The following is a 144,179-nucleotide window of genomic DNA, read 5'->3' on the forward strand; positions in this document are numbered from 1 at the left end:
GCTGGACCTTTGAGAAGTCGAGCTGTTCTGTGTGTGTTTGTGTGTGTGTGTGTGGTTAACCAAAATGTGATATTGCAAAGATCAAAGATTAACTTATAAAGTACACCTTATCTGTGTGAAACTTTAGACCAATTTTATTCCGCGTTCTGTGCCCTTGTATGGCAGGGGCTGTGGGTTCTGCTGTTTTGGGAGGAGAGAGGAAGCCTTTCATTCAGAGAGGGTGAAGACACTGGGCGGAACTACAGCGAGTCACTCCAGTCCCTGTCACTCTGTCCGTCTCTCCCAGGCAGGCACAGCCCGGGACTGAGCGCCTCTCCGGGAAGATGGTCACCTATACAGTGACGGTGGCCACAGGGAGCCAGTGGTTTGCAGGCACGGATGACTATGTTTACCTGACCCTGCTGGGAACTGAAGGTTGCAGCGAGAAAACCCTTTTGGATAAACCCCTCTACAATGACTTCGAGCGAGGAGCGGTGAGAATCAGTTTCTTTGTTAACCCTCTCTCACTTTACCTCCCAACGTGGTGTCTACTCAAAGACTCCGCTCCAGAAACTATCTCTATCCTCTCACATGTGGCTGGACTCCGGAGAGATCCCTTTCGTTCAGTGCCCCCCTTCCAGCCCTCTCATTCCCAATGCCACTTGTTTCCAGTTTAACTTATCCCATTTCTCCCTTCTCTGTCTTACAGACTCACTCTGGCTCGTTATTGATCGCTTTGATCTCGCCCTCAATGTCCTCCACAATTTCCCTGACTTCTTCATTTCTGTCAAACTGATCCTCCCCTATATTTTCCACCTGCCTCTGACTCTCTTTTCTCTCCCCCTCCCACCCTCCTCAGTCTCTTCCAACCCTATCCGAACTCCCCCCTCCTCCTGTCTCTCATCACCTACCCATCTCTCTTTGTCTTTCTCCACAAGACCAGTCTCCACTCTCCCGTTCTTTCCCACCTCCCCTAGTCTGCCTTCCCTCTCTATTTCCTTCCTATCTCCTTTAGCCGTCAGTGTCTGCTTCCTCTCTTGCTTCACTCTCCCCTATCCTTCAAGTCTGCCCTGTCACTCTATCCCTCCACCTCCCTTTCCTCTCCTCTACTACCTCCACTCCCCCCACTTCACACTCTCTTCCCACTAGTTCAGTCTCACCTCCATCTGCCCAGACCTCCCCTCCCTTCCCCTCTCAGAGAGATGATATCTGTGCCTGTATTTTGAGTGGAGTGGTGCCTGTATTTACACTGGGACCAGTGTGTCCTCCCTATGTGCTGCCTCTCTGTCACAAGCTCTGCCTGTGTATGTCGAGTATGTATGTGAGGCAACCTTGTGCTCAGTAGGGTGCTGCAACTTTCAGGAAACTGATTAGATTAGATTCCCTGCAGTGTGGGAACAGGCCCTTCGGCCCAACAAGTCCACACCGACCCTCCGAAGAGTAACCCACCCAGACCCATTTCCCCCTGACTAATGCACCTAACGTTATGGGGCAATTTAGCGTGGCCTGTTCACCTGAACTGCACAACTGTGGGAAGAAACTGGATCACCTGGAGGAAACCCACGCAGACACGGGGAGAACGTGCAAACTCCACACAGTCAGTCACCCGAGGCTGGAATCAAACCCTGGTGCTGTGAGGCAGCAGTGCTAACCACTGAGCCAACGTGCCACCCCTTGACGTGCCCCTCTGCCAATGCCACTCATGCCTGGTCTAGTGGCCACCCTTTAACACTCGTTTTGAACTGGAGGACCCTTGGTGAAAGGGAGAGCAAGTGCTATCATTTCTACTTGCATCCAACCAGAACCGCCCCCCCCCCCTCTCCCCGCAAGATGCTGAGACACCCCACACCCCGATCGATACAGGCAAATAAATCAGACAGATTGTATCTCCTGTCAGAGAAAAATGAAAATAACATGTTGCTGCAGATCCAGCTCTGAGAAGAGTCAGCTTGCAGTCAGAAAGCATTGCTCACTCTTGTGTGTAGTCTATCGTCAGCCTGCTGTTGTTCTGGGTTTCTCTGAAGGGCCATTCACCTCGTGTCTCTGTGAAATCCACGAATCCCTCCTGTCATCCAGCCCTTCCGGAACAGTCTCTGAGGAAACTATCCCTCTGCGGAAATAATTCAACCCCCGTCTTTCCCCATGGATCAGAGTCTGAGGAGAACCATAAGGAATATCATTATTCCATTCTCGCTAGCTCCCTCGTTCCAAAGCCGATTCTCCCCAGCCCCAATCAAAATGGCATCCGTCCATTTGACAATTCTTTGTCTTTAATGGTAACTGCTCTTATCCAGAATAAACATCCAACAAACTAATTAGACTCTAATGAAACTAATTAGACCCTAATGGTGTAGTGGTAGTGTCCCTATCTCTGATCCAGCAGGCCCCTGGTTCCGGTCCCATCTCTTTAGATTACTTAGTGTGGAAACAGGCCCTTCGGCCCAACAAGTCCACACCGACCCGCAACACACCCAGACGCATTCCCCTACATTTACCCCTTACCTAACACTACGGGCAATTTAGCGTGGCCAATTCACCTGACCCTGCACATTTTTAGACTGTGGGAGGAAACCGGAGCACCCGGAGAAAACCCACGCAGACACGGGGAGAATGTGCAAACTCCACACAGAGAGTCGCCTGAGGCAGGAATTGAACCTGGGTCTCTGGCGCTGTGAGGCAGCAGTGCTAACCACTGTGCCGCCGTGCCGCCCTACAGAAGTGTGTAATAATAATTCTGCACAGGTTGATTGGGAAATTTGGACAGTAAAATAATTTTGACATGTTGCAATTGACAAGAGTGAGGTCAGCTGTGATGCCCTTACCAGTTCAGAAAATGTATTGTACTGGAGGGGGTGTGAAGGAGAGTCACCAGAGTGTAGAGGATGCAGCACATTAGCTACAGAGAGAGGCTTGATAAGCTCAGTTTGTTTTCAGTAGGATCGAGAAGGTTAAGCCTTAAATACCTGATCAAAGTATTTAAGATTATGAGGGGCATGGACAGGGTGAATAGAAAGCAGCTGTTCCCTTAGTTAAAGGGGGCATCATTTTAAAATGAAAGACAGGAGGGTTTTGAGGGGATTAGAGCAAAAACATATTCACCCAGAGGGTAGTGGGGCTCTGGAATGCATTGCCGGGGAGGGGGGGAGTTGAGGCAGGAAAGCTTACGACCTAAAGAAAGTACTTGGATGAGCACCTGAAATGTATAAAATTCTAGGCTGTGGGCCTAGTGCGGGAAAGTGGGACTAGTCTCAGAAGTCACGCATTCTTGGCAGTACAGACTTGATGGGCCAAAGGGCCTCATCCATCCTGTATGTCTAGGTTTACGTTGAGAGTTTGCTAACACTGTCCCCAGTTAACTAGTAGCTGTAAGGCACAGGGGAAGGATCACCAATGATTTGAAACAAACCAGTTCAAATTTGCTTTGACCCAAACATTGTGAGTTTGCCCGAGTCATGTTCCCTCTAAAGCGTAGCATTGAGTGAGGTCCCAGAGTGACTTTCTGAAACCTCCATTGAAAGTTTAGTGTCAGTCAGAGAGTTCATTTCATGTTTAGTGATGATATTATGGTGCACATTGTGGTTCCTGATTATAGTTATTCATTCACAAACTGCTGGGTGCAGCCACCCTCTTGAGTGAGCCTAGATCTCTGGGAAGTGGATATTGGAAGGATTTGACAGAGAGCTGGTTCCTGGCTGTGGCCAGTGCTCAGCAGCTGTTTGGAGGCAGGGGAAAGTCAGGTACTGGTTTGTGAGGCTGGAATGAGGGGGGATGAGCTTAGAATAGTTTACAGTTTGGCGCAACATCGAGGGCTGAAGGTTCTGCGCTGTGTTGTTTTATGTTCTATGAATTTCACCGATCCTGACTGGGATGTGTGATCAGTAAAAGTGTGTGTTTACTGAACTATACTGACACCAGTTCCAAACTCTAGGTTTAGGTAATAACCTCTGTTTTGGCACCTTGTAATATACTTTAAATATGATACATCAGTGTTCTCTCTTAGCCATCATTAGATTACTTACAGTAATTACTTACTTCAGCCCAACAATTCTACACTGACCCGCCGAAGCGCAACCCACCCATACCCCTACATTTACCCCTTTACCTAACACTATGGGCAATTTAGCATGGCCAATTCACCTGACCTGCACATCTTTGGACTGTGGGAGGAAACCGGAGCCCCCGGAGGAAACCCACGCAGACAGGGGGAGAACGTGCAAACTCCACACAGTCAGTCGCCTGAGTCGGGAATTGAACCCAGGTCTCTGGCGCTGTGAGGCAGCAGTGCTAACCACTGTGCCACCGTGCCGCCCGTATCATAATAACTATATACTCTTAAAAACTCCAACCAACTTGTCAAACATGATTTGACTCTATTTTTAGCATATATCATTCTCTAAATGCTTACCACATTTTTAATGCTAGTTTCTGGTGTTTAGAGGGCTAACCAATTGGCTAACCAATCCATTGTTACTTGTTTTTTACTCTTACCCCTTCCTGAAGAAAAACGTTTCATTTGCTACTTACTGTTCCCACTGGGATTGTCCTAGAATCCAGAGAATCCAAACCAATGCACCCACTATCTTTACAGCTAGCTCTGTTAAAATCCATGATATAGACCATCAGGTCCAGGAAATTTGTTAGCTTTTTTAGATTCATTAGTTGCAACACTATTTCCTCATTAACGTTTATTTGCTTAAGTTCCTCGTCTGTGTTAAATTTTTGGTTTCCTACTGTTCTGGGATTGTTTTTGTTGTGAAAACAAATGCAAACTATTAGTTTAGTGTCCCAACCATTTCCTCATTCACAATTAACCTCTGTCTCCTCCCATCAGTGACACACATCTAATTTCTCTAATTTCTTTTTTCCTACACCCTGATGGATCTCTTATAATCTATGCTTATGTCACTTGTAATTTATTCTTTTTTTTTATCAATTCCTTAGTCCTCTCTTGCTGAAAACTGAAATCCTTCCAATTCTGAGGCTTGCTACTCTTTTTGGCATTATAACCTGTTTGTTTTGTTCAATACTAGGTACAATTCTTCAAAATTAAATCAAGTGAGTTTCTTTGCTTGTTTTATGTTTATTAATCCTAGTTCATAGTCAAAAATGTAAAAGCTGCCAATGATGCTTGATTTACAGTACACTAAGTATTCAGCAGTCAAACTATGCAGTGTTCTATTATATTGGACATATTAAATTAAGACCTAGAGAGGGTAAAACAATCTCCTTTCATAGAATAGGATCCCTACAAAGTGGAAGAAGGGTATTCGGCCCATCAAGTTCACACCAACTGTCCGAAGAGCATCCAACCCAGACCCAGTCCTTCCCCATTATCTTGCATTTACCATGGCGATCCACCTAGCCTGCACATCCCCAGGCACTGTGGGCAATTTAGAATGGCCAACCCACCTAAACCTGCACATCTTTGGACTGTGGGAGGAGACCCATGCAGACACAGGGAGAATGTGCAGACTCCACACAGACAGTAGGCCGAGGTGGGAATCGAACCCGGGTTCCTGGCGCTGTGAGGCAGCTGTGCTATTCTGCTCCAAAGATCTTTCTAGCATTTAATTTGATTATTGATAAAGGAAAATTATTTCTAATTTGCCTCTAACTGAGGATAGTGGGAAGGGGAGAAGATATCACGAGGTTTGTGTACGTAGTGAGCTCAGAGCTAACCCACAGTAAACGAAAGAGAATTTGAATATTTAGTTGGAAGCACTGAACAATTTGTCAAGACTCATTGATTGAAAAATTAAAAAGACCTTGCTGGATAAACCTTGATGTTGGACAACTCCCACATGGGAGAAACTGTTACTTTTTTGTTTAGAACTTTTCAAACCTGATTTTAGACCAAAGTAAGGAAACCGTGATTAGTCACACTTTCACTTTGTAGGTATTGTATGTAACAGCATTTTTAAAATATATCTAATCTTTCAGGGGGTTGTAGATACTGCTTGGTAAGCCAGTAGTTATTTGCCCATCCCTAGTTATCCTTAAGAATTTAGTTATGAGTTGCCTTCTTCAACTGCTGTCGACTACGTGCTGTAGTAAACACACAATGGAATTAGGGAGGGAATGCCAGAATTTTGATCCAACAACACTGAAGGAACGGTGATATACTTCCAAGGCAGGATAGTGAGTGGCTCGGAGGGGAATGTGCAGGTGGTGGTGTTCCCATGTATCTGCTCCCCTTGTCCTTCTCAATGGAAGTGGTAGGGGTTTGGAAGATGCTGTCAAAGAAGGTTTGCTGAGTGCTTCAGTGCATCTTGTGGATGATACACACATTGAGTATTGTTCAAACTGCGCTCATCCAGGAAAGTGGAGCATCTTCCATCATGCTCCTGACTGACATTACGTTCCCTGTAAACTGTGCAGCCGTGTAGCTGTGGAGCTACTGGGAGATCCCACATGCATGGCCCTATTTCTGCTTTTTAACCATCCCATCTACGGAACCCAGACCTCCATGCAGGAGGAGGAGCAATGAACGGGATGATTGCTGCTGGCTTTTGCCTTGTAGATGGGGGCTTCCTAAGTGCTGTTGCAGCTGCATTATTGATATGGCTGAGTTTTCGTATAGATTAGATTCCCTACAGTGTGGAAACAGACCCTTTGGACCAACCAGTCCACACCGATCCTCCGAAGAGTAACCCATCCCCCTCTGACTAATTCACCTAACACTATGGGCAAATTAGGAAACCCACGCAGACACAGGGAGAATGTGCAAACTCCACACAGATAGTCACCCGAGGGCTGGAATTGAACCTGGGACCCTGGTGCTGTGAGGCAGCAGTGCTAACTCACTGAGCCACCATGCCGCCCCGGCATGTTATAGCTACTTTCTGCCTCTTTGATGGCCAACTAATCTTTTGCATATGCCACCATGTTACTGAGTACACCACATTTTCAGTAGTAACCTTTGATGTGACAATTTATCAAATGCTTTCTGGAAATCTAAATACTACAGCACGTGTTGCCTCCTCAAAGTAGATTGGTCAAATATGATTTCTCTTTCATCAACCATGCAGACTGAGCCAAATAATTTTGATTTTAATCTAGGTGCCCAGTATCTGCTTGCTGTCCTCTTTACACTCAGTCCTCGAGTAATGTTCCTCTTTGCTTTGTGTAGGTAGACTCGTATGATATGACAGTGACCAATGATATTGGCGAAATCCTGTTGGTGAAGATTGAGAAGCGTAAATACTGGGTGCAAGATGACTGGTATTGTAAATACATCACTGTAAAAACCCCAAATGGTGATTACATGGAGTTCCCATGTTATCGATGGATTACTGATCACAAGGAAATCGAGCTACGGGATGGACACGGTTAGTGCAAAGCTTGAAACTGAACTTGGACAGTGAGTGGGAGTAGGTGTGGCATGTTTGACACTGTCTGTATTGGGCTAGCTGCTCACAGAGCGTTGCAGCTGGCCGTTCTGTCACTTGGCGAGATGAGGAAAGGTCAGCTAGGCTACCTGCTTCTGATCCCATCTAGTGAGTAGCCACCTACACATACCCCAACCCCTTGAGTGATGATGTAGGTGCAGCTGTCAGACTCTGCAGTCACATTGTTGTCAAATTGTTAAATCATACACACAGGGCCAGAATGCTATGAGCAATTGTGGAAATGGGGTGAATCAATGATGAAATCACCAAAAGCATTGTGCATTTGGGAAGATAGACTCGCTTAGTGATGAATCGAGAAACCAACGTTAATGTCAGAAACAGACCATGGTCACACTGTGGTGGTACGACTGGGCCTAATACTATTGACAATGTGGCCATCTCCCAGCAATTATTATATCCCTATCCCAGGTCCATGGGACCTGATCCATAGATCATGGAGCAGAATCTCAGAAATCAACAATTTTGTTTACGAAATCTGCTAAAGAGATGGGAAAATATACAATTGCATGGGGTGAGGATGTAAAATGATATATAGATGTGATATTGGATCAGCTGCAGGTATGCATCTCAATCTTATCCAAGTTAAAATCATCAGATCTGTCCAGCAGCTGGTTGTAGAGGGCTCCCTGGCCTTAAACTTTCATATCACAGGTGTCCTTTCAGGAAATATCTGCTATTGTCAGCAGTATTTCCAGGTTTGCAAATCCATCTTGTATGAGGGAATTCATTGAGGCTTATATACCAGAAGCAACAGTCATATCTCCACCTTTACAGACAGAGCAGCCTCTCACTGGTATGAGATCGCACATTGCATTGTGTTTCCTATGGCCATCCTGACAGCAAACATGCAAAATGAGTGTGGGAGAAGTCCATTCAGTCCCTCAAGTCTGTCCTCGCCAATCAATAAGATCATAGTTAATTGAATCATGGTCATAACTCCCTTGTAGATCAAAAATCCAACTCAGTCTTGAGTAGATTATAAATTCCCCAGCTGCTACTGTGGAATGTGCTGAGAGCATCACTGCAGGCATCAAGATAACTCATCAACAAGCGAACCATTCCTTCCAGGTCCTGCAGTTTTATCAAAACAATCAGCAATTTGGTCACAACCATAGGCAGTACGTCACTTGATTCTGTATCTATTCTCCTGACAGCAGACAAGACTTATTCATCTTGAAAGGCATAAAAATATATGAGCAAGGAGTCGTAGTAGGCCATTCAGCCCCTTGATCCTACTATCTGATTACAACACCAAATGCATGTTCCCATCTACCCTTTCACCTCTTTCACCTCTGTGCTCAACAAGAATCTATCCATCTCTGGCTTAAAAATATTTAAGGACTCTGCTTCCACCATCTTTTCAGAAAGAGCTCCAAAGACTCATAACTTTCTGAGGGATATGTAAAAGAAAAACCACATCTGGTTTAAATGGGCAACACCTGTATTTTAAACAAGGGGTCTTAGCCCTTCCCAAAACAAGAGAGTTTTGTAAAATTAAAAGTGATGTATCAACGGTCTCACTAACCACTTCCATTCAGGCCTTAAGATGAAGTCCATCAGGACCTGGACACTTGACGCATCTATAACAACTTACTCAGTCCCACTTCTCTAGTGATTGTGTTTTTCTAGTACTACTCCCTCACTTTCATTTCTCACTGCTTCTAAGATGTATTCTGTATAGTGAAGAGTTATGCAAAGTAACTATTCCATCTGCCATTTGTTTACTTTCCATTACGAATTCTCCAGTCTCACTTTATATCGGACTAACCCACTTTTTGTTGACTCTTTTCTTTAAATATTTATAGAAACTTGTATTATCTGTGTTTATATTTATGACTAGCTTTCTCTGATACTCTGTATCTTGGACATTGTTTGCTATTTTTGTTTTATTCTATCCAATCTTCTGATCTGCCACTGATCTTTGCACAATTATGTGCAATTTCTTTACGTTTGATGCTCTCTTTAACACTCCCCATTAACCACAGATGGTGGGAAGGGTTCATCCCTTGGAATTTATCTCACTCTTTGAAATGTATCTACTGTGTGTATTCTTAAATACCACTTAAATGTCTCCACTCCATCCTTTAATTTGTCAATTCACTTTAGCCAGCTTTGCTTTCAGGTCGTCATAAATCCCCTTATATAAATTTCCATCTTCCTCAAACTATATGTAAACTCCCATATTATGTTTGCTGCTACCTAGGGGCACCTTGACTATGAAATCAATAGTTAATCTTATCCCAGTGCACAAGTCCCTGGTCCAGTATAGTCTATTCACTGATCAGTTCAAGAACATGCTGTTCTAGGAACATATCCTGTAAACATTCCATGAACTCCTCATCTAGGCCTGGATTAGAATAGTTAGATGCTAGATACAGACTTGATGGACTGTGCTGTCAGTCTCTGTAACTCTATGACCTTTGCCAATCTGATATAGATGTAGATTAACATCTCCGATGATTATTACTGCGCCTTTCTAACAAGTTTCCATTATTGTTTCCTTTATGTTCCACGCTGTCCTGTGGTTACTGTGAGAGGACCACTCCCACAAGATGTTTTGCCTTTATTATTTCTCGTTTCTATCCAAACTGTTTCTACATCCTGTTTTACTAAATGTAGGTCATCCCTCTACTGTGCTAGCTGACTGAACCATTCCTCTACCTTTTCCTAGATGTCTTCCTTTCTAAGTGTCCTATATGTTTCAAGATTTAGCTCGGAGTCGATCATTCTGCAGTTATGTCTGTCCTCGTGACCAGCTCATACTTATCTAAGACTGTTTGCATTTTCAGTTCATCTGTTTTGTTTTAAATGCTACTGCATTCAGATATAAAACCTTTAGTTTTATTCTTTTATTAACTGTATTCTTATCTATTGGTTTATTCTTAGAAATGTAATGCCTTTCTGTCACGGTCTGTTTATCATTTCCCATATTCATAATTTTCTCTTTGCCCTGGGTTCCACTTTTTGATTTGCAACATCTTTCTAAATGTGATCTTTGTTCTGACTGTTAATTTGGAGAGATGCTGGCCTAGTGGCATTATCTTTTTTAAGAACCATACAATCCCTACAGTGCGGAAGCAGGCCAATCGGCCCATTGAGTCCACACTGACCCCCCAAAGAGCACCGACCAACCAGACTCACCCCCCCTACTCTAAACCTGCATTTCCCATGTCTAATCCACTAAGCCTGCATATCCCTGGAACGTCTGGGGAATTTAGTATGGTTAATCCACCTGGCCTGCACATCCTTGGACTGTAGGAGGAAACCAGAGCATCCGGAGGAAACCCACGCAGGCACAGGGAGAATGTGCAAACGGCACACACAGACAGTCACCCGAGGCTGGAACTGAACCTGTGTCACTAGCCTATGCCCGAAATGTCGATTCTCCTGCTCCTCGGATGCTGCCTGGCCTGCTGTGTATTTCCAGCACCACATTTTTCAACTCTGGTCTCCAGCATCTGCAGTCCTCACTTTCTCCCATTCATGATACCATAGTCAGTCAGCTCATCCACTCTGCAGGCTTCACTCTCATCCAGACAAACTGCAAGAATTGGATAATTAAAAACCTGAGGCTTCTGTACTCTGTCTTCTAGATCCTATCATAGGAATCCAACTAACTTTACCTCCGTCTTTGATGAGTTGCAGTGTCTGTAATTCAGCCTCAAGCTCATAAACTTTGAGCCAAAGCTTTTGAAACTTTGAATATTTGACTGAGGCATATTGGCTCTGGCCCAACAGATTCCCACACGCTTTCACACATCACCTCTTCTGTCATGTTCGAAAGTGTTCTAATTAACTACTTCATTATTTAGCTAAATTAAACATTAGCTGTTTTTGATATTTTATTAACCTTACTATTTCACTGGAGATCTTATTAAAAACTCTATTTAAGGCTGGAAAGGACTGCAAACGTTCATTAGGAAAGACGCAGCACAAGTATAATTGTATATATTTATTAGAAAAAGGAGTGTCAAAGGATTGGATGGCAGATAAACTGATACTTTATAAAAGAAATGAGTAGGAAGCGAAGGACTGTAGGCCAATTAGCTTCATGCTTGTGGTACAAAAGATGGGGGACAGTGAAGAGGACGTTTTACTCTCTATCTAACCCCGTGCTATATCTGATCTGGGAGAGTTTTACTCTGTATCGAACCCCGTGCTATATCAGATCTGGGAGTGTTTTACTCTGTATCTAACCCCGTGCTTTATCTGATCTGGGAGTGGTTTACTCTGTATCTAACCCCGTGCTATATCTGATTTGGGAGTGTTTTACTCTGTATCTAACCCCGTGCTATATCTGATCTGGGAGTGGTTTACTCTGTATCTAACCCCATGCTATATCTGATCTGGGAATGGTTTACTCTGTATCTAACCCCATGCTATATCTGGTCTGGGAGTGTTTTACTCTGTATCTAACCCCGTGCTATATCTGATCTGGGAGTGTTTTACTCTGTATCTAACCCCGTGCTATATCTGATCTGGGAGTGGTTTACTCTGTATCTAACCCCATGCTATATCTGATCTGGGAGTGTTTTACTCTGTATCTAACCCCGTGCTATATCGGATCTGGGAGTGTTTTACTCTGTATCTAACCCCGTGCTATATCTGATCTGGGAGTGTTTTACTCTGTATCTAACCCCGTGCTATATCTGATCTGGGAGTGTTTTACTCTGTATCTAACCCCGTGCTATATCTGATCTGGGAGTGTTTTACTCTGTATTTAACCCCGTGCTATATCTGATCTGGGAATGGTTTACTCTGTATCTAACCCCGTGCTATATCTGATCTGGGAGTGTTTTACTCTGTATCTAACCCCATGCTATATCTGATCTGGGAGTGTTTTACTCTGTATCTAACCCCGTGCTATACCTGATCTGGGAGTGTTTTACTCTGTATCTAACCCCGTGCTATATCTGATCTGGGAGTGTTTTACTCTGTATCTAACCCCGTGCTATATCTGATATGCGAGTGGTTTACTCTGTATCTAACCCCGTGTTATATCTGATCTGGGAGTGTTTTACTCTGTATCTAACCCCGTGCTATATCTGATATGCGAGTGGTTTACTCTGTATCTAACCCCGTGCTATACCTGATCTGGGAGTGTTTTACTCTGTATCTAACCCCGTGCTATATCTGATCTGGGAGTGTTTTACTCTGTATCTAACCCCGTGCTATATCTGATATGCGAGTGGTTTACTCTGTATCTAACCCCGTGTTATATCTGATCTGGGAGTGTTTTACTCTGTATCTAACCCCGTGCTATATCTGATCTGGGAGTGTTTTACTCTGTATCGAACCCCGTACTATATCTGGTCTGGGAGTGTTTTACTCTGTATCTAACCCCATGCTATATCTGGTCTGGGAGTGTTTTACTCTGTATCTAACCCCGTGCTATATCTGATCTGGGAGTGTTTTACTCTGTATCTAACCCCGTGCTATATCTGATCTGGGAGTGTTTTACTCTGTATCGAACCCCGTGCTATATCTGATATGCGAGTGGTTTACTCTGTATGTAACCCCGTGCTATATCTGATCTGGGAGTGATTTACTCTGTATCTAACCCCGTGCTATATCTGATCTGGGAGTGATTTGCTCTGTATCTAACACCGTGCTATATCTAATATGCGAGTGTTTTACTCTGTATCTAACCCCGTGCTATATCTGGTCTGGGAGTGTTTTACTCTGTATCTAACCTCGTGCTATATCTGGTCTAGGAGTGTTTTACTCTGTATCTAACCCCATGCTATATCTGATCTGGGAGTGGTTTACTCAGTATGTAAACCCATGCTATATCTGATATGCGAGTGTTTTACTCTGAATCTAACCCCGTGCTATATCTGATATGCGAGTGTTTTACTCTGTATCTAACCCCGTGCTATATCTGATCTGGGAGTGGTTTACTCTGTATCTAACCCCGTGCTATATCTGGTCTGGGAGTGTTTTACTCTGTATCTAACCCCGTGCTATATCTGGTCTGGGAGTGTTTTACTCTGTATCTAACCCCGTGCTATATCTGGTCTGGGAGTGTTTTACTCTGTATCTAACCCCGTACTATATCTGGTCTGGGAGTGTTTTACTCTGTATCTAACCCCGTACTATATCTGGTCTGGGAGTGTTTTAATCTGTATCTAACCCCGTGCTATATCTGGTATGGGAGTGTTTTACTCTGTATCTAACCCCGTGCTATATCTGATCTGCGAGTGTTGTACTCTGTATCTAACCCCGTGCTATATCTGATCTGGGAGTGGTTTACTCTGTATCTAACCCCATGCTATATCTGATATGCGAGTGTTTTACACTGATTCTAACCCCGTGCTATATCTGGTCTGGGAGTGTTTTACTCTGTATCTAACCCCGTGCTATATCTGATCTAGGAGTGGTTTACTCTGTATCTAACACTGTGCTATATCTGGTCTGGGAGTGTTTTACTCTGTATCTAACCCCGTGCTATATCTGGTCTGGGAGTGTTTTACTCGGTATCTAACACCGTGCTATATCTGGTCTGGGAGTGTTTTACTCTGTATCTAACCCCATGCTATATCTGATATGCGAGTGTATTACTCTGTATCTAACCCCGTGCTATATCTGGTCTGGGAGTGGTTTACTCTGTATCTAACACTGTGCTATATCTGGTCTGGGAGTGGTTTACTCTGTATCTAACCCCGTGCTATATCTGGTCTGAGAGTGTTTTACTCTGTATCTAACCCCATGCTATATCTGACATGCGAGTGTTTTACTCTGTATCTAACCCCGTGCTATATCTGGTCTGGGAGTGTTTTACTCTGTATCTAACCCCGTGCTATATCTGGTCTGGGAGTGTTACTCTGTATATAACCCCGTGCTATATCTGATCTGGGAGTGTTTTACTCTGTATCTAACCCCGTGCTATATCTGGTCTGGGAGTGTTACTCTGTATCTAACCCCGTGCTATATCTGGTCTGGGAGTGTTTTACTCTGTATCTAACCCCATGCTATATCTGATATGCGAGTGTTTTACTCTGTATCTAACCCCGTGCTATATCTGATATGCGAGTGTTTTACTCTGTATCTAACCCCGTGCTATATCTGGTCTGGGAGTGTTTTACTCTATATCTAACCCCATGCTATATCTGATATGCGAGTGTTTTACTCTGTATCTAACCCCATGCTATATCTGGTCTGGGAGTGTTTGACACTGTATCTAACCCCGTGCTATATCTGATCTGGGAGTGTTTTACTCTGTATCTAACCCCATGCTATATCTGGTCTGGGTGTGTTTTACTCTGTATCTAACCCCATGCTATATCTGGTCTGGGAGTGTTTGACACTGTATCTAACCCCGTGCTATATCTGGTCTGGGAGTGTTTTACTCTGTATCTAACCCCATGCTATATCTGGTCTGGGAGTGTTTTACTCTGTATCTAACCCCATGCTATATCTGGTCTGGGGGTTTTTGACACTGTATCTAACCCCGTGCTATATCTGGTCTGGGAGTGTTTTACTCTGTATCTAACCCCATGCTATATCTGGTCTGGGAGTGTTTTACTCTGTATCTAACCCCATGCTGTATCTGATATGCGAGTGTTTTACTCTGTATCTAACCCCGTGCTATATCTGGTCTGGGAGTGTTTTACTCTGTATCTAACCCCGTGCTTTATTTGATCTGGGAGTGTTTTACTCTGTATCTAACCCCGTGCTATATCTGGTCTGGGAGTGTTTTACTCTGTATCTAACTCCGTGTACTATCTGATCTGGGAGTGTTTTACTCTGTATCTAACCCTGTGCTATATCTGGTCTGGGAGTGGTTTACTCTGTATCTAACCCCATGCTATATCTGATCTGGGAGTGTTTTACTCTGTATCTAACCCCGTGCTATATCTGGTCTGCGAGTGTTTTACTCTGTATCTAACCCCGTGCTATATCTGGTCTGGGAGTGGTTTATTCTGTATCTAACCCCATGCTATATCTAATATGCGAGTGTTTTACTCTGTATCTAACCCCGTGCTGTGTCTGATCTAGGAGTGGTTTACTCTGTATCTAACACCGTGCTATATCTGGTCTGGGAGTGTTTTACTCTGTATCTAACCCCATGCTATATCTGATATGCGAGTGTTTTACTCTGTATCTAACCACGTGCTATATCTGGTCTGGGAGTGTTTTACTCTGTATCTAACCCCATGCTATATCTGATATGCGAGTGTTTTACTCTGTATCTAACCCCGTGCTATATCTGGTCTGGTAGTGTTTTTCTCTGTATCTAACCCCATGCTATATCTGATATGCGAGTGTTTTACTCTGTATCTAACCCCGTGCTATATCTGGTCTGGGAGTGTTTTACTCTGTATCTAACCCCGTGCTATATCTGGTCTGGAAGTGTTACTCTATATCTAACCCCGTGCTATATCTGATCTGGGAGTGTTTTACTCTGTATCTAACCCCATGCTATATCTGATATGCGAGGGTATTACTCTGTATCTAACCCCGTGCTATATCTGGTCTGGGAGTGTTACTCTGTATCTAACCCCGTGCTATATCTGGTCTGGGAGTGTTTTACTCTGTATCTAACCCCATGCTATATCTGATATGCGAGTGTTTTACTCTGTATCTAACGCCGTGCTATATCTGTCTGGGAGTGTTACTCTGTATCTAACCCCGTGCTATATCTGGTCTGGGAGTGTTTTACTCTGTATCTAACCCCATGCTATATCTGATATGCGAGTGTTTTACTCTGTATCTAACCCCATGCTATATCTGATATGCGAGTGTTTTACTCTGTATTTAACCCCGTGCTATATCTGGTCTGGGAGTGTTTTACTCTGTTTCTAACCCCATGCTATATCTGATATGCGAGTGTTTTACTCTGTATCTAACCCCATGCTATATCTGGTCTGGGAGTGTTTGACACTGTATCTAACCCTGTGCTATATCTGGTCTGGGAGTGTTTTACTCTGTATCTAACCCCATGCTATATCTGGTCTGGGAGTGTTTTACTCTGTATCTAACCCCATGCTATATCTGGTCTGGGAGTTTTTGACACTGTATCTAACCCCATGCTATATCTGGTCTGGGAGTGTTTTACTCTGTATCTAACCCCATGCTATATCTGGTCTGGGAGTGTTTTACTCTGTATCTAACCCCATGGTATAATCGATATGCGAGTGTTTTACTCTGTATCTAACCCCGTGCTATATCTGTTCTGGGAGTGTTTTACTCTGTGTCTAACCCCGTGCTTTATTTGATCTGGGAGTGTTTTACTCTGTATCTAACCCCGTGCTATATCTCGTCTGGGAGTGTTTTACTCTGTATCTAACTCCGTGTTCTATCTCATCTGGGAGTGTTTTACTCTGTATCTAACCCCGTGCTATATCTGGTCTGGGAGTGGTTTACTCTGTATCTAACCCCATGCTATATCTGATCTGGGAGTGTTTTACTCTGTATCTAACCCCGTGCTATATCTGGTCTGGGAGTGGTTTACTCTGTATCTAACCCCATGCTATATCTGATCTGGGAGTGTTTTACTCTGTATCTAACCCCGTGCTATATCTGGTCTGCGAGTGTTACTCTGTATCTAACCCCGTGCTATATCTGATCTGGGAGTGTTTTACTCTGTATCTAACCCCATGCTATATCTGATATGCGAGTGTTTTACTCTGTATCTAACCCCGTGCTATATCTGGTCTGGGAGTGTTACTCTGTATCTAACCCCGTGCTATATCTGGTATGCGAGTGTTTTACTCTGTATCTAACCCCGTGCTATATCTGGTCTGGGAGTGTTTTACTCTGTATCTAACCCCATGCTCTATCTGATATGCAATTTTTTTACTCTGTATCTAACCCCGTGCTATATCTGGTCAGGGAGTGTTACTCTGTATCTAACCCTGTGCTATATCTGGTCTGGGAGTGTTTTACTCTGTATCTAAACCCATGCTATATCTGATATGCGAGTGTTTCACTCTGTATCTAACCCCATGTTATATCTGATATGCGAGTGTTTTACTCTGTATCTAACCCCATGCTATATCTGATATGCGAGTGTTTTACTCTGTATCTAACCCCGTGCTACATCTGGTCTGGGAGTGTTTTACTCTGTATCTAACCCCGTGCTATATCTGGTCTGGGAGTGGTTTACTCTGTATCTAACCCCGTGCTATATCTGGTCTGGGAGTGTTTTACTCTGTATCTAACCCCGTGCTATATCTGATATGCGAGTGTTTTACTCTGTATCTAACCCCGTGCTATATCTGATATGCGAGTGTTTTACTCTGTATCTAACCCCGTGCTATATCTGGTCAGGGAGTGTTACTCTGTATCTAACCCTGTGCTATATCTGGTCTGGGAGTGTTTTACTCTGTATCTAAACCCATGCTATATCTGATATGTGAGTGTTTCACTCTGTATCTAACCCCGTGCTATATCTGATATGCGAGTGCTTTACTCTGTATCTAACCCCATGCTATATCTGATATGCGAGTGTTTTACTCTGTATCTAACCCCGTGCTATATCTGGTCTGGGAGTGTTTTACTCTGTATCTAACCCCGTGCTATATCTGGTCTGGGAGTGTTTTACTCTGTATCTAACCCCATGCTATATCTGATATGCGAGTGTTTTACTCTGTATCTAACCCCGTGCTATATCTGGTCTGGGAGTGTTTTACTCTGTATCTAACCCCGTGCTATATCTGGTCTGGGAGTGTTACTCTGTATCTAACCCCGTGCTATATCTGGTCTGGGAGTGGTTTACTCTGTATCTAACCCCGTGCTATATCTGGTCTGGGAGTGTTTTACTCTGTATCTAACCCCATGCTATATCTGATATGCGAGTGTTTTACTCTGTATCTAACCCCGTGCTATATCTGGTCTGGGAGTGTTTTACTCTGTATCTAACCCCGTGCTATATCTGGTCTGGGAGTGTTACTCTGTATCTAACCCCGTGCTATATCTGATCTGGGAGTGTTTTACTCTGTATCTAACCCCAGGCTATATCTGATATGCGAGTGTTTTACTCTGTATCTAACCCGTGCTATATCTGGTCCTGGAGTGTTACTCTGTATCTAACCCCGTGCTATATCTGGTATGCGAGTGTTTTACTCTGTATCTTACCCCGTGCTATATCTGGTCTGGGAGTGTTTTACTCTGTATCTAACCCCATGCTATATCTGATCTGGGAGTGTTTTACTCTGTATCTAACCCCGTGCTATATCTCGTCTGGGAGTGTTACTCTGTATCTAACCCCGTGCTATATCTGGTCTGGGAGTGTTTTACTCTGTATCTAACCCCGTGCTATATCTGGTCTGGGAGTGTTTTACTCTGTATCTAACCCCGTGCTATATCTGGTCTGGGAGTGTTTTACTCTGTATCTAACCCCGTGCTATATCTGGTCTGGGAGTGTTTTACTCTGTATCTAACCCCATGCTATATCTGATATGCGAGTGTTTTACTCTGTATCTAACCCCGTGCTATATCTGGTCTGGGAGTGTTTTACTCTGTATCTAACCCCGTGCTATATCTGGTCTGGGAGTGTTTTACTCTGTATCTAACCCCATGCTATATCTGATATGCGAGTGTTTTACTCTGTATCTAACCCCGTGCTATATCTGGTCTGGGAGTGTTTTACTCTGTATCTAACCCCGTGCTATATCTGATCTGGGAGTGTTTTACTCTGTATCTAACCCCGTGCTATATCTGGTCTGGGAGTGTTTTCCTCTGTATCTAACCCCGTGGTATATGTGGTCTGGGAGTGGTTGCCTCAGTTCAATTTTGGTTGAAAAAGTAAGATAGATGAACACAGAAAAATATACACATTTTAAAGAAAAAAAATGGATTTATCTGATCAAATGTTAAAAATGTAAGAACAAAAGCTCCAGTTATTGTAAATGTATATCTTTACTACTTGCTATGGGGCGGCACGGTGGCTCAGTGGTTAACACTGCTGCCTCACAGCACAAGGGACCCGGGTTTGATTCCGGTGTTAGGTGACTCTGTGTGGAGTTTGCACATTCTCCCTGTGCCCGCATGGGTTTCCTCTGGGTTCTCCAGTTTCCTCCCATATTCCAAATGACATGCAGTCCAGGTGAATTGGCCATGCTAAATTGCCCATAGTGTTAGGTGCATTAGTCAGAGGGAAATGAGTCTGGGCGGGTTACTCTTTGGAGGGTCAGTGTGGACTTCTTGGGCTAAAGGGCCTGTTTCCACACTCTCTGTAACTCTGTGTGAACTGTCCCTGGAACAGGCACTCTCCATAACTCTGTGTAAAATGTCATTCTGCAGCCAGATTATCACGCGATGACCAGACTCAAATTGTCCGACAACACCGCCGCAGAGAACTCGAGGAGAGGCAGAAGATGTACAGGTAAATGATTGTGGCCCTAGAACGAGGGATGTTGTTTTTTTCCTGAAGGTGGTGAAGTAGAAGTGTCTGAGACCTATCTTTATCTTCCCGTAGTCACTTGGAGAGCGATTGGCATGGGGAATGCTGAGTGTTGCAGGTTCTTATGGTGTACTGGGCTATCACTGGGTCTGCAATGAATGTGAGGACATTGCCTTGTCTCCAAGAGTAACCTTGCCACCCATTGTGCCCACAGTGAACAGTCCCAGTATCACCAGTCTCTCTCCTCTCAGCCATAACTCAGCTTGGGGTGTCTGTCTGAAGTTGGTGCACTTTGTTTGATTGCTGGAAAAGCGCAGCAGGTCAGGCAGCATCCAAGGAGCAGGAGAATCGATGTTTCGGGCATGAGGCCTTCTTCAGGAATTTCTGAAGAAGGCTTCATGCCCGAAACGTCGATTCTCCTGCTCCTTGGATGCTGCCTGACCTGCTGCGCTTTTCCAGCAACACATTTTCAGCTCTGATCTCCAGCATCTGCAGTCCTCACTTTCTCCTTGAGCACTTTGTTTGATTGGCTTCCTGCAGCTGACTTGTCAAAGTAGGTGAGACTGGACTCTCCTACAGTGAGCTGGGGAGTGGGGGTGGGCTTTTAGCTGTGCACCTAAAGGCTGACCAACTCTTGACCCCACGCCCCCACAACAGCTTCCCACGTAACCGTTTGACAAAATCTGCAGGAATCACTCTGATGGAGCCTCACAGCCAACTGCTGCACAATGAGAATTCTCGGGAAGTTACTACTCTGCTTTTTACATTATGGATTCAGGATTTGGAGCTGCTGGTGTTGGATTGGGATGTACAAAGTTAAAAGTCACACAACACCAGGATATAGTCCAACAGGTTGAATTGGAAGCACTAGTTTTCGGAGCGCTGCTCCTTCATCAGGTGGTTGATGAAGGAGCGTCGCTCCGACAGCCAGTGCTTCCAAATAAACCTGTTGGACTATATCCTGGTGTTGTGTGACTTTTAACTTTGAGATTCAGGACTGCCCTTCCAGTCATTTATCAATGCAAACAGAAGTGTCCGTGCCTCACTGCCTGTCCCTTTGCCACAACTCTGGAGAAGTCAAATGAGCTTCCTTCAACTTTTGGTAGCTTTGTTTTCAAGATTCAATTTTTTCCACCTAGTTTATTGGCTGTGCATGGGATGCAGTGTTTCACTTTGTGAAATAAAACCGTGCATGTGTTTCATTATTAAACTCCAATTCTTTTTCCAAAGCTACTATTAAATCTGTTTCCATTCTCCGTTCAGACAGAGGAAATTGTTCACTTTGTTTGCTCGATCCAATCAGATATACCTGTAATTTGGGGCATTCCGGTTAAATCCCCCATTACCTCCGTGAGGAGATTATCTCCAGCCACTCATTGGAGCTGAATTCCTTCCTCCCTTGTACTGTTAGAATCCCTACAGTGTGGAATCAGGCCATTCGGCCCAACAAGTCCACACCAGCCCTCCAAAGAGTAGCCCACCCAGACCCATTCCCCTAACCCTATTACTCTATATTTTCCCCTGACTAATGCACCTAACCCACACCTGAACACTATGGGCAATTCACCTGACCTGCACATCTTTGGACTGTGGGAGGAAACCGGAGCACCCGGAGGAAACCCACGCAGACACGGGGAGAATGTGCAAACTCCACACAGACAGTCCCCTGAGGCTGGAATCGAACCTGGGTTCCTGGCGCTGTGAGGCAGCAGTGCTAACCACTGAGCCACCGTGCCTCCCCACCCTGTGCCGCCCATGTTCTAGTGAATCTCCTCTGCTTTCTCCCAAAGGGAAGTGCCTGACCCAGAATTGGGTACAGTTTTCCAGCTTCACTGCCAATTGTGTATAAAAATATGAGACATCACTTTCATGCTTGTGTATTTCACACTTCTATTTAAAAAGCAGACATTTTTTTTAAAAGACCTCCACGTAGCTGCTGAGTTCCCTGCCCTCCTGCAATCCCCTTTAAAATGGTCCCATTGATTTTCGATCCTGTGTCATTCCCCAGAGCAGATTTCCGATAACCCTGGTGAACATGGCTGCTTTGTGTGTTGCAGGTGGAAGGAATGGCACCCAGGCTTCCCACTCAGTATCGACGCCAACTATCACAGCGAGCTCCCCCGTGACATCCAGTTTGACAGCGAGAAAGGAGTAGACTTTGTCCTGAACTATTCCAAAGCGTGAGTAGAGTCTCTGTTCACTGACCTCAGCCCTGTTCACACAGCTCCCCCCGCCCCAACCACCCCCCCCAACAGATGATTCACTGGACACGAGGGCTCCCTGCCCAAAAACCACGATAGTCTAAGATTCGACTTCTGGGCCGAGTCCAGTGAGCTGGTCCCTGCTGGGACGCTGGGCAAGGAGCAAGGATCAGCCAAGATTCCAGTGCGGACAGATCCCACCTGACAAGGTGTAACAGACCAAGTTACGATGCCCCCGGGGTTGAATTCCTTTCAGCATTTAGCCTCAATCTATGAACAGTGGCAACTTGGGAGAGGCAACTGAACCACACAGCCTCCCACACACACCCTCCACACTCACACACACACCCTCCACACTCACACCCTCCACACTCACACACACATCCTCCACTCCCACACACACCCTCCACACTCACACACACACCCTCCACACCCACACACACCCTCCACACTCACACACACACCCTCCACACTTACACCCTCCACACTCACACACACATCCTCCACTCCCACACACACACTACACACTCACACACACACCCTCCACACCCACACACACCCTCCACGCCCACACACACCCTCCACACTCACACACACACCCTCCACACTCACACACACACCCTCCACACCCACACACACCCTCTACACTCACACACACCCTCCATTCCCACACACACACTCCACTCCCACACACACTCCACACTCACACACACACACTCCACACTCACACACACACCCTCCACACACACACACACCCTCCACACTCACACACACACCCTCCACACTCACACACACCCTCCACTCCCACACACACACTCCACACTCACACACACTCTCCACACTCACACACACTCCACACACTCCACACACACACAGATACACCTTCCGCACTCTCACACACACACAGACAGTCTACCCTCCACACTCACGCACTCCACACACAACCTCCACATTCACACACACTCCACACACACACCCTCCACATTCACACCCTCCACACGCATGCACCCTCCACACTCACACACACTCCACACACACACACACACACACATGCACACACACACACACCCTCCACACTAACACACACACCCTCCATATTCACACCCTTCAGACATACACACCCTCCACACGCAACACACACACACATACACACACACACACACCCTCCACACTCACACATACCGTCCACATTCACACCCTCCACACACACACACACACACCCTCCACACACTCCACACACATACACACACTCCACACTCACACACACACCCTCCACATTCACACCCTCCACTCCCACACACACCCACCACACACACACTCTCCCCCCACACACACTCCACACACACACACACACTCCACACACACACTCCACACACACACCTTCCACTTCCACACACACATTCCTCACTCACACACATCCTCAACACTCACACACACTCCACACACACGCACATACCTTCCGCACTCTCACACACACACTCCACCCTCCACTCACACACACATTACACACGCTCCACACTCATACTCCACACACACACACTCCAGACACACACACTACACACACACACTCCACACACACACACCTCCTCCACACTCACACTCCACACACACAGATACACACACACACACTCCACACACACTCACACACACACAGACACACACACCCTTGACTCCCACACACACCCTCCACTCCCACACACCCTTCACACTCACACACACCCTGCACACTCACTCCACACACACACACACACCCTCCATTCCCACACACACCGTCCACACTCACACGCACCCTCCACTCCCACACACACTCTCCACACTCACAAACACATCCTCCACGCACACACACACCCTCCACTCCCACACACACCCTCCACTCCCACACACCCTTCACACTCACACACACCCTGCACACTCACTCCACATACACACACACACACACACACCCTCCATTCCCACACACACCGTCCACACTCACTCGCACCCTCCACTTCCACACACCCTCCACACACACACACACTCTCCGCTCCCAAACACACCCTCCACATTCACACCCTCCACACACTCCACACACACACACACACTCCACACTCACACACACACCCTCCACATTCACACCCTCCACTCCCACACACACCCTCCACACACACACTCTCCCCCACACGCACTCCACACACGCACATACTCCACACACACGCCCTCCACTCCCACTCACACACTCCACACTCACACATACCCTCCACACTCACACACTCCACACACACACATACACCCTCCACACTCTCTTACACACACACACACACCCTCCACTCCCACACACACACTCACACACACTCTCCACACTCACACACACTCCACACACACTCCACACACACAGATACACCTTCCGCACTCTCACACACACACAGACACAGTCTACCCTCCACACTCACGCACTCCACACACAACCTCCACATTCACACACACACACACACACCCTCCACATTCACACCCTCCACACGCATGCACCCTCCACACTCGCACACACTCCACACACACACACACACACATGCACACACACACCCTCCACACTGACACACACACCCTCCATATTCACACCCTTCAGACATACACACCTTCCACACACAACACACACACACATACACACACACACCCTCCACACTCACACATACCGTCACATTCACACCCTCCACACACTCACACACACCCTCCACACACACACACTCCACACTCACACACACACCCTCCACATTCACACCCTCCACTCCCACACACACCCTCCACACACACACTCCACGCACACACCTTCCACTTCCACACACACACACACTCCTCACTCACACACACTCTCCCCCCACACACACTCCACACACTCCACACACACACTCCACACACACACACTCCACTTCCACACACACACACACTCCTCACTCACACACACTCTCCACACTCACACACACTCCACACACACGCACATACCTTCCGCACTCTCACACACACACACTCCACCCTCCACTCACACACACATTACACACACACACACACACGCTCCACACTCATACTCCACACACACACACACACGCTCCACACTCACACTCCACACACACACACCCCCTCCACACTCACACTCCACCCACACAGATACACACACACACACTCCACACACACACTCACACACACACAGACACACACATCCTCCACGCACACACACACCCTCCACTCCCACACACACCCTCCACTCCCACACACCCTGCACACTCACTCCACACACACACACCCTCCATTCCCACACACACCGTCCACACTCACACGCACCCTCCACTTCCACACACCCTCCACACTCACACACACACACTCTCCGCTCCCAAACTCACCCTCCACATTCACACCCTCCACTCCCACACACACCCTCCACACACACACACTCTCCCCCCACACGCACTCTACACACGCACATACTCCACACACACGCCCTCCACTCCCACTCACACACTCCACACTCACACATATCCTCCACACTCACACACTCCACACACACACATACACCCTCCACACTCACACACTCTCCACACACACACCCCTTCCACACTGACACACATTCCACACACACACCCTCCACATTCACACACTCCACACACACACCCTCCACACATTCACACCCTCCACACACATACACCCTCCACATTCACATCCTCCACACACACACCCTCCACATTCACACCCTCCACACACACCCTACACACACCCACACACACGCACTCACTCCACACACACACACACACACACACACACACCTTCCACACTGAAACACATTCCACACACACACCCTCCACATTCACACCCTCCACATGCATGCACCCTCCACACTCGCACACACTCTACACACACACACATACACACACACACCCTCCACACTGACACACACACCCTCCATATTCACACCCTTCAGACATACACACCCTCCACACACAACACACACACACACATACACACACACACCCTCCACACTCACACATACCGTCCACATTCACACCCTCCACACACACACACACACACCCTCCACACACTCCACACACACACACACTCCACACTCACACACACACCCTCCACATTCACACCCTCCACTCCCACACACCACCTCCACACACACACTCTCCCCCCACACACACACACACACACACACACACCTTCCACTTCCACACACACACTCCTCACTCACACACACCCTCCACACTCACACACACTCCACACACACGCACATACCTTCCGCACTCTCACACACACACACTCCATCTTCCACTCACACACACATTACACACACACACCCTCCACACACACCCTACACACACCCACACACATGCACTCACTCCACACACACACACACACACACTCACACACTTACACACACCTTCCACACTGACACACATTCCACACACACACCCTCCACATTCACACCCTCCACACACACCCTAAACACACCCACACACACGCACTCACTCCACATACACACACACACACACACACACCCCTTCCACACTGACACACATTCCACACACACACCCTCCACATTCACACACACACCCTCCACACTCACACTCTCCACACACACACTCTACACGCACACACCCTCTACTCCCACACACACACTCCACACTCACACACACTCTTCACACTCACACACACTCCACACACACTCCACACACACACAGATACACCTTCCGCACTCTCACACACACACAGACACAGTCTACCCTCCACACTCACGCACTCCACACACACAACCTCCACATTCACACACACTCCACACACACACCCTCCACATTCACACCCTCCACACTGACACACACACCCTCCATATTCACACCCTTCAGACATACACACCCACCACACACAACACACACACACACATACACACACACACACCCTCCACACTCACACACACCCTCCACACACTCCACACACACACACACTCCACACTCACACACACACACTCCACATTCACACCCCACACTCACACACACACCCTCCACACACACACTCTCCCCCCACACACACTCCACACACATACATACACTCCACACACACACTTCACACACACACCTTCCACTTCCACACACACACCTCACTCACACACACCCTCCACACTCACACACACTCCACACACACGCAAATACCTTCCGCACTCTCACACACACACACTCCACCCTCCACTCACACACACATTACACACACACACACACACAAACGCTCCACACTCATACTCCACACACACACACACACACTCCAGACACACACACACACTCCAGACACACACACTACACACTCACACTCCACACACACACACTCCACACACACACACACCCCCTCCACACTCACACTCCACACACACAGATACACACACACACACTCCACACACACACTCACACACACACAGACACACACACCCTCCACACTCACACACACCCTCCACTCCCACACACACTCTCCACACTCACAAACACATCCTCCACGTACACACACACCCTCCACTCCCACACACACCCTCCACTCCCACACACCCTTCACACTCACACACACCCTGCACACTCACTCCCCACACACACACACACTCCATTCCCACACACACCCTCCACACTCACACACACACACACTCTCCACTCCCAAACACACCCTCCACATTCACACCCTCCACACACTCCACACACACACACACTCCACACTCACACACACACCCTCCACATTCACACCCTCCACTCCCACACACACCCTCCACACACACACACACTCTCCCCCCACACGCACTCCACACACGCACATGCTCCACACACACACTCCACACACACGCCCTCCACTCCCACTCACACACTCTACACTCACACATACCCTCCACACACACACCCTCCACACTCTCTTATACACACACACACACACTCCACACACACACTACCTACACACACACCTTCCGCACTCTCTCTCACACACATACACAGACTCACTCCACACACACGCACACACACTCACTCCACACACACATACACCCTCCACACTCACACACTCTCCACACACACACCCCTTCCCCACTGACACACATTCCACACACACACCCTCCACATTCACACCCTCCACACACTCCACACACACACACACACTCCACACTCACACACACACCCTCCACATTCACACCCTCCACTCCCACACACACACTCCACACACGCACATACTCCACACACACGCCCTCCACTCCCACTCACACACTCCACACTCACACATACCCTCCACACTCACACACTCCAGACACACACACCCTCCACACTCTCTTATACACACACACACACTCCACACACACTACCTACACACACACCTTCCGCACTCTCTCTCACACACATACACAGACTCACTCCACACACACTCACACACACTCACTCCACACACACATACACCCTCCACACTCACACACTCTCCACACACACCCCTTCCACACTGACACACATTCCACATTCACACCCTCCACACTCACACACACACACTCCACATTCACACCCTCCACTCCCACACACACCCTCCACACACACTCCACACACACACACACACACACACTCCACACACACACCCTCCACTTCCACACACACCCTCCACACTCACACACACTCCTCACACACATACCTTCCGCACTCTCACACACACACACTCCACCCTCCACTCTCACACACACTCCACACTCACATTCCACACACACACAGACACCCTCCACACTCACACTCCACACACACATACACACTCCACTCACACACACTCCACTCCCACACACACCCTCCACTCCCACACACACCCTCCACACTCACACTCTCCACACACACACACACACTACACGCACACACCCTCCACTCCCACACACACACTCCACACTCACACACACTCTCCACACTCACACACACTCCACACACACTCCACACACACAGATACACCTTACGCACTCTCACACACACACAGACACAGTCTACCCTCCACACTCACGCACTCCACACACACAACCTCCACATTCACACACACTCCACACACACACCCTCCACATTCACACCCTCCACACGCATGCACCCTCCACACTCGTACACACTCCACACACACACACACATGCACACACACACACACCCTCCACACTGACACACACACCCTCCATATTCACACCCTTCAGACATACACACCCTCCACACACAACACACACACACACATACACACACACACCCTCCACACTCACACATACCGTCCACATTCACACCCTCCACACACACACACACCCTCCACACACTCCACATACACACACACTCCACACTCACACACACACCCTCCACATTCACACCCTCCACTCCCACACACACCCACCACACACACACTCTCGCCCCACACACACTCCACACACACACACACACACTCCACACACACACTCCACACACACACCTTCCACTTCCACACACACACACTCCTCACTCACACAAACCCTCCACACTCACACACACTCCACACACACACAAATACCTTCCGCACTCTCACACACACATTACACACACACCCTCCACACACACGCTCCACACTCATACTCCACACACACACACACTCCAGACACACACACTACACACTCACACTCCACACACACACACTCCACACACACACACACCCCCTCCACACTCACACTCCACACACACAGATACACACACACACTCCACACACACACACTCAGACACACACAGACACACACACCCTCCACACTCACACACACCCTCCACTCCCACACACTCTCCACACTCACAAACACATCCTCCACGCACACACACACCCTCCACTCCCACACACACCCTCCACTCCCACACACCCTTCACACTCACACACACCCTGCACACTCACTCCACACACACACACACCTTCCATTCCCACACACACCGTCCACACTCACACGCACCCTCCACTTCCACACACCCTCCACACTCACACACACACACACTCTCCGCTCCCAAACACACCCTCCACATTCACACCCTCCACACACTCCACACACACTCCACACTCACACACACACCCTCCACATTCACACCCTCCACATTCACACCCTCCACTCCCACACACACCCTCCACACACACACACTCTCCCCCCACACGCACTCCACACACGCACATACTCCACACACACGCCCTCCACTCCCACTCAGACACTCCACACTCACACATACCCTCCACACTCACACACTCCACACACACACACACACCCTCCACACTCTCTTACACACACACACACACTCCACACACACACTACCTACACACACACACCTTCCGCACTCTCTCTCACACACATACACAGACTCACTCCACACATACGCACACACACTCACTCCACACACACATATACCCTCCACACTCACATTCTCTCCACACACACACCCCTTCCACACTGACACACATTCCACACACACACCCTCCACATTCACACACTCCACACACACACACCCTCCACACATTCACACCCTCCACACTCACACACACACACTCAACATTCACACCCTCCACTCCCACACACACCCTCCACACACACTCTACACACACACTCCACACACACACCCTCCACTTCCACACACACATTCCTCACACACACACACCCTCCACACTCACACACACTCCACACACACGTACCTTCCGCACTCTCACACACACACACTCCACCCTCCACTCTCACACGCACTACACACACACACTCCTCACTCACATTCCACACACACACAGATACCCTCCACACTCACACTCCACACACACACATACACACTCCACACACACACCCTTCACTCCCACTCACACCCTCCACACTCCCACACAAGCACACCCACCCACACGTACACTTCACTCCCACACACACCCTCCACACTCACAAACACCCATGCACACCCTTCACTCCCACACACACACACCACACTCGCACACACCCACACACACCCTCCACTCCCACAAACACCCTCCACTCCCACACACACCCTCCACACTCACACACACCCTCCACTTCCACACACACCCTCCACACTCACACACACCCTCCACTCCCACACACGCCCTCCACTACAACACACACCCTCCATTCCCACACACACCCTCCACTCCCACACACACCCTCCACTCCCACACACACCCTCCACACTCACACACACCCTCCACACCACACACACGCCCTCCACACTCCCACAGAAACCCTCCACTCCCACACACACCCTCCACTCCCACATACACCCTCCACACTCACACACACCCTCCACTCCCACACACACACTCCACACTCACACACACCCTCCACTCCCACACACACCCTCCACACTCACACACACCCTCCACTCCCACACTCACCCTCCACACTCACACACACCCTCCACTCCCACACACACCCTCCACACTCACACACACCCTCCACTCCCACACACACCCTCCACACTCACACACACCCTCCACTCCCACACTCACCCTCCACACTCACACACACCCTCCACACTCACACACACCCTCCACACTCACACACACTCTCCACTCCCACACACACCCTCCACTCCCGCACTCACCCTCCACACACACACACACCCTCCACACTCACACACACCCTCCACACTCACACACACGCTCCACTCCCACACACACCCTCCACTCCCGCACTCACCCTCCACACACACCCTCCACACTCACACACACCCTCCACTCCCACACACACCCTCCACACTGAGACACACCCTCCACACCCACACACACCCTCCACACTCACACACACCCTCCACACTCACACACACACCCTCCACCATCACTCACACCCTCCACACCCACACACACCCTCCACACTCACACACACTCTCCACTCCCACACACACTCTCCACTCCCACACACACCCTCCACACTCACACACACCCTCCATTCCCACACACGCCCTCCACTCCCACACACAGCCTCCACACACACACACACACTACACACACACACACCCTCCACTCCCACACACACCCTCCACTCCCACACACACCCTCCACTCCCACACACACCCTCCACACTCACACTCTCCACACACACACACACACTACACGCACACCCTCCACTCCCACACACACACTCCACACTCACACACACTCTCCACACTCACACACACTCCACACACACACAGATACACCTTCCGCACTCTCATACACAAACAGACACAGTCTACCCTCCACACTCACGCACTCCACACACACCCTCCACATTCACACCCTCCACACGCATGCACTCTTCACACTCGCACACACTCCACACACACAAACACACACACATGCACACACACACACACACCCTCCACACTGACACACACACCCTCCATATTCACACCCTTCAGACATACACACCCTCCACACACAACACACACACACACACATACACACACACACCCTCCACACTCACACACACACCCTCCACATTCACACCCTCCACTCCCACACACACCCTCCACACACACACTCTCCCCCCACACACACTCCACACACACACACACTCCACACACACCTTCCACTTCCACACACACACACACTCCTCACTCACACACACCCTCCACACTCACACACACTCCACACACATGCACATATCTTCCGCACTCTCACATACACACACTCCACCCTCCACTCACACACACATTACACACACACACGCTCCACACTCATACTCCACACACACACACACACTCCAGACACACACCCTCCACACTCACACTCTCCACACACACACACACACTACACGCACACACCCTCCACTCCCACACACACACTCCACACTCACACACACTCTCCACACTCACACACACTCCACACACACACAGATACACCTTCCGCACTCTCATACACAAACAGACACAGTCTACCCTCCACACTCACGCACTCCACACACACCCTCCACACGCATGCACTCTTCACACTCGCACACACTCCACACACACAAACACACACACATACACACACACACCCTCCACACTCACACACACACCCTCCACACTCACACCCTCCACTCCCACACACACCCTCCACACACACACTCTCCCCCCACACACACTCCACACACACACACACTCCACACACACCTTCCACTTCCACACACACACACACTCCTCACTCACACACACCCTCCACACTCACACACACTCCACACACACGCACATACCTTCCGCACTCTCACACACACACACTCCACCCTCCACTCACACACACATTACACACACACACGCTCCACACTCATACTCCACACACACACACACACTCCAGACACACACACTACACACTCACACTCCACACACACACACTCCACACACACACACCCCCTCCACACTCACACTCCACACACACAGATACACACACACACACTCCACACACACACTCACACACACACAGACACACACACCCTCCACACTCAGACACACCCTCCACTCCCACACACACTCTCCACACTCACAAACACATCCTCCACGCACACACACACCCTCCACTCCCACACACACCCTCCACTCCCACACACCCTTCACACTCACACACACCCTGCACACTCACTCCAGACACACACACACACACCCTCCATTCCGACACACACCGTCCACACTCACACGCACCCTCCACTTTCACACACCCTCCACACTCACACACACACACATTCTCCGCTCCCAAACACACCCTCCACATTCATACCCTCCACACACTCCACACACACACACACACACACACACACACACCACACTCACACACACACCCTCCACATTCACACCCTCCACTCCCACACACACCCTCCACACACACACACTCTCCCCCCACACGCACTCCACACACGCGCATACTCCACACACACGCCCTCCACTCCTACTCACACACTCCACACTCACACACTCCTCACACACACACACCCTCCACACTCTCTTACACACACACACACTCCACACATACACTACCTACATACACACACCTACCGCACACTCTCTCACACACATACACAGACTCACTCCACACACACGCACACACACTCACTCCACACACACATACACCCTCCACACTCACACACTCTCCACACACACACCCCTTCCACACTGACACACATTCCACACACACACCCTCCACATTAACACACACACCCTCCACATTCACAGCCTCCATACACACACACATCCTCCACACACACACCCTCCACATTCACACCCTCTACACACACCCTACACACACCCACACACATGCACTCACTCCACACACACACACACACACACCTTCCACACTGACACACATTCCACACACACACCCTCCACATTCACACACACACCCTCCACACTCTCCACACAAACACACACACACTACACGCACACACCCTCCACTCCCACACACACACTCCACACTCACACACACTCTCCACACTCACACATACTGCACACACACTCCACACACACACAGATACACCTTCCGCACTCTCACACACACAGACAGTCTACCCTCCACACTCACGCACTCCACACACACAACCTCCACATTCACACACACTCCACACACACATACCTCCACATTCACACCCTCCACACGCATGCACCCTCCACACTCGCACACACTCCACACACGCACATGCACACACACACACCCTCCACACTGACACCCACCCACCATATTCACACCCTTCAGACATACACACCCTCCACACACAACACACACACACATACACACACACACACCCTCCACACTCACACATACCGTCCACATTCACACCCTCCACACACACACACACACTCCACACACACACTCCACACACACACACACCTTCCACTTCCACACACACACACTCCTCACTCACACACACCCTCCACACTCACACACACTCCACACACACGCAAATACCTTCCGCACTCTCACACACACACTCCACCCTCCACTCACACACACATTACACACACACACCCTCCACACACACGCTCCACACTCATACTCCACACACACACTCCAGACACACACACCCCCTCCACACTCACACTCCACACACACAGATACACACACACACACACTCCACACACACACTCACACACACACAGAGACACACACCCTCCACACTCACACACACCCTCCACTCCCACACACACTCTCCACACTCACAAACACATCCTCCACGCACACACACACCCTCCATTCCCACACACACCCTCCACTCCCACACACCCTTCACACTCACACACACCCTGCACACTCACTCCACACACACACACCCTCCATTCCGACACACACCGTCCACACTCACATGCACCCTCCACTTCCACACACCCTCCACACTCACACACACACACTCTCCGCTCCCAAACACACCCTCCACATTCACACCCACCACACACTACACACACACACACACACACACTCCACACTCACACACACACCCTCCACATTCACACCCTCCACTCCCACACACACTCTCCACACACACACACTCTCCCCCCACACGCACTCCACACACGCACATACTCCACACACACGCCCTCCACTCCCACTCACACACTCCACACTCACACATACCCTCCACACTCACACACTCCACACACACCCTCCACACTCTCTTACACACACACACACACACTCCACACACACACTACCTACACACACACACCTTCCGCACTCTCTCTCACACACATACACAGACTCACTCCACACACACGCACACACTCACTCCACACACACATACACCCTCCACACTCACACACTCTCCACACACACTTCCCTTCCACACTGACACACATTCCACACACACACCCTCCACATTCACACACTCCACACACACACACCCTCCACACATTCAAACCCTCCACACTCACAAACACATCCTCCACGCACACACACCCTCCACTCCCACACACACCCTCCACTCCCACACACCCTTCACACTCACACACACCCTGCACACTCACTCCACACACACACACACACCCTCCATTCCGACACACACCGTCCACACTCACACACACCCTCCACTTCCACACACCCTCCACACTCACACACACACATACTCCGCTCCCAAACTCACCCTCCACATTCACACCCTCCACTCCCACACACACCCTCCACACACACAATCTCCCCCCACACGCACTCCACACACGCACATACTCCACACACACGCCCTCCACTCCGACTCACACACTCCACGCTCCCACATACCCTCCACACTCACACACTCCACACACACCCTCCACACTCTCGTACACAAACTCTACACACACACTACCTACACATACACACCTTCCGCACTATCTCTCACACACATACACAGACTCACTCCACACACACGCACACACACTCTCCACACACACACCCCTTCCACACTGACACACATTCCACACACACACCCTCCACATTCACACACTCCACATTCACACCCTCCACTCCCACACACACCCTCCACACACACTCCACACACACACACACACTCCACACACACACCCTCCACTTCCACACACACATTCCTCACTCACACACACCCTCCACACTCACACACACTCCACACACACATACCTTCCGCACTCTCACACACACACAGTCCACCCTCCACTCTCACACACACACACTCCCCACTCACATTCCACACACACACAGACACCCTCCACACTCACACTCCACACACACATACACACTCCACACACACACCCTTCACTCCCACTCACACCATCCACACTCCCACACAAGCACACACACCCACACGTACACTTCACTCCCACACACACCCTCCACACTCACAAACACCCATGCACACCCTTCACTCCGACACACACACACCACACTCGCACACACCCACACACACCCTTCACTCCCACACACATCCTTCACACTCACATACACACTTCACACTCACACTCCACACACACACACACACCCTCCACACTCACACTCCACGCGCACACACTCCACACACACCCACACACACACTTCACTCCCACACACACACTTCACATTCACACACACCCACAAACCCTTCACTCCCACACACACCCTCCACACACACATACACCCTTCACTCCCACACACACCCGACACACACACCCTCCACACACACACTCTTCACACACATGCACCCTCCACACTCACACACCCTCCACACACTACACACACACAACCTCCACACTCACACACACCCTCCTCACTCACACACACCCTCCACACTCACACACACCCTCCACTCCCACACACACCCTCCACTCCCACACACACCCTCCACACACACACACACTCCACTCCCACACACACCCTCCACACTCACACACGCCCTCCACACTCACACACACCCTCCACACACACACACCCTCCACACTCACACACCCTCCACACATCACACACACTCTCCACTCCCACACACACGCTCCACTCCCACAAACACCCTCCACTCCCACAGACACCCTCCACACTCACACACACCCTCCACACTCACACACACCCTCCATTCCCACACACACCATCCACTCCCACACACACCCTCCACACTCACACACACCCTCCACTCCCACACACACCTTCCACTCCCACACACACCCTCCACACTCACACACCCTCCACTCCCACACACACCCTCCACACTCACACACACCCTCTAATCCCACACACACCCTCCACTCCCACACACCCTCCACTCCACACACACACCCTCCACTCCCACAAACACCCTCCACACCCACACACACCCTCCACACTCACACACACCCTCCACACTCACACACACCCTCCACTCCCACACACACCCTCCACACTCACACACACCCTCCACTCCCACACATGCCCGCCCTCCACTACAAGACACACCCTCCATTCCCACACACACCCTCCATTCCCACACACACCCTCCATTCCCACACACACCCTCCACTCCGACACACACCCTCCAATCCCAGATACACCCTCCACACTCACACACACTCTCCACTCCCACACACACCCTCCACTCCCACATACACCCTCCACTCCCACACACACCCTCCACTCCCACACACACCCTCCACACACACACACACCCTCCACACTTACACACACCCTCCACTCCCACACACACCTTCCACTCCCACACACACCCTCCACACTCACACATGCCCTCCACACTCACACACACCCTCCACTCCCACACACACCCTCCAATCCCAGATACACCCTCCACACTCACACACACCCTCCACTCCCACACACACCCTCCACACTCACACACACCCTCCACACTCACACATGCCCTCCACACTCACGCACACCCTCCACACACACACACCCTCCACACTCACACACACCCTCCACACTCACACACACCCTCCACTCCAACACACACCCTCCACTCCCACACACACCCTCCACACTCACGTACACCCTCCACACTCACACACACGCTCCACTCCCACACACACCCTCCACTCCCACACACACCCTCCACACTCACACACACGCTCCACTCCCGCACACACCCTCCACACTCACACACACCCTCCACACTCACACACACCCTCCACTCCCACACACACCCACCACACTCACACACACCCTCCACTCCCACACACACCCTCCACTCCCACACACCCTCCACTCCCACACACCCTCCACTCCACACACACACCCTCCACTCCCACAAACACCCTCCACTCCCACACACACCCTCCACACTCACACACACCCTCCACACTCACACACACCCTCCACTCTCAAACACACCCTCCACACTCACACACACCCTCCACTCCCACACATGCCCTCCACTATAACACACACCCTCCATTCCCACACACACCCTCCACTCCCACACACACCCTCCAAACTCACACACACCCTCCACTCCCACACACACCCTCCAAACTCACACACACCCTCCCCTCCCACACACACCCTCCACTCCCACACACACCCTCCACACTCACACACATCCTCCACTCCCACACTCACCCTCCACACTTACACACACCCTCCACACTCACACACACCCTCCACTCCCACACACACCCTCCACTCCCACACACACCCTCCACACTCACACACACCCTCCACACTCACACACACCCTCCACTCCCACACACACCCTCCACTCCCACACACACCCTCCACACTCACACACACCCTCCACACTCACACACACCCTCCACACTCACACACACCCTCCACACTCACACACACCCTCCACACTCACACACACCCTCCACTCCCACACACACCCTCCACTCCCACACACACCCTCCACACTCACACACACCCTCCACACTCACACACACCCTCCACTCCCACACACACCCTCCACACTCCCACACACTCTCCACTCCCACATGCACCCTCCACACTCACACACACCCTCCACTCCCACACACACCCTCCACACTCACACACACCCTCCACACTCACACACACCCTCCACGCTCACACGAACCCTCCACGCTCACACGCACCCTCCACTCCCACACACACCCTCCCTCCCGCACACACCCTCCACACTCACACACACCCTCCACACTCACACACACCCTCCACGCCCACACACACCCTCCACACTCACACACACCCTCCACACTCACACACACACCCTCCACACCCACACACACCCTCCACTCCCACACACACCCTCAACACTCAAACACACTCTCCACTCCCACACACACCCTCCACTCCCACACACACCCTCCACACTCACACACTCCCTCCACACTCACACACACCCTCCACTCCCACACACACCCTCCACGCCCACACACACCCTCCACACTCACACACACCCTCCACACTCACACACACACCCTCCACACCCACACACACCCTCCACTCCCACACACACCCTCAACACTCAAACACACTCTCCACTCCCACACACACCCTCCACTCCCACACACACCCTCAACACTCACACACACCCTCCACTCCCACACACACCCTCCACTCCCACACTCACCCTCCACACTCACACGCACCCTCCACACTCACACACACACCCTCCACTCCCACACACACCCTCCACTCCCACACACACCCTCCACTCCCACACACCCTCCACACTCCCACACACCCTCCACTCCCACACACACCCTCCACACTCACACACACCCTCCACTCCCACACACACCCTCCACACTCACACACACCATCCACACTCACACACACCCTCCACTCCCACACACTCCCTCCACACTCACACACACCCTCCACACTCACACACACCCTCCACTCCCACACACACCCTCCACACTCCCACGCACACCCTCCACACTCACACACACCCTCCACACTCACACACACCCTCCACTCCCACACACACCCTCCACACTCCCACACACCCTCCACTCCCACACGCACCCTCCACACTCACACGCACCCTCCACTCCCACACACACCCGCCACACTCACACACACCCTCCACACTCACACACACCCTCCACACTCACACACTCCCTCCACGCTCACACGCACCCTCCACTCCCACACACACCCTCCACACTCACACACACCCTCCACTCCCACACATATGCTCCCCTCCCACACACACCCTCCACTCCCACACACACCCTCCACACTCCCACACACCCTCCACTCCCACACACACCCTCCACACTCACACACACCCTCCACACTCACAAACACCCTCCACTCCCACACTCACCCTCCACACTCACACGCACCCTCCACACTCACACACACCCTCCACTCCCACACACACCCTCCACACTCACACACACCCTCCACTCCCACACATATGCTCCCCTCCCACACGAACCCTCCACTCCCACACACACCCTCCACACCCACACACACCCTCCACTCCCACACACACCCTCCACACTCACACACACCCTCCACTCCCACACACACCCTCCATACTCACACACACCCTCCGCACTCACACACACCCTCCACTCCCACACACACCCTCCACACTCACACACACCCTCCACACTCACACACACCCTCCACTCCCACACACACCCTCCACTCTCCCACACACACCCTCCACACTCACACACACCCTCCACACTCACACACACCCTCCACTCCCACACACACCCTCCACACTCCCACACAACCTCCACTCCCACACGCACCCTCCACACTCACACACACCCTCCACACTCACACACACCCTCCACACTCACACACACTCTCCACGCTCACACGCACCCTCCACTCCCACACACATCCTCCACTCCCGCACACACCCTCCACACACATACACCCTCCACACTCACACACACCCTCCACTCCAACACACACCCTCCACACACACACCCTCCACACTCAGACACAGCTCCACACCCACACACACCCTCCACACTCAAACACACCCTCCACTCCCACACTCACCCTCCACACTCACACACACACCCTCCACACCCACACACACCCTCCACTCCCACACACACCCTCAACACTCAAACACACTCTCCACTCCCACACACACCCTCCACTCCCACACACACCCTCCACTCCCACACACACCCTCCACACTCAAACACACCCTCCACACTCACACACACACCCTCCACACCCACACACACCCTCCACTCCCACACACACCCTCAACACTCAAACACACTCTCCACTCCCACACACACCCTCCACTCCCGCACACACCCTCCACACACATACACCCTCCACACTCACACACACCCTCCACTCCAACACACACCCTCCACACACACACCCTCCACACTCAGACACACCTCCACACCCACACACACCCTCCACACTCAAACACACCCTCCACACTCACACACACACCCTCCACACCCACACACACCCTCCACTCCCACACACACCCTCAACACTCAAACACACTCTCCACTCCCACACACACCCTCCACTCCCACACACACCCTCCACACTCACACACACCCTCCACTCCCACACACACCCTCCACTCCCACACTCACCCTCCACACTCACACACTCCCTCCACACTCACACACACCCTCCACTCCCACACTCACCCTCCACACTCACACACACCCTCCATACTCCCACACATCCTCCACTCCCACACACACCCTCCACACTCACACACACCCTCCATACTCCCACACATCCTCCACTCCCACACACACCCTCCACACTCACACACACCCTACACTCCCACACACACCCTCCACACTCACACACACCCTCCACACTCACACACACCCTCCACACTCACACACACCCTCCACTCCCACACTCACCCTCCACACTCCCACACACCGTCCACTCCCACACGCACCCTCCACACTCACACACACCCTCCACTCCCACACACACCCTCCACACTCACACACACCCTCCACACTCACACACACCCTCCACGCTCACACGCACCCTCCACTCCCACACACACCCTCCACGCCCGCACACACCCTCCACACACATACACCCTCCACATCACACACACTCTCCACTCCAACACACACCCTCCACACACAAACCCTCCACACTCAGACACACCTCCACACCCACACACACCCTCCACTCCCACACACACACCCTCAACACTCAAACACACTCTCCACTCCCACACACACCCTCCACTTTCACACACACCCTCCACACTCACACACACCCTCCACTCCCACACACACCCTCCACTCCCACACACAGCCTCCACACACACACTCTCCACACACACACACACACTACACACACACACACCCTCCATTTCCACACACACCCTCCACACTCACACACACCCTCCACTCCCACCCAGACCCTCAACACTCACACACACTCTCCACTTCCACACACACCCTCCACTCCCACACACACCCTCCACACACACACACTCCACTCCCACACACACTACACGCACACACCTTCCACTCCCACACACACACTCCACACTCGCACACACTCTCCACACTCACACACACTCCACACACTGTCCACACACACAGATACACCTTCCGCACTCTCACACACACACAGACACAGTCTACCCTCCACACTCACACACTCCACACACACAACCTCCACATTCACACACACTCCACACACACCCTCCATATTCACACCCTTCAGACATACACACCCTCCACACACAACACACACACACATACACACACACACACACCCTCCACACTCACACATACCATCCACATTCACACCCTCCTCACACACACACCCTCCACACACTCCACACACACACACACTCCACACTCACACACACACCCTCCACATTCACACTCTCCACTCCCACACACACCCTCCACACACACACACACTCTCCCCCCACACACACTCCACACACACACACACTCCACACACACACTCCACACACACACCTTCCACTTCCACACACACACACTCCTCACTCACACACACCCTCCACACTCACACACACTCCACACACACACACACATACCTTCCGCACTCTCACACACACACACTCCACCCTCCACTCAATCACACACTACACACACACACACACGCTCCACACTCATACTCCACACACACACACTCCAGACACACACACACTACACACTCACACTCCACACACACACTCCACACACACACTCCACACACACACACACCTCCTCCACACTCACACTCCTCACACACAGATACACACACACACACTCCACACACACACTCCACACACACACAGACACACACTCCCTCCACACTCACACACACCCTCCACACCCACACACACCCTCCACTCCCACACACACCCTCAACACTCAAACACACTCTCCACTCCCACACACACCCTCAACACTCACACACACCCTCCACTCCCACACACACCCTCCACTCCCACACTCACCCTCCACACTCACACGCACCCTCCACACTCACACACACACCCTCCACTCCCACACACACCCTCCACTCCCACACACACCCTCCACTCCCACACACACCCTCCACACTCCCACACACCCTCCACTCCCACACACACCCTCCACACTCACACACACCCTCCACTCCCACACACACCCTCCACACTCACACACACCATCCACACTCACACACACCCTCCACTCCCACACACTCCCTCCACACTCACACACACCCTCCACACTCACACACACCCTCCACTCCCACACACACCCTCCACACTCCCACGCACACCCTCCACACTCACACACACCCTCCACACTCACACACACCCTCCACTCCCACACACACCCTCCACACTCCCACACACCCTCCACTCCCACACGCACCCTCCACACTCACACGCACCCTCCACTCCCACACACACCCGCCACACTCACACACACCCTCCACACTCACACACACCCTCCACACTCACACACTCCCTCCACGCTCACACGCACCCTCCACTCCCACACACACCCTCCACACTCACACACACCCTCCACTCCCACACATATGCTCCCCTCCCACACACACCCTCCACTCCCACACACACCCTCCACACTCCCACACACCCTCCACTCCCACACACACCCTCCACACTCACACACACCCTCCACACTCACAAACACCCTCCACTCCCACACTCACCCTCCACACTCACACGCACCCTCCACACTCACACACACCCTCCACTCCCACACACACCCTCCACACTCACACACACCCTCCACTCCCACACATATGCTCCCCTCCCACACGAACCCTCCACTCCCACACACACCCTCCACACCCACACACACCCTCCACTCCCACACACACCCTCCACACTCACACACACCCTCCACTCCCACACACACCCTCCATACTCACACACACCCTCCGCACTCACACACACCCTCCACTCCCACACACACCCTCCACACTCACACACACCCTCCACACTCACACACACCCTCCACTCCCACACACACCCTCCACTCTCCCACACACACCCTCCACACTCACACACACCCTCCACACTCACACACACCCTCCACTCCCACACACACCCTCCACACTCCCACACAACCTCCACTCCCACACGCACCCTCCACACTCACACACACCCTCCACACTCACACACACCCTCCACACTCACACACACTCTCCACGCTCACACGCACCCTCCACTCCCACACACATCCTCCACTCCCGCACACACCCTCCACACACATACACCCTCCACACTCACACACACCCTCCACTCCAACACACACCCTCCACACACACACCCTCCACACTCAGACACACCTCCACACCCACACACACCCTCCACACTCAAACACACCCTCCACACTCACACACACACCCTCCACACCCACACACACCCTCCACTCCCACACACACCCTCAACACTCAAACACACTCTCCACTCCCACACACACCCTCCACTCCCACACACACCCTCCACTCCCACACACACCCTCCACACTCAAACACACCCTCCACACTCACACACACACCCTCCACACCCACACACACCCTCCACTCCCACACACACCCTCAACACTCAAACACACTCTCCACTCCCACACACACCCTCCACTCCCGCACACACCCTCCACACACATACACCCTCCACACTCACACACACCCTCCACTCCAACACACACCCTCCACACACACACCCTCCACACTCAGACACACCTCCACACCCACACACACCCTCCACACTCAAACACACCCTCCACACTCACACACACACCCTCCACACCCACACACACCCTCCACTCCCACACACACCCTCAACACTCAAACACACTCTCCACTCCCACACACACCCTCCACTCCCACACACACCCTCCACACTCACACACACCCTCCACTCCCACACACACCCTCCACTCCCACACTCACCCTCCACACTCACACACTCCCTCCACACTCACACACACCCTCCACTCCCACACTCACCCTCCACACTCACACACACCCTCCATACTCCCACACATCCTCCACTCCCACACACACCCTCCACACTCACACACACCCTCCATACTCCCACACATCCTCCACTCCCACACACACCCTCCACACTCACACACACCCTACACTCCCACACACACCCTCCACACTCACACACACCCTCCACACTCACACACACCCTCCACTCCCACACTCACCCTCCACACTCCCACACACCGTCCACTCCCACACGCACCCTCCACACTCACACACACCCTCCACTCCCACACACACCCTCCACACTCACACACACCCTCCACACTCACACACACCCTCCACGCTCACACGCACCCTCCACTCCCACACACACCCTCCACGCCCGCACACACCCTCCACACACATACACCCTCCACATCACACATACTCTCCACTCCAACACACACCCTCCACACACAAACCCTCCACACTCAGACACACCTCCACACCCACACACACCCTCCACTCCCACACACACACCCTCAACACTCAAACACACTCTCCACTCCCACACACACCCTCCACTTTCACACACACCCTCCACACTCACACACACCCTCCACTCCCACACACACCCTCCACTCCCACACACAGCCTCCACACACACACTCTCCACACACACACACACACTACACACACACACACCCTCCATTTCCACACACACCCTCCACACTCACACACACCCTCCACTCCCACCCAGACCCTCAACACTCACACACACTCTCCACTTCCACACACACCCTCCACTCCCACACACACCCTCCACACACACACACTCCACTCCCACACACACTACACGCACACACCTTCCACTCCCACACACACACTCCACACTCGCACACACTCTCCACACTCACACACACTCCACACACTGTCCACACACACAGATACACCTTCCGCACTCTCACACACACAGACACAGTCTACCCTCCACACTCACACACTCCACACACACAACCTCCACATTCACACACACTCCACACACACCCTCCATATTCACACCCTTCAGACATATACACCCTCCACACACAACACACACACACATACACACACACACACACCCTCCACACTCACACATACCATCCACATTCACACCCTCCTCACACACACACCCTCCACACACTCCACACACACACACACTCCACACTCACACACACACCCTCCACATTCACACTCTCCACTCCCACACACACCCTCCACACACACACACACTCTCCCCCCACACACACTCCACACACACACACACTCCACACACACACTCCACACACACACCTTCCACTTCCACACACACACACTCCTCACTCACACACACCCTCCACACTCACACACACTCCACACACACACACACATACCTTCCGCACTCTCACACACACACACTCCACCCTCCACTCAATCACACACTACACACACACACACACGCTCCACACTCATACTCCACACACACACACTCCAGACACACACACACTACACACTCACACTCCACACACACACTCCACACACACACACACCTCCTCCACACTCACACTCCTCACACACAGATACACACACACACACTCCACACACACACTCCACACACACACAGACACACACTCCCTCCACACTCACACACACCCTCCACTCCCACACACACCCTCCACACTCCCACACAACCTCCACTCCCACACGCACCCTCCACACTCACACACACCCTCCACACTCACACACACCCTCCACACTCACACACACTCTCCACGCTCACACGCACCCTCCACTCCCACACACATCCTCCACTCCCGCACACACCCTCCACACACATACACCCTCCACACTCACACACACCCTCCACTCCAACACACACCCTCCACACACACACCCTCCACACTCAGACACACCTCCACACCCACACACACCCTCCACACTCAAACACACCCTCCACACTCACACACACACCCTCCACACCCACACACACCCTCCACTCCCACACACACCCTCAACACTCAAACACACTCTCCACTCCCACACACACCCTCCACTCCCACACACACCCTCCACACTCACACACACCCTCCACTCCCACACACACCCTCCACTCCCACACTCACCCTCCACACTCACACACTCCCTCCACACTCACACACACCCTCCACTCCCACACTCACCCTCCACACTCACACACACCCTCCATACTCCCACACATCCTCCACTCCCACACACACCCTCCACACTCACACACACCCTCCATACTCCCACACATCCTCCACTCCCACACACACCCTCCACACTCACACACACCCTACACTCCCACACACACCCTCCACACTCACACACACCCTCCACACTCACACACACCCTCCACTCCCACACTCACCCTCCACACTCCCACACACCGTCCACTCCCACACGCACCCTCCACACTCACACACACCCTCCACTCCCACACACACCCTCCACACTCACACACACCCTCCACACTCACACACACCCTCCACGCTCACACGCACCCTCCACTCCCACACACACCCTCCACGCCCGCACACACCCTCCACACACATACACCCTCCACATCACACACACTCTCCACTCCAACACACTCCCTCCACACACAAACCCTCCACACTCAGACACACCTCCACACCCACACACACCCTCCACTCCCACACACACACCCTCAACACTCAAACACACTCTCCACTCCCACACACACCCTCCACTTTCACACACACCCTCCACACTCACACACACCCTCCACTCCCACACACACCCTCCACTCCCACACACAGCCTCCACACACACACTCTCCACACACACACACACACTACACACACACACCCTCCATTTCCACACACACCCTCCACACTCACACACACCCTCCACTCCCACCCAGACCCTCAACACTCACACACACTCTCCACTTCCACACACACCCTCCACTCCCACACACACCCTCCACACACACACACTCCACTCCCACACACACTACACGCACACACCTTCCACTCCCACACACACACTCCACACTCGCACACACTCTCCACACTCACACACACTCCACACACTGTCCACACACACAGATACACCTTCCGCACTCTCACACACACACAGACACAGTCTACCCTCCACACTCACACACTCCACACACACAACCTCCACATTCACACACACTCCACACACACCCTCCATATTCACACCCTTCAGACATACACACCCTCCACACACAACACACACACACATACACACACACACACACCCTCCACACTCACACATACCATCCACATTCACACCCTCCTCACACACACACCCTCCACACACTCCACACACACACACACTCCACACTCACACACACAACCTCCACATTCACACTCTCCACTCCCACACACACCCTCCACACACACACACACTCTCCCCCCACACACACTCCACACACACACACACTCCACACACACACTCCACACACACACCTTCCACTTCCACACACACACACTCCTCACTCACACACACCCTCCACACTCACACACACTCCACACACACACACACATACCTTCCGCACTCTCACACACACACACTCCACCCTCCACTCAATCACACACTACACACACACACACACGCTCCACACTCATACTCCACACACACACACTCCAGACACACACACACTACACACTCACACTCCACACACACACTCCACACACACACACACCTCCTCCACACTCACACTCCTCACACACAGATACACACACACACACTCCACACACACACTCCACACACACACAGACACACACTCCCTCCACACTCACACACACCCTCCACTCCCACACACACTCTCCACACTCACAAACACATCCTCCACGCACACACACACTCTCCACTCCCACACACACCCTCCACTCCCACACACCCTTCACACTCACACACACCCTGCACACTCACTCCACACACACTCAAACGCACCCTCCACTTCCACACACACCGTCCACACTCACACGCACCCTCCACTTCCACACACCCTCCACACTCACACACACACACACTCTCCGCTCCCAAACACACCTCCACATTCACACCCTCCACACACTCCACACACAGACACACTCCACACTCACACACACACCCTCCATATTCACACCCTCTACTCACACACACACACTCTCTCCCCCCACACACACTCCACACACGCACACACTCCACACACACGCCCTCCACTCCCACTCACACACTCCACAGTCACACATACCCTCCACACTCACACACACTCCACACACACACACACACTCCACACACACACATACCTACACACACACACCTTCCGCACTCTCTCTCACACACATACACAGACTCACTCCACACACACACACTCACTCCACACACACATACACCCTCCACACTCACACACTCTCCACACACACACCCCTTCCACACATTCACATCCTCCACACACATACACCCTCCACATTCACCCTCTCCATTCCCACACACACTCTCCACACACGTCCACACACATACCTTCCACACTGACACACATTCCACACACACCCCCTCCACATTCACACACACACCCTCCACATTCACAGCCTCCATACACACACACACCCTCCACACACTCCACACACATACCCTCCACACACTCCACACACACACACCCCATCCACACTCGCACACACCCTCCACATTCACACCCTCCACACACACACACCTTCCACACACACACACACACACCCTCAATATTCACACACCCCCCACACACACACCCTCCACACACTCCACACACACACACCCTCCACATTCACACCCTCCACACACACACAATCTCCACACACTCCACACACACACACCCTCCACACTCACACACACACACTCCACATTCACACCCTCCACTCCCACACACACCCTCCACACACCCTCCACACTCACACACACTCCACACACACATACCTTCCGCACTCTCACACACTCACACTCCACCCTCCACTCTCACACACACTACACACACACACTCCACACTCACATTCCACACGCACACACAGACACCCTCCACACTCACACACACTACACACACACACACTCCACACTCTCATTCCACACACACACAGACACCCTCCACACTCACACTCCACACTCACACATACACACTCCACACACACACCCTTCACTCCCACTCACACCCTCCACAGTCCCACACATGCACACACACCCACACGTACACTTCACTCCCACACACACCCTCCACACTCACAAACACCCATGCACACCCTTCACTCCAACACACACCCTTCACACTCACACTTCACACTCACACTCCACACACACACACACACCCTCCACACTCACACTCCACGCACACACACTCCACACACACACCCACACACACACTTCACTCCCACACACACCCTTCACTCCCACACACACCCTCCACACTCACATATACACCCTTCAATCCCACACACACCCGACACACACACCCGACACACACACACTCCCTCCACACTCACACAACCTCCACACACTACACACACACACACCCTCCACACTCACACACACACCCTCCACATTCACACCCTCCACACACACACACCCTCCACACTCACACACCCTCCACACACTACACACACACACACCCTCCACACTCACACACACTCCCTCCACATTCACACCCTCCACTCCCACACACACCCTCCACACACTCCACACACACACCCTCCACATTCACACCCTCCACACACACACACACACACCCTCCACATTCACACCTTCCACTCCCACACACATCCTCCACACACTCCACACACACACCCTCCACACACACACACACACACACCCACCACACTCACACACACACCCTCCACATTCACACCCTCCACTTCCACACACACCCTCCACACATACACACTCTCCCCCACACACACTCCACACACACACTCCACACACACACTCCACACACACACCTTCCACTTCCACACACACACTCCTCACTCACACACCCTCCACACTCACACACACTCCAGACATACCTTACGCACTCTCACACACACACACTCAACCCTCCACTCTCACACACACTACACACACACACACTACACACTCATACTCCACACACACACACACACATTCCAGACACACACACTACACACTCACACTCAACACACACACACCCCACACACACCCGCCCTCCACACTCACACTCCACGCACACAGACACAAACACACACACACATTCTACACACATACACACACACACATACACACGCACACACACCCTTCACTCCCACACACACCCTCCACACTCACAAACACCCATGCACACCCTTCACTCCCACATACACACACCACACTCTCACACATCCACACACACCCTTCACTCCCACACACACCCTCCACACTCACACACACACTTCACACTCACACTCCACACACACACACTCCACACACACACACCCACACACCCTTCACTCCCACACACCCTCCACACACACATATACACCCTTCACTCCCACACACACCCTACACACACACACTCCACACACACACCCTCTACTCCCACACACACACTCCACACACACTCCACACACACACACATATACACCCTTCACTCCCACACACACTCCACACACACACCCTCTACTCCCACACACACACTCCACACACACTCCACACACACACACATGTACACCTTCCGCACTCTCACAGACACACAGACACAGTCCACCCTCCACACTCACACACTCACCACACACACACACACCTGCCACACTGACACACATTCCCCACACACATCTTCCACATTCACACACTCCACACACACACCCTCCACACATTCACACCCTCAACACACATACACCCTCCACATTCACATCCTCCACACACACACACACACACCCTCCATACTCACACACACACCCTCCACACATACACCCTCCACATTCACATCCTCCACACACACGCACACACACCCTCCATACTCACACACACACCCTCCACACACACACCCTTCACATTCACACCATCCACACACACACCCTCCACACACACACCCCCTCCACACTCACACAAACCCTCCACACACACACCCTCCACACACACACACATCCTCCACATTCACACCCTCCACACACCCACACACGCACGCACACACACGCCCACACACACTCCACACACACATACCTTCCGCACTCTCACACACACACACTCCACCCTCCACTCTCACACACACTCCACACACACACACTCCACACTCACACTCCACACACACACACGCACACACACATTCCACACACACACATCCTTCACTCCCACACACACCCTCCACACTCACAAACACCCATGCACACCCTTCACTCCCACACACACACACACACACCACACTCTCACACATCCACACACACCCTTCACTCCCACACACACCCTCCACACTCACACACACACTTCACACTCACACTCCACACACACACACTCCACACACACACCCACACACACACTTCACTCCCACACACCCTTCACATTCACACACACCCACACACCCTTCACTCCCACACACCCTCCACACACACATACACCCTTCACTACCACACACACACCCTTCACTCCCACACACACCCGACATGCACACACATACACACACACACCCGACACTCCCACACACACACTCCACACACACTCCACACACACATATACACCTTCCACGCTCTCACACACACACAGACACAGTCCACCCTCCAAACTCACACATTCCACACACACACACACTCCACATTCACACACTCGCCACACACACACACACCTTCCACACTGACACACATTCCCCACACACATCTTCCACATTCACACACTCCACACACTCCACACATTCACACCCTCCACACACATATACCCTCCACATTCACATCCTCCACACACACACCCCCTCCACATTCACACCCTCCACACACACGCACACACACCCTCCATACTCACACACACACCCTCCACACTCACACACACACCCTCCACATTCACACCGTCCACACACACACCCTCCACACACACACCCCTCCACACTCACACAAACCCTCCACACACACACCCTCCACACACACACACATCCTCCACATTCACACCCTCCATACACCCACACACGCACGCACACACATGCCCTCCACACTCACACACTCTCCACACACACATACCTTCCGCACTCTCACACACACACACTCCACCCTCCACTCTCACACACACTCCACACACACACTCCACACTCACACTCCACACACACACACACATTCCACACACACACATCCTTCACTCCCACACACACCCTCCACACTCACAAACACCCATGCACACCCTTCACTCCCACACTCACACATACCACACTCTCACACATCCACACACACCCTTCACTCCCACACACACCCTCCACACTCACACACACACTTCACACTCACACTCCACACACACACACTCCACACACACACCCACACACACACTTCACTCCCACATACCCTTCACATTCACACACACCCACACACCCTTCACTCCCACACACCCTCCACACACACATACACCCTTCACTACCACACACACACCCTTCACTCCCACACACACCCTACACACACACACATACACACACACACCCTCCACTCCCACACACACTCCACACACACACATATACACCTTTCACACTCTCACACACACACAGACACAGTCCACCCACCAAACTCACACATTCCACACACACACACACACTCCACATTCAGACACTCGCCACACACACACACACACCTTCCACACTGACACACATTCCCCACACACATCTTCCACATTCACACACTCCACACACACACACCCTCCACACATTCACACCCTCCACACACATACACCCTCCACATTCACATCCTCCACACACACACCCTCCACATTCACACCCTCCACACACACGCACACACCCTCCACACTCACACACACACCCTCCACACTCACACACACACCCTCCACATTCATACCGTCCACACACACACCCTCCACACACACCCCTCCACACTCACACAAACCCTCCACATTTACACCCTCCACACACACACATCCTCCACACACACATCCTCCACATTCACACCCTCCACACATCCACACACGCACGCACACACACCCTCCAACTCACACACACCCTCAACATTCACACCTCCCACACACACACACACCCTCCACACACTCCACACACACACACCCTCCACACTCCCACACACCCTCCACACTCACACACACCCTCCACACACACACACACACACACACTCCGCACCCTCCAACACACACACCCTCCACATTCCCACACACCCTCCACACTCTCACACACACCCTCCACACACACACACACCGTCCACACACACACACACCCTCCACACAGTGCACACACACATCCTCCACACTCCCACACACCCTCCACACACACTCCACACACACCCACACACTCCACACACACACCCTCCACTTCCACACACACACTCCTCACTTACACACACCCTCCACACTCACACACACTCCACACACACATACCGTCTGCACTCTCACACACACACACTCCACCCTCCACTCTCTCACACACTACACACACACACAGACTCCACACTCACACTTCACACACACACACCCTCCACACTCACACTCCACACACACACACACTCCACACACACACCCTTCACTCCCACACACACCCTCCACACTCCCACACATGCACACACACCCACACACACACACTTCACTCCCACACACACCCTCCACACTCACAAACACCCATGCACACCCTTCACTCCCACACACACACACCACACTCTCACACACCCACACACACCCTTCACTCCCACACACACCCTCCACACTCACATACACACTTCACACTCACACTCCACACACACACACACACACACCCTCCACACTCACACTCCACGCACACACACTCCACACACACACCCACACACACACTTCACTCCCACACACACCCTTCACATTCACACGCACCCACACACCCTTCACTCCCACACACACCCTCCACACACACATACACCCTTCACTCCCACGCACACACACACCCTTCACTCCCACACACACACACACATACACATACACACCCTCCACTCCCACACACACCCTCCGCACACACTCTCCACACACACACGCACACTACACACACACACACCCTCCACTCCCATACACACTCCACAAACACACCCTCCACATTCACACCCTCCACACACACACACCCTCCACACTCACACACACACCCTCCACATTCACACCCTCCACTCCCACACACACCCGCCACACACTCCACACACATACACCCTCCACATTCACACCCTCCACACACACACTCCACACACACACACCCTCCACACTCACACACACATACCCTCCACATTAACACCCTCCACTCCCACACACACCCTCCACACACTCCACACATACACCCTCCACATTCACACCCTCCACACACACACACACACACACCCTCCACACACTCCACACACACACACACCCTCCACACTCACACACACACCCTCCACATTCACACCCTCCACTCCCACACACACCCTCCAGACACGCAGTCTCCCCCCACACACACTCCACACACACACACTCCACACACACACCTTCCACTTCCACTTCCACACACACACTCCTCACTCACACACACCCTCCATACTCACACACACCCTCCACACTCACACACACCCTCCACACACACACACACACACACATACCTTCCGCACTCTCACACACACACACTCCACCCTCCACTCTCACACACACTACACACACACACACTCCACACTCATACTCCACACACACACACACACACACACTCCAGACACACTCATTCTCCACACACACACGCACACACACACACATACCCTTCACTCCCACACACACCCTCCACACTCCCTCACACACCCACACACACCCTCCACACTCACACACACCCTCCACACACACACACACTCTCCACACACACACCCTCCACTCCCACACACACTCTCCGCACTCACAAACACATCCTCCACACACACACACCCTCCACTCCCACACACACTCCACTCCCACATACCCTTCACACTCACACACACCCTCCACACTCACACACTTTCTACACACACTCCACACACAAACAACCTCCATTCCCACACACACCGTCCACACTCACACGCACCCTCCACTTCCACACACACCCTCCACACTCACACACCTTCCACACTCACACACACACACTCTCTACTCCCAAACACACCCTCCACACTGACATACTCTCCACACACACACTCCACACACGCACACACTCCACACACACGCCCTCCACTCCCACTCACACACTCCACACTCACACATACCGTCCACACTCACACACTCCACACACACACTACATACACACACACACCTTCCGCACTCTCTCTCACACACATACAAACGCTCACTCCACACACACGCACACGCACTGACTCCACACACTCTCCACACACACACACACACCTTCCACACTGACACACGTTCCACACACACACCCTCCACATTCACACACTCCACACACACACACACCCTCCACACATTCACACCCTCCACACACATACACCCTCCACATTCACATCCTCCACACACACACCCTCCACATTCACACCCTCCACACACACGCACACCCTCCACACACTCCACACACACACCCTCCACATTCACACCCTCCACACACACACACCCTCCACACACACACCCCCTCCACACTCACACACCCTCCACATTCACATCCTCCACACACACATCCTCCACATTCACACCCTCCACACTCCCACCCACACACACACACACACGCACAACCTTCCACACTCACACACACACCTTCAACATTCACACCCTCCACACACACACACTCCACACACACACACACCCTCCACATTCACACCCTCCACACTCACACACCCTCCACACACTCCACACACACACCCTCCACACTCACACACACACCCTCCACATTCACACCCTCCACTCCCACACACACCCTCCACACACACTCTACACACACACTCCACATACACACCCTCCACTTCCAAACACACTCCTCACTCACACACACCCTCCACACTCACACACACTCCACACTCACATACCTTCCGCACTCTCACACACACTACACACTCACACTCCACACACACACACCCTCCACACTCACACTCCACACACACACTCCACACATACACACCCTTCACTCCCACACACACCCTCCACACTCCCACACATGCATACACACACCCACACACACACTTCACTCCCACACACACCCACACACACACTTCACTCCCACACACACCCACACACACACTTCACTCCCACACACACCCACACACACACTTCACTCCCACACACACCCTCCACACTCACAAACACCCATGCACACTCTTCACTCCCACACACACACACCACACTCTCACACACCCACACACACCCTTCACTCCCACACACACCCTCCACACTCACACACACACACTTCACACTCACACTCCACACATACACACACACACCCTCCACACTCACACTCCACGCACACACTCCACACGCACACCCACACACACCCTTCACTCCCAAACACACCCTCCACACACACACACACACCCTTCACTCCCACACACACCCTACACACACATACATCCTCCACACTCACACTCCACACACACACACAAACACACACCTTCCACACTTACACACACTCCACGCACACACACCTTCCACACTCACACATATTCCACATACACACCCTCCACATTCACACCCTCCACACACACACACACACACCCTCCACATTCTCACACCCTCCACACACACACACCCCCTCCACATTCACACCCTCCACACACGCACATTCCCTCCACACTGACACACTCTCCACGCACACACACCCTTCACTCCCACACACACCTTCTGCGCACACACACACCCTCCACACACTCACCCTCCACATTCACACCCTCCACACACACGCACACCCTCCACACACTCCACACACACACGCCCTACACATTCACACCCTCCACACACACACACCCTCCACACACTCCACACACACACCCTCCACACTCTCACCCACACCCTCCACATTCACACCCTCCACTCCCACACACACCCTCCACACACTTCACACACACACCCTCCACACACACATCTTCCACACTCACACACACCCTCCACATTCATATCCTCCACACACACATCCTCCACATTCACACCCTCCACACTCCCACCCACACACACACACACACACACAACCTTCCACACTCACACACACACCCTCAACATTCACACCCTCCACACACACACTCCACACACACACACCCTCCACATTCACACCCTCCACACTCACACACCTTCCACACACTCCACACACACACCCTCCACACTCACACACACACCCTCCACACACACTCCACACACACACTCCACATACACACCCTCCACTTCCACACACACTCCTCACTCACACACACCCACCACACTCACACACACTCCACACTCACATACCTTCTGCATTCTCACACACCCTCCACACTCACACTCCACACACACACTCCACACATACACACCCTTCACTCCCACACACACCCTCCACACTCCCACACACACCCACACACACACATCACTCCCACACACACCCTCCACACTCACAAACACCCATGCACACTCTTCACTTCCACACACACACACCACACTCTCACACACCCACACACACACTTCACTCCCACACACACACTTCACACTCACACTCCACACATACACACACACACCCTCCACACTCACACTCCACACGCACACCCACACACACACTTCACTCCCACACACACTCTTCACATTCACACACACCCACACACCCTTCACTCCCAAACACACCCTACACACACATACATCCTCCACACTCACACTCCACACACACACACAAACACATACCCTCCACATTCACACACTCCACATACACCCCCTCCACATTCACACCCTCCACACACGCACACTCCCTCCACACTGACACACTCTCCACGCACACACACCCTTCACTCCCACACACACCTTCTGCGCACACACACACCCTCCACATTCACACACTCCACACACACACGCACACACACACTCTTCACTCCCACATGCACCCTCCATACTCCCACACACGCACACACCCACACACACCCTTCACTCCCACACACACCCTCCTCACTCTCACACACGCTTCACTCCCACACGCCTTCCGTGTGCACACACACACCCTCCATACACACACACCCCGTCCATATTCACACCCTCCACACACACACACTCCACACACACACACCCTTCACTCCCATACACATTCTCCACACTCACACACACACACACTTCACTCCCACACACACCTTCCGTGCACACACACACCCTTCACACACACCCTCCACATTCACACCCTCCACACTCACACACACTCCATACACAAACACACACACACACACTCCACACACACACATCCTCCACACCTGCACATACTACACACACACTCCACACACACACACAAACACACACGCTCCACACACACACCTCCACACTCGCACACACTACATACACCCTCCACACAAACACACCCTCCACACACACACTCCACACACACACCCTCCACACACACACACACACACCCTCCACACTCACTCACACTCCACACACACGCACACACACACACCCTCCACACTCACTCACTCACACACACACACACACACATACACATACACACACTCTCTGTCACCACACACACCCATCCACACGCAACCATCCACATTCACAGATACATCCTCCACCCCTTCACACGCGCACGTGCACATGCACGTCCACCCTTAAATGCAAACATACGTACCCTCCAACCCCCCACACGCACACTTACTTCACACCCACACACGTACCCGCCACCCCTACGCACACACACGCACACACTCAACTCCATCACCCATGTACACACCCTCTAACCCCCCTCACACATACACAGACTTCATCCACCCCTGCACACATATCCCCTTCAACCCTACACAACTCTCCAACCCCCACCCACACATAAACCCTCCATGCCCACACACACAAGCACCCACCCACCGTCGATCCACCCCCACACACACAAACACCCATCCTCCACCCCCATGCACACAGACAAATGCACACACACAAATTCGCCATCTCCACAAATCCGCACACAGACACCTCCACACACACACACACACACACACACACACACACACACACACACACACACACACACACACACACACACACACACACACACACACACACACACACACACACACACACGTAGCTGATGGAGAGTTGGCAGCTTGAACCCATCTCTTCCCAATGAAGTCAGTGCAAGTAAAAAGTGAATGTAAACATGAGGCTAAGCCATACTCTCACAATGGCCCTGTGCTATTCACCAACTCGACAGACCAATCAAAGGAACTGAGGTGACTGAGTCTAAGACCTTGAAGACCAAAGTTTTAAGGGAATTTTCAAGCAGCATTGGAAAATCTTGTAGAGTTTCAGTATGGGTGGGGTGGGCGGGGGTCAGTTGCATGGCGAGGGGTCAATCTGTGAACTCACAGCAGGATTACAAAAGGTATGCAAACCTCACTGGTTGGGGAAAAACAACATGTTCTGTTTAACACCCAATCACTACAATAGGCCAGGCCAAACATTTATTGGAATGATTTTTTTATTGGAGGTGAAGAGGCATTATGTGGGCTTGGAGAGGGAGGGTGAGGCTGACAGGATCAATGCTGGAAATTGTACAGCTGCGAGCTGGTGGAATGAATATGGTAGGACAGTGCACAGTAGACACCCGCTCTCCCTGACCCACACACAGTGCTGGAAAAGCACATTCCCGCTCTCCCTGACCCACACACAGTGCTGGAAAGGCACGTTCCCACTCTCCCTGACCCACACACAGTGCTGGAAAGGCACATTCCCGCTCTCCCTGACCCACACACAGTGCTGGAAAGACACATTCCCACTCTCCCTGACCCACACACAGCGCTGGAAAAGCACATTCCAACTCTTCCTGACCCAGACACAGTGCTGGAGAGACACATTCCCACTCTCCCTGACCCACACACAGTGCTGGAATGACACATTCCCACTCTCCCTGACCCACACACAGTGCTGGAATGACACATTCCCACTCTCCCTGACCCACACAGTGCTGGAAAGACACATTCCCACTCTCCCTGACCCACACACAGTGCTGGAAAGGCACATTCCCACTCTCCCTGACCGACACACAGTGCAGGACACATTCCCGCTCTCCCTGACCCAGACACAGTGCTGGAGAGGCACATTCCCACTCTCCCTGACCCAGACACAGTGCTGGAAAGGCACATTCCCACTCTCCCTGACCCAGACACAGTACTGGAGTGGCACATTCCCACTCTCCCTGACCCACACACAGTCCTGGAAAGGCATATTCCCACTCTCCCTGACCCACACACAATGCTGGAAAGGCACATTCCCACTCTCCCTGACCCAGACACAGTGCTGGAAAGACACATTCCCACTCTCCCTGACCCACACACAGTGCTGGAAAGGCATATTCCCACTCTCCCTGACCCACACACAATGCTGGAAAGGCACATTCCCACTCTCCCTGACCCAGACACAGTGCTGGAAAGACACATTCCCGCTCTCCCTGACCGACACACAGTGCTGGAAAAGCACATTCCCACTCTCGCTGACCCACACACAGTGCTGGAAAAGCACATTCCAACTCTCCCTGACCCACACACAGTGCTGGAAAGACACATTCCCACTCTCCCTGACCTAGACACAGTTCTGCAAACGCACATTCCCACTCTCCCTGACCCACACACAGTGCTGGAAAGACACATTCCCACTCCCTGACCCACTCACAGTGCTGGAAAGGTACATTCCCACTCTCCCTGACCCACACACGGTGCTGGAATGGCACATTCCCACTCTCCCTGACCCAGACAAAGTGCTGGAGTGGCACATTCCCACTCTCCCTGACCCACACACCGTGCTGGAAAGGCACATTCCCACTCTCCCTGACCCAGACACAGTGCTGGAAAGGCACGTTCCACCCTCCCTGACCCAGACACAGTGCTGGAAAGACACATTCCCACTCTCCCTGACCCAGACACAGTGCTGGAGTGGCACATTCCCATTCTCCCTGACCCACACACAGCGCTGGAAAGACACATTCCCACTCTCCCTGACCCACACACAGTGCTGGAAAGGCACATTCCCACTCTCCCTGACCCACACACAGTGCTGGAAAGAAACATTCCCACTCTCCCTGACCCACACACAGTGCTGGAAAGGCACATTCCCACTCTCCCTGACCCACACACAGTGCTGGAAAGGCACATTCCCACTCTCCCTGACCCACACACAGCACTGGAAAGGCAAATTCCCGCTCTCCCTGACCCACACACAGTGCTGGAAAGGCACGTTCCCACTCTCCCTGACCCACACACAGTGCTGGAAAGGCACATTCCCACTCTCCCTGACCCACACACAGTGCTGGAAAGACACATTCCCACTCTCCCTGACCCACATACAGCGCTGGAAAAGCACATTCCAACTCTTCCTGACCCAGACACAGTGCTGGAGAGACACATTCCCACTCTCCCTGACCCACACACAGTGCTGGAAAGACACATTCCCACTCTCCCTGACCCGCACACAATGCTGGAAAAGCACATTCCAACTCTCCCTGACCCAGACACAGTGCTGGAAAGACACATTCCCACTCTCCCTGACCCACACACAGTGCTGGAAAGACACATTCCCACTCTCCCTGACCCACACACAGTGCTGGAAAAGCACATTCCAACTCTCCCTGACCCAGACACAGTGCTGGAAAGGCACATTCCCACTCTCCCTGACCCAGACACAGTGCTGGAAAGGCAAATTCCCACTCTCCCTGACCCACACACAGTGCTGGAATGACACATTCCCACTCTCCCTGACCCACACACCGTGCTGGAAAGGCACATTCCCACTCTCCCTGACCCAGACACAGTGCTGGAAAGGCACGTTCCACCCTCCCTGACCCACACACAGTGCTGGAAAGACACATTCCCACTCTCCCTGACCTAGACACAGTTCTGCAAACGCACATTCCCACTCTCCCTGACCCACACACAGTGCTGGAAAGACACATTCCCACTCCCTGACCCACTCACAGTGCTGGAAAGGTACATTCCCACTCTCCCTGACCCACACACGGTGCTGGAAAGGCACATTCCCACTCTCCCTGACCCAGACAAAGTGCTGGAGTGGCACATTCCCACTCTCCCTGACCCACACACTGTGCTGGAAAGGCACATTCCCACTCTCCCTGACCCAGACACAGTGCTGGAAAGGCACGTTCCACCCTCCCTGACCCAGACACAGTGCTGGAAAGACACATTCCCACTCTCCCTGACCCAGACACAGTGCTGGAGTGGCACATTCCCATTCTCCCTGACCCACACACAGCGCTGGAAAGACACATTCCCACTCTCCCTGACCCACACACAGTGCTGGAAAGGCACATTCCCACTCTCCCTGACCCACACACAGTGCTGGAAAGAAACATTCCCACTCTCCCTGACCCACACACAGTGCTGGAAAGGCACATTCCCACTCTCCCTGACCCACACACAGTGCTGGAAAGGCACATTCCCACTCTCCCTGACCCACACACAGCGCTGGAAAGGCAAATTCCCGCTCTCCCTGACCCACACACAGTGCTGGAAAGGCACGTTCCCACTCTCCCTGACCCACACACAGTGCTGGAAAGGCACATTCCCACTCTCCCTGACCCACACACAGTGCTGGAAAGACACATTCCCACTCTCCCTGACCCACATACAGCGCTGGAAAAGCACATTCCAACTCTTCCTGACCCAGACACAGTGCTGGAGAGACACATTCCCACTCTCCCTGACCCACACACAGTGCTGGAAAGACACATTCCCACTCTCCCTGACCCGCACACAATGCTGGAAAAGCACATTCCAACTCTCCCTGACCCAGACACAGTGCTGGAAAGACACATTCCCACTCTCCCTGACCCACACACAGTGCTGGAAAGACACATTCCCACTCTCCCTGACCCACACACAGTGCTGGAAAAGCACATTCCAACTCTCCCTGACCCAGACACAGTGCTGGAAAGGCAAATTCCCACTCTCCCTGACCCACACACAGTGCTGGAATGACACATTCCCACTCTCCCTGACCCACACAGTGCTGGAAAGACACATTCCCACTCTCCCTGACCCACACACAGTGCTGGAAAGGCACATTCCCACTCTCCCTGACCGACACACAGTGCAGGACACATTCCCGCTCTCCCTGACCCAGACACAGCGCTGGAAAGGCATATTCCCACTCTCCCTGACCCACACACAATGCTGGAAAGGCACATTCCCACTCTCCCTGACCCAGACACAGTGCTGGAAAGACACATTCCCACTCTCCCTGACCCAGACACAGTGCTGGAGAGGCACATTCCCACTCTCCCTGACCCAGACACAGTGCTGGAAAGGCACATTCCCACTCTTCCTGACCCAGACGCAGTACTGGAGTGGCACATTCCCACTCTCCCTGACCCAGACACAGTGCTGGAAAGGCACATTCCCACTCTCCCTGACCCACACACAGTGTTGGAGTGGCACATTCCCACTCTCCCTGACCCACACACAGTGCTGGAATGACACATTCCCACTCTCCCTGACCCACACACAGTGTTGGAGTGGCACATTCCCACTCTCCCTGACCCACACACAGTGCTGGAAAGGCACATTCCCGCTCTCCCTGACCCAGACACAGTGCTGGAAAGACACATTCCCACTCTCCCTGACCCACACACAGTGCTGGAAAGGCACATTCCCGCTCTCCCTGACCCACACACAGTGCTGGAAAGGCACATTCCCACTCTCCCTGACCCACACACAGTGTTGGAGTGGCACATTCCCACTCTCCCTGACCCACACACAGTGTTGGAGTGGCACATTCCCACTCTCCCTGACCCACACACAGTGTTGGAGTGGCACATTCCCACTCTCCCTGACCCACACACAGTGTTGAAGTGGCACATTCCCACTCTCCCGGACCCACACACAGTGTTGGAGTGGCACATTCCCACTCTCCCTGACCCACACACAGTGCTGGAAAGACACATTCCCGCTCTCCCTGACCCAGACACAGTGCTGGAAAGACACATTCCCACTCTCCCTGACCCACACACAGTGCTGGAAAGGCACATTCCCGCTCTCCCTGACCCACACACAGCGCTGGAAAAGCACATTCCCACTCTCCCTGACCCACACACAGTGCTGGAAAGGCACATTCCCACTCTTTCTGACCCACACACAGTGTTGGAAAGGCACATTCCCACTCTCCCTGACCCAGACACAGTGCTGGAAAGGCACATTCCCACTCTCCCTGACCCAGACACAGTGCTGGAAAGACACATTCCACTCTCCCTGACCCACACACAGCACTGGAAAGACACATTCCCACTCTCCCTGACCCACACACGGTGCTGGAAAAGCACATTCCAACTCTCCCTGACCCAGACACAGTGCTGGAAAGACACATTCCCACTCTCCCTGACCCACACACAGTGCTGGAATGGCACATTCCCACTCTTTCTGACCCACACACAGTGTTGGAAAGGCACATTCCCACTCTCCCTGACCCAGACACAGTGCTGGAAAGGCACATTCCCACTCTCCCTGACCCAGACACAGTGCTGGAAAGACACATTCCACTCTCCCTGACCCACACACAGCACTGGAAAGTCACATCCCCACTCTCCCTGACCCACACACGGTGCTGGAAAAGCACATTCCAACTCTCCCTGACCCAGACACAGTGCTGGAAAGACACATTCCCACTCTCCCTGACCCACACACAGTGCTGGAATGGCACATTCCCACTCTTTCTGAACCACACACAGTGTTGGAAAGGCACATTCCCACTCTCCCTGACCCACACACAGCACTGGAAAGGCACATTCCCACTCTTTCTGACCCACACACAGTGCTGGAAAGACACATTCCCACTCTCCCTGACCCACACACAGTGCTGGAAAGACACATTCCCACTCTCCCTGACCCACACACAGTGCTGGAAAGGCACATTCCCACTCTCCCTGACCCACACACAGTGCTGGAAAGACAAATTCCCACTCTCCCTGACTCACACACAATGCTGGAAAGACACAATCCTACTCTCCCTGACCCACACACAGTGCTGGAAAGGCACATTCCCACTCTCCCTGACCCAGACACAGTTTTGGAGTGGCACATTCCCACTCTCCCTGACCCACACACAGTGCTGGAAAGGCACATTCCCACTCTCCCTGACCCAGACACAGTGTTGGAGTGGCACATTCCCACTCTCCCTGACCCACACACAGTGCTGGAAAGGCACATTCCCACTCTCCCTGACCCAGACACAATGCTGGCAAGGCACATTCCCGCTCTCCCTGACCCACACACAGTGCTGGAAAGGCACATTCCCGCTCTCCCTGACCCACACACACTGCTGGAAAGACACATTCCCACTCTCCCTGACCCACACAGTGCTGGAAAGGCACATTCCCGCTCTCCCTGACCCACACACCGTGCTGGAAAGGCACATTCCCACTCTCCCTGACCCAGACACAGTGCTGGAAAGGCACATTCCCACTCTCCCTGACCCACACACAGCGCTGGAAAGGCACATTCCCGCTCTCCCTGACCCACTCACAGTGCTGGAAAGGCACATTCACGCTCTCCCTGACCCACACACAGCACTGGAAAGACACATTCCCGCTCTCCCTGACCGACACACAGTGCTGGAAAGGCACATTCCCGCTCTCCCTGACCCACACACAGCGCTGGAAAGGCACATTCCCACTCTCCCTGACCCACACACACTGCTGGAAAGACACATTCCCACTCTCCCTGACCCACACAGTGCTGGAAAGGCACATTCCCGCTCTCCCTGACCCACACACAGTGCTGGAAAGGCTCATTCCCACTCTTTCTGACCCACACACAGTGCTGGAAAGGCACATTCCCGCTCTCCCTGACCCACACACAGTGCTGGAAAGACACATTCCCACTCTTTCTGACCCAGACACAGTGCTGGAATGGCACATTCCCACTCTCCCTGACCCACACACAGTGCTGGAAAGGCACATTCCCGCTCTCCCTGACCCACACACAGTGCTGGAAAGACATATTCCCACTCTTTCTGATCCACACACAGTGCTGGAAAGGCACATTCCCACTCTTTCTGACCCACACCCAGTGCTGGAAAGGCACATTCCCACTCTTTCTGACCCAGACACAGTGCTGGAAAGGCACATTCCCACTCTCCCTGACCCACACACAGTGCTGGAAAGACACATTCCCACTCTCCCTGACACACACAGTGCTGGAAAGACACATTCCCGCTCTCCCTGACCCACACACAGCGCTGGAAAGGCACATTCCCGCTCTCCCTGACCCACACACAGCGCTGGAAAGGTACATTCCCACTCTTTCTGACCCAGACACAATGCTGGAAAGGTACATTCCCACTCTTTCTGACCCAGACACAGTGCTGGAAAGGCAAACAGCCCCTTTCTTTCTCGTTTTTTAGCTTGAACTGTAACTGAGTTTATTCATGTTGAATATTGTCCGTCTGCCATCCACCTTGTATGCCACCCTGTGTGGCTTCTGAGCACCTACTGGTTGGCTTTCAAAGCATGATTGGTCTGGGTGTGCGGAGGAGACTGAGCATGCCCATTATTACTCAAATCCCGTGGCAAGTTGTCATGTTTACCCAGACCAGAATCCACTTCCCGGTCAATTGTCAACCCACCTTTCATAACACTTTGCCATCCAAGAGAATCGTAGAACCCCTACAGTGTGGAAGCAGACCACTTGGTCTGTCGAGTCCACACCAACTCTCTAAAGAGCACCCCCCCCGTCCTTTTCTTATAATCATGCTTCTGATGAGGTGCCACATCAGAAGTTACTCTGCAAAATTATCCGCATAACATTCTGTGGAACATGGCCTCTTGTATAATATTTATTTTAGAATTGTGGTAAACATAGCTTCTGTTAGCACCAGTGTTTCGACAGCTATGGTACTTTAAACAATCCCTCCTAGTTTTATGGTTCCCCAGATCAAATACAGTATACAGTGATCCTGAGTGACTTATTTGACTTTAGATTTATATCTCACCTCAGGGAGCACTTTTACTGTACACAGCATTCTGTATAATATGATAAAATAATATGTTCTTTCTAAAATCTTCTTTCCAACTCTCCAACTCTTTTTATTTGACATCGTGTATCAACTTCCCTTCTAATTTGTTTGTATTAAATAAAACGTCCCTATTGCAAGGGCTTCCCACTTCTCGTGGTATTCCCAGCCTGTTCCCTTATCTTTGTTATTCCTCCTGTCTCATTCTGGATGATTACTGATCTTCTAATTCCTTTTGCAAGCTCATAAAAGCTCAGCAAAAGAAAGAAGAGTTGATATAGCTTTATCTCTAATGTAACAGAATAATATAATTCGGTTTAACATCATTTAACTATGAAACAGCAACTGTTTCAATATAGTAACATACCATAAATACACTCTTGGCCAAAGTAACGTCAGTAAACAGATTGTTTCACATGTAATTCTGGCAGCAGGGAGAGAAGCCCAGCTTTTATCTGTAGCAGAGAGAGAGAGATGTAACAGGTTCCACACCCAGCTTCAAGATCCCAACAACTACTGAAAACTAAACTAAAACTCTGGATCCATGGGAGCCCCACCCCACCCATTCAGGCTGCTTCTATTGTTCCAAATTATTTTTACAAACCTCAAAACCTCACAGCTGTTGATTGGCTTAGGCCAGACAGCACAGTACCAATGGCTCAAAACCTCTCTTAGAAAAAACCTGGACAAAGTACACCTTTTAAAGCCCATCACACAATCTATAGGTTTAAACTCCTGTCTCTTTTCTCACCCTTTTAATGTTTGCATTTCCCAGTGTCTTTCCCTGTTCTCCCTATGATGGTTACTGTCTTCCTGGCCACTTCTGGCATATGTGGATCTTTGATACCAATGTTCGGTTGTTGTTCTCTGAAGCAAGAAGCCTTATCCTTTGTTTCTATATCACCTCGTCCATGTTTAGCTAGCCCATCCAGTCCTCTCCAACATGAGTGTATAGGAGAGAGGGAGAGAGAGAGAGAAAGAGTGTGTGTGTGTGTGTGTGTGTCTGTGTATATGTGTAGTATGTGTGAGTGGGAGCTAGTGCATGTTCACGTGTGTGCATGTGTGTGTGAGCTATTATATACATATGTTCGTGTGAGCAAAAGTATGTGACAGTGTATGTGTGAGTGAGAGCGAGTGCATGTATTTGTGTGTGTGAGTGTGAGCAAGTGTGTCTGTGTGTGTGTGAGAGAGGGAAAGAATGTGTGTGAGAGAGCAAGTGTGTATGTGTTTGTGTAAGCGAGTTTGTAAGTGAGAGAACGTGTGAGAGCACACGCGTGTGTGAGAGAGTGAGTGTATGTTTTTGTGTTAGCGTGTATGCGAGAGAGCGTGAGTGGTAGAGCAACACGTGTGTGTGAGAGAGTTGTGTGTGTGCATGTATGTGTGTGTGTCTGTCTGTCTGTGTCTATGTCTGTCTGTGTCTGTGTTTGCGTTTTGTCTATGTCTGATGGAGTTCAATCCAGGCAAATGTGAGGTGATGCATTGTGGGAAGTCTAATTCTCGAACAAACTATATTGTAAATGGAAGAGCCTTGGGAAAATTTGATGAGCAGAGGTGTCTGGGAGTTCAGGTCCATTGTACCCTGAAGGTGGCTGCACAGGTGGTTAGATTGGTCAAAAGGCATATGGTATGCTTGCCTTCATCGGACGGGGTATTCAGTATAAGAGCTGGCAGGTCATGTTAAAATTGTACAAGACATCATCACATTTAGAATACTGTGTAACAGTTCTGGTCACCACATTACCAAAAGGATGTGGACACTTTGGAGAGGATACAGAGAAGATTTACGAGGATGTTGCCTGGTATGGAAAATGTTAGCTTTGAAGAGAGATTGTGTAGGTTAGGATTGTTGTCATTAGAAACAAGGGGATTGAGGGGGGACCTGATTGAGGTCTACAAACTCATGAAGGATACAGACAGGATAGATAGAGATAAGCTTTTTTGAGGGATTCAGTAACAAGACGTCACACTTTCAATGTGAGAGGTGAAAAGTTTAAGGGGGTTACACGCGGCAACTACTTTACACAGAGGGTGGTAGGTACCTGGAATACTTTGCCAGAAGAGGTAGGAGAGGCGGGCATGGTAGATTCATTTAAGGTGTGTCTGGACAGATGCATGAGTAGGTGGGGAGCGGAGGGATACAGATGCTTAGGAATTGACCAACAGGTTTAGACGGTACATTTGGATTGGCTCAGGCTTGGAGGGCCGAAGGGTCTGTTCCTGGGCTGTAAATTGTCTTTGTTCTTTGTTCTTTTTGTTCAGTGCCATTAAACTTTGTGGATGCACCTTAACTGCTTGGTTGCCCTGCTGTCAAATTACTATTTTCCCACCATTCCACTGTAACGCTACCTAGACTTTTCCACTCTTTCCACCCTTCTCTTATATGATGTACCGTCTCTCCAGATTAAAATTTATTTGTACAAAAACAGAAATTGCTGGAAAAGCTCAGCAGCTCTGGCAGCATCTGTGGAGAGGATTCAGAGTTACCATTTCAGGGCAAGTGACCCTTCCTCAAAACTTACGAACATTTATTTGGGTTCGCTTTATATAGTGTTGTAAGACTCACCAGATTTTCTCTGAAACTTCAATTTAATGAATGGCCTGTGTGCAAGGTGTTCATTTGCCAAAAACCAATTAACATTGACTGTAGCCACAGGTATTTGCAGTCAGTTAACCATGGACTGTTAACCATGGACTATAGCCATGGACTGTTAACCATGAAGTGTAGCCATGAACTGTAGGATGATGGAATTAGGTGGGGGCAGGAGAAGGGGTCCTCGGAGGGTGGGATTCACATTCGAAGAAGTAGATACAGAAGCGGAGGCTGTGGAAAAAGTGTTCAACATCGAGATGTATGCTAAACTTGTTGACATATGTGGACTGACCATTTGTCCCTCAGTGAGGGGGAGATCAGGGAGTTGGTAAAACCGGCAGGGTTCGTGGCTTGGACCTCGTGTTAAGCTGGAGTTGGGATGAGGGTGGAGATTGTCTCTGGGGTGAGTATGTGTGTGAGAACAATCATGTGATTGGCCGTGACATCAATGGTTACGTGATTGGCAGTGTCAGTGGACGTGACGTCAGTGGTGGTTGTGAAAGTGTAGGCAGCGTCAGCTAACCAAACCTGCATTTCTACACTATTCTCTGGCTCCAGTTTATCTGCAAACTGTGCTTCAAAGGCTGTTGGAACCAACAGGTATATAATTAGTGCTTACAATGAGGGTCAATTACTTCTCAACACATGCAGCAATCCTCCAGCAATCCCTGATTGAAGCCATTCTTTTCCCACCAGACCACCATCTCCAAGACCATCCGCCATTAAAAATACAGGAAAATGAAAAAAGATATTGTCTTTGCACAAGGGAATGAAATTTAAAAGTAAGGAGGTTTGACTGCAGCTGTGCAGAACATGGGTGGGAACACATGCGGAGTATGAATAAAAGTTTTAGCAACCTTATTAAGAAAGAATGTAAATTCTTTGAAAACACTTCAGGCAATATTAATTCATTTGATACCTTGGATTGGGTATGGCGCAGTGGAGGGTTACCTTGGAAGTAAAGGCTGCACAGACTGAACTTATATCCATTGGTGTTTGGAAGAATGTAAAGTAATTTTATTGTAAGTTACAAGATCCTGAAGAGAGTGGATAAAGTGGTTGTTGCAAAGATGTTTTTTTCTTGTGGGAGAAACTAGACCTGGGGAACACAGTGGAAAACTAGGGGAGCTCACATTTAAGATGCAAATGAGTTGGAAATGTAATATTTTACACAGGCTCATTGGTCGGTGGAACTCTCTTCTCTCGAGCGGGTTGAGGCAGAGCCACTTAAAATAGTCCAGGCAGAGACTGATGGATACTTGACTGACAAAAGAGTTAAGGCTTATGTGGGTAAACAGCAAAGTGGAATTCTGGCTCCAGTCCAATCAGCCACAACCTTATGAAATAGTCAGGTGGATTTAGTGGGGCCGAATGGCCTCTTCCTGCATTGACTGTGTACAGGCTGTGTTATCAATTTTATGACATTACTTGGTTTAGATACAATTTCATACCCTTGGTGCTAATCACAGGGTCTGTTAGTGAGGCAATTGAAGATCCCAGGCCATCACTGTAGTATTAAATGAACAGTCATTTTCTGACTCCTATTAGAATGCTATTACCAGCACTTTTGGGGAAATCAGACACCATCCCCCTGTTTCCACTGAGTATTTGGTCCCATCGCTGTCTACGAATGCAGATCAACCTCCAAAAGCTGACCCCTCCAAGGGTGAGTCCAAGCCCCTTACCATTGCTTGCACCCAGCAACCGTCCTCACACCCTCACTGTCCCAGCACATCCAATACACCCAGCAACCTTCCTCTCTCCCTCACTGTCCCAGGACATCCAATACACCCAAGCAACGTTCCTCACACCCTCACTGTCCCAGCACATCCAATACACCCAGCAACCTTCCTCCCTCCCTCACTGTCCCAGCACATCCAATACACTCAGCAAGCTTCCTCTCTCCCTCACTGTCCCAGCACATCCAATACACCCAGAAGAATTCCAAACGTCTGTCTAATGAAAGGAAATGTCTTTGTACAGGATGGAGAATCTGTACGTGAATCGGTTTATGCACATGTTTCAATCTTCATGGAGTGATTTTGCAGACTTTGAGAAGATTTTTGTTCGCATCAGCAACACAATTTCAGGTATGACATGTATTTACTCTGCACTCTAAACACTGTGAGCTCCTAGTGCCCCAGGTAGGCTTGCTCCCAGCATCCAAACAGCCGTGTCAGGTTAAAACTCAATCCTGCCACTTGGTCTAAATAAGGCATCCTCTGGACTTTTTGTCAAACAACGTAACCATTGTAAAAATAGAATAATACAGGTAATGGAAACCCGAAATAAAAGCAAAATGCGCTGGATAAACTTAGCAGGTCTGGCACTGTCTGTGGAGACATAACAGATATAGTTTCAAGTCTGATCTCATTCTTTTTGAGCACTGACGATACATGTGTTCTGGTGAAGTCCAACCGTAGCTGGAGAACAGCATCTTGTTTTCCATTTAGGCACCTAGTTATTCGGCTTTTGTCACTAGAGTTTAGTCGGATGCATGTTGAGGAGGAATGGACAGCTGAAGGAGGGAGCAGGCCTGCGCTGAGTTATGACAGTCAGGAGGGGAAGTGGGAAGGAGACAAACTGATGAGGAGGGTGGTAATGTTTGTGCCTCTTGCAGAGTACGTCATGCAGCACTGGCAGGAGGATTTCATGTTTGGATACCAGTTTCTGAACGGATGCAATCCCGTCATCTTCAAGAAATGCAACAGATTGCCGGAGAAATTCCCCGTTACCAATGAAATGGTGCAGATCTGCCTGGAGCGGCAAATGACACTGGAAGAAGAGATCGAGGTACAGAGATCCTCAACCTCCGGTTACTGCAGAGATACAAAGGGCACAGCTGTGGACAAGGTGCCTGTCAGGGAGGGCCATCAGTATGAGGGTGCAGGGAAGGGTATCAGCATGGGAGTGTCCCGAAGGGAGGCGACACCAGTGAGGGTGAGGGACGGGGGGGGGAGCAAAAAGGATTAAAATGGGCCATGGGAAGCTCAGATCACTGATCACGGAGCAGTGTGTCTCACAACGTCCAAAACCGATCACTTCAGTGAGAAACAGCAGATCGAAAAGGCAGTTGTCATTTCTTCATATCCCCATCAGCAGCACTCAGAAATTATCCAGCAGTGATTCCAGTAGTTATCTTCAACTGGGTAAATCCCCAATGCAGATGAAGATTGACCGTCAGAAGAAGGGCAATCTGGCGAATAGATGCAGAGCCTCTGCAGCAGCGTTATTGGTAGCATTTCCTCTGGGCTTCCATACTGTCATCGCAGCAGATGAGAGCTGGTATACGCCAGCCAGTGCCAGGACAAAGTAGTCAGCCTGGCATCCTCTCCTTGTCCTTAGATTCTTCGCTGTGAGAGGATAGGATATTACTCCAGTGCACAGCCTTCCAGAGTTGAGCAGCTTGGTGAGATCCTGGGCTAACATCAGACCTAAAGGTTGGAATACAGGAAAATCTCCAGCACAAGGGGAGAGCACCCCCACCCAAGCATAGGTCACTATTCTGACAATCCACCCAGCCCAGGTCACTGCCCCCCCCTCCCCCGATTGCCCCCAGCCCAAGTCACTGCCCCCCCTCACCCCCAGCCCAAGTCACTGCACTCCCCTCCCCCGATCACCCCCAGCCCAAGTCACTGTCCCCCCTCCCCCGATCACCCCCAGCCCAAGTCACTGCACCCCCCTCCCCTGATCACCCCCAGCCCAAGTCACTTGCCCCGGTCGTCCCCAGCCCAAGTCACTGCCCCCCCGATCACCCCCAGTCCAAGTCACTTGACCCCCTCCCCTGATCACTCCCAGCCCAAGTCATTATTCCCCTGGATCACCCCCAGCCCAAGTCACTGCCCCCCCAATCACCCCCAGCCCAAGTCACTGCCCCCGGGATCACCCCCAGCCCAGATCCATGTCCCTGCACCGACACCTCACCCCAGGAAATTTGCAAAAGAGGGAATGTAAATTGATAGCGTGTTTTGATCTTCTGACAGAAAGGAAACATTTACGTGGCAGACTACGAGGTGATGGATGGAATTCCTGCCAACTGCACTGATCCCTGCACCATCCAGTACCTGACAGCACCCCTGTGCCTGCTGTACAATAATGCCCAAAATAAGCTGGTGCCCATCGCAATCCAGGTAGGTGAGCTCTCGAATAAAGAAAATCAAAGCAGAGAACAAGGCATTACCACAAGTGAACAGGGGTCAGGGATTAGTTGACACCAGGTCTTAAAATTCTGTTGTTTGTGAGGGAAAGTTTTCTATTTCCAGTCTTTGTGGAGGACAGAGTTGAAACAATGACCTCAGTGAAGCTTCAGTATTGTAGAAAGAATGTGATTGTTTGATTATACAGGTCAGGAGGCCATTCTGCCCATTGCTGCCTGTGCCACCTTATTTAAGGAACTAGCCAATTTCTTTCACTTGCACAGACCCTGCAAATTTCTCTTCAGGTGCTTAACCAACTTCTTTTTAAGATTTACTGCTTGATTGGCTTCCAGGCAATTTGCTGTACAAAGAAAATTCTCCTCTTCAGATCTGATAGTGTCCTGGAGTTACCAAGCCCCCAAGAGAATAGTTTCTCACTTGCTGTTCCATTAAATCCCCTCATTATTTTGAACGCTTCTAATAAATCTCGTCACAAGCTTTCTCTGCTTCAAGAGGAACTATCCCACTTCTACAAGTAACGGGAGCTTTTAACCCTTCATTCCATTCTGGTGAATCTCTAATGTGCTCCAGGTCTTGACATCCTTCTGTGGTGTCCAGAACTGAACAGAATACTGTAATTGGTGCTGAACACAAATTATGCAGTGGAGTGGAGGAGGCTGAGGTGGTTAACATCCTTTCAAACAACTAAGAGGAGGCATTGTGAGCTGGCTGAAAGTACGTTGTTGGATGGGACATGAAGATGTGTTTTATGTTGCACTTTCCACACACTCAGGATTTCTTCCGAGTGTCTAGTCAACGACTCCATTACTGTTGTGTCACATGACTACGCAATTGACACAGGTCATGAGTTTACATCAGTTAATACTTCCTATGTCACAGGGTTTAGAGAGATATAGATATAGAAGATATAGCATCCCTACAGTGTGGAAACAGGCCCTTTGGCCCAACAAGGAGGAGTCGAGAGTGTGGTGCTGGTAAAGCACAGCTGGTCAGGCAGCATCCGAGGGACAGGAGAATCAATGTTTCGGGTATAAGCGCTTCATCAGGAATGAGGCTTGTGGGCCGGGGGGCTGAGAGGTAAATGGGAGGGAGGGTGGGATTGGGGGGAGGTAGCTGGGAAAGCGATAGGTGGATGAAGGTAAGGGAGAAGGTGGTAGGTCAGAGGGGCAGTGATGGACCGATTCGGAGGGCAAGTGCCAAGTTGGAGGCTTGGACTGGGATAATGTTGGGGGAGAGGAAATGAGGAAGCTGTTGAAATCCACGTTGATCTCGTGTGCTTGCAGGTCCCAAGGCGGAATATGAGGCATTCCTCCTCCAGGCATTGGGTGGTAACGATTTGGTGGTTGAGGAGGCCCAGGGCCTGCATGTCCTTGATGGAGTGGGAGGGGGAGTTGAACTGTTCAGCCACGGGGCGGTGGGGTTGGTGGGTGTGGGTGTCCCAGATGTGTTCTCTGAAATGATTTGCAAGAAGGCGTCCTGTCTACCCAATGTAGATGTAGCAGATGACATTGGTAGAGGTACAGGTAAATTTCTGACGGATGTGGAAGGATCCCTTGGGGCCTTGGATGGAGGTTGGTGCAGATTTTACACTTCTTGTGGTGGCAGGGAAAGGTGCCAGGAGTGGGGTGTGGACTGGGGGGCATGGACCTGACAAGGGAGTCACGGAGGGAATGGTCTCTCCGAAACTCTGATTGCATGTGGGGAAGGAAATATATCTCTGGTGGGGGGGTCCATTTGGAGGTGGCAGAGGATGATGTGATGTATGCGGAGGTTGGTGGGGTGAAAGGTGAGGACCAAGGGGGTTCTGTCCTTGTTGCGTGGGAGGGGTGCGGTTCAAGTACGATGGTGCGTGAAGTAGAGGAGATGCAGTGGATTACATTGTAAACCACGTGGGAAGGAAAGTTGCAATCATGGAAGAAGGAGGCCACCTGGGACTTTCTGAGGTGGAATTGGGCATCCTGGGAACTGATGCAGTGGAGGCGGAGGAATTGGGGATAAGGGATGGCATTTGTGCAGGACGTAGGGTGGGCGGACAGTCGTCTAGATGGGGCGGGGTCGGTGGGTTTGTCATAGATGTCTGTGGTTAGTCAGTCGCCAGAGTCAGTAATGGAGAGGTCCAGGAAGGGGAAGGAGGTGTCTGAGATGGTCCAGGTGAATTTGAGGTCGGGGTGGAAGGTGTTGGTGAAGTTGATGAACTGTTCAACCTCCTCGTGGGAGCACGAGATGGCGCCGATACAGTCATCGATGTAGCGGAGGAACAGATGGGTGGTGGTGCCAGTGTAACGGCGGAAGGTGGATTATTCCATGTATCTGACAAAGAGGCAGGCATAGCTGGGTTTGGAGGAAGTGAAAGTATTGGAAGGAGAAGTTGTTGAGGGTGAGGGCCAGTTCAGCCAGGCGGATGAGGGTGTCGGTGGAAGAGTACTGGTTGGGACGGAGTGAGAGGACGAAACGGAGGACTTGGAGACCTTTGTCACGGCAGATTGATGTGTACAGGGACTGGATGTCCATGGTGAAGATGAGGTGTTGGGTGCCAGGGAAACAAAAATGTGGGAGGAGGTGAAGGGTGGTGTCACGAATGTAGGTAGGGAGTTCCTGGACTAAGGGGGAAAGGACGGTGTCGAGGTGGGAAGAGATGAGTTCAGGCTGATACAATGGGTCGACCGGGGCAGTCAGGTTACAGGGACTGGATGTCCCTTCAGCCCAATAGGTCCGCACTGACCCTCCGAAGACTAACGCAAACATTTACATCAGATAATACACCTAACCTACACATCCCTGAGCACTACAGGCAATTTAGCATAGGCAATTCACCTGACCTGCACATCTTTGGATTGTGGAAGGAAACCGGAGCACCCGGAGGAAACCCACGTAGACACGGGGAGAATGTGCAAACCCCACACAGACAGTCACCCGAGGCCGGAATCGAACCCAGATCCCTGGCGCTGTGAGGTAACTGTGCTCCCTCTTGCAGCCAACAAAGTTTTTTTTGAAGTTTCTTCACTTCTGTAATGTTCAAAATGCAATTGCCTGCTTTGGCACAGCAAGCTTCCACAAACAAATGAGAGATAATGACCGCATGAACTGTTACAGTGATGTCAGAACACAGGGGAAAAGTCTGTCCCTGCTGTTCATTTAGTATATTGTGATTCTTTTTAAAATTGACCTGAGAGGACACGACCTGTCCGCCCAGTCAGTGAACAGCTCGTAGACCAGTCAAAGCATGGGCACCAACGAGCTGATAGCCTATTTTCCCAAGTATTTCTATAATTTGAGTTACACACACCTCACAGCGCCAGGGACCTGGGTTCGATTCCAACCTCGGGTGACTGTCTGTGTGGAATTTACATATTTTCCTCGTGTCTGCATGAGTTTACTCCAGTTTCTTCCCACAGTCCAAAGATGTGCAGGTTAGATGAATTGGCCATGCTAAATTGCCCATAATGTTAGGTGCATTGGGCAGGGGTAAATGTAGTTGTTGGGCCGAAGGGCCTGCTTCCACACTGTAGGGAATCTAATCTAATCTAATCTTAACAATATTAATTTTGATAGTTATATGTACTCTATGCTGGATATATAATCCAAACTGAATATTGACTATGTCACAGGCCTGTCAAAGGGTTGTTGTGAACAGTTATAGGAATCTGTGCAATATCTGGGCCATCTCTCTCTCTCCCTCCATGATGCCTTGGTGTTACTCAGTAGATGCTACCCCCATTCCCAGTCAATCACAATCTGTATATATCAATATTTGGAAAACATCCACTGGCTATCTCTCATTTTCCCCCTGCTCGTTTGCTATTTCTTTAACTGTTCTAAATGCCCACTATGACAATCCCAATTGCACATACTTTTCATGTCCTTGCACTTAGTAAAATTTCTGTCTGCTTTTTAATGAATTCTGACCTCTCCGTTGTTGCAGCTTTTGCTACCACTCCCCATTTTCTAAAGACAATGTAAACCCAGTTTAAAAAAACCACAAATATTCACAGTCTTAATTTTTTTAATTTTACCTATTAATATTTGCCAAACTCCAAAGATTCTGAGATGCCCTCTTCCTCCTGCTTATAGAAAGCAGTTAAATTCTTTCTCATATATTTGTTTCCGATTTTCTGTTGCAGATCATCTGGTTGTGTGAGCTTAGTTATTTTTACTTTGCTCTGTTCCCTAACATAAGGTTCAAAAGGATTTGAGGGCGACACGGTGGCACAGTGGTTAGCACTGCTGCCTCATAGCACCAGAGACCCGGGTTCAATTCCCGCCTCAGGCGACTGACTGTGTGGAGTTTGCACATTCTCCCTGTGTCTGCGTGGGTTTCCTCCGGGTGCTCCGGTTTCCTCCCACAGTCCAAAGATGTGCAGGTCAGGTGAATTGGCCATGCTAAATTGCCCGTAGTGTTAGGTAAGGGGTAAATGTAGGGGTATGGGTGGGTTGCTCTTCGGCGGGGCGGTGTGAACTTGGTGGGCCGAAGGGCCTGTTTCCACACTGTAAGTAATCTAATCTAAAAGGGAGTTTACAGAATTTAGATTATTTCAATTTGGTGGAGTTCGCCTAATTAAAAACTTCAAATTGATTCCTTCTTCAAACTGGGAGTAAGTGAGGACTGCAGATGCTAGAGATCAGAGACGCGAGTGTGTTGCTGGAAAAGCACAGCAGGTCAGGCAGCATCCAAGGAGCAGGGGAATTGATGTTTTGGGCATAAGCCCTTCATCAGGATTCATTCCTGATGAAGGGCTTATGCCCAAAACGTTGATTCTCCTGCACCTCGGATGCTAACTGACCGGCTGTGCTTTTCCAGCATCAGACCCCCTCCTTCAAACTACACATTTTGAATATTCATTGATTGGTTAATTTGATTTATTGCCACGTGTACCTAATTACAGTGAAAAGCTTTGTTTGCCAGCAGTACAGGCAGATCATAGTAAGCAAGGACATACAGGTAACAACAAATGCTGGAGACTACAGCAGATCAGACAGGATCCATGGAGACAGAACAAGCTAACATTTTGAGTTTAGATGACACTACATCAGAGCTGTGGAGATAACAGCATTTATGCTATAGTTGGGGGACAGGTGTGGTGCTGGCGGGGTTTAGGGTGCCGATGGAGAAAAGATGTTGGGCAGATTAAATGATCGGAATGTGAGAAAGGCAGAACAATGGTGTGTCTCCTGCCAGACTGGAAAGAACAGACAGTCCCACTGGGATGGGGGAAGGAAGAGAGGTCACAGTGACAGAGAATATAACAAGTAAAGCTAAAACAAAGGGAAGAAATGGGAGTTGGTTCACAATTTGAAGGTGTTGAACACATTGTTAAATCCAGTGGCCGCAAAGTGCCTAGTCTGAAGATGTGATGGTGTCCTTCCAGTTTGTGCTGGGAATCACTGGAACACTGCAACATGCCAAGGACAGACATGGGCATACAAGCAGGACACGGTGTTAAAATGACCAACTGCAGTAAGGTCAGGGTCATGTTTGTGCACAGACTGGAGGTGTTCATAGATACAGATCATAGGGTGAAAGAAACTTGGACAGAGTGAGGCATCTCGGTTACACTGAACAGGGTCGCATGAGGCAAGATAAACATTAACAAGATCAACAATATTTGAAGTCAGAGAGTCCATTCATCAGTCTAGTAACAGCAGGGAAGAAGCTGTCCTTGAACCTGCTGGTGAGTGTGTGTGCGTGTGTGTGTGTGTTGTGTGTGTGTGTGTTGTGTGTGTGTGTGTGTGTTGTGTGTGTGTGTGTTTGTGTGTGTGTGTGTATGTGTGTGTGTTGTGTGTGTGTGTGTGTGTGTTGTGTGTGTTGTATGTGTGTGTGTTGTGTGTGTGTGTGTGTTGTGTGTGTGTGTTTTGTGTGTGTGTGTGTTGTGTGTATGTGTGTGTTGTGTGTGTGTGTGTTTGTGTGTGTGTGTATGTGTGTGTGTTGTGTGTGTGTGTGTGTGTGTTGTGTGTGTGTGTGTGTGTATGTGTGTGTGTTGTGTGTGTGTGTGTGTGTGTTGTGTGTGTGTGTGTGTGTTTTGTGTGTGTGTGTGTGTCTGTGTGTTCAAGCTTCTGTATCTTCTGCCTGATGGAAGGGATTGGAGGGGATCTTTACTGGGTGCGATGGGTCTTTAATGATGTTGATAGTCTTTCTGCGGCAATGAGACATGTAAATGAAGTGTGTGGATGGGAGGTTGGCTTCTGTGATGGTCTGGGCTGTGCACACAACCTTCTGTAGTTTCTTACATCCTGGGCAGAACAGTTGCTGAACTAGGCCGTTACGTACCCGGACAGTGTGCTTTCTGTGGTGCATCCATAAAGGTTGGTGAGGGTCCTAATGGACATGCCAAACTTCCTGAGCCACCTGAGGAAGAAGAGGCGATGCTGTGATGTCTTGATCATCGCATCTACGTGGAAAGTCCAAGACAGGTTGTCGGTTATCATCACTCCTCGGAACTTGGTACTCTCAACTCTCTCCATCTCCACTCTATTGATGTAGATGGGATTGTGTTCTCCTTCCTTTATGAAGTCAGTGATCAGTTCTTTAGTTTTGGGAGCGAGGTTCTCAGTACACCAAGTCAGTAAACCTCTATCTCCTTTCTATACTCTGACTCATCGTTGTTTGATCTCTGTTCTACCCCCGTGGTGTCATCAACAAATTTACAGATGGCGTTCATTTGAAATTTGGCTACACAGTCGTGGCTGTGCAGGGAGTACCATAGAGAACTGAGAAGGTATCCTTGAGGGACTCACTCCAGTGTTGAGTGGAGGAGGTGCAGTTGTTTATCTTCACTGATTGCAGTCTGTGGGACTGGAAGCTGAGGATCAAGTTGCAAAGGAAAGTAGTGGAGACCTAGGTTTTGGAGTTTTGAGATCAATCTGGAGGAGATAATGGTGTTGAAGGTGGAGCTGTAGTTAATGAGCAGGAGTCTGATGTAGGTGTCCTTGTTGTCCAGATGTTCCAGGGTTGAGTGCAGGGCGGAAATGGTGTCCGCTGTGGACCTGTTACGTTGGTAGGCAAATTGTAGGGGATTGAGGCAGGCTGGGAAACAAGGGTTGATGTGTGCCATGAAGCACTCCTGGAGGTCAGAGCCATTGGGCAGTAATCATTAGGGTAGGTTGCATTTGCTTTCTTAGGTACTGGGATGATGGGTGGTCTTCTTGAAGCAGATGGGGATTTAGGCTTGTAGGAGGGAGAGGTTGAAGATGTCAGTGAATACCTCTGTAAGCTGGTCCACACAGGAATCTAACTGCATGGCCATGGCCTCCATCTGGAGCCATCACATTCCATGAGTTGACTCTCAGGAGGACTGATCTGACATCTGCAACGGGGTCTGAGGAGACAGGTGTGTCTGGGGCTGTCGGGGCAGGTGACACCGCCCTGCTGGCATTCTGTTCGAACCGAGCATAGAAAGCATTCAGTACATTCAGTCTTTGTCCCCTACCTTGCTCTGCTTCATTATATTTCCCGTTATGTTGCTTAGGCCTCGCCACAGGTGGCAGGAGTCTATCTGGTTGGTTTAAGCCTCTAACTTGGTCCAGTCTGGCCTTGAGGCATCTCTGATGGCTTTGCAGAGGTCATATCTGGAATTTCAATTTAGGTCTGTGCCTTCCAACTTGAATGCTGCACATCTGGTCTTCAGCAGGAAGTAGATGTCCCGGTTCATCCAAGGTGTGCGGTTGGGGAACACCTGGAATGAGTTGTTTGGCACGCAGTCCTCCACACAATTGCTAATGAAGTCCATCACAGTGGTAGTGTACTCAGCCAGGTTTTCTGCTGAGTACTTGAATACGGTCCAATCCATCGACTCCAAGCAGTTTTACAAGATGATTAGGGGTTTAGATAGGGTCGACAGTGAGAATCTTTTTCCACGTATGGAGTCAGCTATTACGAGGGGGCATAGCTTTAAATTAAGGGGGGGTAGGTATAGGACAGATGTTAGGGGTAGGTTCTTTACTCAGCGAGTCGTGAGTTCATGGAATGCCCTGCCAGTAGCAGTGGTGGACTCTCCCTCATTATGGGCATTTAAGTCTGGCATTGGATAGGCATATGGAGGATAGTGGGCTAGTGTAGGTTAGGTGGGCTTGGATTGGCGCAACATCGAGGGCCGAAGGGCCTGTACTGCGCTGTATTCTTCTATGTTCTATGTTCTAACTCTTTGGCTCAGATCAGCATTGTATTTCTTTCTCTGAGGGACTCTCCTGTTTCAGCTTCTGATTGTAAGCTGGGAGGAGGAACACAGTCTTGTGATCTGATTGCCTGAAGTGTGGGCTGGTAATGGAGCAGTCGGCGTCGTTGGCGGTCATGTTGAGCAGGAGATGTGTTGGTGCTACTTTGGCAGCACCCTCTTGAGGTTGGCCTGGTTGAAGCTGCTGGCCACGATGAAAAAAAGCTTCAGGGAACCTCACCTTCAGAATGTTTCACGCGGTGTACATTTCATCCAGGGCATTCTTCACGTCGACACGGGGTGATCTGTAGATTGCTGTCAGGGCTGGCAGAGGTGAACTCAAGGAGGCAGATAGCAGGGCCAGCATTTTACTGTAAGGGATTCTCCATCGGGGGAGGGAATGGCTTGCCAGGATCTGAGTGTCAGGAAGGTGTTGATCAGGAAGCATGACTCACTGCCCTTCACCTTACCTGAGGATGCCCTGTGGTCCATGCAATGTATGGAGAACCCCTCAGCTTACAGAGCACAGTTTAATATGACAAGTTTGACAACGGTGTACCATCAGGCAAGACAAGAGCACTGAGTTTATGAATCAAATCAGATTTTATTCAGTAGGATCAAGTCATTGAACAACTAAAAACAATTTCAGTAACAAACACATGATATACTTAGCAATAACACAAAGCAGACTTCAAACTGGATTTAAAACCCAGCTCATAGATAGGGAGCCCCTTCCTCCCTTGAGACAAAACACTGTGGATACAAACTTCTGACTACCTGTCCTGACCTTTAGATTTTCCAGCTGAAGTGGGTCACTTCCTCACCACACCCAGTTACCCACATGCATGAACGGAACATAGCATTCAAACTCTTTATTTTGTAGTCCCCTTGAGAATACCACCCAGTCTTATTCAAATGTTGCTGTGAACATCTGATTTGCTGATAATGTGGCACTGCTTAATTTGCTTGAATGGTTCTATGTATACGTGATCTCTCACTCTAATACAATGAATTCTTTCATAATGTTCACCTTTTCTGAAAATGAACAGTATCCCATTCATTCCAGTGGCAGTGTTCTCTGTATGAGGCTGGTCAGAATTACCTGGTAGTGAGTTGTCTTTCCTATTCTCACAGCGTGTTTTTTTCACACAGTGAAAATGAAAATACGGTCCTTAAGACTTATTTTTAAAAGTAAATAAAGGTAGTCTTTATTCGTTTGTGATTAATTGTTTATTGAGGTGTTGCAGACTGTTTATGCTTTTGTCAAGTGTGACTCAGTAAAAATGGAAGTCTTATTCCAACAGCTGCAGGTGTTGTGGCCTTGTTAGTTGAGTCAAATACATAGTACAGCACAGAGGAAGGCAATTCAGCCCGTCACACCTGTCCCAGCTCCTGAAAGATCTACCCAACCAGTCCCATTCTCCAGCCCTATCTCTAATGCCTTCATTTTCAAATATATATCCAGCTCCCTTTTGAAATCTCTCATGGAGTCCACTTCCACCACTCTCCCAGGCAGTGTATTCCAAATACTAACAATTCTCCAAGAAAAGATGTTTCTCTTCATCTCACTCCTAGCTCTCTTATTGAAAGTCTTGAAGTTGTAACCCCGAGTTGTTGGCATGCTGACGAGTGGAAACAGAATGCCCTTCTTTACCTTGTCAAAATTGTTCATAATTTTGAACATCTAAATAAGCTCACCTCTTAATCTTCTCTGCTCCAAAGAAAATAAACCCAATCTCCTTAATCTTTTCCTGTATCTAAAATTCCTCATTCCTGGTATTATTCTTTGCACCCGGTCCAGGGATTTAATATCCTTTCTGAAATAAGGTGTCCAAAACTGAATCAACGTGGCCTTGCTTTTATATTCTAAGTCTCTATTTACCAACTCAAGGATCCTAAAAACCTTCTTCACAGCCGCTGCAGCATGTCTGGCCACCTTCAGTGAATCATGCAGGTGAATCCCAAAGTCCCTCTACTCCTGTATTTCTGTCAAAGTTATATGCTTTGCTTCAGTACGCAGTTTCCCCTCCTAATTTCTTATGGTCCTCACTCTATCCCTAACTAATTCTTTACTATCAATATGGAGGAGAAAGTGAGGACTGCAGATGCTGGAGATCAGAGCTGAAAATGTGTTGCTGGAAAAGCGCAGCAGGTCAGGCAGCATCCAGGGAACAGGAGAATCGACGTTTTGGGCATAAGCCCTTCTTCAGGAATTCCTGAAGAAGGGCTTATGCCCGAAACGTCGATTCTCCTGTTCTCTGGATGCTGCCTGACCTGCTGCGCTTTTCCAGCAACACATTTTCAGCTTTACTATCAATATGCTTGGCAAACAATTTACTGTTAGAGCTCGGCTTGCTATTGTTTTCTCCTGCTTTCTTTTAGCCTTCCTTATTCCAGCCTTCGCTTCTCTCCTGCATTTGAGATACTCTTCCTGATTTCTTTGCTATTATTATTCCAGTATGGATCATTTGCCTCCTTTTTCTTCCATATTTCTTGATTAGTATTCTTCGTCATCCAGGGTTCTCTGGCTTTGGATATCCTGTGTTTATTTCTCATGGGTATGTAACTCACATTTGCACAGTGGTTAGCACTGCTGCTTCATAGTGCCAGGAAGCCAGGTTCAATTCCTGCCTCAGGTGACTGTCTGTGTGGAGTTTGCACATTCTCCCCGTGACTGCGTGGGTTTCCTCCGGGTGCTCTGGTTTCCTCCCACAGTCCAAAGATGTGAAGGTTAGGTGAATTGGCCATGCTAAATTGCCCATAGTGTTAGGTGTAGGGGAATGGGTCTGGGTGGGTTGCTCTTTGGAGGGTGGTGTGGACTTGTTGGGCCGAAGGGCCTGTTTCCACACTGTAAGTAATCTAATCTAAGCCTCAGAGAGGGTAACTAGCTTGCACAGTATTCATCTCTATATTGGAAATCTCCCTATTTCTCATCCACTATTTTAGCTATCAAAAAAGATTTCCAATCAACATATCCCAGTTCAACATTTAGAACCCTAAAATTTGTCCTTTTCCAATTTAATATTGAACTTTATTATATTATGATCGCTATTTATTAAATACTCCCCCACTCTGACACTCTCCACTTGGCCTGCCTCATTGCCTAGAATCAGAGCAGCACAGTTTCCTTCCTGGTAGGACTGGAGATGTCCTGTTCCAGAAAGTTCTCCTGCACACATTACAGGAATTTCTCCATTTCTGTGCTCCACATTATCTTTTTCCCAATCTGTCCTTGGATAATTGAAATCCCCAATTATCACAACCCGACTTTCGACAAGTTGCCTACAAATGTTTATTGCTACTTTATCTCCACTCTTTGGAGGTCAATAATAAATACCCATAAGGTCACTGTTCCTGTTTCTCACCTCCAGCCATACAGATTCTAATTCAGGAACTGCATCTTGTTCAAGGACAATGAAATTAGCTTTGACCCCACGGATTGGTTCTGGGTCCTCTTTTGTTTGCCATTTAGATAAGTGATTTGGATGAGAATATAGAAGGCACAGTTAGTGAGTTTGCGAACGACGCCAAAATTGGTGACTCAGTGAAGGAGAGTTTCTAAGATTACAAAGAGATCTTGATCAAATGGGTCAATGGGCTGAGAAGTGGTAGATGGCGTTCAAACTGGATAAAGGTGAGGTTTGGATTTTGGTACAACAAACAAGGTTGGGCTTATACAATTAATGGTAGGCCCTTGGGTAGAGTTGGAGCGGACCTAGGAGTTCAGGTGCGTAATTATTTAAAGTTTGCGTCAAATGTAGACAGGATGGTTAGAAAGGCGTTTGGCACACTTGTCTTCATTCTCAGTCCGTTGAGTACAGTCGGTTCTCCTATAACGTGGTAGTTCCGTTCTTATGCAATCCCTTGCTATAAGAACATTGTGTACTAGCAGCACCATTTAAAGTAATGGGGTTGAAATTGTAATATAACAATCACATGCTTTCAAAGTTTGCACTATAGAAACAGTGTCTCCAGATTGTCAATCATGTTATAGCGAATTTGCATTAACCAAACATGTGTTACAGTAGAATGATCCGTACAGAGGTTGAGAAGTCATGTTGAGGGTGTACAGGACATAGGTGGGGCCTCTTCTGGAATACTGTGACTGGTCGCCCAGTTATAGAAAGGTTATTATCAAGCTGAAGAGGGTTCAGAAGAGATTTACCAGAATGTTGTCAGGTATGGAAGGTTTGAGTTATGAAGAAAGGCTGGGACTTTTTTCACTGGAGCTTAGGAGGCTGAGAGGCGACCTGATAGAAGTTTATAAAATAATGAGAGGTATAGATAGAGTTAATGATAGTTGTCTTTTCCCTAGGAAAAGGGGTTTCAAGACCAGGGGGCACATTTTTTAACATGAGAGCAGAGAGATTTAATAAAAACATGAGAGGCAATTCTTTTTACAAATCAGGTGGTTCACATGCGGAATGAACTTCCTGAGGAAGTGGTGAATGCGAGTACAATTACAATGTTTAATATCTATTTGGATAGATACATGAATAGGAAAGATTTGGAGGGATATAGGCCAGAAGCAGGCGAGTGGGACCAGTTTAGTTTGGGACTATGTACAACATGGACTGAAGGGTCTGTTTCCATGACTCGAAGACTGCTACACCTCCTCCCTTTGTACTTACCTTGTTTCTGCTAAGTGCCTTATAATGCAGCTGTTAAGTATCCAATTCCTGCTGATTTGAGCCATATTTCTGTCAATGCCACTATGCCATTTCCCCTCAAGCTATTTCTGCTTGCAGTTCCCCAGTTTTGTTCACAATACCCTGTGCATTTACAGGCATACAATTTAATGATGCCCTTATCTCTTTCTTGCCCGTTGGAAGGCAACAATTTCTTTGTTCGCTGTCCACTCTCTAACCTTCCCTTTCTTACTTTTCCCTGTTCCCCACCTTTTGTCTTTTGCCTTCTCTGGTGCATCTAAAACTAGAGCTCATTGGTTAATAACATATGTTTGCAAAATGTTTCTAAGAACACCAAATTGCCTAAATCTTGTACTAATATCCAAAACTCAGAATTACTTACAACCCATTCATGTTTATAACAACATTAGTTTTCCTTCTTATTGCACCGATAATTAATTCCTTTGTTGCTGTCCATTAATTCCTTTATTCCTTCCTGGTGGCCTAGTCATCCCTCCCTCACTGACCTTTGAGTATATTTTGAGCAATGCTGATTCAGAAAAAAATCATTACATTGGCAAGTTTTCTTGTCACCATACTTGTCCCTGCAATTCAGTCAGTGCTATTGAAGTTAACGTAACAAGTCCCATGTTGCATTAGCCAGTCCATTCTGACACTTTCCTTCCCACTGTTTAACTCAGTCATTCTCCCTTAGCTCTGTGTTCTGTTTCACAGTGTTCCCAAGCTCTGCCTTCTGTTCTGAGGTTTATTTAGGATTTACTTCGACCTACCTTTGGCTTCTGATTAAAATCCTGCAACAGTTACGGATCGAATACCCGGCCACCAGTAACACAACGATTTTGTTTTTTTTTCAACAGCTGAAACAAGAACCTGGGCCAGATAATCCCATATTCCTCCCCACTGACGATAAGTATGATTGGTTGTTGGCAAAAATATGGGTGAGGTCAACAGACTTTCACGTTCATCAGACTGTCACCCATCTCCTGAAGACTCACCTTATGTCGGAAGTGTTTGGTATAGCTCTGTATCGACAGCTCCCAGCTGTTCACCCTCTGTTCAAGGTACGCTCTCTTGATCTTCGGCTCCCGAAGATATTGTCAGAGGGGTGTAGCAAAAATATCTGCTCATCGTGAACTGGGTGAGACTGGGATCAATTCTGTGGCTCCATCCCTGGGAGTGGGCTGAAATCCCATTCCAGGGAAGGGAGATATTACTTCCTTTACACTGACTGTTAACTTGAAGTTAATGTGGTCAGTCCCTGTCTCATTCCCAGTGAATACTCAGCAAAGATACAATTGTCAGTGTCCATGATAATTTCTCTGTATCCAGCCATGCGCTGTCCCTGTCCTGGGAGTGTTGAATAGGGGACAGTGTAGAGGGAGCTTTACTCTGTGTATAATCCCATACTGTACCTGTCCTGAGAGTGTTCGATAGGGGACAGTGTAGAGGGAGCTTTACTCTGTGTATAACCCCATACTGTACCTGTCCTGAGAGTGTTCGATAGGGGACAGTGTAGAGGGAGCTTTACTCTGTGTATAATCCCATACTGTACCTGTTCTGAGAGTGTTCGATAGGGGACAGTGTAGAGGGAGCTTTACTCTGTGTATAACCCCATACTGTACCTGTCCTGAGAGTGTTCGATAGGGGACAGTGTAGAGGGAGCTTTACTCTGTATATAACCCCATACTGTACCTGTCCTGAGAGTGTTTGATAGGGGACAGTGTAAAGAAGCTATCAGAGAGAGAGAACAGTGCCCTGGGATGAGTTTGGGATGGGATTGACACAGAGCTGTAAGAGTGTTTGGATATTTTAATTTGTCTGTTTTCACTAATGTCAAAATACAATCAGTCACTTGCCAGTTAACATCTTCCCTTTCCTTTTCCCACTGCATGGGCCTTCAGCTCTTGGTGCCTCATGTTCGATTTACCATTGCAATTAACACCAAAGCAAGGGAGCAGCTGATCTGTGAGTGTGGCCTCTTTGACAAGGTAAACCCAGCTGTGAGGAGCTGTTTGCATTGGTTCATGTCTTGAGCAGTGTGTCTGATGTTTATTTGGTTGTGTACAGGCGAACGGCACAGGAGGAGGGGGTCACGTTCGAATGGTTCAACGAGCCATGTCCGAACTCAACTATAAATCCTTCTGCTTTCCTGAGAGCATCAAGATGCGTGGGCTAGACAACACTGATGCTCTTCCTTATTACTACTACAGGGATGATGGCCTGAGAGTCTGGGAAGCTGTCCAGAGGTAAGTTGGAGGCCAGCTCCTATTCTCAACATCTGGATTTCAGGATGGGTTGAACCCAAGTGCTTAGGGACAGATCAGGATGGATCACGGAGAGATAGTGGTGTTGTGGCATTGTAACTGAACGCGTCTTCCAGTGGCCCCAAGTTCATTCAGTCATCCAGATATCCCAGGTTAAGGCTCTAAGGTTCAAGTCCTCCAATGGCACCTGATGGGATTTAAACTCACTTAATACCATCTGAATTGGGAGGTTAGTCTAAGTAATTGTCATTAATATTATAAAGACCAAAAGTCACTGGTGTCCTTTACGAAAGGAAAATGCTGTTTTTACTGGGTCTGGCCTACATTTGATCGCAGGCCTAAAGCAATGTAGTCGACTCTCTGCGCTCTGTCATTGCACTCATCAGTCACTCAGTTCAAGGGCAACTAGGGATGAGCATCAAATGGTGGCCCTGCCCAAGATGTCCACATCACAGAACCTTAGAAATGTTGTGCCTTAGAAGGAGGCCATTCAGACCATCATGTCGGCACCTGTTCTGTTACCAAGTGCCAATACTCAACCCCCATTCTCAACTACCCTGAACACCATTTTAATCCAAATAATCATCCCATTCCCCTCTTGAATGCCTCAATTGAACCTGCCTCCACCAGATTGCTAGGCAGTGTGTTTCCTATCCTAACTACTTTCTGTGTGAAAAGATTTACTCTCATATCATCCTTGCTTCATTTGCACATCGTTTTAAATGTATGCCTCTCACATTCCTTTCTCCCTTACAGGCAGAAACAGCTCCCTCCATTTACTCTACCCAACCTGCTCATGATTTTGAAAATCTCTATCAAATCTCCTCTCGGCCTTCTTTTTCCCCTCCCTTACCCTTATGATCCTTTCTAAAAGCTGCTGACCCAAACATCTGGGCGGCACGGTGGCACAGTGGTTAGCACTGCTGCCTCACAGCACCAGAGACCCGGGTTCAATTCCCGCCTCAGGCAACTGACTGTGTGGAGTTTGCACGTTCTCCCCGTGTCTGTGTGGGTTTCCTCCGGGTGCTCCGGTTTCCTCCCACAATCCAAAGATGTGCAGGCCAGGTGAATTGGCCATGCTAAATTGCCCGTAGTGTTAGGTAAGGGGTAAATGTAGGAGTATGGATGGGTTGCGCTTCGGTGGGTCGGTGTGGACTTGTTGGGCCGAAGGGCCTGTTTCCACACTGTAATATAATCTAACCTTCCTCTGCTGAGAAAGGTTCTGTGCATTATTGCTTTCCTCACTGGCTGGCCTGCAGTCCAGCATTACCTGTGTGTGTTTGCAGCGACGAACAAAGACAGGAGTCAGGAAGAGGTCTGTGTCGATAGGCACAGCTAAAACCCTGGATTAATTCTCAAACAGAATACATCCCCCTCAAAAAGTCAGATAAGGAAGCAACAATTAAAATCAAAACCCATCTTGTCCTTGCCTTTCAGGATTCGTAGGGCTCAGTGATAGCACTTGTAAGTTTGAAAGAAGTATAAAAAGAACTTTAAGAATGAGGAGAATGTAGTCTCAGTAGGAATACTGAAGAAAATAAAAAGGCACATTGATGCATTTGGAGAGTTACAACGTACCTCAGCAATTTTAAGGCAACTGTCTCACCATTTCCACTTCCCAGGTCAGTGAGCATACACACTGTTCACTAACTGTACCGGTATCGAGAGCAATGCAGAACCCACCAGAGATTCTGGGTTAAAGTGCATCGCTGTATACCAAAACGCCTAAGAACATAAGAATATAATGACCAGGGTCTGGCATAGACTATTCAACCTCTTCTGCCTTCTAATACAGTCATGGCTGATCTCATCTCAGCCTCAACTCCACTTTCCTGCCTACTCTCTATAAGCCATCAGCCATTCCTAATTAAAAATCTCCTCCTAAAATGTATTCAATGTCCCCCTATCCACCAACCTCTGGGACAGTGAATTCCACAGATTCATGACCCTTTGAGAGAAGTACTTCTTCTTAATCTTTGTTTTCAACTGCTACCCTCTTTTCCTAAAACTACGACCACTCGTTCTAGATTGCCCTAGATGAGGAAACATCCTCAATACATCTACTTTTCAATCCCATTTAGCATCTGATCTACCTCCAAGTGCACTTCTGAAACAGTGAGACCTTTCTGTTCTCATTGTTACTGATGAGTGTTCCTTTATTTCTGACAGTTTTGTCACCGAAGTGGTGAACATTTATTATGATGATGATGAGGCTGTTCAGACAGACCAGGAACTGCAGGCCTTTATGAAGGATGTCTTTGTGTACGGTCTGAAGGACAACAAAAGCACAGGTAACTGCCCGGTCATGAATGTGACTCAAATGTTGTTGAATGACAGAGTTGCCTCAGTATATGCCAACTCAGCTGTGTGGTCTCCCAGCTATGGAGAAATTCATCTCCCTGCTCAGATGGTGTTAGCTGGAGCTGGGATGGATACATTGGTACCCTCATGTACCTCAACCATGACCATTGGTCAGGTACCAGCCTTGACACTGCATTTAGGGTCTATGTAAATGGGGAATACCTCATAGCTCAGTCAGCCCCTGACCTCCTGTAAATAATGTTCATTCCAGGCCCCGAGATGGTTCCATTCACCATGTGACAGAGCACCTTTCCTCTTGGAAATCCATGTGTGATCTACTTTTGAATCATCTTGTCCATCACTATGACTATAGCCATGGTTTATCTGAATCCTTGGGAAGAGGATCGAGTGAAGGCAGTTGAAGTAGTGCCACAGTCAGTGAAGCGAGAAACTAAAATGAGTGCAATCAGGTTTAAAACCATTTGCTCAATCTATCAGATTCTAGGTGTGTGCAGCCTCTGAATATGAGAACCAACAAGAGGGAAAAGCACACTCGACCTCATCCTTACCAACCTGCAGATGTACTGTCCATGACAGTATCAGTAAGGGTAACCACTGCTCGTGGAGATGAAGTCCTGCCTTCACATTGAGAATAACTTCCATTGCGTTATGTGGCACTATCACCATGCTAATTAGGACAGATTGCAAATAGCGACTCAAGATTGGGCACCTATGAGGCATTCCAGCACAATCTGTAATCTCATGGCCCACTCACCCAGTACCATCAAGCCAGGGGATCAACACTGGTTCAATGGAGAGTGCCAGAGAGCATGGCAGGAGCAGCGCCAGGCAAACCTGAAAATGAGGGGTCAACCTGGTGAAGCTTTAAAACAGTTCTAGTTGGCAAACAGCAAGTGACAAAGCTAAGCAATTCCACAACCAACGTATCAGATCTAAGCTCCGCAGTGCTGCCATATCCAGTCATAAATGGTAGTAAACTATTCGACAACTCACTGGAGGTGAAAGCTGCACAAAGAACTCCACCCTCAATGATGGAAGAGCCCAACATATTGGGCAGAATTCAGCTCTTTTGTCCATGTAATGGGTCAGGAGCTGAGTGGCCTTGGTAGAACCCAATCTGGGCGTCACTGAGCAGATGCTGCTCTGATAGCATTGTCGGTGACACCATCACTTTACTGATGTTCAATAGTCAACTGTTGGAGTGGTAATTTAGCCAGGTTGGATTTGTCCTGCTTCTTATGTACAGGGCAAAACTGGCAAGCTTCTACATTGTTGGGTAGATGTCAGTGTTGTAACTGTATTGGAACAGCTTGGCTAAGGGAGAAGCAAGTTCTGGAACTCAGGTTTTCAATATTAAGGGCAGCACAGTGTTTAGCCCATTGCTGTCTGACAGCTACAGAGATTGACCTGCATTCAGTTCTAGCCTTTGGTGACTATATGTGTGGAGTTTGCACATTCTCCCCGTGCCTGCACGGGTTTCCTCCGGGTATTCCGGTTTCCTCCCACAGTTTACAGATGTGCTGGTTAGGTGGTCTGGCCATGCTGAATTGCCCATCGTGTTCATGGGTGTACAGGTTAGGTGGACTGGCCATGCTGAATTGCCCTTTAGTATCCAGGGATGCGCAGGTTAGGTGGACTGGCCATGTTAAATTGCCCAGAGTGTTCAGGAAGTGCAGGCTTGATGGTGATAAGGCTGAAACATTTGCAGCAATCCTCAGCCAGAAGTGTTGAGTGGATGACAGCCAATTCAATTCACTCCACATGATATCAAGAAACAGTTAATGGCATTGGATACCACAAAAATTATGGTCCCTGACAACATTCCAACCAGTAATTCATCTTAGTAGAGAAATTGAGAGAATTGAAGTCAGATAAATCCCCAGGCCTGATATTCTACATCCCAGAGTAGCTCTGGAAGTGGCTGTAGAAATAGTGGATGCATTGGTGGTCATCTCTGGGATTCTATAGACTCTGAAAGAATCCCTGCACATTGGAGAGTAGATAATGTTACTCCATTATTCAAAAGGGGAGATAGAAAGAAACCAGGGAATTATTGATCAGGAAACCTAACATTGGTAGTGGGGAAAATTCTCGAATCCATTATCAAGAGCTTTATAGCGGAGCATTTCGAAAGCAATGGCAGAATCAGACAGTCAGCATGGATTTATGAAGGGGAAATCATGCTTGACAAATCTGTTGGAATTCTGTGATGATGTGACTAGAAAAGTTGACAAGAGGGAGCCAGTTGATGTGGTATGTTTGGACTTTAAGAAAGCGTTTGACAAAGTCCTGTATAAGAGATTATTGAGCAGAGATTAAAGCGCGTGGGATTGGGGAAACGTATTGAGATGGGTAGAAAACTGGCTGGCAGAGAGGAAACAAACAGTAGGAATTAATGGGTCTTTTTCAAATTGGCGGGCAGTAACTAGTGGGATCGGTGCTAGGACTCCAGCCATTCACAATATATTAATGATTTGGGTGACGGAACAAAATGTAACATCTCAAAGTTTGCAGATGATACTAAGTTGGGTGGGAAGCTGAACTGTGACGAGGATGCAGAGATCCTTTAGCATGATCTAGACAGGTTTGGTGAGTAGGCACATCAATGCCAGATGCAGTATAATTTGGATAAATGCGAGGTTAACTTCCTCTAATTGCAGAGGCAGCAGGAAGCTGGAGTTAATCTGGCTTCTATACCCTTCATTAGCATTTCACAATTTAATATGAATCCCCAGTCTGCTGTCTCCCCTTCTGAACCAACCCTTACTCTTTTTAAATGTCCAGAAATGCTTTGTACATATGGAACAGTTATTTCTCATTAACAAATCACTCATAATATGCTTTTTTTCATCTATTAACCAGTAAATTGCTTACATTTCCAATTGAATAATCTATATGCAAAGCTCATTATAGTGCAATGCAAACTCTCAAAGATGAGGGAGAGGTTAGGAAAGGGAGAGGAGGTGCCCGTTTTCTTTACAATAATAAGCTACCAACAAATTACCTGTTGGAGGAAATAAGCACCACCTGCCAAGCCTTTTGTTATTATTAAATCATCATCAAGTCATCTGCTTCTCTGCTCTCAATGAATTAACAAAATACGAGAGCTGTCCCCCCCCCCCCCCCCCACGGGGACAGTGTAACAATATCAAAAGAGAAGTCGAGGGAAGGAGAAAGGGGATTAAATTTAAATGGCACAGAGGGAAAAGTAATACACTCCAGCCCACGCAGTACCCACCTTTCTCTCAATGCCCTTACTCAACCCTTAAGCATCAACTGTTTTCTGTTAGTTCTGGAGTGTGTCCATCATATATTCTTATCAGGACCAGCATTTACACCTTTGTCATTACACACACTGACTGAACAATATACACCGGAATTGTAGGGAGCCTGCTATCACCTACATCCCTCTAAACAAGAACAAAGATCAAGGAAAATTTACAGCCCAGGAACTGGCTCTTCGGCCCTCCAAGCCTGAGCTGATCCAAATCCTCTGTCTAAACCTGTCATTCAACTCCTAAGCATTTGTATCCCTCTGCTCCCCACCTACTCATGCATTTACCCAGACGCATCTTAAATGAATCTACCGTGCCTGCCTCTACCACCTCTGCTGGCAACGCGTTCCAAACGCCCACCACCCTCTGTGTGATGTACTTGCCGCGTGTCTCCCCCTTAAACTTTCCACCTCTCACCTTGAAAGCGTGACCTCTCGTTATTGAATCCTTCACCCTGGGAAAAAGCTTGTCTCTATCCACCCTGTCTATACTCTCCATGATTTTGTAAACCTCAATCAGGTCCCACCTCAATCTCCTTTTCTGTAATGAAAATAAACCTTACCTACTCAACCTCTCTTCATAGCTAGCACCGTCCATACCAGGCAACATCCTCGTAAACCTTCTCTGCATTCTCTCCAAAACATCCACATCCTTTTGGTAATGTGGTGACCAGAACTGTACACAATATTTTAAATGCAGCCAAACCAATGTCTTGTACAATTTTAACATGACTTGCCAGTTCTTATACTCAATACCCCGTCCAATGAAGGCAAGCACACTATATGCTTTCTTGACCACTCTATCCACCTGTCCAGCCACCTTCAGGGTACAATGGACCTGCACTCCCAGATCTCTCTGTTCATCACCTTTTCTCAAGGCTCTTCTGTTTACTGCACAATTCGCTCTAGAATTAGTCTTACCTAAATGCCTAATTAGTTTTAACTCACATTTGTCTGGATTGAAATCCATCTGCCACTTTCCCGCCCAACTCTCTAGTCTATCTATATCCTCCTGTATTCTCTGACAGTCCCTTATGGTTTCTGCTACTCCACCAATCTTCATGTCATCTGCAAACTTGCTGATCATACCAACAGTGCCCTCTTCTAGATCATTTATGTATATAAATGGCTTTCTCTCACATCACTGAGAGAAAACTACAATGATAGCCGTTCCTGCGGCCTGGGTTTCTGCTGCAAGGAGGCAACTTCACCACCTCTGAGGTTAAGGAGGTGGTGGGTGGGCGCTCAGATAACAGACATTCTATACAGGAATACTCCCACTGCTGCTGGTAATGTCCAGGCCAGTCATTCTGGCCGGAGACTTCAACCGTATCATTGATGCGGATGGACGATCTGGGCGGGCTGACAGTGAACTGGACTCCACATTCAGATTCCTGATGGAAAGAATTCAAGTCACCAAGCTACACGACCCCTTCAGTCCCCCCGCCCAGGCATAGATAGACTGATCATGGCCAGACGCGTCTATCCACTCAAGGATACATTTCCTATTTGGGTCCCACACATTCTCAGTCAGATCCACCAATGTCAAGCTGGTGTTCTTCTCTGACCACTGCCTCCTGCTGGCCATCAGTCACATACAGGACGACCAGCAGGCTGGCAAAACAGCATGGAAACTGAACATGAAATTGTTGACCCCAGAAAACATCAATGAGCTCAAAAGGGCTTGCACAAGTTGGAGACCCATGAAGCCCCTCTTTGAGTCTCTAGACGACTAATGGGAAACAGTCAGAGAAACACAAAGAGCTTTTTTGTCCTCAAATGTGTTCAGAAGGCGAGACAGGGCTAGGCAAAATTGTCCAAACTACAGAAAAGTATACAGAACCTCCTCCTGTGCAGACGATGGAGGTTAATGTCACAGAGGGATCTCAAGGAGGAAGAGACAGCAAGCCTCACTCTTTGCCTCAGAGGCCTCCAACATAATATTCCGGTCCAGGGTCTGCATTGTGGAGTAGAATGATACATGATCCCATTTCTTCTTTCAGAAGGTGCACAGGGAGATCTCTGTGTGCAGCAGCCTGAAGGAAGAACATGGCTCGGTAAAGTCATCTCAGTCTGACTTCCTGAGAATCAGTAAATCCTTTGCTGCCAGATTGTATGACACGAAGCCCACCCCCAGACAGTGCGGCCTCCCAGTCATTCCTGTCCTCTATCATAGAGGTCTTAGACAACAGTACACAGGACAGGCTGGTGACCAAGGCCCTCGAGTCCTGAGAAAAGAATAAGTGATGGCTTACCAGCCGAGTTGTATTCAGCTCTGTGGGACTTGATTGGCCAGGACCTGCTGGAGGTGTATGACAGTATGTTCCTGTCAGGTACCACTAGCGAATCCATGAGGAAAGGTATCATCACCCTCGTCTGCAAGCAGAAAGGGAAGAGGGAGGAAATTAGAAATTAGTGGTCAATATCATTGCTGAATACAGGTTACAAAATCCTGTCCAAAGGTCATCGCCAACCGGATAAGGTCTGCTCAGGGATCAGTGGTTCAACCCAACCAAACCTGTGCTGTACCATGCAAGACGATCTCTGAGAGCATTGTGCTCCTCAGGGATACGATCGCCTACCTGCAGGACAAGGGATGGAGGCCTGCCTCATCAGCCTGGACCAGGAGAAGGCCTTTGACAGGATATCGCACACCTACACGTGGGACATGCTCTCCAAAACAGGCTTTAGGGTGGAAACCTGAGTTGGATCCAACTGCTCTACATCAACATGGTTAGCACAGTCTCAATCAATGGGTGGGAATCGGAAAGCTTCCCGATCAGATCTGGAATCAGGCAGGGCTGCCCACTCTCTCTGTTGCTTTGTTTGTGTGTTGTATAGAGCCATTTGCTGGGTCCATCAGGAAGAATGTGAGTTTGAGACTATTCCAGGCAGTGGAGGCCTGCAGGTCGCCATTTTCTGTTTGGATCCGCTGTCATTCTGCAGACTCATGAGTATCTGAAACCAGTTTGAACTGGCCTCAGGGGCCGAGGGAAATCGAAGCAAGAGCAAAGCAATGTTTTTTTGGGAACTTGGCCAACCGATCTTTCATTCCCTTCACTGTCAGGGAAGTGCTGGGAATATAGTTTGGAGGGGCTGAGGCGTGTGCATAGATCTGGGAGGGGTGCATCACCAAGGTGAAGCAGAAACTGGCTCTGTGGGAGCACCCCTCCCTCTCCATTGCAGGTAAATATCTGGTCAATCAGATGGGAGGCACTCTCTCCGTTGTTGTACTCATTCCCCAAAACTGTGCTGTTTCAGTCACCCAAGCCATCCTCCATTTCCTCTGGAAGCCTAAGTAGACCGTGTCTGCAGGGACTCCATGTACAAAACTCTGGATAAGAGGTGGGGAGAACGTATCCAATGTTGCCCTCACCTTGATGGCCCTCTTTGTTTGTGGCTGCCTCAAGCTGTGTGTAGACCCTAGGTACAAACACCATGTGTCACTACACATTGAGGTTCTCTCTGTCCCTGGCATTGCAAAGGATGGACATGCCTCCGTGCTGTGCAATGCTCCAAGTGGTCAGACTGTTCCCTATCACCTGTCCTTCATAGGGAAATTTGCAAAGGGAACCATCATTGTCCACACACCCGTCAGGAATTGGTCAGTCAGCACATAGCGTCCTCAAGCCCTGTGGGAAAAGGAGAGAGTGGATCCTGTAACATGGTTCCCTGAGCTGACTGTCAAAGTCATTTGAGAAGGTCTCTACCTGTGAGATCTTTTATGTACACCCAGTCAGTCTTCGCTACTGCACACTGCCCTCAGAGCGGCTGTTGGGGTGTGGGTAGAGACTGTCACACATTCTCCTTCTGAAATGTGCCTTTTCAAAGATAGTCGAGCGAAAGGTTTTGCCGACGTTCGTCCCAAGCCTCTGTGTTCTATGGTTTGTTCCCCGGGACAAACACCAAGACAAAATATCAACTGCGCCTGGAAGACCATCAACTTGGTGAAAGGCGTTCTTTGGTCTGCCCGAAACTTGCAGGTCTTCCAGGAGTTATCCTTCTTCCAGAAGGAGTTGACCCTGACTGAACGTTGCAGCCTTGCACATTCCAGGGTCCTGGAATACGTGCTGGGGGAACGCGCTAAACTCTGGGACGGCTGCCACCAAAGTACAGCGGGTAAAGACCCACTGCCTGAGGTCTTCCTGCCGAAGGGTAAATGCCAATCCATTCAGCTATCAGACTCTCCTAGTACCTCAAATATATGTAAATGTTAGTACTGTGTAAGAGAGGTCGAGTCTAAGTTCAACATTTTGTTTGTTTGCTTATATGCAACCGTGCATGTCAATGTGCATGTACAGAAAGGTTTTTAAGAGTAAAGTTATATTTTTGAAAGAAAAGAAAACTGCAATTTCCAGACAGGTTTTCACTCCACTTCTCCTCCCACTGTGACCACACACTGACCTTTCCCTTTCTGGGACATCGCGGGAGGGGGAAATCACACACTGACCTTTCCGACTCTGGAGTATTGGGGGAGAGGGGTCACACACTGACCTTTCCTGCTCTGAGGCATTGAAGGGGAGGGGGTCACACACTGACCTTTCCCACTCTGGAGTATTGGGGGAGAGGGGTCACACACCGAACTTTCCCACTCTGGGACATTGGGGGAGAGGGTGAGGGTGGTCACACACTGACCTTTCCCACTCTGGGACATTGGGGGAGAGGGTGAGGGTGGTCACACACTGACCTTTCCCACTCTGGGACTTTGAGGGAGGGAGGGGGTCACACACTGACCTTTCCCACTCTGGGAATTTGGGGGAGGGGGTGTCACACACTGACCTTTCCCCCTGTGGCACAATGGGGGTGTGGGGCGCCACACACCATTTCAGTTAAGAGCATCTTGGAGAAATTGCAGTGCTGATGGACCTCTGGGCTACTCTGACCAGACAGGTGACATTCCTCTCAATTAGGCTAGCACATTGTATGAATAACACCTTTAACTTTGCAGGCTTTCCCAAAACAGTCAAGACAATTGAGAAGCTGATTGAGTATCTAACTGTGGTCATCTTTACCGCCTCTGCTCAACACGCTGCTGTCAACTTTGGCCAGGTATTACATTCATATCGTTCACAAATTCCTCACTGTCCTTTGTCTCGTTTTGTACAGTCAGCCAGAAAGTAGGTCAGTGCACATCCAGTGTGTGACCGAGAGGCACATATAGGCAAATAAAGTATGACATTTTGTACTGAACTGTGCAGAACAGGAAACTGGCCCCAGTGGCATTAGCAACATGCACAGAAGTCATGAGGCAGCTAGTTACTGACGTACTCAACACTGGAGATGCTTTCTCAGCCCCAGTGTGGGCCTTTGATAGTCGGTGGAAAGTCTTACACCATAAGACCATAGAAGCAGAAGTGGCTATTCGGCCCAACAAGTGTGCTCCACCATTCAATCATAACTAATATGTTTCTCAACCCTATTCTCCTGCCTTCTCCCTTTAACCTTTGATCTCCTTGCCACTCAAGAACCTGTCTATCTCTGTCTTAAAGACACCCAATGATTTGGCCTCCACAGCCCTCTGTGGCAATGACAGAGGTTGACAGCCTATGGCTGAAAAAATTCCTCATCATCTCAGTTCTAAAGTGTCATCCCTCCACTCTAAGGTTGTGCTGTCTGTTCCTAGTCTCTCCTACTAGTGGAAACATCTTCTCCCTGTCCACTCTATCCAGGTCTCTCACTGTTCAATAACCTCTCAATAAAGTCACCTTTTATTTACACAAGGAAAGTTCTCAACTTTGGCACAGCTTTATCAAAGTCAGCACCCAGAATGTCAGAATCTCTGTCTCTCCTTTTATTTTCTTCTTTGTTTTTATCTTTTTTATATATTTTTTCTTACCCCGACACTACTGCAGTAGTGCTTATTTTTCCCCAGCACCCATGTTGTGTGTGTGCAGGTGTGAGACACAGTGAGAGACACAAGGTGCACGAATCTTTATTCAATTTCCACCACCAGGAAGATAGGAAAACACCCGAGTGGCGAGTGACAAACACTGCCCTTCACATCAATGCTGCGTGATCAAACAGTAAAGGGCAGGGCAGGGGTTAAATCGAAATAGAATTGGACAGGGAAGTCTCTTTTTTTTCAGACCCCTTCAAGGAGGGGAGTCCTTGCACGTGCACACACACACTCACACTGATCCAACTCTCAATAGGAAAACACCCGAGTGGCCAGTGACAAGCTGTGCCCTTCACATCAAAGGGCAATGCTAACTCCTCTGTTAATTTTTTTTCTCTTTTCTTTTTTCTTTTTTAAACCCCCACACTCCCGTCTAACTGCGGTAGTGCTTATTTTTTCCCCAGCACCCATGGTGTGTGTGTGTGCAGGTGTGAGACACAGTGAGAGACACAAAGTGCACAAATCTTTATTCAATTTCCACCACCAGGAAGATAGGAAAACACCCGGGTGGCCAGTGACAAACACTGCCCTTCACATCAAAGGACAGTGCTGTGTGATCAAAACAGTGAAGGGGAGGGTAGGGACTAAATCAAAATAGAATTGGACGGGGAAGTCCCTCCTCCTATTTTTTTTATTAAAGTCCTCCCCAGGGGCCGGAGGAGTTGAGGCAGCAGGAGGCCCTGCTATAGCCCCTGGGGGGGTTTGGGTAGGTCAGGCCGCAGTGCGGGACAGTCGAGACACACCGTTGGCTCGTCCACTGGAGAGGGGCAGCGCCGCCGGCGCACTGCTGGAGTGTCACTCCCCTCCATTTTTTTTTCTAATTTTTTTTTATTTTTGCCCCAGCACCCATGGTGTGTGTGTGCAGGTCTGAGACACAGTGAAAGACACAAAGTGCACGAATCTTTCTTCAATTTCCACCACCAGGAAGATAGGAAAACACCCGAGTGGCCAGTGACAAACACTGCCCTTCACATCAAAGGGCAGTGCTGTGTGATCAAAACAGTGAAGGGCAGGGCAGGGGTTAAATCGAAATAGAATTGGACGGGGAAATCTGTGAGCCAGGTCTCCCTGATTGGACCAGATTCACAGCCCCAATCAGGGAATTCCTATTCTGTGAGGTCCAGCTGGCTGACCTTGTTAAAATCACTCAAGGGGTCACTGACCTTGGAGAAGATCCAAACAGATTTCCCAGGACCAGCAAGAGGGGAGTTCTTGACATTTTGGAGGGTTGCAAGAGTTGAATGTAATGAAGGAAACTGGCAAGGGAGATGGGAAAATGGTACATTGATAGGAAAAACCCAGGCAAGGATGACAAGAGGACTGAGGTAAGCTGGTAAAAGTGATTCCAGGAAAAATATGCAAAAGACACAATTAAAATGAGAATTTTAGAAACATGCAGTTATTTAGTCAGCACCTAGTCAAGGGGAGCCATCCCATTTGTAAGCTTCTGTTTGACATTCTGGTTGGAAAGGATGCTGATGTGCTATGGGAAATGTGGAGCTTTGATTATAATGGCAATTGGGTATGAGACATTGGCACCCATCCCATACCTAACCCTTTGGTACCAGACCCACACTAACTTGTAGCCACGTCAGTCCCTGTACACATCGATCCGCCACGGCGAAGGTCTCCAAGCCCTCAGTTTCTTCCCCTCACGCTGTCCCAACCAGTACCCTCATCCGCCTGGCTAAACTAGTCCTCACCCTCTCCTTCCAATCCTCCCACTTCCTCCAAACCAAAGGGGTAGCCATGGGCACCAACAAGGGACCCAGCTATGCCTGATTGTTTGTCGGGTATGTTAAACAGTCTATCTTCCGCAGTTACACCAGCACCACCCCCCACCTATTCCTCCGCTACATCGATGACTGTATCACCACCACCTCGTGCTCCCATGAGGACGTTGAACAGTTCATCAAGTTCACCGACCTCAAATTCACCTGGACCATCTCAGACACCTCCCTCCCCTTCCTGGACCTCTCCTTCACAATCTCTGGTGACCGACTAACCACAGACATCTATTACAATACCACCGACTCCCACAGCTACCATCCCTTATTCCGAATTCCTCCGCTTCCGCCGCATCTGTTCCCAGGATGACCAATTCCACCTCAGAATGTCCCAGATGGCCTCCTTCTTCCATGATTGCAATTTCTTTTCTCACATGGTTGACGATGCCCTCCAGCGCATCTCCTCTACTTCACACACCACCGCCCTTGAACCCCACTTTCCCAACGCAACAAGGACAGAATTTCCCTGGTCCTCACCTTCCACCCAACTAACCTCCACGTACATCGCATCATCTTCCACCATTTCTGCCACTTCCAACAGACCCCAGCACCAGAGATATATTTCCCTTCCACCCCTATCAGCGTTCCGGAGAGACCATTCCCTCTGCGACTCCTCATCAGGTCCACAACCCCCACCAGTCCACACCCCACTCCTGGCAACTTTCTCTGCCACTGCAAAACCTGCACCCACACCACTCCCCTCACCTCCGTCCAAGACCCCAAGGGATCTTTACACATCCATCAGAAATTTACCTGCACCTCTACCAATGTCATCTACTGCATCTGTTGCACACAGTGTGGTCTCGTGTACATTGGAAAAAAAGGACGCCTTCTTGCGAATCATTTCAGAGAACATCTCTGGGACATCCACACCCACCAAGCCCACCACCCCAACACTTCAACTCCCCCTTCCACTCCATCAAGGACATGCAGGTCCTGGGCCTCCTCCATCGCCAAACCCTAACCACCCGACGCCTGGAGGAAGAACACCTCATATTCTGCCTTGGGACCCTGTAACCACATGGGATAAATGTGGATTTCAACAGATTCCTCATTTCCCCTCCCCCCACGTTATCCCAGTCCGAAGCCTCCAACTCGGCACCGCCCTCCTGACCTGTCCATCACTCGCCCGATCTAATACCTTCTCCCTCACCTTCATCCACCTATCGCTTTGTCAGCTACTTTCCTCAAACCCCACCCTGTCTTCCTTTTTATAGCTCAGCCCCCTGCTGACAAGCCTCATTCCTGATGAAGGGCTTATGCCTGCAATGTCAATTCTCCTGCCCCTCAGATGCTGCCTGATCTGATGTGCTTTGCCAGCAACACCCTCTCGACTTTGATCTCCAGTATCTGCAGTCCTCACTTTCTCCTAGTGCACTTCCTGCAATAGATGGGGGAAACTAACAGCAGCAGCTGTCCTTGGGGTTAATGGGGATGTTGGTGTAGGAGAAGAGGTGCTGGGAAGGAATGGGCTGTGTAGTTTGGGGCAGAGGAGGTCAGCTCCTCCTTTGTGGAGCCTATCATTTTCTCAGAGCTAGTTCACTCCCTCACGAGAGTGTGAGATATTCTTAAGGCTAAAGGGATCAAAGAATATGGGGTGAAAGTGGGAACAGCGTACTGAGTTGAATGATCGGCCATGATCCTATTGAATGGTGGAGCAGGCTTCAGGGGCTGAAAGCCCTATTCCTGCTCCTCTTTCCTTGGTTTCCTCACTGTGTTCATTCAAAACCAACACAGAGCATAGGTCACATCATAGCCTCATTGCATGTGCTGAGAAAGGACTGTGCTCAAAGTGCCAGTGAAAATTGAGAATACTAGGACTCAGCAGGTAGGCCACCTAGTAAAGTTTAATTCCTGTCCAGTTCAGTCATATTCTCCTTAGTGAGGCTGAAATTGGGGGAATGAGCATCATGATGGCTCAGTGGCTCATCACACTGCTGCCTCACAGCACCAGGGACCCACATTCGATTCCAGCCTCAGGCGATTGTTTGTGTCTGCGTGGGTTTCCTCCGGGTGCTCTGGTTTCCTCCCACAATCCAAAAGATGTGCAGGCGAGGTGAATTGGCCATGCTAAATTACCCATTATGTTAGGTGCATTAGTCCGGGGTTAAAAAAAGGAAATGAGTCAAGGTTACTGTTTGGAGGGTCGGTATGGACATGTTGGGCTGAAGGGCCACACTGTAGGGGATCTAATCAAACCAATATTCAGCCTGACTGTCTGTTAATTCTATGTTGTAATTTTCTTTACTGACAGTATGACTGGTGTTCGTGGATCCCGAACTCTCCTCCCACAATGCGGCAGCCCCCACCTTGCCAGAAAGGTGTTGTGAATGTGGAGTACATCATTGAGAGTCTGCCAGACAGAGGGCGCTCATGCTGGCATCTGGGTGCTGTATGGGCACTCAGCCAGTTTCAGGACAATGAGGTAAGGACACACTAAATAGTCAGTGTCTAAGGGTAGGGATGTGATTGCAGGAGGCTCCCTGGACAGGAGGTTCAGTGTGCTATAACCCACAGACCACATCACCATAAGACCATAAGACATAGGAGTGGAAGTAAGGCCATTCAGCCCATCAAGTCCACTCCGCCATTTAATCATGGCTGATGGGCATTTCACACTCTCTGCGTAGCCCATAATCATGACATTTAACATCCTGGCCTCCACTGCGCTCCGTCGCAATGAATTCCACAGGCCCAGTACTCTCTGGCTGAAGAAATGTCTCCTCATTTCCATTCTAAATTGACCCCCTCTAATTCTAAGGCTGTGCCCAAGAGTTCTAGTCTCCCCACCTAACGGAAACAAATTCCCAGCGCCCACCCTTTCTAAGCCATGCATTATCTTGTAAGTTTCTATTAAATCTCTCCTCAACCATCTAAACTCTAATGAATACAATGCCAGGATCCTCAGCTGTTCATCGTATGTTTGGCCTACCATTCCAGGGATCATCTCTATGAATCTCCGCTGAACACACTCCAGTGCCAGTATGTCCTTCCTGAGGTATGGGGCCCAAGATTTGACTCATTATTCTAAATGGGGCCTAACTAGAGCTTTATAAAGTCTCAGAAGCACATTGCTGCTTTTATACTCCAACCATCTTGGGATAAATGACAACATTACATTTGCTTTAGATTATATTAGATTACATTACAGTGAGGAAACAGGCCCTTCGGCCCAACAAGTCCACACCGACCCGCCGAAGCGCAACCCACCCATACCCCTACATTTACCCCTTACCTAACACTACGGACAATTTAGCATGGCCAATTCACCTAACCTGCACATCTTTGACTGTGGGAGGAAACCGGAGCACCCGGAGGAAACCCACGCAGACACGGGGAGAACGTGCAAACTCGACACAGTCAGTCGCCTGAGACGGGAATTGAACCCGGGTCTCTGGCGCTGTGAGGCAGCAGTGCTAACCACCGTGCCACCCACCGTGCTTTCTTAATCACGGACTTAACTTGCAAGTAAACCTTTAGAGAATCCTGGACTAGCACTCCCTTTGTACTTTGGCATTATGAATTTTCTCACCATTTAGAAAATAGACCATGCCTGTATTCTTTTTTCCAGAGTGTAAGACCGTGCATTTGCTCTCACTGAATTTCATCAGCCATTACCTGGATCACTTTCCTAAACTGTCTAAATCTTTCTGCAACCTCTTCAGTACTACCTGCCTCTCCTGCCTCCAGTCCCTTCATCCAGATCATTAATATATAAAGTGAACAGCTGCAACCCCAACACTGAACCCTGCGGGACACCACTTGTCACCAGCTGCCATTCTGAAAAAGAATATTTTATCCCAACTCTCTGCCTTCTGTCACCCAGCCAATCCTCAATCCATGCAGTAGCTCACCTCGAACACTATGGCCCTTCCCCTTACTCAGCAGCCTCCCGTGAGGCACCTTATCAAAGGCCTTTTGGAAGTCTAGATAGATAACATCCACTGGGTTTCTCTAGTCTAACCTACTTGTTACCTCTTCATTAATTCTAACAGGTTTTTCAGGCACGACCTCCCCTTACTAAATCCATGCTGACTTGCTCTGATCCAACCCTGCACTTCCAAGAATTTAGAATTCTCATCCTTAACGATGGATTCTAGAATTTTTACCGACAATTGAGGTTAGGCTAATCGGCCTATAATTTTCCATCTTTTGACATGATCTTTTCTTGAACAAGGGGAGTCACAACAGCGATTTTCCAATCATCTGGGACTTTTCCTGACTCCAGTGATTTTTGAAAGATCACAACCAACGCCTCCGCTATTTCCTCAGCAACCTCCCTCAGAACTCTAGGATGTAGCCCATCGGGGCCAGGAGATTTATCAATTTTTAGACCTTTTAGCTTTTCTAGCACTTTCTCTTTTGTAATGGCTACCATACTCTCCTGACTCCTGACTCTCCTTAATTGTTGGGATATAACTCATGTCTTCCACTGTGAAGACTGACACAAAGTACTTATTCAGTTCTTCAGCTATTTCCTTATCTCCCATCACTAGCTTTCCTGCATCAATTTGGAGCGGCCCAATTTCTACTTTTGCCTCTCGTTTGTTTCTTATGTATTGATATCATTTCTAATATTACCGACTAGTTTATATTGGATCCTCTCTTTCCTTATTTCTCTCTTTGTTATCCTCTGTTTGTTTTTGTAGTCTTCCCAATCTTCTGATTTCCCAGTGATCTTGGCCACTTTATAGGCTCTCTCTTTCTTTTTGATACATTTCCTGACTTCCTTTGTCAGCCATGGCTGTCTAATACCCCACCCTCCTAATCTTTCTTTTTTTTGGGATGAACCTTTGTACTGTGTCCTCAATTACACCCAGAAACTCCTGTCATTGTTGCTGTACTGTCTTCCCCACCAGGCTCTGCTTCCAGTCGATTTTCGTCGAACACCATTATATCCGATTTTGCCTTCTCTCATTCAAACTACAGATTGAACTCTAGCATATTATGATCTCTGACTCCTAAGTGTCCCCTTACTTTAAGATCTTTTATAAAGTCTGGCTCATTGCATAGCACTAAGTCCAGAATAGCCTGCTCCCTTGTGGGCTCCATCACAAGCTGTTCCAAAAAGCCATCCTGTAAGCATTCCATGAATTCCCTTTTGTAGGATCCACTGTCAACATTATTCACCCAGTCAATTTGCATATTGAAGATATGACCATCGTGGCCTTGTCTTTCTGACATGCCCTACCTATTTCCTGGTACATCTTACGCCCCTGGTCCTGACCACTGCTGGGAGGTCTATATATAACTGCCATTCTGGTGTTTTTGCCTTTGTGGTTCCTCAACTCCACCCACAGACTCCACATCATCTGACCCTATGTCATTCAGTGCCATAGATCTAATCTCATTCTTAGCTAACAAGTCAACCCCACCCCCTGTGCCTGTCTCCCTGTCTTTTTGATAAGTTGTAAATCTTTGGATGCTTAACTGCCCGTCCTGAACCCCCTGCAACCACGTCTCTGTGATGCCTTCCACATCATAGTCATTCACGATGATCTGTGTCATTAATTCATCTGCTTTGTTACTATTTCTGGCGCTTGACAAAGTGTCACATCAAAGATAACAACATAAGATAAAAGCTCGCAGGTTTAGGAGGAACAGTTCAGCAAGTCTAAGGGATTGGTTTACAAATAGGAAGCAGAGAACAGGCATTAAGTTGTAACTGGCTTTGTGCCACTGGGATCAGAGCTGGGGCCTCAACTGTTTGCACTTTATCTCAATGAATCAAATGAAGGAACTGGAGGTTTTGTTGCTAAACTTACCAATCGTAGGTACGAAGGTAAGTTGTGAGGAACGCATAAAGAGCAAAGGGATGCAGATAAGTTTTAGTGAGTGGACACAAATTTGGCAGAAGGAGTATGATATGGAGAAGATGTGATATTGTTTACTTTGTGAGAATGATAGAAAAGCAGACTATTGGTTAAATCAAGAGAAAGCATTCAGAATGCTGCAGTGAGGGGAAGTTGGGTGGCTTTGAATATGAAACACAAATAGTAAGCATATGCAGCAAATAATGGAGGAAGTGAGATGAAATGTTGGCCTTTATAACAAAGGGGATGTAAAAGTGAGGAAGTTACAATTGTACAGGACATTGATGAGACCACATCCAGAGCAATGTGTACAGATTTGGTTACCTTATCTGAAAAAGGATGTAATAGTGTGAGTATGTGGATGTAGGTTTGCTCGCTGAGCTGGAAGGTTTGTTTTCAGTGAGCAAACCTACATCCAGAACCTAAACTTGAGCTACAGACCTTCTCAAAACTTGCTGTGTGAGTATGTTCCAGGGATGAAGGGCTTATCCCATAAGAAATGTTGGACAGACTGAGTCTGTATGCATCGCAGTTTCGGAGTGTGAGAGACGATTGCATTGGGGGGACTCAGCACGGTAGATGCAAGAGGGTGTTTCCCTTAGAACATGATTCTGCAAAAAAGGTGACCGGGCCTGAACTCTGCTTTTCATCCACAGATGCTGTTAGATCTGCTGAGCTTTTCCAGCAACTTCTGTTTTTGTTCTGATTTCCATCATCTGCAATTCTTTGGTTATTTCATTTTTGTACATTTCTTTCCATTTTTCTCAACCTACTTCAGCATTCAATCTATTTAAGATGAATGGAATTTACTCATAGACTTCTCGCTACCCCCACCATGCTGTATCTTGTAGTTTCCAGAAATTTCAAGTAATTACACTGTTAGACCATAATACTTCAGCTTCATTCAATACATGTGTCAGTTTACACCTTGTTCTGTGTTATGTTTGGTATTCCGTTCTGTGATGTGGTGTAGTAGCGCCTCATAAGGAGCTCTGGACATGTGTATACAGATGTGCATGAGCATATCGATCTCATTTCATATTGGAATAACATAACATGAGATGATTTACATAAATATTTATCAAAGATGTTTGTTATTTCTGCAGCTGTTCCTTGGAATGTATCCAGATGAACACTTCATAGAAAAGCCTGTCAAGGAAGCTATCCGGAATTTCCAAGTGCACCTTCAAGAAATTTCAAATCGGATTGCAGAACGCAATAAGAATAAGAAGCTTCCATATTACTACTTCTCTCCAGATAGAATACCCAATAGTGTAGCAGTCTAAGGGTCTGATGTGCCTCAAACAGAGAGAGAAAGAGACACAGAGAGAGAGAGAGAGAGAATATGGTCAAATGGAATAGGCAGAAAATCTCCACTTCATGCTTTACATGTTTTGCAATCGGCTCCTTGTGTGAAAATCATCACTTCTGATTTTTGAATCATCTTCTGCTTAAAGCAATGATGTGAATATGAGGCTTTAGCACAGTCAGGCTTTGATGCATTGCATGCAGGCAACCCTGCTTTAACCCTGAGAATCCCTCACCCTTACTCCTGGACATAAATCTCCCCAGATTAACCTCAGCACTAGTGAAGAAAATCTGGGTCTATGGTTATTTTAATTTGCCTCCTGGTTTGTAACATTTTAAACTTATTTCATCTTTTGGAACAAAGTACTTAATGCCCATTCCTATTTGTCCCTGGAAAGATGGTGAGAAGGTGGCCTTCTTGATCCACTGCAGTTTTTGAGGCAAAAGTGTTTCTTGTTATGAGGAATGTCCCAGGATTTTGATCTGGCAAAAATGAAGGGGTGAAGACATTTATCCAAATTGGCTGCACGTTGGTTCAGTGGTTAGCACTGCAGCCTCGTGGGACCAGGAGCCCAGGTTCGATCCCATCTTTGGGCAACAGTCTGTGTGGAGTTTGCACATCTGCATCTTTTTCTTCAGAGTGCTTCGGTTTTCTCCCACAGTCCAAAGGTGTGCAGGCTAAGTGGATTGGCCATGCTAAATTGTCCGTAGTGTCCAGGGATGTGCAGGCTAGATGGATTAGCTTGGTGATGTGTGGGTTATAAGGTACGGGGGGTGGGTCTGGGTAGGATGCTCTTCAGAGGGTTGGTGTGGACTCGATAAGCCCTGTTTGGATTCTGTGATTCTAAATCAAGATGACATGTAGATCATGGAGAGATTTGCAGGTACTCGGCGTCTTATGACATTATTGACCTCGTCCCCACTGACAGCTGTTGCCAGGTTGAGGAATGCTTAAAAACAAAATACAACAATAATCCTTTGTCAACAAGACATGCTTCTTTAGCCAGGCATGATTTGGAGATGCTGGTGTTGGACTGGGGTGTACAAAGTTAAAAATCACACAACACCAATTTATAGTCCAACAGGTTTAATTGGAAGCACACTAGTTTTCGGAGCGACGCTCCTTCATCAGGTGATAGTGGAGGGCTCGATTGTAACACAGAATTTGTAGCAAAAATTTACAGTGTGATGTAACTGAAATTATACATTAAAAAATTGATTGTCTGTTAAGCCTTTCATCTGTTAGAATACAGTGATGTTTCATTTCTTTCATGTGTAAATCACAAAACCTTTTTTTAAAAAAGTTGCATTCTCAGGTTTTAACAGGTGCTTCCTAACTTCAACCTGAACCCCCTCCACCCAGCGTTTAATCATAAAATTCTGCTCCCATGTACCCGTCTGTTCACCAGTTCATCATAGAACATTACAGCGCAGTACAGGCCCTTCGGCCCTTGATGTTGCGCCGACCTGTCATACCAATCTGAAGCCCATCTAACCTACACCGTTTCATGTACGTCATCATCTATAACCAAGGCAGAGTAAAAGCCCTGGGACCATTCTGGTGAAGCAGCATTGCAGATTCGAAAGGCAATCTGTCCCTTCCTAAGAAATAGCACCCAAATCTGTAAACAGCCCTTTGGATTGGGTTAAACCAGAGCTGGCTAAATCAGTAGTGTGATCATTACCTCTCTCTGTATCCCAGTCTCCTTAACTTTTAAAAAAAAAATTCTTGTGCTAATTCCACTCTCTTTTGTGCCTGTTCACTCATTCTGAGTGTTTTCTTTAACTCTACCTACTTCTCCCATTTGCAAGCTTCTGAACATTTAGAAATTCCTTTCGGCTAATCAAGAAGAGAACAGAATAGCTGACCTCGTACTTGTTGATGTTTAATTCCATCTGTTTTGGTTTTTGTGTAGCCAAAAGAGCTGTGAGAGGGACCAGGACAGTTCTTGATGGACACCACCAGCAGCATTGCCTCTCATTTTCTTCTGTGCTTCACCAGCTTCTGAAGTGCCACTATTCACTGTGTGCAGAGCATCACAGCTGCTATGTGCGCGTGTGTTTTAGAGGAATATTGAGCACCAGTAATATCCCATTGAGTGGGCATAGCACTGTTTATTCCAACTCTCCCCCCAAACCAATTCCAGAGAGAAATGCCTAAAGGTGGCTTCCAATTGCCGTGCAACTTTATTTTTATTTGTTCACCGTCAGATTTGTGGAATCTTGTTGAATGCCATGTGCAACCTTTATACAAACCTGCAAACACTGCAACATCCACCAAGTTAGTTACCGTCTCACAACATTTAACCAGGTTTCCTAAACCTGACTTACTCTTTACAAACACAAGTTGGATTGCTCTCATTTCTCATTGGTCCAATTATGCACATTCACCCTGTCCCAAACACAATACATACAAATAGAATACAAAGTTTTAAATTCTTAGTTTTTCACCTTTCCTTAAATTATGAAATGCCTTTTGCAATTTTCCAACCTACGGGAACAATCCCAGAATTGAGAGAGCTTTGGAAGGTCATAACTCTCTGGAATATGTGCAGTTTCCTCAGTTTCTTGCTTTACGATTGAGAAAGGGGATGGATGAAGGGATTTACTGATAAAGGTAACAGTTCCACTGATTACACAATGTCACAGCAGTGAGTTAACACAGTGACAACACAGAGATCTAATCCGGCCTATATTTAAACAGAAGGGGATAAGTCACTTAGCCAGAAATTAGTCTGAACATGAACTGATGTAACAAGGAGGAAGATAGTCTCTATCAACCATTGCAGTAGGTAGTGTGAGCTTCTGCAGTGAAAACCAGGAAATGTTTCTTTATTAAAGATAGGGACTCTTATTTTGGACCCTTCTGTATTATAGTGCTACACTTCTGAATACTCATTTTTGGTATTACAAGCTCATAAAGTATGGAATGCTTCTATTAAAGATGCCTTTATAAATGTTGCTTGGTGTGATGTTTTCTCATATTAGTGGGGAATTGAAGGGCTGCTGTGTCCTATCAATGTGTGAATCAGTTGGTGGTGAATGTTTGATGGGACAGTGGGATTATTGTGCTCCTCAGATAGAGCCTTCCCATGACTCAACATGTTTCTCATTGTTCCCATTCTGTCTGAGCAGAATTTTTTTTTTAGATTAGATTAGATTACAGTGTGGAAACAGGCCCTTCGGCCCAACAAGTCCACACCGACCCGCCGAAGCGAAACCCACCCCTACCCCTACCCCTACATTTTGCCCCTTACCTAACACTACAGGCAATTTAGTATGGCCAATTCACCTGACCCTGCACATCTTTGGACTGTGGGAGGAAACCGGAGCACCCGGAGGAAACCCACGCAGACACGGGGAGAATGTGCAAACTCCACACAGTTAGTTGCCTGAGGCGGGAATTGAACCCAGGTCTCTGGCGCTGTGAGGCAGCAGTGCTAACCACTGTGCCACCGTGCCGCCCAAATCTTGGCATCTTGGAGCCTCTCCCCTTGCAGGTTTGGTGCTGGGGAGCAGGTGGGAATCAGATAGCAGGTGGGAAATCCACCAATCTACCACTCCCAGCCCAATTGGGTTCATGGTGGGAAGGCCTATGGATGCCCTTCACTTGATATTTAAAGGCCACATCACCTCCACCTCTGAAATGACCAAGTAGTTTGGGGAGGTGAATCACCATGCAGTGTACATGAATAAATCTTGGCATGTTTACTTACAGGTTCCATTTGGGGACCTGAATAACACCCAGAAGCTGATCCAGTGACCTGACTTTGGGAGAACCTATTGACCTACTTCTGGTTGCTGACTTCCCTATTACCACCCTCTGTGACCTTTACCCCAACCTCTGAACTCCACCTCAGTTTCACCTGCACCTGAGGAGCACCCAGAGACAGCCACTAGCACTAAAACGAGTAAGAGGACTCCAGCGTGAGTGGAAGAGAAATGAGTCAAAGTAATGTGACAGTCAATTGATTTTTGAGAATCTGCTTCAAGTTTAAGAGCTGCGAGGTTATGCTGCAACTCTATAAAGCCCTGGTTAAATCATATTTGGAATATTGTGTTCAGTTCTGGTCACCTCATAGAAAGGATGTGGAAGTTCTAGAGAGGGTGCAGAGGAGATTTGCCAGGATGCTGGCTGGAAAAGGGAATGTCTTATGAAGAAAGGTTGAGGGAGCTCATTGGAGTGAAGAAGGATGAGATGTGACTTCATAGGGGTGTACAAGATGATGAGAGGCATAGATAGAGTGGATAGCTAGAGGCTTTTTCCCAGGGTGGGAATGGCTATTACAAATGGCATAATTTTAAGGTGATTGGAGGAAAGTTTAGGGGAGATGTCAGAGGTAGGTTCTTTACTCAGAGAGTTGTGGGTGTGTGGAATGCACTGCCAGCAGTGAGAGTAGAGTCAGATACATTAGGTACATTTAAGCGACTCTTGGATAGGCACATGGATGGTATGTAGGTTAGTTTGATCTTAGAGTAGGATGAAAGGTCAGCACAACATCAAGGGCTGAAGGGCCTGTAATGTGCTGTACTATTCTATGTCCATCGCCAATGCTCAGGAGTAGCAGTGTGTAGTATCTACAAGATACAGTGCAGAAATTCACTGAACATCACTGAAATTCACTGATTCATGTGGGCGGCACGGTGGCCCAGTGGTTAGCACTGCTGCCTCACAGCGCCAGAGTCCGGGGTTCAAATCCCGCCTCAGGCGACTGACTGTGTGGAGTTTGCACGTTCTCCCCGTGTCTGCGTGGGTTTCCTCCGGGTGCTCCGGTTTCCTCCCACAGTCCAAAGATGTGCAGGTCAGGTGAATTGGCCATACTAAATTGCCCATAGTGTTAGGTTAGGGGTATGGGTGGGTTGCGCTTCGGCGGTTCGGTGTGGACTTGTTGGGCCGAAGGGCCTGTTTCCACACTGTAATGTAATCTAAAAACATCTAAAAAATGATCTTCAGATGGCACCTTCCAAATCCATAATCACTTCCTGAAGAAGGGCTCATGCCCGAAACGTCGGTTCTCCTGCTCCTTGGATGCTGCCTGACCTGCTGCGCTTTTCCAGCAACACATTTTCAGCCATAATCACTTCTGTCTAGAAGGACAAGGACAGCAGATACGTGGGAACGCTATCACCTTCAAATTCCCTTTCATGTTACTCACCACCTTTCTTGGAAATATATCGCTGTTCCTTCACTGTCACTGGGTCAAACTCCTGGAAGACCCTCTCTAAAATGGCATTGTGGGTCTACTTACAGTACACGGGTGCAACGGTTCAAGAAGGTAGCTCACCACCACCTTCTCAAAGGCAACTAGGGACGTGCAATAAATGCTGCTGTAGCTACCAATGTCTATATCCACCAAGCGAATAAAAAACTGTTGATCCAGAACTGCATATTTGTGACTGAGGGAATAACAACAGTTTCTTTGAAATGACAAGGAGGCTAGTGTTCTTTCAAAGCTGAGGTCAAGGCTGGGATTATGTAGGAGGAGCCTAACTCTTCATCTAAACCTAGCCTTATGGCCAACCTGGACTTCCAGTTAATGGTCCCTTCACCAAGGGGAAAAGTTCCTTCCTGTCTACCTTACCTATGCAGTTCATAATTTGATCCATCTCAGTCATGTCCTCTCTCAATCTCCTCTACTCCAAGGAAAACAACCCCAGTCTGTCCAATCCCTTGTCCTAACTGAAACTCTCCAGCTCAGGTAACTTCAGGGAAATCTCCTCTGCACCCTTTCCTATCACATTTCGCGTATAATGTGGATTCCAGATCTGAACACAATACTCCAGCAGTGGCATAATCAACATTTTATATGGTTCCAGCATCATCTCCCTTCTCTTAAACTCCATGCCTTGACTAATAAAATCAAGTATCCCATCTTTCTGAAACACTTTACCCACTTGACCCACTGTGGGCGGCACGGTGGCACAGTGGTTAGCACTGCTGCCTCACAGCGCCTGAGACCCGGGTTCAATTCCCGCCTCAGGCGACTGACTGTGTGGAGTTTGCACGTTCTCCCCGTGTCTGCGTGGGTTTCCTCCGGGTGCTCCGGTTTCCTCCCACAGTCCAAAAGATGTGCAGGGTCAGGTGAATTGGCCATGCTAAATTGCCCGTAGTGTTAGGTAAGGGGTAAATGTAGGGGTATGGGTGGGTTTCGCTTCGGCGGGTCGGTGTGGACTTGTTGGGCCGAAGGGCCTGTTTCCACACTGTAATGTAATCTAATCTTGACCTGGTACGCTAAGGGACCAGTATGCATGCACACCAAGATCCCTCTAATCCTCGGTGCTTCCCAGGGTACTACCATTCCTTATGTATTCATTTGCCTTGTTTGTCCTGCCCAAGTGCATCCCCTCACACTTATCCGAATCGAATTCAATTTGCCACTGATCGGCCCATTTGACCGGCCCATCTATGTAAGGCGAAAGTGAGTACTGCAGATGTTGGAGATTAGAGTTGAGAGTGTGGTGCTGGAAAAGCACAGCAGGTCAGTCAGCATCCGAGGAACAGGAAAATCAGCGTTTCAGGCAAAAGCCCTTCATCAGAAATGAGGCTGGGAGCCTCCAGGGTGGAGAGATAAATAGGAGGGGGTGGGGGAAGGTAGCTGAGAGTGCAATAGGTGGATGGAGGTGGGGGTAAAGGTGATAGGTTTGAGGGGAGGGTGGTGCAGATAGATGGGAAGGAAGATGGACAGATGGGACAGGTCATGAGGACGGTGCTGAACTGGAAGTTTGGAACTGGGGTAAGGTAGGGGGAGGGGAAATGCGGAAACTGGTGAAAATCCTGTAAGCTAAGGATGGCCTTGACAGTATTTACCACCCCAATAATTTGGAGTTAATATTACAAGAGTAAAATATGCGAAGGTAATTGAAGTTATAGTCAGTAACGTAAGCTAAAAATATCAGGAAAGGTGTGGCATGGCAGTTTGACCAAGCAGAATGCCATCCGGTGCCATGTGGGGAGTCATGGACACTTTTCATGCCCAAGACCTGCCCTAGTGTCAGCAGCGGCAAAGTCAGAACTCTGGGTTCCGAGCAAACAGGGGCTACAGTCTCTGAGGTACATCCATGAGACAGTGAACTATGTGATAACACATTCAGAGAGGTGGTTGCACCACAGATACAGTATGGTGAAAACGATAGATCCGTGGCCAATGCAGCAACAGCCAAGCCTGAGGCACCACAGGAGGGGAGGAAGAGGGGTAATCAGGCAGTACTGATAATAGATTCCTCAGTTAGAGAAACAGATAGACATTTCTACATCTGTTAACGTGACTCGTGGGTGGTTTGCTATTTCCCTGGTGCTTGAGTCAGGAATAACACAGTGCAACAGTAGGAAGATAAGACAGATGAATATGTGACTGGAAAGATGGTGGGGGTGTTTGCTGAGATGCTGGGACTGGCTCAGGGGCGATGACACTTGTTGCCAACTGGGCGTGTTGCAGCTGAACAGTGCTGGGACAGAGGTTGTCATGGGGAGTTTTGCTTGTCCCAGTGGTGAAGATTTAAACAAACTGAGGAGGAATGTGGGAGCACGGAGAGACTATGAGGCAGTAAATATCAGGGTGATCAAAATATGCTGCAAGAGGCAGATTGCACTAAACAGAGATAGTTACTAGGAGAAAGTGAGGTCTGGAGATGCTGGAGATCAGAGCTGAAAATGTGTTGCTAGAACAGCGCAGCAGGTCAGGCAGCATCCAGGGATCCAGCCTTTCCTGAAGAAGGGCTTATGCCCGAAACGTCGATTCTCCTGTTCCCTGGATGCTGCCTGACCTGCTGCGCTGTTCCAGCAACACATTTTCAGCAGAGATAGTTACTAGGTGGAGTTGGAGTAAAGGAGAAAGTAATGAGGTCTCAACCAGGGTGATTAGATTAGATTCCCTACAGTGTGAAAACAGGCCCTTCAACCCACTAAGTCCACACCAACCCTCTGAAGAACAACCGACCCAGACCCATTTCCCTCTGATTAATGCACCTAACACTATGAGCAATTTAGCATGGCCAATTCACCTGACCTGCACATCTTTGGACTGTGGGAGGAAACCCACACAGACAACGTGCAAATTCCACACAGATAGTCACCCGAGGCTGGAATCAAACCTGGGTCCCTGGCGCTGTGATGCAGCAGTGCTAACCACTGAGCCACCGTGCCACCTGATGGTGCATGAAATAAATTCAAGAGGCGTAGAGTAAATATGGCTGGGGAGTTATAGGCACAGATTGATGATGTGATTATACTAGAGACTTGGCTCAAGGAAGAACGAGACAAAGTGCTAAATATTCATGTTTACACGATGCTCGAAAAATAGGAGAATAAGGAAAGAAGCGACAGTATTTTTAGTTAAGGAAAGCATTGCAATCGAGGAGAAAGAGGATTCAAGGACAAATTGATTTGCATAAAGCTGAGGAATAAGAAGAGTGAAATCACATTGCTTGGTGTAACATATCAACCACCAGTTAATAAGAAAGATTAGATTAGATTACTTACAGTGTGGAAACAGGCCCTTCGGCCCAACAAGTCCACACCGACCCGCCGAAGCGAAACCCACCCATACCCCTACATTTACCCCTTACCTAACACTATGGGCAATTTAGTATGGCCAATTCACCTGACCCTGCACATCTTTGGACTGTGGGAGGAAACCGGAGCACCCGGAGGAAACCCACGCAGACACGGGGAGAACATGCAAACTCCACACAGTCAGTCGCCTGAGTCGGGAATTGAACCCGGGTCTCTGGCGCTGTGAGGCAGCAGTGCTAACCACTGAGCCACCGTGCCAAGGATGATGGTAGAAAACGTCATTGGTGAAGCCACAGTAAGAACAATCAATCGACAAAGAGAGGATAGAGCCAAGATGGAGGTGTGCCAGATAGAGTGGAACAAAAACTTGGTGAGAAAGCAGTACCTGAACCTTCAAAGACGAGATGATATGGACACATTCAGGTATATTTCCTCAAAATGGAATGATAGGACAAATAAATTCAGAGCTCCCTAGATCACAAAGGAGATAGAAATTAAGTTAAAGAAGAAAGTGTCCTTATTAGGTAATAAATGCAATGAGAATCAAGCTGAAGACATAAGATAATTTGGAGATGTAAAAGTAAAGACTGGAAGCAAAGAAGGATTATGAAGAAAAGATTGGCAGCTAACATAAAAGGAAATCCAGATATCGCTTCTGTTACTACGGCAAGAGTAAAGGGATAGTAAAAGGAAGTGTGAGGTTAATTAGGGGCCTGCAAGGTGATGAGGAGCTATAGGATAAACTGTCAGTGCTCAAAGGTGATAAGGCACTGGGACCAGATAAGATGCATTTGAGGATATTGAAGGAAGGCAGAGTGAAAATTGCAGTCACTGGCAATAATCTTTCCACAGTCTGTGGATTCAGGGATAGTGTCATAGGGCTGGAGACTTGCAAACATTATGTCAAAAAGTTTAAAAAAGGTTAAAAAATTCGACTCAGCAATGAGGAAGTATAACTTTGATAGTAGGAAAACTGTAGAAACAACTCTGCAATTACATGGGAAACTGGAGCTTGATTCAGATAGGGCAGCTCGGGATTGTCTAGGGAAAATCATATCTTAGTAACTTCATTACGGTATTTGAAGACATAACAGAGAAGTCGAATAAAAATAATGCTATTGAGGTGGTGACTTTGAAAATGTATTTGTTACAATGCCATACAATAGACTTGTGAGAAAAATTATAGATTGTGGGAAGAAAAGGGACAATAATAACATGGATATAGAATTAGCTGAAGATAGGAAATAGAGAGTAATGGTGAATCATTATTTTTGGAATGGAAAAGATTTCTATTGGAGTTCCCCAGTGGTTAGTATTTGGTCTTCTGCATTTCCTGATGGTGGGGAGAGCAGTTAATAAAGCATACATGATTCTCAGCTTCATTAATAGGGGCATAGAGTACAAGAGCAGAGATATTATGATAAAGTTATGTTATACACTAGTTAGTCCCAAACTGAAGCATTTTGTATAATTCTGGGTGTACACTATAGGAAGAATATGAGTGTATTGGAGAGAATTCAGATGTTTAAGAGGGATGAGATACTCTTATTTTGCCAAGAGGCTGGAAAACATAGAACATAGAACATAGAACAATACAGCACAGAACAGGCCCTTCGGCCCACGATGTTGTGCCAAACATTTGTCCTAGCTTAAGCACCTATTCATGTACCTATCCAATTGCCACTTAAAGGTCACCAATGATTCTGACTCTGCCACTCCCACAGGCAGCGCATTCCAGGCCCTCACCACTCTCTGGGTAAAGAACCTACCCCTGACATCCCCCCTATACCTTCCACCCTTCACCTTAAATTTATGTCCCCTTGTAACACTCTGTTGTAACCGGGGAAAAAGTTTCTGACTGTCTACTCTATCTATTCCCCTGATTATGTTATAAACCTCTATCAAGTCACCCCTCATCCTTCGCTGTTCCAATGAGAAAAGGCCTAGCACTCACAACCTATCCTCGTACGCCCTATTCTCCATTCCAGGCAACATCCTGGTAAATCTTCTCTGCACCCTCTCCAAAGCTTCTACATCTTTCCTAAAGTGAGGCGACCAGAACTGCACACAGTACTCCAAATGTGGCCTAACCAAGGTCCTGTACAGCTGCAACATTACCTCACGACTCCTGAATTCAATACACCATAGGCCTTCTTACAAGCTCTATCCACCTGAGTGGCAACTTTCAAAGATCTATGAACATAGACCCCAAGATCTCTCTGCTCCTCCACCTTACTAAGAACCCTACCGTTAACCCTGTATTCTGCATTCTTATTTGTCCTTCCAAAATGGACAACCTCACACTTGACAGGGTTGAACTCCATCTGCCACTCCTCAGCCCAGCTCTGCATCATATCTAAGTCCCTTTGCAGCCGACAACAGCCCTCCTCACTCTCCACAACTCCACCAATCTTCATATCGTCTGCAAATTTACTGACCCACCCTTTGACTCCCTCTTCCAAGTCATTAATAAAAATTACAAATAGCACAGGACCCAGAACTGATCCCTGCGGAACTCCACTTGTAACTGGGCTCAAGGCAGAATATTTACCATCTACCGCCACTCTCTGACTTCAACCGGTTAGCCAGTTCTCTATCCAACTGGCCAAATTTCCCACTATGTAAGAAAAGCATATTGAATTTATTGGAGTTTATAAGAATGACTCCAAATAGAGAACTCAAAAGGTAAATGCCATGGAGTAAATTGAATACAACTATGAAACATGAGGTAAACACTGTGAGTGCAGGAGTGGAGAACAGGGTACATGAAAGTTAGAAAGAATTTTTATTGAAAGGAAAAGAAACTTCTGTTTAGAGTCATAGAGACATATGTCGATTCTCCTGCTCCTTTGATGCTGCCTGACCTGCTGCGCTTTTCCAGCAACACATTTTCCACCTTTGGTCCAACCCGTCCATGCCGACCAGATATCCTAACCCAATCTAGTCCCACCTGCCAGCACCCGGCCCATATCCCTCCAAATCCATCCTATTCATGTACCTATCCAGATTCTTTTTAAATGTTGCAATTGTACCAGCCTCCACCACTTTCTATGGCAGCTCATTCCATATACATACCACCCTTTGCGTGAAAACATTGCCCCTTAGGTCTCTTTTATATCTTTCCCCTCTCACCCTAAACCCTCTAGTTCTGGACTCCCCCACTCCAGGGAAAAGACTTTGTCTATTTATCCTATCTGTACCCCTCAAGAGTTTATAAACCTCTATAAGATCACCCCTCAGCCTCCAACGCTTCAGGGAAAACAGCCCCAGCCTATTCAACCTCTCCCTATAGCTCAAATCCTCCAACCCTGGCAACATCCTTGAAAAACTTTTCTGAATCCTTTCAAGTTTCACAACATCTTTCCAATAGGAAGGAGACCAGAATTGCATGCAGTATTCCAAATGTGTCCTAACCAGTGTCCTGTACAGCTGCAACATGACCTCCCAACTCCTGTACTCAATACTCTGATCAACAAAGGAAAGCATACCAAACACCTTCTTCACTAGGTAAAAACAAGGTCTGCAGATGCTGGAAACCAGAGTCTAGATTAGAGTGGTGCTGGAAAAGCACAACAGGTCAGGCAGCATCCGAAGAGCAGGAAAATCGATGTTTCGGGTAAAAGCGCTTCATCAGGAGTAGAGGCAGGGTGCCTGCAGAGTGGAGAGATAAATGAGAGGGAGGTGGGGGTGGGGAGAAAGTAGCATAGAGTACAATAGGTGAATGGGGGTGGGGATGGAGGTGATAGGTCAGAGAGGAGGGTGGAATGGATAGGTGGAAAGGAAGATAGGCAGGTAGGACAGGTCATGGGGACGGTGCTGAGCTGGAAGGTTGGAGCTGGGGTGAGGTGAGGAAAGGGGAAATGAGGAAACTGGTGAGATCTACATTGAAGCCATGTGGTTGAAGTGTTCCGAGGCGGAAGATGAGGCGTTCTTCCTCCAGGCATCGGGTGGTGAGGGAGTGGAGATCCTGGCAGGAGGCCCTGAACCTGCATGTCCTCGGCAGACTGGGAGGGTGAGTTGAAATGTTGGGCCATAGGGTGGTGGGATTGATTGGTGCAGGTGTCCTGGAGATGTTCCCTAAAGCGCTCTGCTAGGAGGCGTCCAGTCTCCCCAATGTAGAGGAGACCACATCGGGAGCAACAGATACAATAAATGATATTGGTGGATGTGCAGGTAAAACTTTGATGGATGTGGAAGGCTCCTTTAGGGCCTTGGAGGTGAAGGAGGAAGTGTGGACGCAGGTTTTGCAGTTCCTGCGGTGGCAGGGGAAGGTGCCAGGATGGGAGGGTGGGTTGTTGGGGGGGGCGTGGACCTGACCAAGTAATCACGGAGGGAACGGTCTTTGTGGAAAGCGGAAATGGGTGGGGAGGGAAATATATTCCTGATGGTGGGGTCCGTTTGGAGGTGGCAGAAATGTCGACGGATGAGGTGGTTTATGCGCAGGTTGGTAGGGTGGAAGGTGCGCACCAGGGGAGTTCTGTCCTTGTTACGGTTGGAGGGGTGGGGTCTGAGGGCGGAGATGCGGGATGTGTTGGAGGGCATCTTTAACCACATGGGAAGGGAAATTGCGGCCTCTAAAGAAGGAGGCCATCTGGTGTGTTCTGTGGTGGAATTGGTCCTCCTCCTTCACTATCCTATCTACCTGTGACTCCACTTTCAAGGAGCTATGAACCTGCACTCCAAGGTCTCTTTGTTCAGCATCACTCCCTAGGACCTTACCATTAAGTGTGTAAGTTCTGCTAAGATTTGCTTTTCCAAAATAAACCTCACGTTTATCTGAATTAAACTCCATCTGTCCCTCCTCAGCCCATTAGCCCATCTGATCAAGATCCTGTTGTAATCTGAAGTAACCTTCTTCACTGTCCACTACACCTCCAATTTTGGTGTCATCTGCAAACTTACTAACTAGACCTCTTATGCTCACATCCAAATCATTTATGTAAATGATGAAAAGTAGTGGACCCAGTACCAATCCTTGTGGCACTCCACTGGTCACAGGCCTCCAGACTGAAAAACAACCCTCCACCACCACACTCTGTCTTCTACCTTTGAACCAGTTTTGTATCCAAATGGCTAGTTCTCTCTGTATTCCGTGAGATCTAACCTTGCTAACCACTCTCCAATTGGGAACCTTGTCAAATGCCTTACTGAAGTCTACACAGATCATGTCTACTGCTCTGCCCTCATCAATCCTCTTTGTTACTTACATTAGATTAGATTCCCTACAGTGCGGAAACAGGCTCTTCGGCCCAACCAGTCCACACCTACTCTCCGAAGGGCAACCCACCCAGACCCATTTCCCTCTGACTAATGCACCTAACACTATGGGCAATTTAGCATGGCCAATTCACCTGACCTGCACATCTTTGGACTGTGGGAGGAAACCAGAGCACCCGGAGTAAACCCACGCAGACACGGGGAGAATGTGCAAACTCCACACAGTCAGTCACCCGAGGCTAGGATCGAACCTCGGACCCTGGTGCTGTGAAGCTGCAGTGCTAACCGCTGAGTTACCGTACCGCCCACTTCTTCAAAAAACTCAATCAAGTTTGTGAGACATGATTTTCCACACACAAAGCCATGTTGACTATCCTTAATCAGTCTTTGCCTTTCCAAATACATGTACATATGTCCCTCAGGATTCCCTCCAACAACTTACCCACCACCGACATCAGGCTCACTGGTCTATAGTTCCCTGGCTTGTCCTTACCACCCTTCTTAAACAGTGGCACCACATTAGTCAACTTCCAGTCTTCTGGAACCTCACCTGTGACTATCGATGATACAAATATCTCAGCAAGAAGCCCAGCATTTGCTTCCCTAGCTTCCCACAGAGTTCCAGGGTACACCTGATAAGGTCCTGGGGATTTATCGTTTCGAGACATCCAGCACTTCCTCCTCTGTAATATGGATATTTTGCAAGGTGTCAGCATCTATTTCCCTACATTCTATATCTTCCATGTCCTTTTCCACAGTAAATATTAATGCAAAATAACTTTCCTGATATTGATTGGGAAAGCTATAGCTCAAGTTCGTTAGATGGGTCAGTGTTTCTTCAATGTGTGCAGGAGAGTTTCCAGACACAATATGTAGACAGGCCAACAAGAGGTGAGGCCATACTGGATTTGGTTCTGGGTAACGAACCAGGCCAGGTGTTAGAATTAGAGGTAGGTGAGCACTTTGGGGATAGTGACCATAATTCGGTGATTTTTACTCTCGTGATGGAGAGGGATAAGTGTGTACTACAGGGCAAGAGTTATAGCTGGGGTCAGGGAAATTATGATGCGGTGAGGCATGACTTAGGATGTGTGGCTTGGAAAAGTAGACTCCAAGGCAAGAGTGTAAATGATATGTGGAGCTTGTTCAAGGAGCAACTATTGAGTGTCCTTGATAATTATGTACCTGTCAGGCAGGGAGGAAAGGGTCGTGTGAGGGAGCCGTGGTTTAATAAGGAATTGGAATCCCTTGTTAAATGGAAGAGGGCGGCCTATCTCAAGATGAGACGTGAAGGTTCAATTGTGGCGATTGAGAGGTATAGGGTAGCCAGGAAGGACCTGAAGAGAGAGCTAAGAGCAACAAGGAGGGGACATGAAAGGTCCTTAGTCGGTAGGATTAGGGAAAACCCTAAGGCTTTCTATAGGTATGTTAGGAATAAAAGAATGACTAGGGTAGGAATAGGTCCAGTCAAGGATAGTAGTGGGAAGTTGCGTGTGGAGGCGGAAGAGATTGGGGAGACACTGAATGAATACTTTTCTTCAGTATTTACTCAGGAACAGGGCATTGTCATCGATGTGAATACTGAGTCACAAATAAGTAGAATGGATGGCTTTGAGGTATGTAGAGAAGAGGTGTTGGAAATCCTGGAAAAGGTGAAAATAGATAAGTCCCCTGGGCCTGATGGCATTTATCCTAGGATTCTCTGGGAAGCAAGGGAGGAGATTGCAGAGCCATTGGCCTTGATTTTTATGTCCTCTTTGTCTACAGGAGTAGTGCCAGAACACTGGAGGATAGCAAATGTGGTTCCCTTGTTCAAAAAGGGGAGTAGGGATAAGCTGAAACTTTATTGCTGGAACAGCACAGCAGGTCAGGCAGCATCTAGGGAACAGAAGATTCGACGTTTCGGGCACATGCCCTTCTTCAGGAATGAGCAGAGAGTGTTCAGCAGGAGAAGATAAAAGGTAGGGAGGAGGGACTTGGAGGAGGGGCGTTGGAAATGTGATAGGTGGAAAGAGGTCAAGGTGAAGGTGATAGGTCGGAGTAGGGTGGAGGCGGAGAGGTCAAGAAGAAGACTGCAGGTCAGGAAGGCGGTGCCGGGCTGGAGGGATTCGGCTGAGACAAGGTGGGGGGAGGGGGGATGAAGAAACTGGTGAAGTCCAAGTTCATCCCCTGTGGTTGGAGGGTTCCCAGTCGGAAGATAAGACGCTCCTCCTCCGACCGTCGCGTTGTTGTGGTTTGGCGGTGGATGAGTCCAATGACCTGCATATCCTCGGTGGAGTGGGAGGGGGAGTTGAAATGCTGTGCTACAGGGTGATTGGGTTGGTTCGTCCGGGTGGCCCAGAGGTGCTCTCTGAATCGCTCCGCAAGTAGGCGGCCTGTCTCCCCAATATAGAGGAGGCCACACCGGCTGCAGCGGATGCAGTAGATAATGTGGGTGGAGGTGCAGGTGAATCTGTGGCGGATATGGAAGTTTCCTTTGGGGCCTTGGAGAGAAGTGAGGGGGGAGGTGTGGGCGCAGGTGTTGCACCTCCTGCGGTTGCAAGGGAAGGTGCCGGGAGTGGAGGTTGGGTTGGTGGGGGGTATGGATCTGACAAGGGAGTCGCGGAGGGAGTGGTCTCTACGGAAAGCTGATAGAGGAGGGGAGGGAAATATATCCTTGGTGGTGGGGTCCGTTTGGAGGTGGCGGAAGTGACGGCGGATGATGCGCTGTACATGGAGATTGGTGGGGTGGTAGGTGAGGACCAGTGGGGTTCTGTCCTGGTGGCGGTTGGAGGGGCGGGGCTCAAGGGCGGAGGAGCGGGAAGTGGAGGAGATGCGGTGGAGGGCATCGTCGATCACGTCGGGGGGGAAATTGCGGTCCTTGAAGAAGGAGGCCGTCTGTGTTGTGCGTATTTTGAACTGGTCCTCCTGGGAGCAGATGCGGCGGAGACGAAGGAATTGGGAGAATGGGATGGCGTTTTTACAGGGGGCGGGGTGGGAGGAGGTGTAGTCCAGGTAGCTGTGGGAGTCGGTCGGTTTGTAGTAGATGTCCGTGTTGATTCGGTCGTCTGAGATAGAAACAGAAAGGTCTAGGAAGGGGAGGGAGGAGTCCGAGACTGTCCAGGTGAATTTGAGGTCGGGGTGGAAGGTGTTAGTGTAGTGGATGAACTGTTCAACCTCCTCGTGGGAGCACGAGGTAGCGCCGATACAGTCATCAATGTAGCGGAGGAAAAGATGGGGGGTGGGGCCAGTGTAGTTGCGGAAGATGGATTGTTCCACATACCCTACGAAGAGGCAGGCATAGCTGGGGCCCATGCGGGTGCCCATGGCTACTCCTTTTGTTTGGAGAAAGTGGGAGGATTGGAAAGAAAAGTTGTTCAGGGTGAGGACCAGTTCAGTCAGTCGAAGGAGGGTGTCGGTGGAAGGGTACTGGGTGGTACGGCGGGAAAGGAAGAAGCGGAGTGCTTTGAGTCCTTCGTGATGGGGGATGGAGGTGTACAGGGACTGGATGTCCATGGTGAAGATGAGGCGTTGGGGACCGGGGAAGCGGAAATCCTGGAGGAGGTGGAGGGCGTGGGTGGTGTCACGGACGTAGGTGGGGAGTTCTTGGACTAATGGGGACAGGACCGTGTCGAGGTAGGAGGAGATGAGTTCGGTGGGGCAGGAGCAGGCTGAGACGATGGGTCGTCCGGGGCAGTCAGGTTTGTGGATTTTGGGCAGGAGGTAGAAGCGGGAGGTGCGGGGTTGTGGTACTATGAGGTTGGAGGCGGTGGATGGGAGGTCCCCTGAGGTGATGAGGTTATGGACGGTCTGGGAGATGATGGTTTGGTGGTGGGGGGTGGGGTCATGGTCAAGGGGGCAGTAGGAGGAGGTATCTGCGAGCTGGCGTTTGGCCTCAGCGGTGTAGAGGTCGGTGCGCCAAACTACTACTGCGCCTCCCTTGTCAGCTGGTTTGATGGTGAGGTTGGGGTTGGAACGGAGGGAGTGGAGGGCTGTGCGTTCCGAGGGTGAGAGGTAGTAACTATAGGCCGGTGAGTCTCACTTCTGTTGTGGGCAAAGTCTTAGAGAGAATTGTAAGGGATAGGATTTATGCACATCTGGATAGGAATAATGTGATCAAGGATAGTCAGCATGGTTTTGTGAAGGGCAGGTCGTGCCTCACAAACTTTATTGAATTCTTTGAAAAGGTGACGAAGGAGGTTGATGAGGGGAAAGCGGTAGATGTGGTATATATGGATTTTAGTAAGGCGTTTGATAAGGTTCCCCATGGTAGGCTACTGCAGAAAATACGGAGATATGGCATTGAGGTGAGTTGGAGGTTTGGATTAGGAATTGGCTGGATGGAAGAAGACAGAGGGTAGTAGTTGATGGCAAAGTTTCTTCATGGAGTGCCGTCACTAGTGGTGTTCCGCAAGGATCTGTTTTGGGACCATTGCTGTTTGTCATTTTTATAAATGACCTGGAAGAGGGGTTAGAAGGTTGGGTGAGCAAGTTTGCGGATGATACGAAAGTCGGAGGAGTTGTTGACAGTGAGGAAGGATGTGGCAGGTTACAGCAGGATATAGAGAAGCTGCAGAGCTGGGCAGAAAGGTGGCAAATGGAATTCAATGTAGCTAAGTGTGAGGTGATTCACTTTGGGAAGAATAACAAAAAGATGGGGTACTGGGCTAATGGTCGGATACTTGGTAGTGTGGATGAGCAGAGGGATCTTGGTGTCCATGTACACAGATCTCTGAAAGTTGCCACCCAGGTAAATAGTGCGGTGAGGAAGGCATATGGCGTACTGGCTTTTATTGGTAGAGGAATTGAGTTCCGGAGTCCTGAGGTCATGATGCAGTTGTATAAGACTCTGGTGCGGCCGCATCTGGAATATTGTGTGCAGTTTTGGTCGCCATACTATAGGAAGGATGTGGAGGCACTGGAATGGGTGCAGAGGAGGTTTACCAGGATGTTGCCTGGTATGGAAGGAAGATCGTATGAGGAAAGACTGAGACACTTAGGGCTGTTTTCATTAGAGAAAAGAAGGTTTAGGGGTGACTTGATTGAGGTGTACAAGATGATTAGGGGTTAGATAGGGTTGACAGTGTGAACCTTTTCCCGCGTATGGAGTCGGTATTACAAGGGGGCATAGCTTTAAATTAAGGGGGGGTAGATATAGGACTGAAGTTAGGGGTAGGTTCTTCACTCAGCGAGTTGTAAGTTCATGGAATGCCCTGCCAGTAGCAGTGGTGGACTCTCCCTCTTTATGGGCATTTAAGCGGGCATTGGATAGGTATATGGAGGATAGTGGGTTAGTATAGGTTAGGTGGGCTTGGATCGGCGCAACATCGAGGGCCAAAGGGCCTGTACTGCGCTGTATTGTTCTATGTTCTATGTTCTATAATACTTGTTTAGTATCTCCCCCATCTCCTGCGTCTCCACACAAAGGCTGTCTTGCAATCCTTGACGGCCCTATTCTCTCCCTGGCTGCCCTTTTGTCCTTAATGTATTTGTAAAAACCCTTTGGATTCTCTATTTGCCAAAGAAATCTCATGTCCCGTTTTTGCCCTCCTGATTTCCCTCTTCTGTATACTCCTACTGCCTTTCTCCTCTTCTAAGGACTCACTCGATCTATCCTGTCTATACCTGACATATGCTTCCTTCTTTTTCTTAACCAAGCACTCAATTTCTTTAGTCATCCAGCATTCCCTATACCTACCAGCTTTCCCTTTCACCCTGACAGGAATATTCTGTCTCTAGCCATCCCTTTAACTGCGAACATCTGCCCCCAATCAGCTTTTGAAAGTTCTTGCCTAATACCGTCAAAATTGGCCTCTCTCCAATTTAGAATTTCAACTTTAAATCTGGTCTATCCTTTTCCATCACTCTTTTAAACTAAAAGAATTATGGTCGCTGGCCCCAAAGTGCTCCCCACTGACACCTCAGTCACCTGCCCTGCCTTATTTCCCAAAAGTAGGTCAAGTTTTGTACCTTCTCTAGTAGGTACATCCTTATACTGAATCAGAAAGTTTTCTTGTACACACTTAAGAAATTCCTCTCCATCTAAACCCTTAACACTATGGCAGTCCCAGTCGATGTTTGGAAAGTTAACATCCCCGACCATAACCACCCTATTATTCTTATAGATAACTGAAATCTCCTTAGAAATTTATTTCACAATTTTCCTCTGACTATTGGGGGGGTCTATAATACAATCCCAATAAGGTGATCATCCCTTTCTTATTTCTCAGTTCCACCCAAATAACTTCCTGGATGTATTTATGTGAATATCCTCCATCAATACAGCTGTAACGCTATCCCTGACCAAAAACACCACTCCCCCTCCTCTTTTGCCTCCCTTTCTGTCCTTGCTGTAGCATTCGTATCCTGGAACATTAAGCTGCCAGTTCTGTCCATCCCTGAGCCATGTTTCTGTAATTGCTATGATATCCCAGTCCCATGTTCCTAACCATGCCCTGAGTTCATCTGCCTTCCCTGTTAGGCCTCTTGCATTGAAATAAATGCAGTTTAATTTATTAGTCCTACCTTGTCCCTGCCTGCCCAGCCTGTTTGACTCTCTTCTGTTCTCAACTGCACCAGTCTCAGATTGAACTCTTTCCTCACTATCTCCCTGGGTCCCTCCCACCCCACCAGTATCTTCGTCCCCTTCCAATTTAGGTGCAATCCGTCCTTCTTGTACAGGTCACTTCTACCCCAAAAGAGATTCCAATGATCCAAAAATGTGAATCCTTCTCCCATACACCAGCTCCTCAGCCATGCATTTATCTGCTCTGTCTTCCTATTCCTGCCCTCACTAACTTGTAGCACCAGGAGTAATACAGATATTACTACTCTCGAGAACCTCCTTTTTAAATTTCTGCCTAACACTCTGTAATGTCCCTTCAGAATTTCAACAGGTTAGGTGAATTGGCTATGCTAAATTGCCCATAGTGTTAGGTGAAGGGGTAAACGTAGGGGAAATGTGGTCTGGGTCTGTGTGGGTTGCGCTTTGGCGGGTCGGTGTGGATCTGTTGGGCCAAAGGGCCTGTTTCCACACTGTAAGTAATCTAATCTAATCTAATATTTTCCCTTCTTATGTCAGGTAAACTCTGTATCTATATTCAGAGATATAAGTTACTGAAGTTTGTTTGCTGAAGAGCTCCATTTTTCAAAAAGCTTTGTTTTCCCTCCAGAGAGTGCATTAAAAGCCAAAGTTGTAATTAACTCAATAAATGGAGAACACATACCTGTTCCATGTACAAAGTGCACTTAGAGTATGAGTCAATGTCTGGAACATTGGAGATGTTCAAAAATTACACGTGGTTAGAGTTGACTTATTCCAGGATAATGAGCTGGCCAGAATGAAGTTATAGTGTCATCTAGAGTCACAAAAAGTCTGGGTGATGGTCAAGTGATGGAACAGTTATAGGAACAAGTTCCAGGTACTTTTCCATTGTGTGTGATGACCAGAGCAATGCTACAACATAGTCCATCAACACAGCTCACTGTATTACCATGAGCAAATGTCCAGTAACTCAGCTTTCTTATGTGTTATTATGTTAAAAACAGAATTCTGATGAGGAAGTGCAAGCATCCCTCACAGACCTGCAGAAAAAGAATGAACAGTTGTTTGTCAGATAGTGGTGGCATCCAGCTATCATATGGAGACATTGAAAGTAGTATGGAGTTCTTATGGCAGGACATATAGGAATTCGGAAAACTCAAGTATTGATAAGCAGATATTTTACTTTGTTGAGACTTTATAAGGATGTGGTGAAATTCTGTAAAACGTGCCATGAATGCATACATATACAGTTTACGTAGCAAGAAAACCTTAACATGTAATCAGACTGGCACCTTTAATAGCCATTTTGCCAACTTTGGAAGAACCATTCAGTTGATTAGTGGACTGCAGGACCATTACCAAAAATGAAAAAAAGACACTTTGTGGCATTTTGCCAATATTTTCTACCCGAGTGCATCCTAAAAAGTCAATTTGAACGAATGTCTGTGTGTGTGAATAGAACAGAATGAAATAGAGTACCCCTTAATGTCATGTGTACTCAAGTACAGAAGTACAGTAACACAGTGAAAAATTTACAATGTCACTTCTAATGGCGCCAGCTTAGGTACAAACTTTCTAGGTATAAATCTTAGGGACATAAAGAGGAATAAAAAAGAAGTTGCACTACCTGACATGATTCCTAGTAAAGGTTAGAAATAAAACATAGTTAAAATGATAAACATTACAGTCAGATAAACAAATTATAGATAAACATGACATTGCCACAGTGCAGCACAGTACCGCAGTTTCCACATGTGGTCTGACTGCCCTTACCAGACCCCAGTCCAACCCCATCCCAGCTCCACTCTAGGCTTCCAACTCACTCCGCCCCAGCTCTCAATCACTCCAGGTATCCAGCCTGCTCCACTCCAGCTCCCAGCTGCCCCAGGTCTCCCATCCACTCCACACCAACCCCCAGCTGCCCCAGATCTCCCATCCACTCCACTCCAACCCCCAGGTCTCCCATCCACTCCACACCAACCCCCAGCTGCCCCAGATCTCCCATCCACTCCACTCCAACCCCCAGGTCTCCCATCCACTCCACACCAACCCCCAGCTGCCCCAGGTCTCCCATCCACTCCACACCAACCCCCAGCTGCCCCAGATCTCCCATCCACTCCACACCAACCCCCAGCTGCCCCAGGTCTCCCATCCACTCCACTCCAACCCCCAGGTCTCCCATCCACTCTACACCAACCCCCAGCTGCCCCAGGTCTCCCATCCACTCTACACCAACCCCTAGCTGCCCCAGCTCTCCCATCCACTCCACACCAACCCCCAGCTGCCCCAGATCTCCCATCCACTCCACACCAACCCCCAGCTGCCCCAGGTCTCCCATCCACTCCACTCCAACCCCCAGGTCTCCCATCCACTCTACACCAACCCCCAGCTGCCCCAGGTCTCCCATCCACTCCACACCAACCCCTAGCTGCCCCAGCTCTCCCATCCACTCCACACCAACCCCCAGCTGCCCCAGATCTCCCATCCACTCCACACCAACCCCCAGCTGCCCCAGGTCTCCCATCCACTCCACACCAACCCCTAGCTGCCCCAGGTCTCCCATCCACTCCACTCCAACCCCCAGTTGCCCCAGTTCTCCCATCCACTCCACACCAACACCCAGCTGCCCCAGGTCTCCCATCCACTCCACACCAACCCCCAGCTGCCCCAGATCTCCCATCCACTCCACACCAACCCCCAGCTGCCCCAGGTCTCCCATCCACTCCACACCAACCCCCAGCTGCCCCAGATCTCCCATCCACTCCACTCCAACCCCCAGTTGCCCCAGTTCTCCCATCCACTCCACACCAACACCCAGCTGCCCCAGGTCTCCCATCCACTCCACACCAACCCCCAGCTGCCCCAGGTCTCCCATCCACTCCACACCAACCCCCAGCTGCCCCGGTTCTCCCATCCACTCCACACCAACCCCTAGCTGCCCCAGGTCTCCCATCCACTCCACTCCAAACCCCAGCTGCCCCAGTTCTCCCATCCACTCCACACCAACCCCCAGCTGCCCCAGGTCTCCCATCCACTCCACACCAACCCCTAGCTGCCCCAGGTCTCCCATCCACTCCACTCCAACCCCCAGCTGCCCCAGGTCTCCCATCCACTCTACACCAACCCCCAGCTGCCCCAGGTCTCCCATCCACTCTACACCAACCCCTAGCTGCCCCAGCTCTCCCATCCACTCCACACCAACCCCCCAGCTGCCCCAGGTCTCCTATCCACTCCACACCAACTCCCAGCTGCCCCAGGTCTCCCATCCACTCCACACCAACCCCCAGGTCTCCCATCCACTCCACACCAACACCCAGCTGCCCCAGGTCAACCATCCACTCCACACCAACCCCCAGGTCTCCCATCCACTCCACACCAACCCCCAGCTGCCCCAGGTCTCCCATCCACTCCACTCCAACCCCCAGGTCTCCCATCCACTCTACACCAACCCCCAGCTGCCCCAGGTCTCCCATCCACTCTACACCAACCCCTAGCTGCCCCAGCTCTCCCATCCACTCCACACCAACCCCCCAGCTGCCCCAGGTCTCCTATCCACTCCACACCAACCCCCAGCTGCCCCAGGTCTCCCATCCACTCCACACCAACCCCCAGGTCTCCCATCCACTCCACACCAACACCCAGCTGCCCCAGGTCTCCCATCCACTCCACACCAACCCCCAGGTCTCCCATCCACTCCACACCAACACCCAGCTGCCCCAGGTCTCCCACCCACTCCACTCCAACCCCCAGCTGCCCCAGGTCTCCCATCCACTCCACTCCAACCCCCAGCTGCCCCAGCTCTCCCATCCACTCCACACCAACCCCTAGCTGCCCCAGGTCTCCCATCCACTCTACACCAACCCCCAGGTCTCCCATCCACTCCACTCCAGCCTCTAGCTGCCCCAGGTCTCCCATCCACTCCATGCCAGCCCCTAGCTGCCCCAGGTCTCCCATCCACTCCACACCGGGCCCCAGCTGCCCCAGGTCTCCCATCCACTCCACACCAACCCCCAGCTGCCCCAGGTCTCCCATCCACTCCACTCCAACCCCCAGCTGCCCCAGTTCTCCCATCCACTCCACACCAACCCCCAGCTGCCCCAGGTCTCCCATCCACTCCACACCAACCCCTAGCTGCCCCAGGTCTCCCATCCACTCCACTCCAACCCCCAGCTGCCCCAGGTCTCCCATCCACTCTACACCAACCCCCAGCTGCCCCAGGTCTCCCATCCACTCTACACCAACCCCTAGCTGCCCCAGCTCTCCCATCCACTCCACACCAACCCCCCAGCTGCCCCAGGTCTCCTATCCACTCCACACCAACTCCCAGCTGCCCCAGGTCTCCCATCCACTCCACACCAACCCCCAGGTCTCCCATCCACTCCACACCAACACCCAGCTGCCCCAGGTCTCCCATCCACTCCACACCAACCCCCAGGTCTCCCATCCACTCCACACCAACCCCCAGCTGCCCCAGGTCTTCCATCCACTCCACTCCAACCCCCAGGTCTCCCATCCACTCTACACCAACCCCCAGCTGCCCCAGGTCTCCCATCCACTCTACACCAACCCCTAGCTGCCCCAGGTCCCTCATCCACTCTACACCAACCCCTAGCTGCCCCAGCTCTCCCATCCACTCCACACCAACACCCAGCTGCCCCAGGTCTCCCATCCACTCCACACCAACCCCCAGGTCTCCCATCCACTCCACACCAACACCCAGCTGCCCCAGGTCTCCCACCCACTCCACTCCAACCCCCAGCTGCCCCAGGTCTCCCATCCACTCCACTCCAACCCCCAGCTGCCCCAGCTCTCCCATCCACTCCACACCAACCCCTAGCTGCCCCAGGTCTCCCATCCACTCTACACCAACCCCCAGGTCTCCCATCCACTCCACTCCAGCCTCTAGCTGCCCCAGGTCTCCCATCCACTCCACACCAACCCCCAGCTGCCCCAGGTCTCCCATCCACTCCACTCCAACCCCCAGGTCTCCCATCCACTCCACTCCAACCCCCAGCTGCCCCAGCTCTCCCATCCACTCCACTCCAGCCCCCAGTTGCCCCAGGTCTCCCATCCACTCCACTCCAGCCCCCAGATGCCCCAGGTCTCCCATCCACTCCACTCCAACCCCCAGCTGCCCCGGGTCTCCCATCCACTCCACTCCAACCCCCAGCTGCCCCAGGTATCCCATCCACTCCACGCCAGCCCCTAGCTGCCCCAGGTCTCCCATCCACTCTACACCAACCCCTAGCTTCCTCAGGTCTCCCATCCACTCCACTCCAACCCCCAGCTGCCCCAGGTCCCTCATCCACTCCACTCCAACCCCCAGCTGCCCCAGGTATCCCATCCACTCCACTCCAGCCCCCAGCTGCCCCAGGTCTCCCATCCACTCCACACCGGCCCCCAGCTGCCCCAGGTCTCCCATCCACTCCACTCCAACCCCCAGCTGCCCCAGGTCTCCCATCCACTCCACACCAACCCCCAGGTCTCCCATCCACTCCACACCAACCCCCAGCTGCCCCAGGTCTCCCATCGACTCCACTCCAACCCCCAGCTGCCCCAGGTCTCCCATCCACTCCACACCAACCCCCAGCTGCCCCAGGTCTCCCATCCACTCCACTCCAACCCCCAGCTGCCCCAGGTCTCCCATCCACTCTACACCAACCCCTAGCTGCCCCAGGTCTCCCATCCACTCCACTCCAACCCCCAGCTGCCCCAGGTCTCCCATCCACTCCACACCAACCCCCAGCTGCCCCAGGTATCCCATCCACTCCACGCCAGCCCCTAGCTGCCCCAGGTCTCCCATCCACTCTACACCAACCCCTAGCTGCCCCAGGTCTCCCATCCACTCCACACCAACCCCTAGCTGCCCCAGGTCTCCCATCCACTCCACTCCAACCCCCAGTTGCCCCAGTTCTCCCATCCACTCCACACCAACACCCAGCTGCCCCAGGTCTCCCATCCACTCCACACCAACCCCCAGCTGCCCCAGATCTCCCATCCACTCCACACCAACCCCCAGCTGCCCCAGGTCTCCCATCCACTCCACACCAACCCCCAGCTGCCCCAGATCTCCCATCCACTCCACACCAACCCCCAGGTCTCCCATCCACTCCACACCAACACCCAGCTGCCCCAGGTCTCCCATCCACTCCACACCAACCCCCAGGTCTCCCATCCACTCCACACCAACCCCCAGCTGCCCCAGGTCTTCCATCCACTCCACTCCAACCCCCAGGTCTCCCATCCACTCTACACCAACCCCCAGCTGCCCCAGGTCTCCCATCCACTCTACACCAACCCCCAGCTGCCCCAGGTCTCCCATCCACTCTACACCAACCCCTAGCTGCCCCAGCTCTCCCATCCACTCCACACCAACCCCCCAGCTGCCCCAGGTCTCCCATCCACTCCACACCAACCCCCAGGTCTCCCATCCACTCCACACCAACCCCCAGCTGCCCCAGGTCTCCCATCCACTCCACTCCAACCCCCAGCTGCCCCAGTTCTCCCATCCACTCCACACCAACCCCCAGCTGCCCCAGGTCTCCCATCCACTCCACACCAACCCCTAGCTGCCCCAGGTCTCCCATCCACTCCACTCCAACCCCCAGCTGCCCCAGGTCTCCCATCCACTCTACACCAACCCCCAGCTGCCCCAGGTCTCCCATCCACTCTACACCAGCCCCTAGCTGCCCCAGCTCTCCCATCCACTCCACACCAACCCCCCAGCTGCCCCAGGTCTCCTATCCACTCCACACCAACTCCCAGCTGCCCCAGGTCTCCCATCCACTCCACACCAACCCCCAGGTCTCCCATCCACTCCACACCAACACCCAGCTGCCCCAGGTCTCCCATCCACTCCACACCAACCCCCAGGTCTCCCATCCACTCCACACCAACCCCCAGCTGCCCCAGGTCTTCCATCCACTCCACTCCAACCCCCAGGTCTCCCATCCACTCTACACCAACCCCCAGCTGCCCCAGGTCTCCCATCCACTCTACACCAACCCCTAGCTGCCCCAGGTCCCTCATCCACTCTACACCAACCCCTAGCTGCCCCAGCTCTCCCATCCACTCCACACCAACACCCAGCTGCCCCAGGTCTCCCATCCACTCCACACCAACCCCCAGGTCTCCCATCCACTCCACACCAACACCCAGCTGCCCCAGGTCTCCCACCCACTCCACTCCAACCCCCAGCTGCCCCAGGTCTCCCATCCACTCCACTCCAACCCCCAGCTGCCCCAGCTCTCCCATCCACTCCACACCAACCCCTAGCTGCCCCAGGTCTCCCATCCACTCTACACCAACCCCCAGGTCTCCAATCCACTCCACTCCAGCCTCTAGCTGCCCCAGGTCTCCCATCCACTCCACACCAACCCCCAGCTGCCCCAGGTCTCCCATCCACTCCACTCCAACCCCCAGGTCTCCCATCCACTCCACTCCAACCCCCAGCTGCCCCAGCTCTCCCATCCACTCCACTCCAGCCCCCAGTTGCCCCAGGTCTCGCATCCACTCCACTCCAGCCCCCAGATGCCCCAGGTCTCCCATCCACTCCACTCCAACCCCCAGCTGCCCCGGGTCTCCCATCCACTCCACTCCAACCCCCAGCTGCCCCAGGTATCCCATCCACTCCACGCCAGCCCCTAGCTGCCCCAGGTCTCCCATCCACTCTACACCAACCCCTAGCTTCCTCAGGTCTCCCATCCACTCCACTCCAACCCCCAGCTGCCCCAGGTCTCCCATCCACTCTACACCAACCCCTAGCTGCCCCAGCTCTCCCATCCACTCCACACCAACCCCCCAGCTGCCCCAGGTCTCCCATCCACTCCACACCAACCCCCAGGTCTCCCATCCACTCCACACCAACCCCCAGCTGCCCCAGGTCTCCCATCCACTCCACTCCAACCCCCAGCTGCCCCAGTTCTCCCATCCACTCCACACCAACCCCCAGCTGCCCCAGGTCTCCCATCCACTCCACACCAACCCCTAGCTGCCCCAGGTCTCCCATCCACTCCACTCCAACCCCCAGCTGCCCCAGGTCTCCCATCCACTCTACACCAACCCCCAGCTGCCCCAGGTCTCCCATCCACTCTACACCAGCCCCTAGCTGCCCCAGCTCTCCCATCCACTCCACACCAACCCCCCAGCTGCCCCAGGTCTCCTATCCACTCCACACCAACTCCCAGCTGCCCCAGGTCTCCCATCCACTCCACACCAACCCCCAGGTCTCCCATCCACTCCACACCAACACCCAGCTGCCCCAGGTCTCCCATCCACTCCACACCAACCCCCAGGTCTCCCATCCACTCCACACCAACCCCCAGCTGCCCCAGGTCTTCCATCCACTCCACTCCAACCCCCAGGTCTCCCATCCACTCTACACCAACCCCCAGCTGCCCCAGGTCTCCCATCCACTCTACACCAACCCCTAGCTGCCCCAGGTCCCTCATCCACTCTACACCAACCCCTAGCTGCCCCAGCTCTCCCATCCACTCCACACCAACACCCAGCTGCCCCAGGTCTCCCATCCACTCCACACCAACCCCCAGGTCTCCCATCCACTCCACACCAACACCCAGCTGCCCCAGGTCTCCCACCCACTCCACTCCAACCCCCAGCTGCCCCAGGTCTCCCATCCACTCCACTCCAACCCCCAGCTGCCCCAGCTCTCCCATCCACTCCACACCAACCCCTAGCTGCCCCAGGTCTCCCATCCACTCTACACCAACCCCCAGGTCTCCAATCCACTCCACTCCAGCCTCTAGCTGCCCCAGGTCTCCCATCCACTCCACACCAACCCCCAGCTGCCCCAGGTCTCCCATCCACTCCACTCCAACCCCCAGGTCTCCCATCCACTCCACTCCAACCCCCAGCTGCCCCAGCTCTCCCATCCACTCCACTCCAGCCCCCAGTTGCCCCAGGTCTCCCATCCACTCCACTCCAGCCCCCAGATGCCCCAGGTCTCCCATCCACTCCACTCCAACCCCCAGCTGCCCCGGGTCTCCCATCCACTCCACTCCAACCCCCAGCTGCCCCAGGTATCCCATCCACTCCACGCCAGCCCCTAGCTGCCCCAGGTCTCCCATCCACTCTACACCAACCCCTAGCTTCCTCAGGTCTCCCATCCACTCCACTCCAACCCCCAGCTGCCCCAGGTCCCTCATCCACTCCACTCCAACCCCCAGCTGCCCCAGGTATCCCATCCACTCCACTCCAGCCCCCAGCTGCCCCAGGTCTCCCATCCACTCCACACCGGCCCCCAGCTGCCCCAGGTCTCCCATCCACTCCACTCCAACCCCCAGCTGCCCCAGGTCTCCCATCCACTCCACACCAACCCCCAGGTCTCCCATCCACTCCACACCAACCCCCAGCTGCCCCAGGTCTCCCATCGACTCCACTCCAACCCCCAGCTGCCCCAGGTCTCCCATCCACTCCACACCAACCCCCAGCTGCCCCAGGTCTCCCATCCACTCCACTCCAACCCCCAGCTGCCCCAGGTCTCCCATCCACTCTACACCAACCCCTAGCTGCCCCAGGTCTCCCATCCACTCCACTCCAACCCCCAGCTGCCCCAGGTCTCCCATCCACTCCACACCAACCCCCAGCTGCCCCAGGTATCCCATCCACTCCACGCCAGCCCCTAGCTGCCCCAGGTCTCCCATCCACTCTACACCAACCCCTAGCTGCCCCAGGTCTCCCATCCACTCCACACCAACCCCTAGCTGCCCCAGGTCTCCCATCCACTCCACTCCAACCCCCAGTTGCCCCAGTTCTCCCATCCACTCCACACAAACACCCAGCTGCCCCAGGTCTCCCATCCACTCCACACCAACCCCCAGCTGCCCCAGATCTCCCATCCACTCCACACCAACCCCCAGCTGCCCCAGATCTCCCATCCACTCCACTCCAACCCCCAGTTGCCCCAGTTCTCCCATCCACTCCACACCAACACCCAGCTGCCCCAGGTCTCCCATCCACTCCACACCAACCCCCAGCTGCCCCAGGTCTCCCATCCACTCCACACCAACCCCCAGCTGCCCCAGTTCTCCCATCCACTCCACACCAACCCCTAGCTGCCCCAGGTCTCCCATCCACTCCACTCCAAACCCCAGCTGCCCCAGTTCTCCCATCCACTCCACACCAACCCCCAGCTGCCCCAGGTCTCCCATCCACTCCACACCAACCCCTAGCTGCCCCAGGTCTCCCATCCACTCCACTCCAACCCCCAGCTGCCCCAGGTCTCCCATCCACTCTACACCAACCCCCAGCTGCCCCAGGTCTCCCATCCACTCTACACCAACCCCTAGCTGCCCCAGCTCTCCCATCCACTCCACACCAACCCCCCAGCTGCCCCAGGTCTCCTATCCACTCCACACCAACTCCCAGCTGCCCCAGGTCTCCCATCCACTCCACACCAACCCCCAGGTCTCCCATCCACTCCACACCAACACCCAGCTGCCCCAGGTCAACCATCCACTCCACACCAACCCCCAGGTCTCCCATCCACTCCACACCAACCCCCAGCTGCCCCAGGTCTCCCATCCACTCCACTCCAACCCCCAGGTCTCCCATCCACTCTACACCAACCCCCAGCTGCCCCAGGTCTCCCATCCACTCTACACCAACCCCTAGCTGCCCCAGCTCTCCCATCCACTCCACACCAACCCCCCAGCTGCCCCAGGTCTCCTATCCACTCCACACCAACCCCCAGCTGCCCCAGGTCTCCCATCCACTCCACACCAACCCCCAGGTCTCCCATCCACTCCACACCAACACCCAGCTGCCCCAGGTCTCCCATCCACTCCACACCAACCCCCAGGTCTCCCATCCACTCCACACCAACACCCAGCTGCCCCAGGTCTCCCACCCACTCCACTCCAACCCCCAGCTGCCCCAGGTCTCCCATCCACTCCACTCCAACCCCCAGCTGCCCCAGCTCTCCCATCCACTCCACACCAACCCCTAGCTGCCCCAGGTCTCCCATCCACTCTACACCAACCCCCAGGTCTCCCATCCACTCCACTCCAGCCTCTAGCTGCCCCAGGTCTCCCATCCACTCCATGCCAGCCCCTAGCTGCCCCAGGTCTCCCATCCACTCCACACCGGCCCCCAGCTGCCCCAGGTCTCCCATCCACTCCACACCAACCCCCAGCTGCCCCAGGTCTCCCATCCACTCCACTCCAACCCCCAGCTGCCCCAGTTCTCCCATCCACTCCACACCAACCCCCAGCTGCCCCAGGTCTCCCATCCACTCCACACCAACCCCTAGCTGCCCCAGGTCTCCCATCCACTCCACTCCAACCCCCAGCTGCCCCAGGTCTCCCATCCACTCTACACCAACCCCCAGCTGCCCCAGGTCTCCCATCCACTCTACACCAACCCCTAGCTGCCCCAGCTCTCCCATCCACTCCACACCAACTCCCAGCTGCCCCAGGTCTCCCATCCACTCCACACCAACCCCCAGGTCTCCCATCCACTCCACACCAACACCCAGCTGCCCCAGGTCTCCCATCCACTCCACACCAACCCCCAGGTCTCCCATCCACTCCACACCAACCCCCAGCTGCCCCAGGTCTTCCATCCACTCCACTCCAACCCCCAGGTCTCCCATCCACTCTACACCAACCCCCAGCTGCCCCAGGTCTCCCATCCACTCTACACCAACCCCTAGCTGCCCCAGGTCCCTCATCCACTCTACACCAACCCCTAGCTGCCCCAGCTCTCCCATCCACTCCACACCAACACCCAGCTGCCCCAGGTCTCCCATCCACTCCACACCAACCCCCAGGTCTCCCATCCACTCCACACCAACACCCAGCTGCCCCAGGTCTCCCACCCACTCCACTCCAACCCCCAGCTGCCCCAGGTCTCCCATCCACTCCACTCCAACCCCCAGCTGCCCCAGCTCTCCCATCCACTCCACACCAACCCCTAGCTGCCCCAGGTCTCCCATCCACTCTACACCAACCCCCAGGTCTCCCATCCACTCCACTCCAGCCTCTAGCTGCCCCAGGTCTCCCATCCACTCCACACCAACCCCCAGCTGCCCCAGGTCTCCCATCCACTCCACTCCAACCCCCAGGTCTCCCATCCACTCCACTCCAACCCCCAGCTGCCCCAGCTCTCCCATCCACTCCACTCCAGCCCCCAGTTGCCCCAGGTCTCCCATCCACTCCACTCCAGCCCCCAGATGCCCCAGGTCTCCCATCCACTCCACTCCAACCCCCAGCTGCCCCGGGTCTCCCATCCACTCCACTCCAACCCCCAGCTGCCCCAGGTATCCCATCCACTCCACGCCAGCCCCTAGCTGCCCCAGGTCTCCCATCCACTCTACACCAACCCCTAGCTTCCTCAGGTCTCCCATCCACTCCACTCCAACCCCCAGCTGCCCCAGGTCCCTCATCCACTCCACTCCAACCCCCAGCTGCCCCAGGTATCCCATCCACTCCACTCCAGCCCCCAGCTGCCCCAGGTCTCCCATCCACTCCACACCGGCCCCCAGCTGCCCCAGGTCTCCCATCCACTCCACTCCAACCCCCAGCTGCCCCAGGTCTCCCATCCACTCCACACCAACCCCCAGGTCTCCCATCCACTCCACACCAACCCCCAGCTGCCCCAGGTCTCCCATCCACTCCACTCCAACCCCCAGCTGCCCCAGGTCTCCCATCCACTCCACACCAACCCCCAGCTGCCCCAGGTCTCCCATCCACTCCACTCCAACCCCCAGCTGCCCCAGGTCTCCCATCCACTCTAC

The 144,179-nt window shown here is 50.3% G+C and overlaps 1 protein-coding gene across 3 annotated transcripts; it reads left to right on the plus strand.

The window, feature by feature from the left end:
* The first annotated feature begins 213 nt into the window (after nucleotides 1–213).
* On the plus strand, nucleotides 214–112,411 carry LOC122541744 (polyunsaturated fatty acid 5-lipoxygenase-like). Of its 3 annotated transcripts, XM_087982531.1 has the most exons (15): nucleotides 287–473; nucleotides 5,010–5,034; nucleotides 7,109–7,307; nucleotides 19,635–19,716; nucleotides 21,792–21,914; nucleotides 73,540–73,646; nucleotides 74,177–74,349; nucleotides 75,540–75,686; nucleotides 89,367–89,570; nucleotides 90,411–90,497; nucleotides 90,577–90,755; nucleotides 92,943–93,064; nucleotides 101,318–101,418; nucleotides 106,307–106,477; nucleotides 110,972–112,411. In XM_087982531.1, the coding sequence occupies exons 1-15, from the start codon at nucleotides 454–456 to the stop codon at nucleotides 111,149–111,151; spliced, it is 1,920 nt and encodes a 639-aa protein (XP_087838657.1). In that variant the 5' UTR covers nucleotides 287–453; the 3' UTR covers nucleotides 111,152–112,411. The 3 variants fall into 3 exon arrangements, with proteins under 3 accessions (XP_087838656.1, XP_087838657.1, XP_087838658.1); XM_087982530.1 differs by lacking the exon at nucleotides 5,010–5,034 and having other exon boundaries at nucleotides 214–473; XM_087982532.1 differs by lacking the exon at nucleotides 5,010–5,034 and having other exon boundaries at nucleotides 324–473; nucleotides 7,113–7,307.
* The last annotated feature ends 31,768 nt before the right edge of the window (nucleotides 112,412–144,179 follow it).

Source organism: Chiloscyllium plagiosum, unplaced genomic scaffold (assembly GCF_037043375.1).
Source record: "Chiloscyllium plagiosum isolate Xiang-an unplaced genomic scaffold, Cpla_swu_hap1 HiC_scaffold_43, whole genome shotgun sequence".
NCBI classification, from domain to species: Eukaryota; Metazoa; Chordata; class Chondrichthyes; order Orectolobiformes; family Hemiscylliidae; genus Chiloscyllium; species Chiloscyllium plagiosum.

Coding starts and splice junctions, on each gene's coding strand:
- LOC122541744 (XM_087982530.1), top strand. CDS start 324: ATGGTCACCTATACAGTGACGGTGGCCACAGGGAGCCAGTGGTTTGCA. Junction 19,717..21,791: donor GAGAGGCAGAAGATGTACAG/GTAAATGATTGT, acceptor TGTGTGTTGCAG/GTGGAAGGAATGGCACCCAG. Junction 21,915..73,539: donor GTCCTGAACTATTCCAAAGC/GTGAGTAGAGTC, acceptor GTCTTTGTACAG/GATGGAGAATCTGTACGTGA.